Here is a 116,857-nt window from a genome sequence, read left to right as displayed (position 1 = left end):
TGTGTGTGTGTGTGTGTGTGTGTGTGTGTGTGTGTGTGTGTGTGTGTCTGACTGGTTTTATTTGCCTCTTTCTGGATCAGGTAGGTCATGCCTGTTACTGAACACATAGGGAGGAGCTCCGCAGGAAGCCTCTGAGTTACTGCCTAGTTTTGGAAGATGAGAGCAATGTTTTATTTTGCATATCACTTTTAAGCATCTCTCTTTTGTATCCATCTTCTCATTTGCTTCTCACCACACCCTGTGAGGCAGGCAGGGAGGTACTTACCTCCATTTTCTTACAGAGAGGACTGCCTCCTGTGGAGATCATTTAATGAGAGACTGTCTTTCTCCTGCTGCTTCCTTTTACATTTCCTGGGACCTACTGTTTCCATGGTCCTGACCAGGGACTACAGGAAGGATGAGAGTGAGGCTGTTGGGTGAAGCTTCTAGGCTGGGAGGAAAGCCAAGCCACAGGGTGACATCCAGCAGAACGCCTGAAACCAGGTGTGGTGACTTATAATATCACTGCGATAAGGATTCAGAAAGGGAGTGTCTAGGTCTTTTCCTTTTCCGAGAGTATTAAAATCAGTTTGTTGAGTGCCATGAACATTCCTCTTGAAGCAATAGAAAAATATCAGAGAAAGTAAACAGAAAAGTATACTGAAAATATAAACAGAAATTAGTGAGGAAGAAAAAGATACACTGGAAAGAGAAGTCAAACTCCAAATTTAGTTATTTGAAAAAGAAAACTAATAAAATTGACAATTGTTTTTCTAAATTTTTAATTTAATTTAATTTTTGGCTGAGTTGGGTCTTCGTTGCTGCGCACAGGCTTTCTGTATTTGCAGCAAGCAGGGGCTACTCTTCCTTGCAGTGCACGGGCTTCTCATTGTGGTGGCTTCTCTTGTTGCAGAGCATGGGTTCTAGGCGTGCAGGCTCAGTAGTTGTGGCGCACTGGCTTAGTTGCTCCGCGGCATGTGGGATCTTCCCAGACCAGGGCTTGAACCCGTGTCCCTTGCATTGGCAGGCGGATTCTTAACCACTGTGCCACCAGGGAAGCCCCAAAATTGACAACTTCTGACAAGATTTATCAGATCAAGAAAAAGAGAAGGCATAAATAAATAAATAATATGGGAATGAGAAAAAGGGACATAACTGAAGAGACGGCAGAAATCTAAATAATAGATTATGAACAACTGTGTGCCAATAAATCTTAAAACTGCAGAAAAGGTATTATCTATGTATCTCTCTTAGAAAAACTGACTCAAGAAGAAATAGAAAAGTTAAATATCTATAACTAATAAAGACAGGAATCACTAGCAAAGTGTCAGGTCTAGAATGACATTTTACCATTTGCAACAACATGGATGGACCTGGAGGGTATTATGCTAAGTGAAATGAGTCAGTCAGACAGAGAGAGACAAATACTGTATGCTATCACTTATATGTGGAATCTAAAAAATAAACAAATGAGCATAACAAAACAGACCCACAGACATAGAGAACAAACTAGTGGTAACCAGTAGGGAGAAGGAAGGGGTGGGGCAAGATAGGGGTAGGGGATTAAGAGGTACAAACTACTATGTATAAAATAAATAAGCAACAAGGATGTATTGTACAGCATAGGGAATATAGCCAATATTTTATAATAACTTTAAATAGAGTATAATCTATAAAAATGTTGAATAGCTATGTATACCTGAAACTAATATAATATTGTAAATCAACTATATCTTAATTTAAAAAAAAAAGTAATAATATGACCAAGTTGGGCTTTCCAATGGTCTGAATATTTGTGTCCCCTCTCACAAGATTCATATGTTGAAACCCTAATACCAGTGTGATGATCTAGGAGATGGGGCCTCTGGGAGTAATTAGGCCATGAGGGTGGAGCCCTCATGGATGGAATTAGTGCCCTTATAAGAGGAAGCCACAGTGCTAGCTAGTTCTCTTTTCTCCCCTGTGAGGATACAAGAAGTCAGCTGTCTGCAACCCGGAGGAGGGCCTTTACCAGAACTGGAACCATGCTGGCACCCTGATCTCAGACTTACAGCCTTCAGAACTGTGAGAAATAAATTTCTGTTGTTTGTCACCCACTTTACAGTATTTTGTCATAGCGGCCTGAGCTAAGACAAGTTTATCCTAGAAATGCAAGATTGGCTCAACATTTGGAAATAAATGGCATTCACCACATTAACAATTTAAAAGAGAAAAAGCATATGATCATCCTAATAGATACAGCAAAAACTTTAAACAGAGAGTATAAGAAAACATCTGATAAAACGTGTCTAATACTTACAAGAAACAACCTACTCAATGGAACAGCATTTCTTTTAAAATCAGGCATAAGATAAAGAGGATCTCTACGATTTCCACTTCACATTATACAAGATCAACATTGTATATGCTAACTGCTCAATAATATTAAAAAAATATCAGAAAAGACGTTTTTAAAAAAATGTGTAGGGGCAGAGTCAAGATGGCTTATTAGGAGGACACAGAATTCATGTCTCCTTACAACTAGGGCACCTCCAGGCACCGGTGGGGGACCACGGATACGTAAGGGGATGGGAGGAACCCCCAGTGACTGGATAGGATGTGGGGCATGGTGGGGGAGTGAAGAGGGAGAAGTGGAGGTGGGACGGGACTGGCACCTCTGAGGGGTGGCTGGGGGAGGGGAAGGGATTGAGAGGGCAGAGGATCAAAAGGGAGTGTGGCCATGTTTCCCCTGTCCACTTGGGCCCCCAGGAGCCTGCTGATATCCAGGGCCTGATCCTCTGCCCACCGAGGCCTGTCCAGCCGCGCGGGTCCTGAGGGATTAGGAGGGAGGGAAGGGGGAACAAAAGTAAAGGCCGGACCTTCGGGACCGGCACCCCTGAGGGCAGCTGGGGGAGGGAAGGAATTCCTACACCCAGCGGGACCCACCTACGGTTAGGGGTCCAGCTGCGAAGGTGGAGACCCTGGGGGAGACGATGGGGGAGGGGTGCAAAGGACCGGAAGGGAATGCAGCCAGGGCTTTCCCTGTCCACTTAGGCACCACGCGCTCCCGGGCCTAATCCTCTGCCCTAGGAGCCTCCCTCCTCCTGCACAGAGCCCAAGCCCCGCCCCTACACCCCCTCCCAGGGCCCCACCTCTACACTCGGAGACCTCCTCCCTCCGACTGCGCTGGGCCTGAACCCCACCCACACACCCTCACTCAGGGCCCTACCGCCAAACTCCGGAACCCCACACTCCAGAGGCCCTCTTTTCCACGTGCTGCCTCTCCCCTTCTGCGCAGGTCCTAAGCAGAGGCCCTGCCCCACATTCAAACGTCACCCCGCCACCTGCCTAGGTCCCGCCACACCCTAAACCCCGCCCCTGCCTAAGTTCCACCTCCGCTCCTGTAGCCACGGCATTTTTTTTTTTTTCTTTTTTCCTCTTTTAGATTGGGGTTCTGTTTTACCTTGTTGATTCACTGTTGTTGATTCTTTTATATTTTTATGTTTCCTAATAAATGTTTTATTTTTCTAATTTTATTTTATTCTTTATACTTTGTGAGTGATCTCTCCTTTTGGCTTGTTGCCCCTGCCCTGCACCCCCCCCCCCTTTTTTCTTCTTTCTGCTGTGGTTTTATTTTACCTTGTTGCAGTTGTTTCAATTATAGTTTTATTTTTCCTAATATATTTTTTATCGTCGAATTTTATTTTGTTTTTTATTCTTTGATATTGTACTGCTCCTTTTTTTGTTTCTTCCTTTATTTATTTATTTTTTTTTACCACACCATGAAGCTTGTGGGATCTTGGTTCCCAGGCTGGAGGTCAGGCCCGAGTTCCTGTGGTGGGAGCTCTGAGTCCAAACCACTGGACTAACAGAGAACCTCAGACCCCAGGGAATATCAGTTGGAGTGAGGCCTCCCAGAGGTACTCATCTCAGCACCAAGACCCAGCTCTATCTAACTGCCTGCAAACTCCAGTGCTGGACGTCTCAGGGCAAACAACCAGTAAGACAGGCATACGGCACCACCCATGAAAAAAAAAAAAATGAAACGACAAAATAATATGTTACAGACGAAGGAGCAAGGTAAAAACCTACAAGACCAAATAAATGAAGATGAAATAGGCAAGCTACCTGAAAAAGAATTTAGAGTAATGATAGTAAAGATGATCCAAAATCTCAGAAACAGAATGGAGAAATACAAGAAACATTTAACAAGGATCTAGAAGAACTAAAGAGCAAACAAACAATGATGAACAACACAATAACTGAAGTTAAAAATACACTAGAAGGAATCAATAGCAGAATAACTGAGGCAGAAGAATGGATAAGTGAGCTGGAAGATAGAATGGTGGAAATAACTGCCGGGGAGCAGAATAAAGAAAAAAGAATGAGAAGAACTGAGGACAGTCTCAGAGACCTGGGACAACATTAAACGCACCAACATTCAAATTATAGGGGTCCCAGAAGAAGAAGAGAAAAAGAAAGGGTCTGAGAAAACATTTGAAGAGATTATAGTCGAAAACTTCCCTAACATGGGAAAGGAAATAGTCGATCAAGTCCAGGAAGCACAGAGAATCCCATACAGGATAAACTCAAGGAGAAACACACTGAGATACATATTAATCAAACTATCAAAAATTAAATACAAAGAAGAAATATTAAAAGCAGTAAGGGAAAAGCAACACATAACATACAAGGGAATCCCCATAAGGTTAACAGCTGATCTTTCAGCAGAAACTCAACAAGCCAGAAGGGAGGGGCAGGACATATTTAAAGTGATGAAAGGGAAAAACCTACAACCAAGATTACTCTACCCGGCAAGGATCTCATTCAGATTTGATGGAGAAATTAAAACCTTTTTTTTTTTTTGCTGTACGTGGGCCTCTCACTGTTGTAGCCTCTCCCGTTGCGGAGCACAGGCTCCAGACGCACAGGCTCAGCGGCCATGGCTCACAGGCCTAGCCACTCCGCGGCATGTGGGATCTTCCCGGACTGGGGCACGAACCCGTGTCCCCTGCATCGGCAGGCGGACTCTCAACCACTGCGCCACCAGGGAAGACCCTAAAACCTTTACAGATAAGCAAAAGTTAAGAGAATTCAGCACCACCAAGCCAGCTTTACAACAAATGCTAAAGGAACTTCTCTAGGCAGGAAATACAAGAGAAGGAAAAGACCTACAAAAACAAACCCAAAACAATTAATAAAATGGTAATAGGAACATACACATCAATAATCACCTTAAACGTGAATGGATTAAATGCTCCAACCAAAAGAGACAGACTGGCTGAATGGATATAAAAACAAGACCCATATATATGCTGTCTACAAGAGACCCACTTCAGACCTAGGGACACACACAGACTGAAAGTGAGGGGATGGAAAAAGATATTCCATGCAAATGGAAATCAAAAGAAAGCTGGAGTAGCAATTCTCATATCAGACAAAATAGACTTTAAAATAAAGACTATTACAAGAGACAAAAAAGGACATTACATAATGACCAAGGGATTAATCAAAGAAGATGATATAACAATTGTAAATATTTATGCACCCAACATAGGAGCACCTCAATACATAAGGCAAATGCTAACAGCGATAAAAGAGGAAATCGACAGTAACACAATCATAGTAGGGGATTTTAACACCCCACTTTCACCAATGGACAGATCATCCAAAATGAAAATAAATAAGGAAACACAAGCTTTAACTGACACATTAAACAAGATGGACTTAATTGATATTTATAGGACATTCCATCCAAAAACAACAGAACACACTTTCTTCTCAAGTGCTCATAGAATATTCTCCAGGATAGACCATACCTTGGCTCACAAATCAAGCCTTGGTAAATTTAAGAAAATTGAAATCATATCAAGTATCTTTGCTGACCACAGTGCTATGAGACTAGATATCAGTTACAGGAAAAAAAACTGTAAAAAATACAAACACATGGAGGCTAAACAATATGCTACTAAATTACCAAAAGATCACTGAAGAAATCAAAGAGGAAATAAAAAAAATACCTAGAAACAAATGACAATGAAAACACGACAACCCAAAACCTATGGGATGCAGCAAAAGCAGTTCTAAGAGGGAAGTTTATAGCAACACAATCCTACCTCAAGAAACAAGAAACATCCCAAATAAACAACCTAACCTTACACCTAAAGCAATTATAGAAAGAAGAACAAAAAAACCCCCAGAGTTAGCAGAAGGAAGGAAATCACAAAGATCAGATCAGAAATAAAGGAAAAAGAAATGAAGGAAACAATAGCAAAGATGAATAAAACTAAAAGCTGATTCTTTGAGAAGATAAACAAAATAGATAAACCACTAGCCAGACTCATCAAGAAAAAAAGGGAGAAGACTCAGATCAACAGAATTAGCAATGAAAAAGGAGAAGTAACAACTGACACTGCAGAAATACAAAGGATCATGAGAGACTACTACAAGCAACTCTATGCCAATAAACTGGACAACCTGGAAGAAATGGACAAATTATCAGAAAAGCACAACCTTCCAAGACTGAATCAGGAAGAAATAGAAAATATAAACAGACAAATTACAAACACTGAAATTGAAACTGTGATTAAAAATCTTCCAACAAAGAAAAGCCCAGGAACAGACAGCTTCACAGGCAAATCTATCAAACATTTAGAGAAGAGCTAACACCTATCCTTCTCAAACTCTTCCAAAATATAGCAGAGGGAAGAACACTCCCAAACTCATTCTACGAGTCCACCATCACCCTGATACCAAAACCGGACAAAGACGTCACAAAGAAAGAAAACTACAGGCCAATATCACTGATGAACATAGATGCAAAAACCCTCAAGAAAATAGTAGCAAACAGAATCCAACAGCACAATAAAGGATCATACACCATGATCAAGTGGGATTTATCCCAGGAATGCAAGGATTCTTCAATATACACAAGTCAATCAATGTGATACACCATATTAACAAATTGAAGGAGAAAAACCATATGATCATCTCAATAGGTGCAGAAAGAGCTTTCAACAAAATTCAACACCCATTTATGATAAAAACTCTCCAGAAAGTAGGCATAGAGAGAACCTACCTAAACATATGAAAGGCCATATATGACAAACCCACAGCAAACATCATTCTTAATGGTGAAAAACTGAAAGCATTTCCTCTAAGATCAGGAACAAGACAAGGATGTCCAGTCTCAGCACTGTTATTCAACATAGTTTTGGAAGTTTTAGCCACAACAATTAGAGAAGAAAAAGAAATAAAAGGAATCCAAATCGGAAAAGAAGAAGTAAAGCTGTCACTGTTTGCAGATGGCATGATACTATACATAGAGAATCCTAAAGATACTACCAGAAAACTACTAGAGCTAATCAATGAATTTGGTAGAGTAGCAGGATACAAAATTAATGCACAGAAATCTCTTGCATTCCTATATACTAATGATGAAAAAATCTGAAAGAGAAATTAAGGAAACACTCCCATTTACCATTGCAACAAAAAGAATGAAATACCTAGGAATAAACCTACCTAAGGAGACAAAAGACCTGTATGAAGAAAATTATAAGACACTGATGAAAGAAATTAAAGATGATACAAACAGATGGAGAGATATACTATGTTCTTGGATTGGAAGAATCAACATTGTGAAAATGACTATACTACCCAAAGCACTCTACAGATTCAGTGCAATCCCTATCAAACTACCAATGGCATTTTTCACAGAACTAGAACAAAAAATTGCACAATTTTTATGGAAACACAAAAGACCCCAAATAGCCAAAACAATCTTGAGAAAGAAAAATGCAGCTGGAGGAATCAGGCTCCCGGACTTCACACTATACTAAAACTACAGTAATCAAGACAGTATGGTAGTGGCACAAAAACAGAAATATAGATCAATGGAACAGTATAGAAAGTCCAGAGATAAACCCATGCACATATGGTCACCTTATCTTTGATAAAGGAGGCAAGAGTATACAGTGAAGAAAAGACAGCCTCTTCAATAAGTGGTGCTGGGAAAACTGGACAGCTACATGTAAAATAATGAAATTAGAACACTTCTGGGAATTCCCTGGTGGCACAGTGGTTAGGAATCCGCCTGCCAATGCAGGGGACACAGGTTCGAGCCCTGGTCAGGAAGATCCCACATGCCGCGGAGCAACTAAGCCCGTGCACTACAACTACTGAGCCTGTGCTCTAGAGCTCGTGAGCCACAACTACTGAACCTGCGTGCTGCAACTATTGAAGTCCATGCACCTAGAGCCCATGCTCCACAACAAGAGAAGCCACTGCAATGAGTAGCCCGCGCACTGCAACGAAGAGTAGCCCCCGTTCTCCGCAACTAGAGAAAGCCTGCGCACAGAAACGAAGACCCAATGCACCCCAAAATAAATAAATAAGATTTAATAAATAAATAAATCCTGTTTAAAAAAAAAAAACGAACACTTCCTAACACCATACACAAAAATAAACTCAAAATGGATTAAAGACCTAAATGTAAGGCCAGACACTATAAAGCTCTTAGAGGAAAACATAGGCAGAACACTCTATGACATAAATCACAGCAAGATCCTTTTTGACCCACCTCCTAGAGACATGGAAATAAAAACAAAAATAAACAAATGGGACCTAATGAAACTTTCCTTTGCACAGCAAAGGAAACCATAAACAAGATGAAAAGACAACCCTCAGAATGAGAGAACATATTTGCAAACGAAGCAACTGACAAAGGATTAATCTCCAAAATATACAAGCAGCTTATGCAGCTCAATATCAAAAAAACAAACAACCCAATCCAAAAATGGGCAGAAGACCTAAATAGACATTTCTCCAAAGAAGATATACAGATTGCCAACAAACACATGAAAAGATGCTCAACATAACTAATCATTAGAGAAATGCAAATCAAAACTACAATGAGGTATCACCTCACACCGGTCAGAATGGCCATCATCAAAAAATCTACAAACAATAAATGCTGAAGAGGGTGTGGAGAAAAGGGAACCCTCTCATACTGTTGGTGGGAATGTAAATTGATACAGCCACTATGGAGAACAGTATGGAAGTTCCTTAAAAAGCTGAAAATAGAACTACCATATGACCCAACAATCCCACTACTGGGCATATACCCTGAGAAAACCATAATTCAAAAAGAGTCATGTACCAAAATGTTCATTGCAGCACTGTTTACAATAGCCAGGACATGGAAGCAACCTAAGTGTCCATCGACAGACGAATGGATAAAGAAGATGTGGCACATGTATACAATGGAATGTTACTCAGCCATAAAAAGAAATGAAATTGAGTTATTTGTAGTGAGGTGGATGGACCTAGAGTCTGTCATACAGAGTGAAGTAAGTCAGAAAGAGAAGAACAAATACCGTATGCTAACACATATATATGGAATCTAAAAAAAAAAAAAAGTTCTTATGAACCTAGGGGCAGGATATGAATAAAGACACAGACGTAGAGAATGGACTTGAGGACAAGGGGAGGGAAAGGGTAAGCTGGGACGAAGTGAGAGAGTAGCATTGACATATATACACTAGCAAATGTAAAATAGCTATCTAGTGGGCAGCAGCTGCATGGCACAGAGAGATCAGCTAGGTGCTTTGCGACCACCTAGTGGGGTGGGATAAGGAGGGTGGGAAGGAGATGCAAGAGCGAGGGAATATGGGGATAGACGTATGCATATAGCTGATTCACTTTGTTATACAGCAGAAACACAACACTGTAAAGCAGTTATACTCCAATAAAGATGTTAAAAAAAAAAAATGTGTAGAGGGAATTCCCTGACAATCCAGTGAATTCCAGTGAATCAGGACTCTGAGCTCTCACTGCTAAGGGCCCGGGTTCGATCCCTGGTAGGGGAACTAAGATTTTGCATGCTGCATGGTATGGCCAAAAAAAAAATTGTGTAGGTAGAAAATTCAAAATAATCTACACACAATTATTAGAGTTAATGAGAGAGTCAAGTGAGGTTGCCAGATATAAGATCCTATAGAAGAGTCAGTTGCATTTGTATAAAACGTGAATGCACAATTAGGACATGCAATTTTAAAAATTAACAAAAGATACATCTTTAATAGAAAAATGTAACACTTAATTGAAAAATAATAAAGAAGACCTAAACATAGACAAATCATGTCCATGAGTAAGATGAAACTTCAATTCTCCCTCAATAATTTATGTATTAAATTCAGATCCAATAGGGATTTTCATGAAAATCAACAAGGCAATTCTAAACATTTTTGGAAGGACAAAGGATAGCCAAGTTAGTTCTGGAAAGAAAACCAAAGAGGGGGATTATGCCTACCAGTTTCAAGTATTGTTATAAACCCACAGGAATTAGGATATGTGATGTTAGCTCAGGGATAGATAAATTAGACCCATGGAATAGAATAGAGAGCCCAGAATGTTTATGGCATTGATTGTGGTAACATTTTCATGGGTCTGTACTTAACTCCAAACTGAAGTTGCACACATTAAACATATGCAGCTCTTTGTATGTCAATCAGACCTCAATCGAGTGATGTGAAAAAAAAAATAGTGTAGAAACATTCCCATGCATGTAAGGAAAGCTGATGTATGTCAGAGCTGTCACTGCAGATCAGTGGGGAAAAAGACATCAATCAATAAAATAGTGCTGGTGGATGGTACTAGTGATTCATTCAATAAACATTCAGTGACAACACCAAAAAAAAAAAAAAAAAAAGTGGTGCTGGTGCCGTGGGACAACTAAGCCCAGGCGCCGCAACTACTCAGCCCATGTGCTCTGGAGCTCGTGCGCCACAACTAGAGAGCACGCACAACTAGAGAGCCCGCGTGCGGCAACTAAGACTTAAAGCAGCCAAATAAATAAATAAATATTAAAAAAATAAAAACCATTACTCTGATATGAAAATAACCTTAAAAAAACAAATCAATAGTGCCGGGCAATTGTTATCATTTTGGGGGGGAGATAAAAATGATCCACACTTCACATTCTATACAAAAATTCAGTTCCTGGTGAATCAAGGACTTAAATATGAAAGACATAACTTTAAAAGATATAGAATTGCTTTAATAATTTGAGATAATTATTTATTAAATAAAACACTGAAAAAGCACAAATCACAATAAAAAATTTTTTAAGAGATCAATCTGACATTAAAATTTAGACCAGCTCACCAGGAGACACTATAAGAAAAATGGACAGGAGGCTTCCTTGGTGGCATAGTGGTTAAGAATCCTCTTGCTACTGTAGGGGGCACGGGTTCCAGCCCTGGTCCGGGAAGATCCTACCTGCCAGGGAGCAATTAGACCCGTGCGCCACTGAGCCCACGTGGCAGAAACTACTAAAGCTCGCGCACCTGGAGCCCGTGGTCCGCCACAAGAGAAGCCACCGCAAGGACAAGGAAGCACACTGCAACGAAGAGTAGCCCTCACTCGCTGCAACTAGAGAAAGCCCGCGCGCAGCAACGCAGACCCCACGCAGCCAAAAATGTATAAATTAATAAAAAAAAGAAGAACACTACTGTAAAACAATTTCATGATTACCAGATGAACAAAACTTAAAGTCTGACCATACCAACGGCCAGTAGGGCCGAGAGGCAATGAGAATATGCATAGACCATTGGAGGAAGTGTAAACACTATGGGGAAAAATTATTACACCTGCCTGCCCTGAGAACCTGCAACTCCTTTCCACACTCTAGGAACGCACCAGGAGTAACATTATTATTATTTTTAAAGCAGTCTTTATTCTTCTAAACATTCCCTTTTTAAAACTTCTTTTGACTGCGTCCGTCGAGTCTCCGTCGTGACACGCAGAATCTTCGTTTAAGGGTGCGGGATCTTTCGTTGCTGCAGACGGCATATAGGATCTTACTTCCGTCTCCACCGATCAAACCTGTTTCCGTTGCATTGCAAGGCAGATTTCACTGGACCACCAGTTTAAGTCCCAGAGATAACATTCTTCTAATAACCAAAACTTGGAAGAAGTAAAACAAACTAAGCAATTCTAAATCCATGAAGGAAAAACAAGATCTACGGACTGTGTCTTGTAAGTACACTGTAATTCCACAGAGCTGAGCTGTCCAGTACTACCACCAGCCACAAATAACTCTTGCGCTCTTAAGAAGGTGACTAGTCGTAATTTAAGTGTACTGAGCATAACACACGCAACGCATTCCAGAGTCCTCGTAAAACAAAGAACCAAGAAACTGCTTCCCGGGAGATCAGCTCTGTGCTTTGTGACCGCCTGGAGGAGTGGGATAGGGAGGGTGAGAGGGAGGGAGACGCAAGAGAGAAGAGATATGGGGACATATGTATATGTATAACTGATTCACTTTGTTATAAAGCAGAAACTAACACACCATTGTAAAGCAATTATACGCCAATAAAAAAAACTGCTTCCCATTTTTTCTCGTTGATTACATGTGTCAACGGTAAATAGATTTATTGGATTAAACAAAACATGCTTTTCTCTCTTAAATCCACCTCTAAAGAAATGGAAAGTGAGTCTACGAACACCTGACACCACTTAACAACAACATCAAAAAGAAACCAGTAGGTACCTCAGTGCTATAACCGCTTTCAACCAGTAATGTAAAGACTCGGAACATCCGCATTTAAGTTAGAATTTTCTTCGGAACAACGACAGTTTCAGAAAACGTAAAACGCAGAAAAAAATCTAAATCTACAATGATCAGACTGCAATCAAAACTACATTGATTGTTTGGTAATAGTCTCTTATATGAAACATTACTGTCAGCGAAAACTCTCACACAAAGTAAGAAAACAAAAGACGGAAATACGGATTAGTAGAGGTTCTCCCCCAATGAGTCTCACTTTATAACAGCTTAGAGTAGCCTTGCCGAAACAAGGCCTCAAAAAATTAGTTTAAAACTCAGAGTTGTTCCTCTCCACGGAAATCTTTAGTAAAAGGCGAAAGATTTATACGATCTGAAGAGAAACCAGAGTATGACAAACGTTTTCGTTACTCACACCTGGGGTAAGAGAAACTCCTAGAACACTGATAGTGGCTAGTTAACACCAAGATCCAGTGCCTGATCAAAAATTTCTAGACTAGTCTGTAAATAAAGGGTCTAATTTTAGAAAATATAAGTAGAAGATAATTTAAAATTTTGCCATTTTAAACTTGTACTACGTGCAGTGCACTGTGGGTATGCAAAAAAGGCAAGCCTGCGTCCTTTCCGTTCGGGAAAGATATTAGTATTCACACAGTGCCCATGCGTCACCACTAGGCGGCGAAGCGGAGGATTTTGGCAGGCTGGCATCCACACGCCGGACTGATCAGAGACCCAGGTTTTATGTTTTGTACATTTGTACATCTGAGTTTGATTTCTGTTAAAGACTTTGCAGTTAAATTGGAAAAGAAAAAAATTGCAAGTAAGTAATCGGCACAAAATTCAGGACCGTGGTTTTCTCCCTTTGGTGGAGTGAGGGCATTCGGGAGTTTTAAAATTTGACAATTTCCTTTTTCTTAAAGTGAGTGGTGGGCGCACAGGTGTTTTGTCTGTTTTGCACCGTGCACGTCTGGGATGTACACTCTAGAATATTAAGCCGTTTGTGAAAAATTCGTAGCGGTGTCTTCTTTAAAATTGCAGCTTGCGGAATTCCCTGGCGGTCCAGTGGTTAGGACTCGGAGCTTTCACTTCCTGGGCGGGGTTCCATCCCTGGTGGGGGAGCTAAGATCCCTTAAGCTAAGCGGCAAAAAAAAAAAAAAAAAAAAAAATGGAGATTGCGCCCTCCGCTCGGTTTCAGGTTTCCTGCCTCCTCATCTGATGCTACTCATGGCGATGAAATCTTGTATTTCAGTTTCAGACCTCGAGTCTCACCCTGTGTTTTTAAAATGAGCTGTACTCTCCTCAGCGGTGCTCAGCTGCTCGGTCGCCCGGCCTACACAGACTCCTTCTTAACTATTGTAGTAACTGAACCATCTTGGGAAAGGAAACTGAAGCTCCTTTTGTTTTTTTCTGGCATCTTGTGTCAGTGTTCCACTTCCCAACTTTGACACCTTCTCTGAGCTGTCATGTTTGTTTGCATTTCTTTTTGCTGGTTCTTTTGCTAACAAGTCGATCACATTTGACATATATTTGATTTAAATTTGTCTAATACATTTTAAAAACAGCTTTTGGGGGGGATATAATCCACTTACCATAAAGTTCACCAATTTAATGTGTACAATTCAATGGTTTTTAGCATATTCACAGAATTGTGCGATCATCACAGTCTAGTGGAGTTTTTATAGTTTTTTTTTTAGGTTTTTTTTGGCCTTCCCCGTGGGGCATGTGGGATCTTAGTTCCCCCAACAGGGATGGAACCTGCCCCTCCTGCAGTGGAAGCTCAGAGTCTTAACCACTGGACCACCAGGGAAGTCCCCACAGTGTAGTTTTAGAACATCTTCATCAACCCAAAAAGAAACTGTACCCATTAGCAATTATTCCCCATCTTCCCCATCCCCCAGCCTCTACCAAACACTAACCTACTTTCTGTCTGCACCTACTCTGGACATTTCATATAAATGGAAGCATAAAACCTGTGGCTTTTTGTGACTGGCTTCTTTCACTTAGCATAATGTTTGTGAGATTCATTCACGCCTACATTTGTTTTGATACTCTTTTGCATTCTTGCTGTATTTCACAGAGTAATGGGGAGTTAAAGACCCATGGAGATGCAGAGGTCCAGCACTACAATGATAGCTATTTACCTCACAGGGCTTGGTCTGGGGCTAAGGCACTGAGGGGACAGGAAAGGAGCAACTCTCTGAAGAGTGTTTCCCTGCTCCTAGATTGTAGGGGACCTTTGGTCTCCTCCATTCTAGAAGGTCCTGGGCAGCTTTCACTGGTTATAGGACCACAAGGAAGGTTAACTTTTTTTTTTTTTTAAGTAAAGGAAAGAGCTACTTTTCACAGTGGATATTCAATTAATAAGACTCCTTTTATTTATTTATTAATTAAATTTTTATTTATTTTTGGCTGCGTTGGGTCTTTATTGCTGCACCCTGGCTTTCTCTAGTTGTGACGAGTTGGGGCTACTCTCTTGTGGTGCATGGGCTTCTCATTGCGGTGGCTTCTCTTGTTGCAGAGCACGGGCTCTAGGCACACACGCTTCAGTAGTCGTGGCACGCGGGCACAGTAGTTGTGGCTTGCGGGCTCTAGCGAACAGGCTCAGCACTTGTGGTGCATGGGCTTAGTTGCTCTGCGGCATGTGGGATCTTCGCGGACCAGGGCTCAAACCTGTGTCCCCTGCATTGGCAGGCAGATTCTTAACCACTGCGCCGCCAGGGAAGTCCCTAGCCTTGCCTGTTCTTGTGGATTGTTCTCTGGTTCCTATTTGTTGTGGCTGGATTCCAGAGGCCACAGCTACAAGTGGCAGGTCTGAGAGTTGGAACGACACCTAACCCTTTCAGATTCTGCAGTGGAGAAGCACGCTTCTGTGGAAGGTGAACTGAGCCTCTAGGTCTCAGCTCTTGTCCCTTGCTCATTTCTGCTGCAACGTCTATTTGCCACAAGGAGGTGCTGCTTCCCTTTTAGTGTTCAATTCCTGCCACAAGGCCCACCTCTTAAGGAAAGGGATTCCAACGTTTTCTCTCAGGCCTCACTGAAAGAATTTTGAAACTATGTTTCTCTTGCACATTTTAAAGATCATATGTACAGTTTTCGTAAGATAACTTACAACATGATATGTTTAAATAGATGCAAAAGATGAATATTGTACATTGTAAATATTGATACTCTAAATTGTTACATCACTTAATTTTTTTTTACATCATTATTGGAGCATAATTGCTTTACAATGTTGTATTAGTTTCTGCTGTATAACAAAGTGAATCAGCTATACATATACATATATCCCCATATCTCCTCCCTCTTGCGTCTCCCTCCCACCCACCCTATCCCACGCCTCTAGGTGGACACAAAGCACCGAGCTGATCTCCCTGTGCTATGCGGCTGCTTCCCACTAGCTATCTGTTTTACTTTTGGTAATGTATATATGTCAATGCTACTCTCTCACTTCGTCCCAGCTTAACCTTCTCCCTCCCTGTGTCCTCAAGTCCATTCTCTACATCTGTGTCTTTATTCCTGTTCTGCCCCTGTTACGTCACTTTAAATTGTAACCAGTGGAAGATAAATACCCAAGAAATTTGATACCTACCGTTTGTAATTATTTTTTAATAAATAAATTAATTAATTTATTGGCTGCGTTGGGTCTTCGTTGCTGCACACGGGCTTTCTCTAGTTACAGCGAGCGGGGGCTACTCTTCGTTGTGGTGCGCGGGCTTCTCATTGCGGTGGCTTCTCTTGTTTCGGAGCACAGGTGCTAAGCACTCGGGCTTCAGTAATTGTGGCTCGTGGGCTCTAGAGCGCAAGCTCAGTAGTTGTGGCACACGGGCTTAGTTGCTCCACGGCATGTGGGATCTTCCCAGACCAGGGCTTGAACCTATGTCCCCTGCATTGGCAGGCGGATTCTTAACCACTGCACCACCAGTGAAGTCCCTGTAATTTTTTTTTTTAAGTTTTTGCATAATTCCTTTTGATTCTTGAACTTTTTTTTCCGCTTCCATTTCCCCAAGAATTTAATACAATTACATTTTTATACCTGAAAGTATTTTATTGATCACCCAATCATATTCTTCTATGACAAAATAAGTACATTAATTGAATTTTAAAACGTTTTTCACATCCTTTAATCCTTTCAAATCCTTAAAAATTTTTTAAAATATTTATTATTTAGGCTGCTCTGGGTCTTAGTTGCAGCACGTGGGATCTTTGTTGTGGCATGTTTAGTTGCGGCATGTGGACTCTTAGCTGTGGCATGCAGACTCTTAATTGTGGCATGCATGCAGGATCCAGTTCCCCACCCAGTGATTGAACCCGGGCCCCCTGCTTCGGGAGTGTGGATTCTTACCCACTGGACCATCAGGGAAGTCCCTGAACTTAAAATTTTATGCACTAATGTTTTTCTTCTGGATTGACTTATTACAGTTATTAGTACATGCTTGATCAATACAACATAAATATATTACAACCTTTGATAATTATTAAACATAAAAGTGTCGGGACTTCCCTGGTGGTCCAGTGGGTAAGACTCTGCACTCCCAATGCAGGGGGCCCAGGTTCAATCCCTTGTCAGAGAACTAGATCCCGCATGTGTGCCACAACTAAAGATCCCGCACACTGCAACGAAGTTCCCACATGCTGCAACTAACACCCAGAGCAGCCAAAATGAATAAATATTTAAATAAATAAATAAAGTTTCCAAGAGATACTTTCCACCTCTTACATTGGCAGAGAACAACAACAACAACAAAAATTAAAAAAAAAAAGTCATTGTGTTGGAACAGCATTTCTTAATTAGATGGATGCGTAGTCTTGGGTTGGTAAAAGAGTTAGTTCGGGGTTTTAACATCTTACGGAAAACGCCGAATGAACTTTTTGGCCAACCCAATACTTATTGCTAGAGAAGACAGAGTTCAGTTTCAATGCTTCCCCCCACCCCCGTTTTTATAGCTGTAACCTGAGAAAGCTTTTCCCCATGAATCAGTAGGTGGAAGGGGTTTCAACAGTGTCACTCACTACTGTGACCAAATAGAACTTGGGTCTGCTCGCCCACGCCTCCAGTAATTCCCCTGACACTCGGTTCTGTTGAAGGAAAGTGCAGCATTCATTGCAGGGCACCAAGCAAGGAATCCAGGTAGTTAAGGCCTGATGGTTTTCAGGAAAATGCTTCTAAAGACAGGGTGCAGGAGAGGGTTGTGGTGTGAGTAATCAGCTGTGGACATTCTTCTGATTGGTTGGTGGTGAATTAATAGGGAATCAACATCATCAATCTTCAGGCAGTTCCAACACAGCTGGGGTCTATGTACTTGTGGTCAGCATACAGTTAACTTCTTTTTTCTGATGGGGATTTCAGTCTCTGCAAAACAGCTCAAAGAATATAGCTCAGAATATTATCTGTAGACCTTGACGGGGAACTAAAAGTCCTTGACTTTGTTTAATAGCTGAACAATTTTTTTGTTTTGCTTGACTGTTTTCCCTTGTTTCTGCATTTTCTCACTTCTCTGCTTAAGTTTATTATTTGGAACTTCCGGAAGGCCTAGGAGGCTAAAGTTTTTTTTACAAACAGCAAGCAGGCAGAGGACACTGTGTGTGTGTGGGGGGGTTCTGACTTGGGAAGACCCCATAGTGTCCTGCTTGGTTATACTACCATATAATGAATTTTCAGGTGACAACTGAAGGAAGTCTTCCCTACACTCTGTTGAACGAAAAGATTTGGAATTCTTTTATTTTTGTTTTATTTGTTTATTTTGGTTGCATGGGGTCGAAGTGGCAGCCTGCAGGCTCCTACACTGGAAAATGGATTTTTTACCACTAGACCACCAGAGAAGTCCCACTCAATGATTACTTATATTATCCAGACACAGAACATACAACATTTTAGAAAAACCTATTTGATTAAGTAAACTGTGTTATTAATATCAATTTCACCTGTTTCTTTTTTATCAAGCTTCTTTTTTAAAAAATGATAATTTTCCCTTTTACTTCGGTATTTATTTAGGCTGTACTGGGTTTTAGTTGCAGAATGTGGGCTTTTTAGTGAATCTTAATTCTGGCATGTATGCATACAGGATCCAGTTGGATTGAAACTCGGTATTTTGTACGGGGACCAGGAATTCTTACCCACTGGAACACCAGGAAAGCCCCAATCTAGCTTTTATTTGCATCTGCAAAATATGTAACTCTGTAACCACCCCCCCACCCCCAGAAATGAAAGAACAGAAAAAAACTACAAACACATAAAACTACACCTCGTGGAACACAAGTATCTAGAAAATTAATTTCACATCAACACACCCACACATAGAGCCACACAAAAACTTGCAAGTAGTTTTGCTCTTAAAAGCAAAAAAGTATTAATTCTTCTGTTTTTACCACAGTTAGGCAGCCTTACCAAAGCAAGGCCTCAAAAAATTATTGTTAAGACTCAGTTGTTTCTCTCCACGGAAATCTTTAGTAAAAGGCGAAAGATTTATTCGATATGAAGAGAAACCAGAGTATACCAAACAGCCTGCGCAACTCATTTTTCTAGTAACTACAACTCCTAGTTCACTGATGGTGGCTATTTATCCCCAGAGTTACTGCCGGAATAAATTTATTCAAGGAATTCTGAAAATAATATTTTCATACTTAGAAAAGTTGAGTAAGAAAGAAATTTTTATTAACTTGAAAACAATTAAACTATTTGCAGTGTATTATGGGTATGCAAATGAACCTGAATAATCTCCCTTTACACTCCGGAAATATCTTAGTACTGTATTCAACCACTGCTCTGGGGCCACCTTTAAGGGGCAAAGCGGTGGCTTGGCTGCCTGGGATCTTAACTCCATCCTTGCCTACTAAAGACGTTATGATTTTATCTATTTGTACACTGGGACTATGATATCTTTTAAATAACATAATTTTCTGATAGTTGGGGTGGGGGTGGGCCATGAGAATAGCAAAGTAATGGTTAATATGAAATCCAGGATACTGGTTACCTACAGTGTGGAGTGAGGGGTAAGATTGTGGAAAGGACCACAGAGGTTTCAAAGGTGTTGGCAATATCTTCTTTTGTAAACTGGGAGGGAGGCATCAAGTATTCATTTTATTACTTTAAAAATGTTATTTATATATCATATAACATTGTATATCATATTCATGAACATTATGAATCTTTCCCATCATTGAGGTCTACTTTTATGTCATTTCATACAGTTTTATAATTTTACCATAAAGATTATTTTGGTTAGATTTACTTCACTTTTTTTTCTTTTAAATTTTTTAACATCTTTATTGGAGTATAGTTGCTTTACAATGGTGTGTTAGTTTCTGCTTTATAACAAAGTGAATCAGCTATACATATACATATATCCCCATATCTCTTCCCTCTTGCATCTCCCTCTCACCCTCCCTATCCCACCCTTCTAGGTGGTCACAAAACACGGAGCTGATCTCACTGTGCTATGTGGCTGCTTCCCACTAGCTATCTATTTTACGTTTGGTAGTATATATAATTCCACGACACTCTCTCACTTCATCCCAGCTTACCCTTCCCTCCCTGTGTCCTCAAGTCCATTCTCTATGTCTGTGTCTTTATTCCTGTCCTGCCCCTAGGTTCTTCAGAACCCTTTTTTTTTTTTAGATTCCATATATATGTGACAATACGGTATTTGTTTTTTTCTTTCTGACCTACTTCACTCTGTATGAGACTCTAGGTCCATCCACCTCACTACAAATAACTCAATTTCATTTCTTTTTATGGCTGAGTAATATTCCATTGTATATATGTGCCACATCTTCTTTATCCATTCATCTGTCGATGGACACTTAGGTTGCTTCTATGTCCTGGCGATTGTAAATAGTGCTGCAATGAACATTGTGGTACATGACTCTTTTTGAATTATGGTTTTCTCAGGGTTTATGCCCAGTAGTGGGATTGCTGGGTTGTATGGTAGTTCTTTTTTTCCCCTAACTTTTTTTTTTTTTTTTTTTTTTGGTACACAGGCCTCTCACTGCTGTGGCCTCTCCCGTTGCAGAGCACAGGCTCAGTGGCCATGGCTCACGGGCCTAGCCGCTCCGCGGCACGCGGGATCTTCCCAGACCGGGGCACGAACCCGCATCCCCTGCATCGGCAGGTGGACTCTCAACCACTGCACCACCAGGGAAGCCCTTCCCTAACTTTTTATTTATAATTTATTTTCATTAATTAATTAATTAATTAATCAATTTTTTTGGTGAAGGATGACTTTTTTTTGAATTTTATTTTATTTTTTTATACAGCAGGTTCTTATTAGTCATCCATTTTATACACATCAGTGCATACATGTCAATCCCAGTCTCCCAATTCATCACACCACCACCACCACCACCCCCCGCCACTTTCCCCCTTTGGTGTCCATACATTTGTCCTCTACATCTCTGTCTCAATTTCTGCCCTGCAAACCAGTTCATCTGTACTATTTTTCTAGGTTCCACATATATGTGTTAATATACGATATTTGTTTTTCTCTTTCTGACTTACAACCACGTCTCTACAAATGACCCAATTTCATTCCTTTTTATGGCTGAGTAATATTCCACTGTGTATATGTACCACATCTTCTTTACCCAGTTGTCTGTTGATGGGCATTTAGATTGCTTCCATGACCTGGCTATTGTAAATAGTGCTGCAATGAACATTGGGGTGCATATGTCTTTTTGAATTATGGTTTTCTCTGGGAATATAACTAGTAGTGGGATTGCTGGGTTGTATGGTAGTTCTACTTTTAGTTTTTTAAGGAACCTCCATACTGTTCTCCATAGTGTCTGTATCAATTTACATTCCCACCAACAGTGCAAGAGGGTTCCCTTTTCTCCACACCCTCTCCAGCATTTGTTGTTTGTAGATTTTCTGATGATACCCATTCTAACTGGTGAGAGGTGATACCTCATTGTAGTTTTGATTTGCATTTCTCTAATAATTTGTGATGTTGAGCAGCTTTTCATGTGCTTCTTGGCCATCTGTATGTCTTCTTTGGAGAAATGTCTATTTAGGTCTTCTACCCATTATTGGATTGAGTTGTTTTTTTTTTAATATTGAGCTGCATGAGCTGTTTATATATTTTGGAGATCAATCCTTTGTCCGTTGATTCATTTGCAAATATTTTCTCCCATTCTGAGAGTTGTCTTTTCGTTTTCTTTATGGTTTCTTTTGCTGTGCAAAAGCTTTTAAGTTTCATTAAGTCCCATTTGTTTATTTTTGTTTTTATTTCCATTACTCTAGGAGGTGGATCAAAAAAGATCTTGCTGTGACTTATGTCAAAGAGTGTTCTTCCTGTGTTTTCCTCTAAGGGTTTTATAGTGTCTGATCTTACGTTTAGGTTTCTAATCCATTTTGAGTTTATTTTTGTGTATGGTGTTAGGGAGTGTTCTAATTTCATTCTTTTACATGTAGCTGTCCAGTTTTCCCAGCACCACTTATTGAGGAGATTGTCTTTCTCCATTGTATATCCTTGCCTTCTTTGTCATAGACTAGTTGACCATAGGTGCGTGGGTTATCCCTGGGTTTTCTATCTTGTTCCATTGATCAATATTTCTGTTTTTGTGCCAGTGCCGTATTGTCTTGATGACTGTAGCTTTGTAGTATAGTCTGAAGTCAGGGAGTCTGATTCCTCCAGCTCCGTTTTTTTCCCTCAAGACTACTTTCGTTATTTGGGGTCTTTTGTGTCTCCATACAAATATTAAGATTTTTTGTTCTAGTTCTGTAAAAAATGCCAATGGTAATTTGATAGGGATTGCATTGAATCTGTAGATTGCTTTGGGTAGTATAGTCATTTTCACAATATTGATTCTTCCAATCCAAGAACATGGTATATCTCTCCATCTGTTTGTATCATCTTTAATTTCTTTCATCAGTGTCTTATAGTTTTCTTCATACAGGTCTTTTGTCTCCTTAGGTAGGTTTATTCCTAGGTATTTCATTCTTTTTGTTGCAATGGTAAATGGGAGTGTTTCCTTAATTTCTCTTTCAGATTTTTCATCATTAGTATATAGGAATGCAAGAGATTTCTGTGCATTAATTTTGTATCCTGCAACTTTACCAAATTCATTGATTAGCTCTAGTAGTTTTCTGGTGGCATCTTTAGGATTCTCTAAGTATAGTATCATGTCATCTGCAAAAAGTGACAGTTTTACTTCTTCTTTTCCGATTTGGATTCCTTTTATTTCTTTTTCTTCTCTGATTGCCGTGGCTAGGACTTCCAATACTATGTTGAATAATAGTGGTGAGAGTGGACATCCTTGTCTTGTTCCTGATCTTAGAGGAAATGCTTTCAGTTTTTCACCATTGAGAATGATGTTTGCTGTGGGTTTGTCATATATGGCCTTTATTATGTTGAGGTAGGTTCCCTCTATGCCCGCTTTCTGGAGAGTTTTTATCATAAATCGGTGTTCAATTTTGTCAAGAGCTTTTTCTGCATCTACTGAGATGATTATATGGTTTTTATTCTTCAATTTGTTAGTATGGTGTATCACATTGATTGATTTGCGTATACTGAAGAATCCTTGCATCCCTGGGATAAATCCCACTTGATCATGGTGTATGATCCTTTTAATATGTTGTTGGATTCTGTTTGCTAGTATTTTCTTGAGGATTTTTGCATCTATATTCATCAGTGATATAGGTCTGTAATTTTCTTTTTTTGTAGTATCTTTGTCTGGTTTTGGTATCAGGGTGATGGTGGCCTCATAGAATGAGTTTGGGACTGTTCCTTCCTCTGCAGTTTTTTGGAAGAGTTTGAGAAGGATGGTGTTAGCTCTTCTCTAAATGTTTGATAGAATTCACCTGTGAAGCCATCTGGTCCTGGACTTTTGTTTGTTGGAAGATTTTTAATCACAGTTTCAATTTCATTACTTCTGATTGGTCTGTTCGTATTTTCTCTTTCTTCCTGGTTCAGTCTTGGAAAGTTATACCTTTCTAAGAATTTGACCATTTCTTCCAGGTTGTCCATTTTATTGGCGTAGATTTGCCTGTAGTAATCTCTTAGGATGCTTTGTATTTTTGTGGTGTCTGTTGTAACTTCTCCTTTTTCATTTCTAATTTTATTGATTTGAGTCCTTTCCCTCTTTTTCCTGATGAGTCTGGCTAATGGCTTATCAATTTTGTTTATCTTCTCAGAGAACCAGCTTTTAGTTTTATTGATCTTTGCTATTGTTTTCTTTGTTTCTATTTCATGTATTTCTGCTTTGGTCTTTATGATTTCTTTCCTTCTGCTAACTCTGGGTTTTGTTTGTTCTTCTTTTTCTAGTTCCTTTAGGTGTAAGGTTAGATTGTTTATTTGAGATTTTTCTTATTTCTTGAGGTAGGCTTGTACTGCTATAAACTTCCCTCCTAGAACTGCATTTGCTGCATCCCATAGGTTTTGGATCATCATGTTTTCATTGTCATTTGTTTCTAGGTATTTTTTTGATTTCCTCTTTGATTTCTTCAGTGATCTTTTGGTTATTTAGTAGCGTATTGTTTAGCCTCCATGTGTTTGTGTTTTTTACGTTTTTTCCCTGTAATTGATTTCTAATATCATAGCGTTGTGGTCAGAAAAGATGCTTGATATGATTTCAGTTTTCTTAAATTTACTGAGGTTTGATTTGTGACCCAAGATGTGATCTATCCTGGAGAACGTTCCGTGTGCACTTGAGATGAAAGTGTAATCTGCTGTGTTTGGAGGGAATGTCCTATAAATATCAATTAAGTCTATCTGATCTATTGTGTCATTTAAAGCTTGTGTTTCCTTGTTAATTTTCTGTTTGGATGATCTATCCATTGGCGTAAGTGAAGTGTTAAAGTCCCCCACTATTATTGTGTTACTGTCGATTTCCTCTTTTATAGCTGTTAGCAGTTGCCTTATGTATTGAGGTGCTCCTATGTTGGGTGCATATATATTTATAATTGTTATATCATCTTCTTGGGTTGAACACTTGATCATTATGTAATGTCCTTCTTTGCCTCTTGTAATAGTCTTTATTTTAAAATCTATTTTGTCTGATATGAGAATTGCTACTCCAGCTTTCTTTTGATTTGCATGGAATATCTTTTTCCATCCCCTCACTTTCAGTCTGTATGTGTCCTTAGGTCTGAAGTGGGTCTCTTGTAGACAGCATATATACGGGTCTTATTTTTGTATCCATTCAGCAAGCCTGTGTCTTTTGGTTGGAGCATTTAATCCATTCACGTTTAAGGTGATTATTGATGTGTATGTTCCTATTACCATTTTCTTAATTGCTACGGGTTTGTTTTTGTAGGTCCTTTTCTTCTCTTGTGTTTCCCACTTAGAGAAGTTCCTTTAGCATTTGTTGTAGAGCTGGTTTGGTGGTGCTGAATTCTCTTAGCTTTTGCTTGTCTGTAAAGTTTTTGATTTCTCTGTTGAATCTGAATGAGATCCTTGCCAGGTAGAGTAATCTTGGTTGTAGGTTCTTCCCTTTCATCACTTTAACTATATCATGCCACTCCCTTCTGGCTTGTAGAGTTTCTGCTGAGAAATCACCTGTTAACCTTATGGGAGTTCCCTTGTATGTTATTTTTCCCTTGTTGCTTTCAATAATTTTTCTTTGTCTTTAATTTTTGTTAATTTGATTACTATGTGTCTTGGCGTGTTTCTCCTTGGGTTTATCCTGCCTGGGACTCTCTGTGCTTCCTGGACTTGGGTGACTATTTCCTTTCCCATATTATGGAAGTTTTTGACTATAATGTCTTCAAATATTTTCTCGGGTCCTTTCTCTCTCTCTTCTCCTTCTGGGACCACTATAATGTGAATGTTGTTGCGTTTAATGTTGCCCCAGAGGTGTCTTAGGCTGTCTTCATTTCTTTTTATTCTTTTTTCTTTATTCTGTTTCATGGCAGTGAATTCCACCATACTGTCTTCCAGGTCACTTATCCATTCTTCTGCCTCAGTTATTCTGCTATTGATTCCTTCTAGTGTATTTTTCATTTCAGTTATTGTATTGTTCATCTCTGTTTGTTTGTTCTTTAATTCTTCTATGTGTTTGTTCTTTAATTATTCTAGGTCTTTGTTAAACATTTCTTGCATCTTCTCGATCTTTACCTCCATTTTTTTTCCGAGGTCCTGGATCATCTTCACTATCATTATTCTGAATTCTTTTTCTGGAAGGTTGCCTATCTCCACTTCATTTAGTTGTTTTTCTGGGGTTTTATCTTGTTCCTTCATCTGGTACAAAGTCCTCTGCCTTTTCATTTTGTCTATCTTTCTGGGGATGTGGTTTTCCTTCCACAGGCTGCAAAATTGTAGTTCTTCTTGCTTCTGCTGTCTGCCCTCTCCCTTCATGAAATTCTTAATAATTTTTGAGCAAAGGTCCTGCATCTTCATTTTGTACTGGGCCTCAAAATGTATCTGATAAAAATTGTTTTGATTAAACTAATAGCATTCTGTTCCTAGTATATTGCATTTTTTTTCTTCTTGCAGTGTAGGTGGCTATTGAGATAATCATATGTTTTCCCTTTTAATATATGAATGTGGGAAATTACATTAATAGATTTTCCATCATAAATTATCTCTGCATTTATATCCTAAACTCAACTTAACAATAATGGATTTTTAAGTAGACTTAATTTTTTTTTTTTTTTTTTTTTGCGGTACACGGGCCCCTCACTGTTGTGGCCCCTCCCGTCGCGGAGCACAGGCTCCTGACGCGCAGGCTCAGCGGCCACTGCTCACGGGCCCAGCTGCTCCGCGGCATGTGGGATCCTCCTGGACTGGGGCACGAACCCATGTCCCCTGCATCAGCAGGCGGACTGTCAACCACTGCGCCACCAGGGAAGCCCAGTAAACTTAATTTTTTAAGAAAAGTTTCGAACTTATTTTAAAAATTTAAAGAAAAATTATGAAGATAATGTGGAGTTTCTGTATACCCCACACCCAGTTACCCCAATCATTAACATGTTATTGTTAATATGGTACATTTGTTATAATTAATGAATCAATAGTCTGTAGTTTATTCAGATTTTCTTGGTTTTTATCTAATGGCCTTTTTCTGTTGAAGGATCCTACCCAGGATACTACACTGTATTTCGTTGTCTCCTTACATTCCTCTGGGCTGTGAGTTTCTTAGACTTTCCTTGTTTTGATGACTTTGACAGTTTTGATATTTTGATATTTTACAGAATCCTCCTCTGTTGGAATTTGTCCGATGTTTTTCTCATGATTAGACTGGGGTAATGTGTTTTTGAGAGGAAGACCACATAGGTGTATTGTCATTTTCATCATCTCATTTCAAAGGTACATACATCAACATGACTTATCACTGTTGATATGATGACATTAATCACCTCCAGAGAGGGGAGAGCGGATGGAGGTTGAATAAGTCACCAGTGGCCAATGATTTAATCAACCATGCCTAAGTAATAAGGCCTCCATAAAAATCCAAAAAGGGTGGGGTTGAGAGAGCTTTGGGGTTGGGGAATATGTGGTGATGCAGGGAGAATGGTGTGCCCAGAAAGAGCATCGGCATTCTGTGCCCCTTCCCCCATACTTGCCCTGTCATCTCTTTCATCTGGCTCTTCCTGCGTTCTATCCTTTTAGACAGTAAGTTAACTTTTTTTCTGAATTCCGTGAGCCACTGAAGAAAAGTAATCAAATCCAAGGAGGGGGACATGGGAACCTCTTATTTATAGCCAGTTGGTCAGAAGCACAGGTGACAACCTGGACTTGAGACTGCAGCAAAAAATTGTGAGACATGCAAAGATAGAGGAAAGTGTGACCCATACACTGGGAAAAAAAAAAAAAGTCAACAAAAACTGCCTGTGAAAGCAACCAGATGTTGGTTTAACAGGCAAAGCTTCAAAGTAGCCATTATAAATATGTTCAAGAAATGAAAGGAAGTGATTAAAGAAGTAAAGGAAGGAATCAGGACAATGTTATATCAAGTAGAGAATATCTTATTGATAGAAATAAGATACAAATTATTTAAAAAGAAACAAATGGAAATGCTGGAGTTGAAAAGTACAATAATTGAAATGAAAAATTCACTAGAGGGGACTTCCCTGGTGGCGCAGTGGTTAAGAATCTGCCTGCCAATGCAGGGGACATGGGTTTGAGCCCTGGTCCGGGAAGATCCCACATGCCATGGAGCAACTAAGCCCGTGTGCCACGACTACTGAGCCTGTGCTCTAGAGCCTACGAGCCACAACTACTGAGCCTGTACACCACAATTACTGAGCCCACGTGCCACAACTACTGAGCCTGTGTACTGCAACTATTGAAGCCCGTGTGCCAGGGGCCCATGCTCTGCAACAAGAGAAGCCACCATAGTGAGAAGCCCGCGGACCGCAATGGAGAGTAGCCCCTGCTCACCATAGCCAGAGAAAGCCCACACACAGCAACAAAGACCTAACACAGCCAAAAATAATAAATAAATTCACTAGAGGGGTCAGCAGTAGTTGTAAATTGACAGAAGAAAGAACCAGCGAATTTTTAAAAAAAATAAATTTATTTATTTTATTTGTTTATGTTTGGCTGTGTTGGGTCTTCGTTGCTGCATGCGGGCTTTCTCTAGTTTTGGCGAACGGGGGCTACTCTTCATTGCGGTTGTGCAGGCTTCTCATTGCGGTGGCTTCTCTTGTTGAGGAGCACGGGCTCTAGGTGCGCGGGCTTCAGTAGGGAAAAGTTAACGATTAAGGATGGTATGCTGCCCACAAGCATGCAGACCCCAGACCAGTTGGACCTGAGGGTTGATGATGCTGACTTCTGAGGTAGGAGATGGATGGGCTCCAGGCTAGGCATTTATAACTGGCCTCCTATGCACACCTCCTGCGTGAGAAGAAGATGAGCTGCAGGCCGGACATTCATTACCAGCCCGTTTACATTTCCTGAAGCAAGAGACAAACAGGCTCCAGGAGTACATATTTATGACCGGACTCCCATCTATATTTTGAGATCTGCACCTCAATATAAAAACCAGCAACAGGAATAGGGTAAATAACCAGACATTGGACACTTTTATGGCAGGGACAGAGAGGGGCTAAACCCTGTTAAAAGATCAAGAGGTCATACATTTCCCATCCTTGGGGAACGGAGACATTGCACATGCGCAGAAAGGCTCCTTGGGGTCAAAAAGGAGGGGGCACCACCCCATAACATGTGATATTAAGGCCATCCCGTAGGCCTCTGGGCTGTAATCCATATTGGAAAAAAGTTGCGCACGCATGTTGGGGAGGGTCCTAGGGCAGGTCAGGTGTGGAAACAGAAACCAGATAGTTGGCCAAAGGTAATCAAAGGCCTGGAAGAACTGCCCTATATAAATGACTTAACCTCCTCTTTACTGCACTCCTCCTCATTAGGGAGGATGCCCACACCCTTACTCTCTGGGTGTGCATCTCTGCCTTGCTTCTTTTTAATTTTATTTATTTTTATACAGCAGGCTGTTATTAGTTATCTATTTTATACATATTAGTGTATACATGTCAGTCCCAATCTCCCAATTCATCCCACCACCACCCCACCACCCCTGCCACTTTCCCCTCTTCTGCCTTGCTTCTGTCTTAACTAAACAAACTGTTTCTCTGTGTGCTCTCCCACTTGTTGTGCTATGTCTCTAATAATAAACATTGTACCTGTTTTTACAGTTTTTGCCTCCATGAGAAATGCATTTTTCACTGGGGGCAAAAGCCAGGGGGTGTGGTAGCTAGGATTCCTGGTTTTTATCCAGGCTACCCAGGTTCAATTCCTGGGCAGGGAATTAATATCTTGCTTCACGCCACCACTCACTGCTGCCTCTCCGAGATCACTCCTACTTACCTCACCACCAACCCATCAGAAGAATGTCCACAAGCTGATCACACCCTCTTTGAACAATTACTATAAAACTTCTCACTATCTTCTCCAAGTGGGGGGATGCACGGTTTTGAAGGCATTAGCCCGTTGTGGCCCCCTTTGTCTGGGAAACCAATAAAGCTATTCTTTTCCACTTCACCCAAAACTCCGTCTCCGAGATTCAATTCAGCCCTGGTGTACAGAGAAGCTGAGCTTTTGGCATCAGCCTTGCCTAAGGGCCCACAGTGAATAAGAGGAGGAAGGAGGGATGGTTCCCAGGTCACCTGCCCTCCTGCTGCAGGCTCTGCCTTTCTGGGCCTGAGCTTCAGCAGCCGTGTTAGAACTCCTGGGTCCCACGAGGCTCCCAGGACTTTGGGGGCACTAAGGGCCTTTTCTGAGGCCATAAGGCTCTCAGAACTTTTTGGTGCTTCTGGAGCAGTACAGGCCTCACAGCAACCAGAGGTTTGATGCAGACTCCTGGAAGCAGCCAGCACTCATTCCCCGGCCTGGGAAGCCCTGTGGTGGCTGGGGTCTGGTCTCGCTCTTGCTCCCAAAGTCATACATACAATCCAACAGCAAGGACCTGTGCTCTGACCTCAGGGTCCTGCTCAGCCTGGATGCAGAATGTGGAGAAGTTCCTCCCTCAGAGGATGCTGGAATGTGGAGGTGTGGGTAGGGTGCTGAGGGGCTTCTTGGTGTAGGAATTAGTGATGACCTGTGCTTAGATTTCCATGTGACCATGAGGCCAAAATGTGGGGTTTTCTCTAATGGGCAGAGGGCATGGGAGTCTTGTCCCTTCTCTCCTGCACAGTTGGGTCAATCTCCCCTCTGCCCTCCCCCATTACTTGTCTCCTCAGGCTCCCTTTCATGCAGGGCCCCAAAGGAGGATCTTGGCATGTCTTGTGAGAGGCCAGAGACTTTAGCAATGCAGAGAATTCTGGAGGCTGAAAGGCAGAAGAAAGGTCTTTTAGTTTTCAGAATCCCAGATTTACCCCTTCTGGCTGTGCAACCTTGGGCAATCATGCTAGCAGTCTGAGACTCAGTTGCCCTGCGTGTTAAATGGCTCCTTCTGCACGGCCCATCTTGGGGGGAAATGATTCAAGAGGGAGGCAGTAGGTAGTAGCAATTCCCCAGGAGAGACGAGCAGGCTGAGCCCGCGGAGCTGGGACAAAGGCAAGTCCAAGGGTGGGTCAAAAGGGGGCCTGGGTCATTTTCTACTCGGGGCTTCAGTGAGGATGGCCCGCAGCAGCGTGGGCGACTCAGCCAGGTCCGCACACCTGGCAACTGGGGTACACTCACTCGGTCGGGCGGACACACCCTGCACCGGGGAGCGGGTGGAGGCGGGAGCGGAAAGGGGCGGGCCCTCGCTGGGCTGGGCGGAGCGGCAACCGCGGTTGGGAGGTCAGGTAGGCCTGGGCGCGCGATGGGGCGCGGGAGTCCATCCGGCGGGCGGCGCGCGGCGCGCGGCGCGCGGCGAGTGGACGTGCACGGCTGGCGGAACGCAGGCAGCGCCGAGGGCAGCCAGGCGAACGCTGGGGCTTCGGCGGCGCCTGTTGGAGGCGGGGCAGGAAGGCCCGTGCAGCGCCTTAGCCTCGCCGGGCGTGGGGAGAGGGCTCGGCCCGCGGCCCCCGCTGGGGGTGCCCCCCCCACCTCAGGCCTCTTCAGAGGACACGAGTCAGTACTTTGTCGTCTCACCCCATGTCATAGCCCCTCCCCCAGGCCTGGGATCCCCCGTCCGTCAGGCTCCGTTATCCCCAGGCCCAACCCCCCGCTGACCCGCGCGCGGTCCCGGCCGGATCCCTCTCCTCCCTGGCCCGTCCCCCTGGGCGGCGAGCGGCCCGGCCCCCGCAGAAGACACTCGTCAGCACGTTCTCACCCCTGTCATCTCATCCCTCTGCGTAACTCACCCCAGGCCTAGGGACTCCGGCCCATTGTCCCCGGACCCAGCCCCTCGCTGAACGCAGGCTCGGCCCTAGCCCTCGCCCGGCGCGTCTCCGGCAACACGCCGCGACCTGGGATGCAGCCCACAAGCTGGGCGACCGTCAGGGAGGCGGCGGGCCGTGACGTGCTGGCTGCCGACCTCCGCTGCAGCTTCTTCGCCTCGGCCCTGCAGAGCTACAAGCGCGACTCTGTACTGCGGCCCTTCCCCGCATCCTATGCCCGCCACGACTGCAAGGACTTTGAGGCCCTGGTGAGTGTACTTTTCCCCTGTGCTGTCCACTGCTTCGCAGGGCACGTTGTCTGTGGAACTCCTGTTAGTGATGGTGCCAGCCCCCGGACTTAACATTCCGAGCCTGGCCGTGGGGAAGGTTTGTTTCCAGGAGCTAAGAACACTCCCGACAACCTTCACACTCCCAAGTGACTCCCAGGGGTGAACTGAGGAATTCAACAGTTGCATAGGCCTCCACAACATTTCCTAGTGTGGCTTAGGGTGTTGATCTGAATCAACTGGTTCTGCTAAATAGGAAGTTATCTATCCCTTTGCAAATAATGAGACACCATAAGTCACCAAAGCCACCCGGACCTCATCTTCAGATGAGGTAATATATGGCCAGTACTTTTATAAATTATAACATATGTACAGTACACATGTGAGCTGTTATTTCTCTGATGATTCAGGAGGCACTTAATTTCTTGCAGAGTTCACCTTAGGGTCAGCGTTCCAGATATTAGTTATCTTTGTAATCCAAATGTTTGAAATTACCTAGAAAAATATAACTTGCCAAAATCGATTCTGTAAGAAATACAAAGTCAAAAGCCTATAATCATTAAAGACATTGAATTAGTAGTCAAAGATTTTCCCTCAGAGAAAACTCCAGGCCTACCCAGTTTCATTGGTGAGTTCTACCAATCACTGAGGGAATAAGTAATTCCAGTTTTACACAATTCTTCCAGCGTATTGAAAAATAGGGTAGTGTAATCTTGATACTAAAACTAATAAGAATGATACAAGAAAAGAAAATTGTAGGCCAATGTCACTCAAGAGTATAAATATGGAAATCCTCTATAAAAGGATCCTGAAACTAGCAATATATAAGAAGAATAATTCCTTATTAATAGGTTGGGTTTATCCCAGGAATACGAAATTAGTTCAACATTAGAAAATCTCTTAATGTTATGAACCACATTAACAGAATGTTGATCATGTTTAGAATCAACAGATGTTTAAAATTATCTCCGATGAGGTGGTCAGTATTGGGTGATCCTCTTTGCTATTGCTCCCAGGTGGTCAAGGGACAAAGGCCCAGCCTCCTGTCCCCTACCAGGTCCATTGCAGCTTAGGCTGGGGATGTGTTGAGGGCACCTCAGGTCTTGACCACAGTGCACAGGGGTTTCGGGTACAGGGAGTGGGAGGTTGGAGAAAGAGGCAAGCAGATTGACTTCCCCCATGGTTTGTTCTGCAAATTCAGAAATTTAATTTTGTGAGTTTGTGATATCAGAGTGTTGGGGATGAAACTTTCTTCAGTTTTGTCAGTGGATATTTATGGAGCTTCTGTTGTGGGCCAGGTGCTGAGAATACAGAATTAAAGACTCAAGGAGAGGTTAACAGCCTGCTCAGCTATACTATGGGGTAAGCCCTATATATACAACATGGAAGCCCAGAGCAGGACTCCAGGCCTTGGCAGTAGGCTGGAATCAGGGAGCACTAACCAGGGGCGGTTATGATGCCCTGCTGAGTCCCCAGGGACATGGAGGATTTCGAGGAGCAGAGAGGAGGAAAGGGGTATTCCAGGAGGAGTAGCAGGATGGGCAGAAAGCCAGGACCTCACCAGGAAGGATAAGTCTGTACTTTAGTGTGGCTTTCATGGGGAACAGAAAGAGATGAGGCCAACCAGAGCAAACAGGACTGGGCATGTCCTGCCCAGATGTGTAGACTTTATCCTTGGGCTGGGAGGTCATTGGTGACATTCAGGATGCATTTCTGAAAGACCCTTGTGGTGGCAGGGTGACAGAGAGATCTGTTCAGGAGGAGTAGAGGGAGGAGGAGAGATTGGGGGTCAGAGGGACCAAACTCACCAGAGATGATGCCTCACAATGCGCTTTATTAGTTTTTGCCAAGAAGCATCCAAATGGATTAGAATGCTCAGTGTGTTCTCTTTCTGCTGGAACAGAATCGGGTTACTTTGATGAATATGGGATAAATACAAAGGGATCTTTGGAATTGCTTTGATTTATTCATGCCTTTTAAAAATTTCGTTTTAATTACACAAGTAATGTTTGATTATATTCTTGTTTGAAAAAAAGCAAGTGATAAAGTATAAGCTCCCCTGATAGAGCTCACCCTGTCCCATATCCCTCCCCTCGGTTTGAGGCATACCCTTCCTCCCATACCTGTAATTCCTTAGGAGAGCATTGGCAATATGGGTAGCCCCAAATAGCCTCCTCCTCGGTAGAGACAGACTGTCCTGCACGTGGGTCTCCCTTTGGGGACAGTTTTAGACAATGCACTCTTTCTCTTGGGGGCCACTGGAGAAACACAGACAGATTCTTACCATCCCACGCTGTTGCTGTATTCCTTATTGGGCACTGGTGTTAGGGAAATTAGCCCAGGCCATGCAGATTCTTGGCTTTCTGTTAGGCATGGCTTTCAGGAGCTCTTTCTGAGGCGAGGCCCCCCCCCCACCAGGCAGGACCCAGCGCGACCTCTGGGGGCATGCACATTCTTAGATAAACATGCTTTAGGTTTCGTTTTGTCACATGTTACATGAGTTAAAGAAAAGCTGCCCAGAACTTAGCATCTAACCTGTGTCTCTCTGACTCAAAGGTTAACTTTTTTAAAAAATAAATTTATTATTTATTTATTTATTTATGGCTGTGTTGGGTCTTCATTGCTGCGCGCGGGCTTTATTTTTAGTTGCGGCGAGCGGTGGCTACTCTTCGTTGCGGCGTGCGGGCTTTGCATTGCGGTGGCTTCTCTTGTTGCGGAGCACGGGCTCTAGGTGTGCAGGCTTCAGTAGTTGTGGCACATGGGCTCAATAGTTGTGGCTCGCGGGCTCTAGAGCGCAGGCTCAGTAGTTGTGGTGCGCGGGCTTAGTTGCTCCGCGGCATGTGGGATCTTCCCGGACCAGGGCTGGAACTCGTGTCCCCTGCATTGGCAGTATTCTTAACCACTGTGCCACCAGGGAAGTCCCTCTTAGATTACCTTTTTATTTCTGTTCTCAGGAGAACTATGTGTAACTTGTTTAACCTTCCTAACAACCTAGCGATGTAGGTTCTATTATCATCTCTGTCACCATCAGCCTAATCAGTATATGTGCTGGTGGCAGACCTCCTCCAGCTCCAGGTGATGCCGGTGTGTAGTCAGGGTAGAGAACCACCCCTTTAAAGGGTTCCCCTGATGACTCTTTTTTTTTTTTTAAAGAAGATGGGGGTAGGAATTTAGTAATTTATTTATTTATTTTTGCTGTGTTAGGTCTTCGTTTCTGTGCGAGGGCTTTCTCTAGTTGTGGCAAGCTGGGGCCACTCTTCATCGCGGTGCGCGGGCCTCTGACTATCGCGGCCTCTCTTGTTGCGGAGCACAGGCTCCAGACGCGCAGGCTCAGTAGTTGTGGTGCACGGGCCTAGTTGCTCCATGGCATGTGGGATCCTCCCAGACCAGGGCTCGAACCTGTGTCCCCTGCATTAGCAGGCAGATTCTCAACCACTGCGCCACCAGGGAAGCCCCCTGATGACTCTTTTTATGAAGCGGACTCTTGTAGACTTTCACCCCCAATCTGTTTTAGTAAATCTGGGTTTTCATACCTTAGGTTTATGCAAAGCAAGGTGTACCTGTATGTAACTGTGCAGTCCATCTTTCCCACCTTCATCTCAGTGGCCCACGACCTCCACCCATCCTGCCCACCCCACTTCCAGGTGTCACTCTGTTTGTCAGGTCCCCGAGGCTGGTGACCTTGGCTATACCTTTGGTTCATTTCCTTCCAGCACCTCCAACCACAACTAGTAACTATGGCCTTTGGCATCTTCCTGGACAAGGATTTTTTTCAGATGTTCTTTCCTGCTGCCAGCCCTTCTAGGACAACATTGCTTAACACCTAAACCTGAGTATCCCCACCTTTTCCTGGTAGTAATAATCACTTGTGGCAACTTCTGTAAACACAAATTCTTGGGCTGCCTCCCCAGGAGATTGTGATCTGCATGGTTGCAAAGTGTCCACTGGGCTGTCCTGCCGCCTCCTGACTCAAAGCAAAGAGATTGAATTGTCTCCTTCTAAGGTCACTGGTCCTCTCTCTCCTCTGCTCACCCCCTGCTGGTTCCCTGTCCTTGGCTTCTCAGTCACCCAGACCACCTCTTTCCTGAGACTTCCTTTCTCAAACCCCTGTGACTGCCCAGCACTGCCCAACATTCAGGACTGGCCCAGGCTCCCTCAGCCACTTCTCCAACTGAATCCTTCCTTATTCCTCAGAGCAGAGGCTGAGAAAATGTGGCCTGTGGGATGACAGATTTTGTTTGTCCTCTGGTCTTTTAGAAATTCGGAAATTAAAAAAAAAAGTGTGTGTGGGGGAGTTCCCTGGTGTCCAGTGGTTAGGACTGCACCCTTCCTCTGCAGGGGGCATGGGTTCCATCCCTGGTCCATCAGGGAACTAAGATCCTGCAAGCTTTCAGGTGTGGCCAAAAAAAAAAAAAAAAAAAGCAGCTTACTGATTTCTTTTAAAAAGAAAAAAAATCTGAGGCTCCATAGCCTGGGTAGAGGTCGCCCTTGGGCAGAAAACAGCTGGAGCTGGGGGGGTTGGTGGCTGGTCCCTTTGCTAGGCCAGGGGTCTCCAGTTCAACACAGTCCTTACTATTCTTTCCTGGATAACCCCTTACTCATTTTCATCACCTCTCTGGCCCTAGGGACATTTGAGCCCTGACCACCTTTTGGGACAGGCACTGTTTCCTTCTCTGCCTCCTCACCATGTTCTTTCCCACTGGGAATGCTCTCTCTCAGATTCCTCCCCCTCACTCCAGGCCCCACTCCCATCCTCCTTGCTTTGAAAACCTTTCCCTTTGCCTGCTCCCCAGCCCCCAGAAATGCCTACCTTCCTCCTGCACACTTTCTCCTCAAGCCAGTTGTTGATAAATGCCTTCCACTGTCACCAACTGTGGTTCATAACTCTTGTCTAGATGGAGGGTTTTCTATCTTCTGCCCCTGCCCCATACTACACGTGACATACATCTTTCTCTCTACCTTTGACAGGGCTTAAGCATACCCAGTAGCAGTCTTGGTTGTGTTATTCAGGTAACATACCTAAAGCTTCCCAAGTAGCCTCTTAAAGTCCTACTTGGATTGACTCTTTTGGGCTAAAATATTCAGTCTATTACTAAATTTCTCCATTGATTTGGTCGGAGAGCATCACAGAGAATGGACTCTGGAGTCAGGCCACCTGGCTTCATGTCTCTTCCTTGCCAATGAATAGCTGTGTGACCCTAGGCAAGGTACTTAACCTTTCTAAGCCTCAGTTTCCTCACTTGTATGTATGTATTTATGTTTTAAAATTTTTAAAAATTCTTTTATTGAGGTTTAGTTGATTTACAGTATTATATAGGTTTCAGGTGTATAACAGTGATTCACAATTTTTAAAGGTTATACTCCATTTATAATTATTATAAAATATTGGCTATATTCCCTGCACTGTACAACATATCCTTGTAGCTTGTCTAGTTTGTACATAGTAGTTTGTACCTCCTAATCCTGTACCTCTCTCCTGCCCCTCCCCCCTTCCTTCTTCCCACTGATAACCACTAGTTCTTTATATCTGTGAGTCTGTTGCTGTTTTGTTATATTCACTAGTTTTATTTTTTAGATTCCACATATAAGTGATATCATTTGTCTTTCTCTGTTGGACTTATTGCACTTAGCATAATACCCTCCAAGTCTATCCATGTTGTTGCAAATGGCAAATTTTCATTCTTTCTTATGGCTGAGTAGTATTCCATAGTGTGCGTGTGTGCATGTGTGTGTGTGTGTACACACACACACAAACACCTATCTTATTTATCCATTCATCTGCTGATGGACAGTTAGGTTGCTTCCATATCTTGGCTATTGTAAATAGAGCTGCTATGAACGTTGGGGCGCCTGTGTCTTCTCAAATTAGTGTTTTCTTTTTCTTCAGATATATACCGAGGAGTGGTAGGTGGGTAGGTAGGTAGATGGCCATTCTGACACGTGTGAGGTGATACCTCATTGTGGTTTTGATTTGCATGTCTCTGATGATCATCTTTAAGCTGGGCTGTTGTGAGGATAAAATGAGACGAGACATGCACAGCATTTAGCCCAGTGCCTGGCACGTGATAAGGCCTCAACAAATCGTAGCTGTTACTGTCTCATTCTGAACTTCATGTCAGGTTGCAGGCTGGCCTCTGAGACTCCAGGATACGTAAGATGTGGTTGGCCCTCAGGAAGCGTTTGTCTTAAGCGGATTTGAGATGGTCCCAGAGAGTCAAGGACCAACCTGGGATTCTGCACTGAGCACAAGGGGAGCACAGAGGTCATGGGGGGTCAGGGACAGGGCAGGTGACTCTAGGCTGGCTTTGAAGACTGAATGTCATGCTGGGCAGCTGCAGAAGCACAGGGGAGGAGAGACATAGGGCAGCTGAGGAACAACATGGGGGGAGCAGGTGGGAAGTCTGTGGCAGAAGGTTCTCTTAGGCAGAGGCCAGCCCAGATTCTGAAGGGCCTTGTTAAGGGGAGGGTTGCTGGTTTTAGCAGATTAAAAAATACAGACCGAAATACAAATTTGAACTTCAGAGAAGCAACAAATAATTTTTTTAGCACAGGTATGCCCCAAATATTGCATGGGTTATATTATATTAAAAAAAATATTGTTGTTTATCTGAAATTCAAATTTAACTGAGCAGATTGTATGTTATCTGGCTGCCTGGGAGGAGAGCTCGTACAGTTAACCTCCCTCGTTGCCATCCACGTCCCTGACTACACGCTGGCTGCCAGATAAAATACAGTCTCTACCTGGTCCTCAGAAAGCCCTGCTCAAATACAGTCAGGTTTGGTCACAAGAGGAAGAATCCTGTTAACTTTTTGTAGCAGATTGATTTTTCAGAGTAGCTTGAAAAGTGAAACAGGACATTAGGGAGGTCAGCTGAGGGGTTAAGAGTGGGGACGACGAGGGCAGCCCTGCAGGACGCACAGGCAGCAGTGGGCAGGCAGCAGTGTGTCTGAGGGCCTGAGCCCTGGAAGAGGCCTGGGCCCAGCTCAGAGTTGGGAGAGTTCTCTCCCATTTCCACAGACTGAACCCCTGAAAGGGGCCTGGGTTAACTGACGGTCCTTTTGTGAGGCCCCCTGTGCCTTGGTCTGGACTGTTGGCAAAGGCTGCGGCTCACAGGTGGGATTGGAGAGCAGTGATGGCAATGGTAATCCCAATGGGACAGAAGACTGCTCTGGCTCTGGCGTAACAGATGTGGACCAGGAGTAGAGAAGAGGGACAGGGGAGGCCGAGGTGTCCCTGAGGGTATGTCATTCGGAATGCATCTTCAGGTACCCTCAGTGGCTCCATGTTGCCTACAGAACAAAGGCCAGAGTCCCCAAGGGGGATACAAGGCCCTTCACTGGCTGATCTCAAGTCACCTCACTCCTGTTCCTCCTGGCGACCCCTCCCCCATACTCTAGGCTCCAGGCATACTGAACTATTTGCAGTTAATGATAACAATCATGGCAGTCCCACTAACTTAATACCTTCCTGTTGCTCTAAGCGCTGCACTAGTTTAACTTGGTTAACCTTCACTGGCATCCTGTGAAGTGGCTCACATTGTCCCAATTATATGTTTGAGGAAACTGAGACACAGGTTAACTCACCCAGGTCACACAGCTAGTAAGGGGTGTAAGAGCCCAGGTTTGGACCTGGGCCGCCCAGGAGGAGAGCTCGCACAGTTAACCTCCCTCGTTGCCATCCACATCCCTGACTACATGCTGCACTTCCGTGCTTCTGTGCCTTTGCCTGTCCAGCCCGATCACACAGCACCTCCCCTTTGAAGACTTGCCTGACCACTCCCTTTTCTCAAAGAGCCTACCCAACAGGAGTCCTGCCTGGCCCCTTTTGTAGTTTGTATCCGTCTTTGTTATGACAGTCAGTGAATAGTTTTAAGTCATAATTATTTACCTTTCTGCCTCCCTGCTGTGTAGGATCAACACTTGTGGAGCATCTACACATCCATGTTTTTATTTATTTATTTATTTATAACATCTTTATTGGAGTATAATTGCTTTACAGTAGTGTGTTAGTTTCTGCTTTATAACAAAGTGAATCAGGTATATATATGCATATATCCCCATATCTCCTCCCTCTTGCGTCTCCCTCCCACCCTCCCTATCCCACCCCTCTAGGTGGTCACAAAGCACCGAGCTGATCTCCCTGTGCCATGCAGCTGCTGCCCACTAGATAGCTATTTTACATTTGCTAGTGTATATATGTCCATGCCAGTCTCTCACTTCGTCCCAGCTTACCCTTCCTCCTTACCTTATCCTCAAGTCCATTCTCTATGTCCGCGTCTTTATTCCTGTCCTGCCCCTAGGTTCTTCAGAACCATTTTTTTTTTTTTTAGATTCCAATTATATGTGTTAGCATACGGTATTTGTTCTTCTCTTTCTGACTTACTTCACTCTGTATGACAGACTCTAGGTCCATCCACCTCACTACAAATAACTCAATTTCATTTCTTTTTATGGCTGAGTAATATTCCATTGTATATATGTGCCACATCTTCTTTATCCATTCATCTGTCGCTGGACACTTAGGTTGCTTCCATGTCCTGGCTATTGTAAATAGAGCTGCAATGAACATTTTGGTACATGACTCTTTTTGAATTATGGTTTTCTCAGGGTATATGCCCAGTAGTGGGATTGCTGGGTCGTATGGTAGTTCTATTTTTAGTTTTTTAAGGAACCTCCATACTGTTCTCCATAGTGGCTGTATCAATTTATATTCCCACCAACAGTGCAGGAGGGTTCCCTTTTCTCCACACCCTCTCCAGCATGTATTGTTTGTAGATTTTTTGATGATGGCCATTCTGACTGGTGTGAGGTGATACCTCATTGTAGTTTTGATTTGCATTTCTCTAATGATTAGTGATGTTGAGCATTCTTTCATGTGTTTGTTGGCTGTCTGTTTATCTTCTTTGGAGAAATGTCTGTTTCGTTCTTCTGCCCATTTTTCACATCCGTGTCTTTGTTTTTTGTTGTTGTTGTTGTTGTTTTCCGGTACATGGGCCTCTCACTGTTGTGGCCTCTCCCGTTGCGGAGCACAGGCTCCGGACGCGTAGGCTCAGTGGCCGTGGCTCACGGGCCCAGCTGCTCTGCGGCATGTGGGATCTTCCCTGACCGGGGCACGAACCCGTATCTCTTGCATCGGCAGGCGGACTCTCAGCCACTGCGCCACCAGGGAAGCCCCATGTCTTTAAATTGGATCCTCACGGATGGCCTGCAAGGCATGTAGAGATGGTTTTTTCAGAAGCCTGAGGCTATTGATTGAATCTTTGGAAATAGAGACAGGAATAAAGCAGCCCTGAAAGGTTTCTGATTTTCAACTACAGGGTTAAGAAATAAACCCCCCAAGGTTGGCAACAGTGAACTATCTAGAAACGGGGGAAAAAGCTACTGGTATTCATGAAGTACCAACTACATCCCTAGGAAAGGTATGTGTTGTCCGGGGAGAAATACAAGGAACAGAAATGGACATACACTGTATAGACCAGACCCTGAGATTGTGTTACCTTCTTTAATCTTCCTGACAATCCACATGGCGATAGTGGGGTTCCTATGTTAGAGAGACTGAGGCTCAGCCAGGTCTAGTGCTTTGCCTAAGGAGCAGGGATTCAATCTGAGATATGTCTGCTCTTTTCTCTACATCCAGGAAACAGGAGAACTAGAAAAACACAAGACAGTCCTTGGTCTCCGCGAGTCCTGGCCATTCTGGGGAGAGAGTATTGGGGCTGAGTGCTTTAGGGTTTTGGAGGAGAGGGGATACCTGGGTTGGTAGAGGTGGGGAAGGGGTGCTCCAGGGGACTGAGTGAGCAAAGCTTGGAGGAGGTATGTTCACAGATGGCACCAGTCTGCAGTGGTGTTTTAAATGCCATGCTGGAGAGATCTGGCTTCTAGTCAGTTTTAATTTCTGAGCAAAAGCTACAGATACCTTGTAGCTCTCTGCTAGTCCAGGTCCACAGTCCCTTATCAGAAATCCTGGCACCAGATCTGTTTCGGAATTGATTCTGCCTGATTTTACAAAGGCAATATTGTCCACCTCAAGACACCTGTTACAGGCCACACCGGGTACCAGCCTAAATCAGAAGGCTCTGGGATGGATCACAGCTCACAGGAGGGCATTCCATTTCTGCAGAAGTCCTTGCTATAGTCCACATAGAGGTCCAGGAGCTAGTCTTGCCCCCGAGAGGGACAGTTCGGGTGTAAGGAGATGAGATTCATGTTGGGTGGCTGCAGGAACTGCACTGGTCTAATGAAGCCCCATGTTCCATGGAGGCTGGTCCCTCTAGTAAGAACAGCATAGACATAGCTGCCAGTGTCCTCACAAAAAGTCACCACACTCAGGGAAACCCAAAACCATGGATTCCCCACTCAGTTTCCTCCAGTCCAGATGCAGTTACTGTTCTGAGTCATCTTTACCAAAAGCAGCGTTGCCTGGTTCTGTATGTAGTTGCTATATTACCTTTGTCTGGTCTCCAGGGGAACAGGTTAACAGGAAATTAACTCATGCTGAAGGGAGAAGGCTTTGTAACCCTTTACCCACATGTGTATATACCATGTATTTGGTAACACCTCCAGTGGGGTGCATCCCATAATCAGGTATTAATAGTCCTGCAGCAAAATGCATCTCATCAGTAGTAACACAAAGTGGGATAATTAAGATTAAACGAACCTCACATCAGCTCAGGTTAGGTTTTGTACCAGTTGAGTTACAGATAACCTTCCAGTGTTCAGAACATTTGGAGTTGGACAGTATTTGGAAAGGGATTTGTAGACCTGTTGCATTTCCCTCTGAAGAAATTCCTTGGAACCTGAAAGAAGTGCAGGTCGCCTGCCTTACCACTAGAGGGCACCTGGGGTTACTATCATTTTGTCCAGGATCCTTGCTAACGGAGGTTTTCCTCACTTCAGCTTGCAGATACCACTAAGTTACCCAACCTGAAAGAACTTCTCCAGTCCTCAGGAGACAAAGACACATGGGCCTGGGACCTGGTGAGCTGGATTTTATCCTCAAAGGTCCTGACAATCCACAGTGCAGGAAAGTCAGAGGTGAGACTTTGGTCTATAGGGCCTGGAGGGCTCTGGGACCTCTTTGTGCACCAGCATGACCTGGGAAGCTTATTGAAAATGCAGATTCCTGGACCTTGTGTCCCCAGAAATTCTGATTCTGTGTCTAGAGTGGGGCCCAGGAACTTGTACACTGGCAGTACGAAGCTGTGTTCTGCCTCTTACCAGCGGGACCTTGAGCAGGTTACTGGGTGCATTTCAATACCTCAGTTTCCTCATCTGTAAAATGGGGATAATAATAGTATACTTCCATCAGGGAACTGGCTGTGAGAATTAAATGAATTTTCTCACTTAGAACAATGCCTAAGGGCACATGCTAGGGGCTCAGTAAAAGTTGGGTATCACAAGCACCCCAGGTACTTCTGACAAGGGTGGACCAAACATTCCAGCTGTCAGGAAGCAAAGAGGCAGAACCCGAAGTGGTGGAAATCCTCAGGCTCTGGGTTTAAATCCCACTCCCATCTATTATTGAGTCTTCTTTTCCCCATTTGTAAATTGAGAATATTAATAGTTACCTCAGAAGGGAGCTATAATAGAATGTGTCTCACCCGCAGTACAGTCTCTGGCACAGGCCAGATATTCCATAATTTGGCTTCCCTTGCTTGGCTGCGATCTCACGGGGACGGGCTGGGATGACAAGGATCAGGGTGTAGGGCAGGCACATCCCTGATCAGGTGTTCTATCCTGTAAGCGGCAGCAGGAGTTTGTACTATTCCTCACTTAATCAGTTTTAATTTAAGAGCATTCAGTTTTATAAGTTCCTGCTAAAGACAGAAATCCTCCTTAAGTGGCATAGAATTTGGCATCTCGTTTCTGGTGTCTAGGGACATCCTCCATCCATGTTGGATGGTAAGATAACATAAACAGCCCTGGAGTGGGAGTCAGGAGACCTGTATTCAGGTCGGGCTGGGCTGCTAACTCCTAGATGATCTCTGGGTTTCACTTTTGTCATGTGTTAAATTTAGATTTATTCATTCATTTACTCATTCCTCATAAGGGCATCAAGCGCCTACTGGAGTTGGGAGCTATTTGTAAAGTAGATAAGGCAGCTGTTCCTTGATTTTTGATTATAGTAGTGGAAATCCTCAGGCTCTGGGTTCAAATCCCAATCCCATCTGCTAAGTTCCATTAAAATATGGAGTGTTGGGACCCAGGATTATCAACTTTTTATTGTGCCCAAGTAAGGATATTGTCTACCATGTATCATTTTATAAAAGGATATTTTAATACAAAAGAAAAGGATGGCCCTGACTTCAGAATAAAGGACAGTTCTTCCAAAGAAGGGATCATGGCAACCTTACATCAATGGAAATATATCTGTTAAATTGCCCTTATTTTTGTCATGTAATCACAACCCAGAGAAAACTTTAACACAGACTGGCTTTGGTCTGTGATGTACTGTTTGGAAATCTTGGAAATGGTGTGGTCTCTGCCCTGAAGAGGATTATTACCCTTTAGGAAGGAGCTTACCCTTCTGTATCAGTTAACTTTCATTGCGTAACAAACCATCCCCCAAATCTACTGGCTTAAAACAACACTGATTGCTTCTCGTGATTCTGTGGGTTGGCTGGGTGGTTCTTATTAGTGGGGCCGGCTCGCCTGGGGCTGATCCAGGGTAGCCTCACTTGTGTGTGGGGGGCTTCAGCGGGGATGGCTGCTGTGGTTGGGGCCTTCCTCTACGAGGCTGTCATCCTGTAGAAGGTCAGCAGGGCTTGTGAAGGGTTCCCAGCAGCAGACAAGGAAGGGCAAGCTCTTTTCAAGTCTCTGTTTGCCATATGTTTACCAAGGGAAGTGACATGGCCAAGCCCAGATTTAAGGGGTGGAGAAGTAGATTCCATCTCCTGATGAAATCTTGGTGGAATTCCACCTGCAAAGTCGCATTGCAGAGGGGTGAGTGGACAGGGATGGGAGGAAAAAATTTTGTGGCCATTTCTGTAATTCATCATCACATCTTTCCACCTCCTAAGATTATTGTCAAGATGGAATGCAGGAAATAGATGTGAAAGTGTAATGAAAATTTGAAGTTATCTTTAGTTAGAAGGAGCAATTCATGCTTCTCAGGGAAAAATATTGTTAGAGGAAAGCAGCCTTGAGCTGTAAGCTCTGAGCTTGTTTATAAACTGATGTTTTTATTCCTGTGAAGCCAGTTCTTCTCATGAGCAGAGCCCATAGGCGTTAAGCCCAAGGCTTTAGGAGCCCATTCTGGCAGCACATTTAACCAACTTCCCAAATAAAACTTCAACCTCTTGCATGTTTTCAAGTTTGAAAAGATCCAAAAGCTGACTGGTGCCCCTCACACGCCTGTCCCCGTGCCGGACTTCCTGTTTGAAATTGAGTACTCCGACCCAGCCAACGCCAAATTTTATGAGACCAAAGGAGAACGAGACCTAATCTACGCCTTCCATGGGAGCCGCCTAGAAAACTTCCATTCCATCATCCACAATGGCCTGCACTGCCACCTGAACAAGGTGGGGCCCAAGGCTGCTGACATGGGGGGAGCTGTGTGTCAGGGCTGGTAGGGGTGAGGGTGGGTAGGCTCACTAAGGCCTTGCCACTCAAAGTGTGGTCTGCAGACCAGCAACAGCAGCATTGCTTGGGAGCCTGTGAAAAGGCAGAATCCTGGGCCCACCTGACCTTCTGAGTCAGAACCTGCATTTTAACAGGATTTCCAGGTGACTCCTATACTGATTAATGTTTGAGAAGCATCGGTTTAAAGATGGTTCCCAGCCTTGGCTGCACATTTAGAATCACTTGGGGAGCTATTAAAAATCCCAATGCCTGGCCCCATCCCCGACCAATGTGGGGCCCGGGCAGGAGTGTGCTTTCAGAGGTCACCAGGCGATCCCAGTGGGTGGCCAGCCCTCACTCCTCAGCATGATCCCTGGACCAGTGGCGTCCACATCACCTGGGAGCTTGTTGAACATGTGGAATCTCGGGCCCACCCCAGACTGCCTGATCAGAAATCACAATTTAACAAACTCCCAGGTGATTCATATGCATGTTGAAGTTTGAGAAGCACCTGCCTAGGGGACCTGCCAACAGAGTCAGCCCTTGGGGAAACAGGAGAGGAGCTCCCTCCTTGAGCACCTTTCCTTCCTTTGTTAGGAGTGTCAACCACCCCTTCTTTGCCAGCACTTATTTTGTCCCTCAGTGAGGCGAAGGAGGAAGAATACAGACAGGAGCCAGAAAGACCACCTTTGCAGCTCTGCAGTCCTGGGGAAGTTGACTTAACCTCTCGGAGCCCCGGTGTCCTCATCTGTAAAATAGGATTCCATTACCCACGTGCTGGTGCCCTGATAGGATTGAAACAGTTCACGTATGCAAAGGGCTCTTCCTGTACTTAAGTACCGAGGAAGCAGTGGCTGCTTTTAGAGGCTGATGGAGAGCGACTCGGGGGTGTCTGGAGGGCTGCAGCCTTTCCGCGGTTGTCCCAGCATCTGCCTTGTCTGGGGGACTGGCTCGGCGAGCTGTGGGCTCAGTCATGGCCGATGCAGCCCCGAGGCTGGAGAGACTTTTCCAGCACTGCTGCCGCTGATCAGCACAGTTGGGTTTTGCGAGGATGTTGGGCTTGTTTGCAACTGGCTCTCAGCTTATTATTATGGCCAGGCTACTGGAATCCAGGGAGCCTCTGCTTCACACCAGAGCCCACCTGGAGAAGTTGCCTGCAGATCCCAGTCTTGTAACCAAACCTTCACTTCAGTGCCTGAGGGAGTTTGCTGCTTAGAAGCATCTCATCATAGTCCTTTGGTGAAGTGGATGCTCTTCTGGCTCCTCTGTCTGGGTTTTCAGTGAGGGGCTTGCTTGAGGGAGCCTACCTGCCAGTTGAAGCTCTGAGATTGTTTTTCTCATAGGGATACCCCAAGTTTCCTGCTGTTGTGCTCTCCTGCTCATGGTTCTTGAGTCTAGGGAATGGTGTATACATGGCGGGCATAAGCAGAAGTGGATGTGGGGTCAGATCAGAGGACATCCGTGTCCTTGGAGAAGGCCTGTGTTAACTTTTGAGACATGGGGACACTGTAACAAGGCCAAGGAAAGGCTTGTTTCATTTCCCCTACGCTTCCCTTAATCGGCTTAGAGTTGTGGAAGCCTGGTGCCACTGACTAGGATGTTTCTCAGTTAGCAAGTAGAGGACATTCAGTGAGCTGTTTGAGGCCATGCATCATCTTAAGGTACTGACACTGTGGCCCAAGAATAGCATCTGGATTACAGCTCATGTCAAATTCCATCCACTGGTAGCAGTTACCTAGAATGTTGTGCTGAGAAGGATTCTGAGTCAGTATGAATGAGTGCCACGATTGATATTTTTATGTCGGTGTCACGGTTGATTATTGATGTCTACCATGGGCAAAGGATGTGTTTGCTATGCCTGCTGTAGCCTCAGCTTGTAGGTATTTCACCTGAGATCCTTCTCTTTCACCTGGCATGCTTCCTCGTGGAGGACACCCAATTAGCCTCACCACCAGGGACCTGCCTCCTAGAATTTTGGACATTTTCTTGGTCGACACCAACACAAAGAGCAAAACTTACCCTGCCCCTCATATAGGCCTGCCTCATTTGGTTACAGTTTCTGGTCTGAGAGATGCTTTTCTTTTCCAAGTAATGACTCCGATTACTTCCCTTAGTCACTCAGGTGTTACCCCCTCCCTGTACATAAGGGCATGACTTTGCTTCTGCAAGCCTGTCAGTATAGCCATGCTTAACACATTCATGTAGCAGGAATGCCTGATACCCTACGACATCAGAACCTGTGACGGCATACCCACCCCTGTCTTGTGCCAGGTGTCCTGTGCGGTGCTCTATGTGCATCATCTCATTGAATCCTTGAGGAGACAGTGTTATCACCGCTTTGCAGATGTAGAAACTGAGACCCAGAGAGTTTATATAACTTGCTAGCTTGTTAGAGGGATAGGCAGGATTCAAACTTGGGTCCGTTTGACTCTTATCCCTGTGGTTTTCTTACTCAGCCTTAAGCACTGGAACTACTAGTTTGCCAGGTTAGTTAGCCACACCCACAATCAGGTAAACTGTCGTCAGATAGGAACGTGTTTCGTAATAACCCTGTGACGATGTCATAGGATTATTTGATCTTATGTCTTTTGCTGGGGGAAAAAAAAGAGGCTTGAAGATTTGTGTTAACAACTCTGTTGAAGAAAGACCTGTGTCATTCTTGCTGTGCCAACTCTGCATTCACCCAGCCCTGTTTCTTTTCTGTTGATCTCTGCCATTTCAGACATCCTTGTTTGGGGAAGGGACCTACCTCACCAGTGACTTGAGCCTGGCTCTCATTTACAGCCCCCATGGCCATGGGTGGCAGCGCAGCCTCCTGGGCCCCATCCTTAGCTGTGTGGCCGTGTGCGAGGTCATCGACCATCCAGACGTCAAGTGCCAAACAAAGAAGAAGGGTGAGTGAGCACTTGGCCCAGACCTGTGCTGCAGGCCTCTGGGTGTCAGGCTTTTGCCTTTGGCCCAGCTGCTGGGTGGAGCACCCATTGCATGCCAAGGGATGGGCTGGGTTAACAGTGTAGGACAGGGCCTGCCTTCAGGCAGTGAGCAGTCTCCTTATGGACTGAACGCACAGTGGAAAAGGTATCACTGACTACAGGGCAGTGGGTAGGGAGTGCCAGCTGAGGGTGCTGATGAGGTCCACAGCGGCAGCTCAGAGGAAGGGGCAATCATGGTGGGTCCAAGTGCTCAAGGAAAGCTTTGGGGTGGAGAAGATGAAAATGAGTGTGTGAGGCCAGAGCACAGTCTCACTGAAGGTAGAGACTGGACCTGATTCACTCTTGGGCACCTGGGGTCAGCAGGGAGTCTGGTACATACTTGACATTCAATAAACATTTGCTAAACTGAAGCTAAAGACTTGCGTCCACACGCTATTCCTCCAGGCTGCTCTGCTGTGTGCTGGGGCCCCCAGAGGATGTGAGGGGCACCTGAGGCCATGGGGGTGAATCCTGGGCTCTCTAGGGAGTGGATGAATACTGGGCCACCTCAGTCTGCTCTCCTGATATGTGCCTTAGATCTTTGCCCCGTGCCCCCTGCTGTTTTGCCCTCAAAGGCAGAAGTCATAGAACTGTCATTCTAGTCTCCAGAGCTGGCCTGTTGGTTCCACTGAGAAAAGGAGAATTGAGAAAACGTCTGTTCCTGGCCTCTAATGTAAAACAATTGGAATCCTGAGGAATGGGCCCAGGTCTGACGCCACTCTCCCAAACCAGACAGCACGAATATTCGCTTTTGTAATTCTTAGGAAGTCTGCAAACCGTGACATTAAACATTAGGACAAAACCTTGCAACGTCTGCTGTCACGAAGCTTCGACCTTTTGTGGGTTTTTTTGTTTTGGTTCTTTCTGGTAAAGCTTTTTCATGTTACTAAAAGGAAAGGTTTTGTTTTGTTTTTTGAAACAAGTCTTGGTACAAAAGGTGGAAGATAAGTGTTCTAAGAAACTCGAATCCAGAACTGTTAATTTAAAATGCTGTTAAAAAGTTTGTTTCAGATCAAGTCTTATTTCTAGTCCCAGATTATTTTTTTGTTACGGCCATCAATCTGCTTCTTCCCTCTGCTTTCCCAACTCAGTTTTTTTTTTTTTTTTTTTTTCCCTCTTGTATCCCTTTTAGTTTCCTATTCCTTTTCCTCCTCCCGGTTGTCTGCTTGTCGGACTCTTCTATTTTTAAGTCCTGCTTCACGTACACACACAGCCCATTCCTCTGCCTCTCGGGGCTTCTCCACCCTCAGGACCAGGGTGCTTGACCCATTTCTTTTCATAGTTTGCTTCTGTTATTATTGTATCTTCCCCCTGTAAAGTTGTGCTTTATCTCCTTATTTAGATTCCAGGGAGATAGATCGCAGGAGAGCGAGGATCAAGCACAGTGAAGGGGGAGACATCCCTCCAAAGTACTTTGTGGTCACCAATAACCAGCTCCTGCGAGTGAAGTACCTGCTGGTGTACTCACAGAAGCAGCCCAAGAGGTGAGAAGGATGGTCCCTGCGTGAGGTCCAGGAGAACAACTAAAGGCTGCATTCATAGTATTGGGTTCTTAGTTATCAGCAGCTCCTCTCCCCCAGCCTTACACCTCAGCTATCTCTGCTTTATGTAAGGGGTAAGAAGTGAGGAATACAGGTCGAATAGAATCTGGTCCTGGCCCTAAGGGACTGTATATTCTAGTGAAGAAGAGCTTTGTTAACATAAATAACTTGAGGGACTGAATGAAGCCAAACTGTGAAGCCCCTTTGCCACTTGGGCTCCTGATCACAGTCTGAAACCCACTTACTGGCTTGCGCTGAGAGGCAGGGTGGTGCCAGGATCTGGCTGGGATTATGTGCCGTCCAGCTTGGTCACTTCCCAAGGTGGCTGTCGAACCACCACCTGCTCCTCTCTGGACCTGAGATGCTTCATCTTTATCTCTAAAATGAGAGTGTTGAATCCAACAGCAGATGAGGCCTTCCAGCTCCTAAGAACCTGAGAGTGGTGGATTCCTCATGCCGTCTCAGCATTGTGTTTTCGAGGGTATGGCAGGGCTCTCCAGGGTTGCGGGTCACTTTGAGATTTTGTCACATTGTTGGGGGTCCGTGGTAGAGTTTCTCATTGGGATGAGCAGCAGGTGAACAGGCAAGACAGGGAAAGGGTTATTGTTAATACTCTTGACTCCTACTTGTACACACCAGTGGATTCTATGCTTCAGAATGCAGTATCTAGTAAAATCCTCCCTCCTTAAATCTGGGAAATATGTACCGGGTTCCTAAGTTTGGGGGACATTATCCTTTGATTTAAAATCATCCGGCTTTTTCAAGTTGAAAATTCCATTCCTTTCCCACTTCTTCCTGGAGTGTCTCTCTAGTGCACACTTGGATGGTTTAGATCATCTCCCAGCGGGCAAAAGAGGATTTCCCCTGCTCAGAATAATACTTGTGCATGTCTGAAAGTGAAAAGACTTTTGCTGAATACCCTGCCACCTGCTGTCATCTGGTCAGACACCCTTAGTGAGGTCATCCTTCTAGATACCAAAGTCTTGCTTAGGAAAAGACAGGTTATAAAAGGTACAAGAGGAGCTATAAAAGAAAAGATCAGGATGAGCTCATTGCATAGCTGTCTTTGTACATCTAGAAAAGATCTTCGTGGTGTTGGTCAGCGATAGACGTGTTTACTGTAGTTTGTCCGCATGCTCCAGTGAGGCCCACCAACCACCTTTATACTCTTCTACTTGGTTCCCATGGTGACTCAAGTTCCCTCTTCATTTAATAGAATTCTACTTTTCATCTAAATCTGCCCGTATCTCTGTTCTTTCTGGTTTCTTTAGCCCAGCTGTGAGCATGGTTTAGTTTTTAGCTGCTTAATTTTACTCATTCTATTATTCCTACCAATGAAGGGAAAGAACTCTTGGAATAGGTAACCAGGTTGAGAAATTCTGGTGAAAGGCGTGTCAGCGCCAGGGCAAATAGCCCCAGATTTTTTTTTTTTAATTAATTAATTATTTATTTATTTTTGGCTGCATCGGGTCTTTGTTGCTGTGCGCGGCTTTCTCTAGTTGCGGCGAGCAGGGGCTACTCTTCACTGTGGTGTGTGGGCTTCTCATTGCGGTGGCTTCTCTTGTTGCAGAGCTTGGGCTCTAGGCACGCGGGCTTCAGTAGTTGTGGCTCACGGGTTCTAGAGGGCAGGCTCGGTAGTTGTGGCCCACAGGCTTAGTTGCTCCGCGGCATGTGGGATCTTCCCAGACTAGGGCTTGAACCCGTGTCCCCTGCATTGGCAGGTGGATTCTTAACCACTGCGCCACCAGGGAAGCCCAGCCCCAGATTCTTTGAGCAAAGGAGTACGCACAAAGCTTCTTTTCATGGCTCATTCAGAGGATGAAATTGATCATTTCATCTTCTTTGAGCCAGAAGTTGTTGCATACACTTTAAAAAAATGTTTTTCTCTTTGTTCCAACATCAACTCTTTTTTCCCCCTGAAGCAGGGCTTCAAGCCAGCTCTCCTGGGTTTCCAGCCATTGGTTCACGGTCATGATATCCCTGTATCTGCTGCTGCTGCTCATAGTGAGTGTCATCAACTCCTCAGCTTTCCAACACTTTTGGAGTCGCGTGAAGAGATGATCTTTCTGGGCCTGGTGTGGGGACCACCGCAACCACGTGCCTTATGCTAACTTGTTCTGTCCCTCCCGGGCCTCACATCCAGCTAGGTCAAGCCTGGGGGCCAGTTGGGGACCACAGGACAATTTTTATATGCCATAAATGTATCAATTGCCTTTGATGATGCTCTCAGCCACACTCTAGTCAACGGAGGCTACTGGCCCCTCACTCTTAGGTTTTGGGGGAGATTTCCTGTCTGCGCCTTCCTAAATAGTCTTAGGGAGTTGTCTTTTTTGCCAGGGCCAAAGGAGAAAGTCCTGCTGCATTTAAAAACAAAGTGTCCAGGCTGTCAGTGGGGTGTTTACAATTGCTTCTGGCGGACGTTGGCCCTTCTCTAACGCCTTCTGGAAGGCGGAAATGTGTAGTGGGGACTATAAATCACTAGGCGGTTGCCTTGTTTTGACTTGAGATACCCGAGAGGAACAGTCATGTTTCCCATAAAAATCGGTGGGATTGTTTTGAATTCCATCAGCCTTTGTATGTGAGTGCAAAACACTTTCACAGTTTTCTCACATTAACAGACAGCCTTCTGCTACAGCTGTAACCCCTCTGCCCCAACCATGGATGAGAAAGGAAGGAGTTAGAGAACCGATAGAAAACAAAGAGGAAATCAAGTCGTCTTTCTCTAAAAATTACCAGCTGCTCATTACAGCTGAAATGGAACCAAATGTTGGTTTTCTGATTTTTTTTTTTTTAAAGTAGCTGTTTGACAAATTAGTCTTTGTGAGCTGAGTAAAAGGGGAAATTTCTAAACCTAGAGCACCATTTGGCCAGTGTCCACAGCCTCTTTCCTGGCTGTGTTTTAGAGAGAAGGATTTGAGCTGCAGGCCTGCCTCCTGCTCTCCTTCTCACAAACCTGCCTTGATTGTGGCCTGTTAGCCACAGGTGCCACACTGCAGGCCTTCTGTGGGCAGCTGGCCTTTGAGATAGAGGCCTGCCTCAGTGTGCCACAGATGTGTGTGGGCTGAGCCTCCCTCACAGGGCCCGCAAGTCTCTGGAACTCGGCCTGGGCTTTAAATGTTCAGGAAAAGCCTCAGGCTGCTCAGAGAGCCCTGGTTCTACCTGCTGTATTCTCTGTCCCTCCTTCCTGCCCCGTGTCAGCTGTCACGGAGCCCTATCTGATTTAGGGGGGAGATTTCTGTAAAGAATGTGGAAATTCACTTTTCTATAATTTGTGAGGTTGTGAAAAAGCCACTGTCATGGTTTTAACATTGAATATTGGAGCATTTCAGAGATAATAAAGGTATTTTCCTAATTTCCAAGCTGCCTTTGTGACTGCTTTCAGCCTCAGCACGAGGCTGCTGTGTATTCATCGTTGGGAAAAATTTCATCCGTCCTTGTTCGAGGTGGCCGTTTGCTGGACAGTATATATCTCCAGGGTATCTGTAGGCATTGGATTTATAGTTATTGCTTTAGCAAATATGAGATCCTACCGTGTGCCAGGGACTAGAAGTAGGAGCAGAATCAGGTCAGACTGCCCCTGCCCTCACAGAGCTGACAGTCTAGCAAGGTAGGCAGATGGGCAAACATTCTCAGGAGTGAAGTTGGCATTATACGGTATCATAAAGGAGTTTTGGAAGCTACTTGGCAAGGAATCTTAACATGGTCTGGGGTCAGGAAATATGGAGGTGACACCCTGGAACCTACAAGGCACCTTACATGTACTGATTTCTTTAATCCTCACAACAGATAAGAAAGTGAAGGCCCAGAGAGTTGAATAGGTTGCCCAAGGTTACATGGCTGGGAAGTGGCAGAGCTGGGGGTTGAACCTGGCTCAGTGTCAGTCTCGTAAGCATCATGCTCTTCAGCCCCACTGGGCTCCCAGGAAAGGTGACGTTCAACTGAAACCTGAAAGAGACGTTGGTGTCAGGCTAAGAGGTGGAGGAAAAGCGTTTCAGGCAGTGCGAACAGCGCAAAGACCTAGAGTTCTTTCTGGAGAAGGTGAAAGCAGGAGGGTCCTACGGGAAGAGGCTGTGGTGAGAAATGAGGCTGGAAAGGTGGGCAGGGAACAGATCATGAAAGACCTTAAAAGTGGCGGGCTGGGGAGAGCCATTAGATTTTAACCAAGGAAGTGATATCAGATTTGGTTTGCAGAAAAATCGCTCTGGCTGGTGGTTGGAGAATGGATTTAGGATTATTTTGAGGATTAAAAGAACTGACGGTTACAATAGCTCAGCACAGAGCAAGTAGCTGATTTGTTTAAGCTGCTATTATTATTATCGTTATTATTTGTTTTTAACGGCTCAGCAGAGGAGATAAGCATGCAAAGGAGACAAAGCAGTAACGCCCAGGGACCCTGGAACGGTGTCACAGAAGCAAAAAACGAAGGCTTGGTGAGCACTGTCAAATGCTGCCAAGCAATCGAGATTATACCTGAGAAGTTCTATTGGATTTACTGAGTTGGAGATCATTGGTGAACTTGGCCGGAGCAGTTTCCATAGAGTTCAGCATAGGGGATGTGAACAAAGTCCGACTGCACAGATGTGAAATGTGCACAGTTTCCAGGTGTTCTGCGGCAATATTTATTTAAAACCTAATCCCCTTTTTCTGAGTTTTCTGTCCCCTCCCACGCCCAGCCCCCCCCAAAAAAGAGGTTGTATAATACCTGATGTGACTGTGAGGCAGGCACTGGGCTTACGATGGGGACATGAGGATGGATGAAGAACGGTCCTGTCCTCCAGGAACTTCCAAGCCAGTGGTCTCCATGGGACAGGTACATTTTGATTTGAGGGAAGGAAATTCCTGGAGCCTAGAGGGTTGGAATGGACAGGAAGGAAGACTAGGACAGGGCCACATTATGACTTTCATGAGCCCTGGGCACTTTTGCCTTCATGGGCCCCTTCCTCTAAAAAAAAAAAAAAAATCTAAAATTATACTGTAGGGGGCTTCCCTGGTGGCACAGTGGTTAAGAATCCGCCGGCCAATGCAGGGGACACGGGTTCGAGCCCTGGTTTGGGAAGATCCCACGTGCCGCAGAGCAACTAAGCCCGTGCGCCACAACCACTGAAGCCCGTGTGCCTAGAGCCCGTGCTCTGCAACAAGAGAAGCCACCGCAATGAGAATCCCGTGCACTGCAACAAAGAGTAGCCCCCGATTGCCGCAACTAGAGAAAGCCTGCGCGCAGCAACGAAGACCCAAAAATAAGTAAATAAAATACATAAATTAAAATAAATAAAATTATACCATAGGACTGGATTGGTATAAAGATGAATGTATTACTCTTATGTACTAAAATGTTTTCTACCACTTAAAAGCTCATTTTCCCCTTCTAATTTTATTTTATTTTTTAAAATTTTATTTATTTTTGGCTGCGTTGGGTCTTTGTTGTGTGTGTGGGCTTTCTCTAGTTGTGGCAAGGGGGGCTACTCTTCGTTGCCGTGTGTGGGCTTCTCATTGCAGTGGCTTCTCTAGGCACGGGCTGTAGGCACACGGGATTCAGTAGTTGTGGCTTGCGGGCTCTAGAGCGCAGGCTCAGTAGTTGTGGTGCGTTGGGCTTAGTTGTTCCGCAGCATGTGGGATCTTCCCTGACCAGGGATTGAACCCGTGTCCCCTGCATTGGCGGGTGGATTTTTAACCACTGCGCTACCAGGAAGGTCCCCCGCTTCTAATTTTAAAGGGAATTAAATCCTTTCCGTAACGGGGACTCTAGGCCCTGTGCCTACCATGAGTAGTGGACTAGGGTCATGGGGGTTAGTGTGAGATCCTTGGGTACCTGGGAATGGAGAGGCAGGAAGGAGACAAACCCTGAAGACTCAGTGCTGTTTAGCACCGACCTCACATCTAAGGCAGACCCCCTAGGCCAACCAGCTCAGGAAAGGGCAAAATTGGGTTCTGCGGGTTGAGAGCTCTGGGGGCTCATGCTGCAAACACTTTCATGGAGGAGGGAGCACTAGTCTCCTTGCTGACAAACCAGCTATGGGCCAAGAGCTTCCCCAGGTGGCTGATGGCAGACGAGACCAGATGGTGGTTCAGCTGGAGCCGCCTCACATCAGAACCCCAGCTGCCTTGGTCTTGTCAAAGCAACCTCATCAGCCTTCTGTCACTGATGCCACTGTCAGGGGGAACAGTTTTGGGAGGTGGCAAATGGACCTCTCACAGGCTAGGTCCCTGCTTCTGAGAAGGGCTAAGAATCTCCAGTGAGCTGTCAGTTTCCACCACAAAAGGAAGGATTTTACTCTGTAGGCTTTGGATTAGTGTATATGTGTATGTGAGAGAGATGTGGAGTAGGGATGTGGTTCACTATTGTTTCTTTTCACTTTGTTAAACACTGATTGTCTGCAGAACCAGTAGTTGGGAGGGGGGTTGTGATTTTAAAAGCCCAATTCAGATATTTTTCTTTAGAACATGGCCCCATGCATCTGAGCCCATTCCTGCTGCTAAGCCCAGGAGGTTTGTACTGGCTTGGAATCAGCCATACTCACCCTCCCCGTTGCCATGGTGATTCTTAGTAGGGAGTGGGGCAGGAGCTGGATTCAGCTCCCCAGAAAAAAACCAGGACCACACCCCTCCCTAAGCCCCTTCCACAGCCCTCCACTCTCCTCCTCTCCACCCTGCCCCACCTCGTGAGTTTTCCATCTCTTGGCCTTTGTTTGTTTTGGCTTTTGTCAGTCTCTTTCCTCTGGACGAGTTACTGTTTGTTTCCAAACTGTCTGGGGCTGTGCACCGTGCAGACAGTGTCCTGGGCCGCCTCTAGCCCTGATCTGGTTAGAATAAGACCCTCTCCTTTGTGTGAATCTCCAGCCTGACATTTGGAGCATCCAAAATAAATCGTGACATTCTGAAGCGAGATGGAAACCACCATTTCCACCCACTCCTGCTGGCACTCTTACCACCTGGATAGAGTTTTTAGAAAATTTCCAGTATTCACTGTAGTGCCCACATAGTGTAGCCCTGAGAAGGAGAAGCAGCATTTACTGAATACCTACTCTATACCAGCCACTGGGCTAGACTTTGCTTGTGTTAAAAATCTGGTGGTGAAGGTGATGTTTCCTGCACTAAAATTTAACTGTAAGCTGCTTGAGGTCAGGGCCTAGGTCATCTTTGTAAACCCAAGTATCTAAGACATGGTGGAAGTTCAAGAAAAGTTTGTTGACTGAATAAATGGAGAAAAGGATACAAGAAACTTCTTTGCCATAGTAGAGGGTAATGTCAGCAAAGGTGACTGAAGACAGACGAGAAAAAATTCACTGGCAAGCCAATGCGGATGGGTGAGGGTTTCAGAGAATTTTGTGGACATTTATTGCTTGATTTCAGGGAGTCCCATTTGCTCTCTGTCACCAAAAGTACCTTTTGGGAGTAGAGTGGGGTGGGCAGAACAGAGTCTTTTAAAAGTTTCATTTGAAAGGCTCAGACTTAAAATACAAATCGTCCTGAGAGATTAAACTGTTGATTTGATGCTTATTCATACACACGTGTAAAGGACTGATGAGGAAGCCTTTCTTTTTTATAAATTTATTTATTTATTTATTTAGGCTGTGTTGGGTCTTCATTTCTGTGTGAGGGCTTTCTCTAGTTGCGGCGAGTGGGGGCCACTCTTCACCGTGGTGCGTGGGCCTCTCATTGTCGCGGCCACTCGTGTTGCAGAACACAAGCTCCAGACGCGCAGGCTCAGTAGCTGTGGCTCACAGGTCCAGTTGCTCCGCGGCATGTGGGATCCTCCCAGACCAGGGCTTGAACCCATGTCCCCTACATTGGTAGGCAGATTCTCAACCACTGCGCCACCAGGGAAGCCCAGGAATCCTTTCTTAAGAACAGGTTTTAGTAAGACTTGTGGAGCTGGGGGTGGTGGAGGGGGTGGGGGAGAGGCGAGAGAGGAAGAAATCACCGGAGATTCAAGGGTGAGAGGAGCTTTGACCATGTGAGGAGGTAGGCGGAGAGGGCTGGGGCCACTGGAGTCAGAGTTTGCTTGATACCCGATACCCCTTTGGCTCAGTGAAATAACCTTGCGGTGCTGACAGGCCCTTCCAGCCCTGGCAACACTGGTCACTTCAGTCAAACTGCCTGCTAGTGGGACAAGAAGGAGACAAGGCCAGTCTGAATTCCTGGGAAGTATGGATTGCAGACCAGTTGAAAGGTGTAGTTTTTTTTTTTTTTTTAACTGTTCTTAAGCAAGTCCAGGCTATCCCAAATGGGTCCACAACACATTGTCTATCAGAGGTGTCTAGGGATTTAAAACTAGCACATCAATAATATTTTTAGAGGGCTTGAAGGTGCTTGAAAAGCATTTGTCATCTTAGTTTTTGACCAACTGATTTCCGTTGTTTGACATCTGTTGTTCTTGTCCCCTGTGGTCCGTATCACTCTCCTGGTACCTACCGCAGCTTCTCTGTGGGGAACCAACCTCTTTTCACTCTCACTGGATCTTGGTAAAGCTGACTGCCCCTCTCACCCACACACTCTAGGGGTGGACCAGTGGCTGAGGCCCTAGCCAGTCAGCAAGTTGCACCCCCCTACTTCCACCTCAGTGATTGGTTCAGACATGGGCATGTGACCCAGTCAGAGTCCACAGGAGGTTTGTTTTCGGGGGCTGCTGGGAAAGAGACTTGCCTTCCTCCTGATGCCGTCTTGCTGCCTTGTGAAGCTTCAGACTGACGCCAACACCGTGGAAAGTAGAGCCAAGAGAGGAAGAGGAAAAGAGTCATGATGATGATGTTTGAGTACTGAATGCAGTCATGTCTAAAGCTAGGCCTTTCACTTAAGTGACCAATGAATTCTGCTTTTTAACAGAATTTAAATTGGATCTTGGGAATAAAAGGAGGGGGGGAGTCCATAACTTATACCCATTATCATCCCCAGTGCTCCATTGTTTTTGGTGTAAACCTTTTATTGAATATAGAAAGATGTGGTTTTCAGATGTGTGAGTCAGGATTGATGAATTTTTTTTTTTTTTTGCTGTACGCGGGCCTCTCACTGTTGGTGGCCTCTCCCGTTGCGGAGCACAGGCTTCGGACGCGCAGGCTCAGTGGCCATGGCTCACGGGCCCAGCCGCTCCGCGGCACGTGGGATCTTCCCGGACTGGGGCACGAACTCGTGTCCCCTGCATCGGCAGGCGGACTCTCAACCACTGCGCCACCAGGGAAGCCCAGGATTGATGAATTTTGACTGTCCTCACCCCTGGACTCTACCCACAAGGCATTCAAACCTGTGCAAAATGAGAATTGGGCAAATCACACAAAAAAACACCATGTTCTGGGTTATTCTGCAGCCTGAGCATCAAGGTGCTTCCTTGGGTCACTTGGACTCCTCCAGAAAGTCTTCTGGCCTAGGGAACCCCAGAGCACCCTGAGGTCTGCGAGCAGCAGTAGGTAGATGTGACCAGGGTCCGGGGTTATAAACTATACTGGAGGGTCCTGGCCCACAGGAAAACCAGAGCTTGGGTCTGTAGCAATAGAAGGAATGAGGGAGAAAGGCACTACCATTTATTAAGTGCCTCCTGCATGATGAGCATATTGAAAGAATTATTTAATCCTCACAATATCCTTTCAAGGCAGATACTATTACCTTTGTTTTATAGGAGAAGAAAGAGGCTTGGAGAGGTGACTACCCAAGGTGAGAAAGCCCGAAAGAGGCAGAGCCAAAGCTGACTAGCTGCAAGGCCGCAGCTAGAGGGGCTGCCTGAGCAAAAGGGATCTGGGCTGGTGGTGTAGGGAGGCTGGAGTGGGCAGTGCCAGCTCAAGGCATGCCAAATGAGCTCCCTCCCCAGGTGAAGACTGTTAGGTCTGCCGTGTCTCATAAGCAAGGGGCACCTGGATGCTGGAGGTGGGACCTTGGGAAGTCTCCATCCCCGCCCCCACCCCCCCCCAACGGCCACAGTATTAATGAGAGCTTCAGGCTCAGCTCCATTCACCCTTCCAGCTCTGTTACTGCAGACCCAGGAGGTGAGCTCTGAGGTGCACATGGCACTGAATGTGGGGCAGGGAGGGGTGGCCTCTTCCTTCCACCCCCACTGCCTGCTCAGAGCTTGGGCCATCAGCCTTCTCTGATTAAGTCGACTTCTTCTAAACCTTGCATCCAGGGGCTGCCAGCAGCCAAATCCCCCTGATTGAGATGTTCCCGACATCAGAGAATAAACAGCCTCCCCTGTCCAAACAGCTGTGCTGAGCAGCATTCCTGTCTCTCAGCCTGCTCGGCTGGGTGGGGCTGCAGCCCTGCGTCTACCTCCAGCAGAGGCCTGGGGGACCTGGCGAGTGGCTGGAAGGGAGAGGGGAGGCGGCCATCTGTCTTCAGACTGCGCAGGACATTCCTGTGCCTGAGTCCCCATTTCGCCCCGCTGCCAAGCATCTCAGCCTCAGCCCCTCCTGGCACAAGCTCTGTGTTTGTAACAATGACTCTGTGACTTCAGAAGAGGTCAACACCAGGCCACTGTCCCTGGGTTTGGAGCACCTTCACCCTTGTGCAGAGGCTGCCTGGTGAATTTGAAACTCATACATCGTTCTAGCTAGATCTGAAGGCATCGCACCCACATGGCTTGTTTTACAGAGATGGACGTAGCGTGTCAGTGCAGAAGCAGGATGAGACCCCGGGCCTTTCTTGCTATCTACTACCTTGGGATGTTGTGGCTAGAATGACGTGAGGGGCTCTGAGTGAGAGGCACGGCCCGTGTTATTGGAGAGGAGCAGAGGTGTTTTCACCCTATGCCTGTTTTGGAGATCATGCTTGTGGCCGAGCCATTTCCTGAGAAAGCAAGGCCTCTGGAAAAGCACTGTTCACCAGCCCCTCCTAAATCATCCTGCTGGGAGTGGAGCTGGGACAGCAGGACCTGAGTGGGGCTCTGCCACTGTCCACAGTCCAGCGTCCAGTGGAGGCTTGGCCAGGGTGTGGGAGGCAGCCAGGGCCAGAGGGCAGATTACTTGGGAAGGGGGAGCCCCCCAGACACAGCATCTGCTTCTCTGCCCTAGGGCTCTGGCCTGGACTGTTGGGGAGGAGAGAGAACAGCCTTCCTGTCTGCAGAAGGAATTCCTCTAGGATCCCCCTCTGGCCGCAGACAGGAGGAGGAGGGAGGCAGACAGGAGGAGGAGGGAGGCAGACAGTGTGGGAGCCCAGGGCAGCCTGAGGGTCTCTGTGGACAGGTGTCTTACTCAGTCTTCCTTGGGCCTATGGCTTTGTCTTCATCTAGCTGTGTGTATCAGTGTGGATTCATGTGACTGTTCCATGTTTGTATGTGTAGGCGGCTACATTTCTGATTGGAGTTAGATTCCTCAGTGGGAAAGTGTATACTTATATGTTTGTCTGCATGTGTATATATCCACCTCTCTGTGTAAGCTTGTGTGTGTGGGTATCATCACGGGAAAGTGTGGGCCTCTGTGTCTTTGCATAGATGAGTAGGTTTATGCCTACCTACAGGTGGAAGTGCACATGTGAGCATTTAGGTTATTTTGGTACAAACATGGACTTGTCTTTGTAGATGTAAGTTTAGGCATATGTGTCTTTGAGAGCGTGGGCATGTATTTGTCACCAATATGTTGGTGAGTCTCTGAAAGCATGTATGCCTATTTATATTTGTGCAGAAGCATTCATTCACTCAATCTTCAATTCATTCATAAAGTGATTTGCTCATTTACTAACAGACATCTTTAAAGTGCTTGTGCTGTGACTGGGCCCACACTGGCACAGGGAAGTTAGAGAGGTGTCTAGGGTGGCTCCTAACATTTGAAAGACCCAGAGCAAGAGCACAAATGAAGGCTTATGTTCATGTCTAAATATTTAAATAAGTCAAAACAACAAACGGCTAAATGAAAGACTCAATCCTAATAACTGGAGAGCTGGGTTTGATTTTGAATTCCTAGCTCCTCTGAGTTTTGTGCTGGAACACAGCAACACAGAGCAAGTGGCCCCAGCCTCTCCTTCCCCATCCCAGCTCCATCCTGTACCTCGAGGGGCCTCGCATGCATGCGTGACTCCTCACACGTTCCAAACTCCATGCATACACCCCACCCCTTGGCCACCCTTTGGGCCTAGGGGTGCCCACACCATTGTCAAAGTCTGCCCATATGGCTCTGAGCAGGAGATAATAGGGTCCCATGTACCTGATTTGTAGTCTAGGAGTGGGGCATGGGCTCCCAGTTGGCCCATCCTCTTGACCCCATGGACTTCTCACTGTGTGGGATGGAAAGGGCCAGAATAGAGCCAGAGTGTGGCCATCTAAAGGGTAGACCTGGGGACTTCCCTGGCGATCCAGTGGTTAAGACTCCACACTCCCAATGCAAGGGGCACAGGTTCCATCCCTGGTCAGGGAACTACAATCCTGCATGCCAAGTGGTGTGGCCTAAAAATAAAATAAATAAAATAAAATAAGATTAAAATAAAATAAAATAAAAAAGGGTAGACCTGGAGTAAGGACCCTTCTTGCCTGTTTCCTCATGGAGCTGTGTCTCTGCATGTCTGCCTGTGTGGTTGTCTGTGTGTGGCTATATATGTGTTTCTCTTTGTCTTGTCTTCTAGAGGGCAGAGCCCACAGCTTTTCTCCCACCGTTCCCTCACCTGACTTAGTGAAGACTTAGGGCTGTGAGACAGGCTGGGGTGGTGGGAGGAACACTGACCTAAGTCTGAGCCACTGTCCTGTGCTCAGCTCAGACTCTGTGATCTGGCCTCAGTTTCCTGACCTGTTAGAATGGAGAGGTTGGATGACCATGTCTTTAATTTACAGGCTTGCTTGCTTTACGGAAGGAGTAGGATTGATTTCCTGAGTTAATTACTTTCTAGAAGTTCAAATTGGGAATGCCTAATTGTAGATGGTCTATGTTCAGACAGAACCAGGTTTGAATACCAGCTTTGCCATATGAGTTGTGCCTCCTTTAGAGTTACTTGATCTCCCTCAGGGTTGTTGTGAGGATTGAATAAGATAAATGTGTGTAAAGCGTTGAGCACCATGCCAGGCTCACAGTAGATGTTCAAAAAACGTTAGCTTCTGTCCTGATATAGGGTCTTTCCAGCTTTCTTACCTTACAAATTCTGCATTAGTAGACATGTTGACTAACTGAGATAATTGGAACCACATGTTTAGGGATTTCTGGTGCTATGTTGGTTGGGGTGAGGGGAAGACAGTTGGGTGAGAAAGTCTGGCCCTTTCTTAAGTGCCTTCTAAGAAGCCGCTAACTCAGATCTGTGTGTGAGACGCTCCCTCCACCCCATTCTCTGATGTGGACCCTTGACATTTTCTTAGTCTTACGAAAAGCACTATGAAACACAGATTCAATGCCCTCTTCTGACCTGATTCTTCCCTGAGCCCATCCCTGGTGTCACAAGATGCTGAGCTAAGTAGGATCAGGACACAGGGAAGAGCTGGGTCAGGTAAGGCCTCAGGCTGCCTGACATGTCTGGGCCTGTCTGACCAGCCCCAGTAGTGGGCAGACCCCTCTAGGCGGAGGGCACCTGTCTTCCATGATTGATACTCCTGGGAGGGTATCACTGTGCTCCTGGCGCAAGTGGCCTTAGGATCCTGGAGCACTGGGGAGACCTCCAAAACCCCTGTCCCCTCAAGTCTTCTAGAATGGTGAGTTCCAGCAGGAATAACACGGAGAGGGTGGGGGGAGGGCAGGTGACAGCATCTGTCAGCCAGGGCAGGTGGGGGTGACCATCTTGGGAATCCCCTGCAGCCTGTGAAAACTGGCAGCTCTTGGGCTCTCCTGAAATATCCCTGACCTGGAGGGAATGAGGGAGGGGTTTAGGGCCTAGCCAGGGTTGCTGAGTTGAGAAATGCTCTGAGTATGAGCTCAGGTGGCTAAGGCCCTGAGGGAGGCCTTCACAGAGAGGGTCTGCCCTAGAGGTCATGCTGGCCATCCCTCTGACTCCCCGCACAATGGGTGTTGGAGAATTGGTTTGATGATCTCCCAGCTCCAGGGATGACTGGGAGGTGGGAGCAACTTAACCTGCAAAAGTCCTTATGGGGGTTATTTTGATATCCCCCTATCATCACTGGGCTGCTCTATTTGGGGCCAGAATTGGGAATTTTCCTCTTTAAGAGAAAATTGAAAACAAGGGCGCAAGTGGGTTGAGTCCAAAGTAATGTGTTTAAGGAAATTTCTGCTTCGTGCTGGCTAGGACAGGGAATGTCTGGTCAAAGAGCTGCTGACAGCCAGGGTCTCTGTAAGTAAACAGACCGCCTCCGATGGCCTCCCTGAGCTCGTTTCCCTCAGCAGTGCGTGAGGAGGCTGATGTCACTGGAGCAGGGCCTCCTGGTCATGGAGTTTGTTGGTGAGCAGGATGGAGGCCCAGTCATTGCCAGCGATCTAGCTGTTGCTTCCCAATTACTGCAAACAGCTGCTTCCCATACAAGCCGTTCTGACACCCTCCTACACATACTCATCTGTGACAGGATTCCAGCCATAACTATGACCCCACAGCTGGGGGTGTTCCTGGGGAGACTCGGGATTAACTGTGAAGTCCCCAGCTTCCATGCAAGTCCTCTTCTGCAACCGGAGCTGGGCCTCCTCTGGTCTATGGAGAGGAGTACCTAGGTTGGGTTCAGTTGCAAGGAGTGGCCTCTGGAATTACAGGCCCATGTCCTGCCCCCATGGTGAGCTGGCAGTGGCAACATGCACCACCACCTGTCTCCTGGGGCCAGACAGCCAGGTCCATTGGGGGAGTTTCCATGAGCGAGGGCCCAGGTCAGGGGAGGCTGGGAAGTGGGGTGGGGAAGAAGCCACAAAGCTCTCTCTGTGTTTCCTGCACAGGCTCTTCCTAAGCACAGCAGTTGCCAGGTAAGGCTTTTATGGGGTTTGGAAGCCCTGCAGCAGAGTTGCTGTGGACTAGCTGCCAGAGGTTGGGTCATGCTCTGTAGCTTTCCCCCTATTCACCCTGTACCACCCTCACTTTACCTCATGGCTGAGCAGTGGGGAGCAGTGAGCCTCCAAGTAGACAGGTGGCCAGAAGCTTCTTGGGGGTGGGCCGCGGCTTTTCATTTCTTTGTGTACCCCAGCATCCTGACTTTACAGGGGACTTATCAATCACACAGACCCACCCCACAGAGCAACCAGTCCACTCAAAGCCTACCTGACCTACCTCAGGCTGACTGAAAACCTCAGACTGGGACTTCCCTGGTGGTCAAGTGGTTAAGAATCTGCCTTCCAATGCAGGGGACGCAGGTTTGATCCCTGGTTGGAGAACTAAGATCCCACATGCAGCGGGGCAACTAAGCCCACGTGCCGCAACTACTGAGCCTGTGCACTCTGGAGCCCGTGCACCACAACTAGAGAGAAGCCCGTGCACTGCAACTAAAACCTGACACAGCCAAAAATAAATAAATAAATAAACAAGAAACCCCAAAACAAGCAATAAAACCCTCAGATTGACCAGCAAGCTCCCAGAAGACTCACTGCCTGCCTGATGTGCAGCTTGACTGACAAATAAGTCTACTTATTCAACAAATAATAATTGAACACCTTGTTTGTGCCCAGTTGTGCTGGGTGCAGGGGATATAGTGAGCAAGACAGAAAATGTTCCTGCTCTTAGGGAGCTGACAGTAAGTAAACAAAACAATGACAGACTGTGGTATATATATTATGAAGGAAGTAAACAGGATTCTGTGGGAGAGAGTATCCATCAGGCCCTACCCTGCATATAATGGTCAGGGAAGACCTCCCTGACACATAATCTGAGAACTGGGGGATGAGAATGAGAAAAAAACACAAAAAGAGCCTGTGGAAGAGCTTTCCAGATAGAATGAAAAGCAGTGCCGAGGCCTTGAGATGAGGAAGAGCTTGGTGTTATCTTGGAATAGCCAGGAGACCAATTTGACTGGAACATGGTGAGCAAACAGAGGGCGACGTGTAGATGAGGTTGAAGAGGAGGCCAGAGCAGACCAGACAGGGCCTTGTAAGCCTCCGTAAGGATTTAGGTAGGTGTGAGGGGAAGGCCCTGAGGACTTTAAGCAAAAGCATGACACATACGAAGAAATAGATAACCTGGATAACACTCTTATCTACTATAGAGATTGAATTTATAGTTTCAAATCTTCCCACAAAGAAAACTTCAGACCCAGATGCCTTTATGGGTGAATTCTCCCAAACATTAAAGGAAGAAAAATTACCAATTTTATATAAAATCCTCCAGGAAATCGAAAAGGAAGGAATACTTCCCAACTCATTCTGTGAGACTAGCATTACTCTGATACCAAAACGAGACAAAGACATGCCAAGAAAGCAAACTACAGACCAATATGTGTCATAAGCATAAATGCAAAAATTTAATCAAAACTCTAGCAAAGTAAACACAACAATACATAAAAGGATAATTCATCATGACCAAGTGGGGTTTACTCAGAAGTGCCAGCTTGGAGAAATGTTTGAAAATCAATTAATGTAATTCACAATATTAACAAACTGAAAAAGAAAAAAAAATCACCTCAGTAGATGCAGGAAAATGATTTAACAAAATCCAACATTCATTTTTGGTAAAAACCCTCAGCAAAGTAGGAGAAGAAGGGAAGTCCCCCAATCTGGCATCTATGAAAAACTGAAGGCTAACACATAATAGTTAATGGTTAAAGACTGAATACTTTGCCTCTACAATTAGTAATGAGGCAAGAATGTCTGTTCTTACTACTTCTGTTCAACATTGTACCAGAGGTCCTAGCCAGTGCAATATAGCAAGAAAAATTAATAAAAGGAGAAGAGGGACTTCCCTGGTGGTGCAGTGGTTAGGAATCCGCCTGCCAGTGCAGGGGACACACGTTCGATCCCTGGTGTGGGAAGATCCCACTTGCCACGGAGCAACTAAGCCCATGCGCCACAACTACTGAGCCTGCTCTCTGGAGCCTGCGAGCCACAACTACTGAGCCTGCTCTCTAGAGCCCACAAGCCACAACTACTGAGCCTGCATGCCACAGCTACTGAAGCCCATGTGCCTAGAGCCTGTGCTCCTCAACAAGAGAAGCCACCGCAATGAGAAGCCCACGCACCACAACGAAGAGTAGCCCCCACTCGCCGCAACTAGAGAAAGCCCACGCACAGCAACAACGACCCAATGCAGCCAAAAATAAATAAATAAATAAATATTTTTTAAAAAAGGAGAAGAATAACTGGGTCATATAGAAGGTATATGTTTAACCTTTTGAGAAGTTGCCAAAATGTTTTCCGAAGTGTTTACACTATTTTACATTCCCACCAGCAGTGTAGGAGAATTATAGTGTTATAGCATGTGCCACGTGCTTTCTAACACTTGGTAAGGTCAGTCTTTTAATTTTAGCTTTCCTAAAAGTGGACGTGTAGTGGTGTCTCATTAAATTTTAATTTACATTTCCCTGATAGCCAAGGAGCATCTTTTCATGTTCTTATTTGCTATTTGTATATCTTCTTTGGAGAAGTGTCTGTTTAAAGTTTTTTGCTCATTAAAAAAAAATTTTTTTTTCTGTCTTCCTATTGAGCTGCATATATTTTAAAATATATTCTAAATACAAATTCTTTCTTCATGTATTCTAGACCTATTCTTTCTCCATGTGTTCTAGGTCTGTAAAGAGGTTTTTAAAAAATATATTCTAGATACAAGCCCTCTGTTGGATATGTTTTACAAATATTTTCTCCAAATGGTGGCCATCTTTTTATTTTCCTAGTGGTTTCTTTTAGAGAGCAAAAGTTTTAAATTTTAATGAAGTCTAGTTTATTGCCTTTTTCTTTTATTGTTAGCACTTTTTGTGTCATATCTGAGAACTCTGCCCAACTCAAGGTTATAAAGATTACTGATGATTTCACAGGTGTATACATATGTCAAAACATCCAACTGTATACTTTAAGTGTACGGTTAATTGTATGTCAACTATACTGCAATAAAGTTCAAAAAACTGCAACCTGATCTAATTTTTTAAACTCATTCTGGCTACCGTGAGGAGAAGGGACTTGGGCGAGGGGGGGTAAGAGTAGAAACTGGCGGTGGTTAGGAGGCTGTTACAGTCATCCTGGTAAGAGATGCTGGTGACCGTGGAAATGAAGAGGAGTAGACATATTTGAGAAACATTTTGAGACCTAAATAACAAGACTTACTAACTAAGATATGAGAGAAGGGGAGAAATCTAGGATGGCTACCACATATCCAGCCTAAGTGTTGAGTGGCTGGAGATGCCTGTCCAGGGAGATTTGGGGGTGGAGATGGGAGTGGAACCAAAGTCCTCTTTTCGTTTACCTGTGAAGATGACTAGGCTTCATGAAAAGGGTCTGGGTGGAGATAAAATTTGGAGGGTATTAGCAAATAAATAGTTTTTGGTTTTTTTGGTTTTTTTTTGCGGTACGTGGGCCTCTCACTGTTGTGGCCTCTCCCGTTGCGGAGCACAGGCTCCGGATGCGCAGGCTCAGTGGCCATGGTTCACGGGCCCAGCCGCTCTGCGGCACGTGGGATCTTCCTGGACCGGTGCACGAACCCGTGTCCCCTGCATCGGCAGGCGGACTCTCAACCACTGCGCCACCAGGGAAGCCCTATGTTTTGTTTTTTTGGCCATGAGGCATGTGAGATCTTAGCTCCCCGACCAGGGATCGAACCCACGCCCCCTGCATTGGAAGTCTTAACCGCTGGACCGCCGGGCAAGTCCAATAAATGGTCTTTTAAAGCCACGTGAATGGATGAGATCACATAGGAAGAGAGAATAGACAAAGAAGAAGGCTGAAAACTGAGACTTTGGGCGTTCCAACACTTGGAGATTCCCTGAAGGAGCCAGTAAAGCTCATCAGGAAGGAACAACTACAGCAGGACCCAACCATATTAATTTCCTATCGCTGCTGTGACAAATTACCACAAACCGGTGGCTTAAAACAACCAGAAGATTGTTATCTCAGTTCTGGAGGCCAGAAGTTCAAAATCAGATCACTGGGCTGAAATCAAGGCATCGGCAGGGCCGTACGCATTTTGTGGGACGATGCATTTTGTGACTCTTTCGGCTTCTGGCAGCTGTTGGCATTCCCTGACCTGAGGCCTCATCACTCCAATCTCTGTCTCTGTGGTCACTTACTTTCTCCTCTCTTGTCCACTTCAGATCTCCCTCTGCCTCACTCTTCTAAGGACGTTTGTCAAGGATGATCTCCCCAGGGGACTTCCCTGGTGGCACAGTGGTTAAGACTCCATGCTCCCAATGCAGGGGACCCGGGTTCGATCCCTGGTCAGGGAACTAGATCCCACATGTATGCCGCAACTAAGGAGCCTGCCTGCCGCAACTAAGACCCAGCACAACCACAAATTGAAAAAACAAGGAAGATCTCCTCATCTTGAGATCTTTAACTTAATTATATTCATAAGGATCTTTTTTTTTTCCCCCCAAATAAGTGACATTCTTAGGTTCTGGGGATTAGCAGATGGACATATCTTTTGGGAGCCATTATTCAACCCACTGTACCAACAGGCTGACAGACTGAAGGAGTGACTAATTGAGTAATGCAAGATGGCAGAACTTCCTGTGCCTGGAAGAGGGACCAAGGAAGTCAAGTATAGGGCACAGAAGCCTAAGCTAGAGATTTAGGACTGAGGCTGCTGTTAGCTTGATCATGTGTGTGGGAGTGTGTCATGGAGAGGGGAAGTACTGCACACAAGAATTTCCCAACCCGGGCTTCCCTGGTGGCACAGTGGTTAAGAATCCGCCTGCCAATGCAGGGGACATGGGTTTGAGCCCTGGCCCGTAAAGATCCCACATGCTGTGGAGCAACTAAGCCTGTGCACCACAACTACTGAGCCTGCGCTCTAGAGACTGCGAGCCACAATTACTGAGCCTGAGTGCCACAACTACGGAAGCCTGCATGCCTAGAGCCCATGCTCCACAACAAGAGAAGCCACCCAATGAGAAGCCCACGCACTGCAATGAAGAGTAGCCCCTGCTCGCTGCAACTAGAGAAAAGCCCATGCGCAGCAACAAAGACCCAACGCAGCCAAAATAAAAAATTAAAATGAATAAATTAATTAAAAAAAAAAAAAAAGAATTTCCCAACCCTTCCAGACCTGACTCAGCATCTGGCAGGGGCCATCCACGCGGGAGCCAACGTGACCGTTAGATTACAAATCTGTTCATATCACGCTCCAGTGAGTGACCCTTCAACAGTTTCCTGCAGCTTTAGGCCAAAGACAAATATTCTTACCTGCCTACAAAGTCCAGGGGTCTGGCCCCAGCCCACCTCTGCAGCCTTGTCTCACACCTTCCTCCCCTGCTATCTGCCTCAAGACACGCTGGCTGCCTCTCGGTCACCTTGCCTCCTGTCGTAGGGCCATGGCCTATGGTTTCCTCTGCCTGGAAGGCTCTTCTCCAAATCACTTCATGAAGTTCGCATCCACTAATGCTTCAGATCTCAACCCAGATGTCTCTTCTTCAGGGAATTCATCCTTGGGTCCCTGGTCCAGGTCTTACTAACGTGTAATACAATTTCTCATGGCTCCTTGTACTCATCTTCCATAGCACTGTCAAAGTTTACAGTTATGTACATATTTGTAATATTATTTTATTAGTGTTTAGATCATAAGGGAGGGTTTGTATAACTCACCACTCTATCACAAGTGCCTTGTCCACTGCTTGGCACACAGAAGGAGTGTGTGGTGGTTTTAAAACATGTCTGCAAATTTTTTGACACCCTTCCCAGCAAGGGATAGAGTCTAATTGACCTCCCTTTAAATATGGGCTGGTCTAATGACTTGCATCTATTTAGCAGAATGTGGCAGAAGCAATGCAGTATGACATCTAAGGCTAGGCTATAAAAGGTAATATGGTTTCCTCCTGGCCTGATTTCTTTTTGAATGCTCCGTTTCAGAACAAGCTGCCATGCTGTGAGTATGCCTAGGCCACATAGAGAGGGCACATGTAGGTGTTTCAGTTAAAAGCCCCACTGAGAACTTAGCCGACAGCCAGTATCAACTGGCAGACATGTGCTGAGGGAGGCTTTGAGATGATTCCAGCCTCAGCTGCCATCTGACTGCAACCACATGAGAGACCCTGCAACCCTAGCTGAGCCCAGTTACTCCTAGAACGGTGAGAGATGAAAAAGTAAATGATTGTTGTTATTATTATGTCACTAAGTTTGGGGATGATTTGTTACATAGCAGTGGATTAGAAACAGGGTCCAATAAGTACTCATTGAATGAGTAAATGTGGAGAGGTCTGGTTGAAGGAATATTGCCTGTGCTTTAGCTCGGTGTAAGTTTTGGTCGACAGCTCTCAGTTTTTCCTTCCCCAAGAGGCCCTGGAGATCCTGGAAGCCCCAGTCCAGAAGTCTGTACTCCCTGTACTTATCCAAGAGGAGACTCGCAGAAACTCTGCTCAAGGCAGAGAACATGGCGGGGCCATCAAAAGTTAGCTCTGGCAAGAACCTCAGAGAGCATTCATGTCATTGGGCATTCTTAATCTTGGGTCCATGCATGGTTTCAGGGGAGCAAAAACACATTTCCTCTGTGTGTGTATTTTCCCGGGGAAAGGGTCTCTAGGCTCTAATTTTTATCAAAATTTTTAAAAGCCTGTGTCTCCAAGGTGTTAAGAACTCCTGATTTAGCACAACGATCTCAATTTCTGGTTAAGAAACTGAGAACGCTTCATTTTCTCGTAAAAAGGTGGACGAGGTACCGTAAATAAGCTTCATTCTGCAAACAATTCTGGATAAAAGAAAAAAAAAACACAACTTTTTTTAATGCGCTGATGAGCTGGCAAGAAAGTGAGGAATACTCAGGCCAAAAAACTCAGGAATCCAAAGAGGTAAGTTGAGCTATTTTATTTGTTTGTTTATATTGTGGCGATCTCTCCCTCCCTCCCTCCCTCCCCCACCCACCCTTTCTCTCTCTCTCTCTCTCTATATATATATATAGTGAGATCTACCCTCTTAACAAAATTTTAACTGTACAGTACAGTATTGTTAACTATAAGCACAATGTTGTACAGCAGATTCCTAGAACTTTTTCATCTTTGCACAACTGAAACTTTATCGTTTTTATTTTTTAACTCAGTAAACTTGAACTTGGCCGTATGGGCTGGGGTGATATGAGAGAAACCAGTGTTATATTAGTAACTGGCTCTCCAACAAAACAAAGTACCCTGTTTTTAGTGTTTGCTGATTTCCACAGTGTAAATACTCTCACCATAGCCAATTTCAAGCTCTCAATGGTACCAGGAACTGCGAAATTCCTAAATATTGGTTCTTCTGAGCTGGTAGGAGCCAGTTCCAGCACACTACTGCAAGAAACTCAAGCCTCCTCTAAGGTTGGAAGTCTGAGAAAGACCTTCCTCACATAAGATTGGGTCTTCAGTGAATGAATGAACCAGATGGAAGCACCACCACATCCCAACAGACTGAAAAGAAAAATGCCCATCTTAATTTCCCTTTTCTCAGGAGAAAATAAAATAGCCCCTGCGAGTTCACAATATAAGCCATATAATATAAATTATTATATTATAAATATAATTTGAAGCCCAAATTCACACTACTTAGGTGGTCTGAAAAATTTCAGTCCAGCATTTAACTTAAATTGGGCCCAGTCTGGTTAACACCATAAGCATCTAGCAAATCAAACACAAACCCTCTTGGAAAAACCCACCTTCACCCCAGGCCTCAAGAATTCCCACAGAGAAAGCTCCAAAGAAATAGTAGCTCCTAGTTGAAGATCACAAAACACACAAGGGAACAACAGATGGTGGAAACAAGTCTATGCTGACTTAAGATATTGGAATTATCAAATAGTATAAAATAACTATGTTTAAAATGCTGAAAGAGTAGAAGAGAAGCTTAAAAATTTGAACAGGGAACAAGATACTCTGAAGAAGGACCAAGTATATTTGAACAAGAAATAGAATGTCCCTCTAGAAATTTAAGATATTGTAACTAAATCTACAAATTCAATGGTTGTGTTTAATAGAAGATTAGATACAATTGAATATATCAGACACAATAAAATTATAAGTGGAAGATAGACCTGAAGAAATTCTCAAAAGGGCAGCGTAGAAAAATAAAAAGATGGAATATATGAAAGAATAGTTAAAAGACATGGAGGATAGAGTGAGATGGTCCAAAATACATATAATCAGAGGTTTCAGAAGGAGAGGAGAGAGATTATGGGACAGAAGTAATTGTTGAATAGTTAGTGGCTGAGACTCATCCAGAAATCCATCAATTCATGCAATCAAAAATCTTGAAATCCTCAAAAGAATAAATAAAAAGAAATCCAGAAGTAGTCATATCATAGTGAAGCAGATTACCAAAGACAGAGAAAGTCTTAAGGTCAGATTATTTTCAAAGTAGTGACAATTAGACTAAAACAGCTGATTTCTTAATAGCTGGAAGATAGTAGAATTATATTTTCAGTGTGCTGAGAAAAAATGACTGTCAAGCAAGAATTCTAAAACTCGTGAAAAGATATTTTAAGAATAAGAAAAAATAATGACACGATGAGATGAACCAGAACATATTTGCCACCAGCAGGCAGAAAGAAAGTGATTCCAAATGGAAGGAATTAAAGACAAGAAGGATTGCAGAGCAAAGAAAGTGGTATCTATATGAGTAAAAACAAATACTGTATAAACAATACTAACAATGTCTTGTAAGCTTAAAAAAAGATAAAATTCAAATACATGAAAGTAATATATAAGCTAAAAGAGGGGTGATTAGAATTAGTTCTAACGTCCTTGCTTTATTTAAGAAAAAATAGAAGATACTGGTTAACTTCAGACAGGCAAAATAAGCATATTAAAGTTTCCAGTATAACCCCTAAGAGTAGCGAAAAAAAAAAAAAAAGGTATAATTTGCAAACTAGTAAAGGAGAAAAATGGAATAAGAAAAACTAATCAAGAAAACAAGAAAGAATAGAAAAAGAAATCGAGAAAAGGCAGGAAAAATACAAATGAATAAAGTAAAGTACATATACGTACACACATAAACATATATATAAATGTATGTGTGTGTGTGTATCAGTATTTCAATAAATGTACATGGACTAAATGCTTCAGTTAGAAGAAAAAGATTGCCAAACTAGACAAAGCAAATGAATCCACCTATCAGCTGTTCATAGAGGCGTATCTAAAACATAATACAGAAAGATTGAAAGTAAAAAGGATGAAAAAAATCTGCCAAATACTAAGCAAAGGAAGACTGATATATCTATATTAATTTTAGTCAAAATAGACTTTGACAAAAAAAGCATTATGAGAGACAAAAGGGTCACTTCATAATGATTAAAAAGTCCAATTCATCAGTAAGATGGAATAATCTTTCATTTATATGCACTTAATAACATAACTTCAAAATAAAGCAAAAAGAAAAATCAAGGAAAGCAAAATAAAAACAAATTCACAATGCAGTGGGAGATGTTAACACACCTCTCTCAGTAACTGATAGATCAAGCAAACAATCAGTAAGAATTAGGAAAGTGGGGTCCATAGAGGGGAAGTGACAGATGTTCCTTCACCCTTGCACAAACACTGAGTGCCTGGATGTCCCAGATACCACAATTATATGCTTTGCCAGAAAGATAAAATGCTTTTAGTACTTTTATGAGTGAGAATTTTAGTCCCATTTTATAAACTGGGAGGCTGAGAGACATGGAGAAGTTAAATAACTTGGGTAAGATGCTCTTCCTCAGAAATCTTAAATGTCAAATCCTACTGCCTTACACAGCCTTTGACCTTCCTACTTGTGGACAACCTTAATCCCCTTATATCTCCTCCTGGACTTTAACTTCCTGGAGACCTCTGGTCCAGTCTTTTTAGCCCCTCTCATCACTCTTCTTTCTTTCCCAGCCTGAACCTCTGGAGGGTCATTTGAATCCCTCCCTCCTCAGTATCCCTGATTCCCTTGCATCCCTATCCTCTTGGGCTCAGCCCATCCTTGTATCATGCCTGGAGCCCACCTTCTGTGCTCCTGAGACTGGTTAGCTTGCTGAGCCCTGCTGGAGAAAGATGCCCATCTCTACGAATTCTCCCAGTTCCTGGATCCCAGTCTCCCCACTAATTCTGGGATCTTGCTCCATCAGCTTTACTCGCCCCCATATCTATAAGACCGCATTCTCTTTGCTCTTTCTCCTTAGCCTAACAACTTGCTCAAGTCTCTTCCATTCTAAAAAGGATCCTCTCCTCCCCTTTCTGGCTACCATGTAACCACTTTGCTCCTCTCCACATCCAAGTTTCTCCAAAGAGTAATTAACTATGTGTCCACTTCCTCATTCTTTGTAAGCTGGCTTCATCCCCCATCACCCCACTGAAACTTCTCTTTCTAAAACTACCAAGAATCTACTAATTACCAAGTCCAAGAGATATTTTTCATTCTTGTTAGAACCTGGGCTCCCCAGGCCTCAATAGCCTTAGGATACAAATGGACCTACATGACTAAAAATGAAACAGTGAGCACCAAATTTCACCCATTCTTTGCATCTACCTGCTGAGGTAGGTGAGGAGACCGTCTGGTCCACCCATGTATTTCTGAGAGTCCACAGGCCATTGCTCCTATTGACTCACAAATAGCCTGATTCAGTAGGGCATGTCTGTGGCCCTACCTTTTCCTGCTTTGGTTGAGGCAAAGAGCCCTGTGGAGGGGGAAATGCTTCTCTTTGCTTTATGAGTTCCCAAAGCAGATTTGTTTGCTCCTTGAAATCCTACATTTTTTTCTTTACACTGTTTCCCTTGGTAGGACTCAGACGAGTCCAGTGGGCCAAATTAGGTGTTGAATCTGAACGCAGACTCAGAAGTGAGTTCAAATTCTTCATCCTCCCACTCGCTCTGCTTGCCCTAAGCACTAAGGTGTTTCCTCTGGGTCAAGTTCATACACTTGAGTTCTTCCCTCAGTGAAGCAGGCCCTGCTGCTTGGCTACTCAATGGCTATTCCCCCTTCCTTTTGCCTAACAGCCCCTGACCTTATTCAGGTACCTACTTTAGGGAAAGCAGTCCCAGGCCTAGCCCCAAGGGGAGAGTCACCATTAGTCTCTTGTCATCAAAGTAGTCTCAGGCCCCCCAGCTAGTGATTGTTTTAAGCATGGACTTCTTCTAAATGTCCCACTTCCATGAGGCTGAAAAACTGAGGCTCAGGGTCACTAAGTTCAAACAGTGTCTTCAGGGTAAAAGCTGATTTCATTGCTTAGAATCCACTGCCCTCTCAATTCTAGCTTTTGTTTCTTTCTGGCCTGAGTATTCCTTACTTCATTGCCAGCCAGGATGGGTCTTCACACAAAATTGCACTCTTTCCTGGCTTCTTTCTCTTCCCCTATTATCCTGTGCTTCCCCTTCTCCCTAACTGGTTTCTCCTGGGAACATTTCTTTACTAAATCATCTTTACTGAATCTTCATCTCAGAATTTGCTTCTGGGAGAACCTGACCTATAGCATGGATTACTTTAAGAATCTGATGAAAGTTATGGACCTTGTCCCCAGAAAAGTACACATACACACATTCAAAATCTTATGCCTTTTTGCTCCCCCAAAGTCATCCATGGACCCAAGATTAAGAACTCTGGATAAAATGATCTTTGGGGCCCCTCCATAGCTAACTTTGCTGTGTCTCTGGGTGGGTTTGAGGAGCTTAGCTTTGAGTTTCTGAATTGAGGCTTTCAGGAGTGTGGGATCCAACATCCCTTTAGTGGATTTCTTTTCTGTCAGATTCTTAGGTGAGAGTTTCTGAATTGAGGCTTTCAGGAGCGTGGGATCCAACATCCCTTTAGTGGATTTCTTTTCTGTCAGATTCTTAGTTGAGAGTTTCTGTTGCTCTCAACTAAAAAAAAATTTTTTTTTCCCACACCACACAGCTTGCGGGATTTTTAGCTCCCCGACCAGGGATTGAACCTGGGCCCTTGGTAGTGGCAGTGCGGAGTCCTAACCACTGGAGCGCCAGGGGAATTCCCTCAACTAAGAACCTTTATAGAGACACTGCCGCATGCTGCATCTTCCAGCACCTCCTGACTTCATTGTCCCTGGAACACCATACGGGTTTTACTAATGCTATCTTCTCTGCCCAGAGTGCCCTTCCTCTTCCTTTTTGTCCAATGGCCATTCATTTTTATACTCAGCTCTGACACCACCTCCTCCAGGAAGACTTCCCCGAGAGTCACTCTTGGGAGGATGCCCCAGAGGGATCCCAAGACAGGTGGTCCACACTACCCATGCAGTGATCTAGTTTTATGGGGATATGTTTATGGGTTCATCTCCCTATCTATGGGGTAAGTTCCTCAAAGTTAAGGACTGTGCTTCATTCTTTTCTGTACCCCCAGCACCTATTTCAGGGCCTGGTACACAGTAGAAACTAAAAATATTTGTAGGATGAATGAATGAATACCGGTACTTTGTGGTGGAGACAGGGCTTGAACCAGTTTTTCTGGCTTCGAAGCCTCTGCATTTTCCGCCTTAGATACCGGGGCTGGGGGCAGGCTTGTTTGGGATTAAAGTGTTTTCCAGCTCGGTGGCCCCTGTTCCCTGTGGCCTTGCTGAGGCTGCTGATGCTTCTCTAGAGGCCACAGCCCAGCCCAAGCATCCTAGAGCCTCCCTGTGCCCAGACTTCATGTGCCTTCAGCTGGAAGACAAACCTGGGCAGGAGAGCACTCCCTGAGGCCCCTCTGGTGGCCCCAGTCTGGTAACTAAGCTGTCCCCTCCTCCTTCCTGACTTCTGTGCTGGGCCCTCGCACCTGTACCTCCCTCCTTCTCCTTCCCTCCCTCTCCTTCCCTCCCTCTGGCCAGGAGCCTGGGACCCCGGCTGTGAGTCAACCCCAGAACAGGGTGTCCAGCCTCTTCTTCCCATGGCCGAAGTCGCCCACGGGGGCTCTAGCTCTCTAACCCCCCCGCCTGGTCACTGCCCCTTTGAGAACCTGGGGTCCGGGGAGGCCGAGGGCTCCGGTCTCCGCTGGGGAAACTGGACTCTGGCTGAAGCCCCCAGGCAGGGGCTGCGCTGCACCGGAGAGAAGCTATCCTCCTGCCTGTGTCCAAGGCCGGCTCTGGGGGTGAAGGCGTCCCCGGGAGAAGCGAGCTGTTCTCCACTCCGCCACCCCCTCCCCAGGTGCCCGGCTCTCCAGCTGTTTTCCTCCTCTGGGCTGTGGGACCTTCTGCAGATCTCCTCTCCTCAGGATGAGGAAAGCAGATGGCTCTCCCCGCCAAGGCCCCCAAGGGTCCTCCCGCCTCTCCCAGCAGGCACCTGACTCTCTGCTCGCTTCATTCTCCCGTGGCCGCGAACCTTCTCCGCAGTGACAGGTGATGGGAGCAGGGTGCCCTCCACCCCTAGCCTCACTCTCCGGGATCGGGGCCTGTGTCTGGGGAGGGGAGGCTGGGTCCCCCTGGGGAGGACCTGGCCGCCCAGCAGCGGGGACACCGGGGCAGGTTTGCCAGGCCCCGGCCTGTGGCCGGGACGGGCCGGTGGCTCAAAGGCGTCTGTCTGTGGGCAGGGCCGGCTCGGAAAGTCACGGCGCACCTGCAGGACCCCTCACCTGCCTTTTCAGAGTGCTCTCCCTCCACCCCGACAGTGGCTCTCAGGCGTCCCTGGGGTCATATTTTCAGGAAAATGGGCGTGTGGCGCCCTCGCTCATCAAAGCAGCAGCCGGCGCCTGGCAAGAGCCCCCTTGGGAGGAGCTTTCCCCTCAGAGCAGCGGTTCTCAGCTGCGAGTGAGAATCACCTGAGCGCTTTTTTTTTTTTCTTTCCCGGTACGCGGGCCCTCACTGCTGTGGCCTCTCCCGTTGCGGAGCACAGGCTCCGGACGCGCAGGCTCCGGACGCGCAGGCTCAGCGGCCATGGCTCACGGGCCCAGCCGCTCCGCGGCATGTGGGATCCTCCTGGACCGGGGCACGACCCCGTGTCCCCTGCATCGGCAGGCGGACTCTCAACCACTGCGCCACGAGGGAAGCCCACCTGAGCGCTTTTAAAGACCACCGATGTCCCGGCCTCACCCACACCGGTTGAATCAGCACCGCCGAGGAGGGGCGCCGCAGGGTGGGCCTTAAAGCTCCCGGATGGTCCAAACGGGCGGCATTTGAGCCTCACAAGGACACCGAAAGACAGGTACTGTCGTCATCCCCACCGTACAGGCAGGGACACTGGGCTCCGAGAAGTAAAGCCACTTGACCGGGGTCAGAGGGCAAATGGGAGGGGTGAGACTGGAGTCCCAAACGGGAGGGGCGGGTGGCCCCCCTGCTGACCGTGGATCTGGGCTTCCAGGGGGGCTTCGAGTGGGACCACGAGGTGTCAGGCTGGCCCAGGAGCCTGGGCCTCGGGCTGACTCAAGAGCTGGCCCTGTCTCCCCACAAATGCGGAGACATTTATGCCACCTCCTTCTCCAAAGCGCTGGGCTGGGCCTCCTCCAAGCCCCAGGACGCGGTGGGTCACTTCCACTCACCCGGCCGGGTCGTCTCTGGAACAGCGTGCCCTTTGGTGATGGGGAGGATGCATTTTTGAGGTGAAATATTGTATAACAGCCAGGAACGGAAAATATTAAAAGCCCACGGGTGCCAGCAAGGTTTGCACCAGGGCCAGAAAGTTCAGAAAAAAGGAGGCAGGCTCCCTGCAGTGGAGGCCACGGGGTGGGGCGGGATCAGCTCGACCACCCACACCCTGGATCCCAGGCTGCCTCCGTCTTCAGGGTGAGCGGGAGCCTTGCCTGGACCACAGGAAGGTCCCAGGGTGGTGACCCCAAGCGGAAAGCTGAAGCTGCTCAGATCCCTCATAAAGCTGGAGCAGCTGTGTCAGCCTGCCTGTCCGCGTCCCTCTCCCACTCCAGGCCTTGAGGATCATGAGGCCCGTAGGGGGAAGTGGAACATTCGGGAACCTGGGGTCAGGCTGCCTGTGGGTCTGCTCTGAGCATCCCCTGGAGGCTCCCTCAAGCAGGGCAGGCAGTTCACCCCTAGAACTGACTCAGAGCTGCCCACGTGTCAGGAGTCATGGCTGGGCCTGCATCCTCAAGGTAGGATGTCTCAGGGCAGAGCCAGAAGCCTCACCAGACCCAGAACTCGGACTGTAGTCCCCTAGCTTCACATCTCAGTGAGATGCCGGGGAGCCTACTGGAGGCCTAGATGTGGAGCAGCAGACCTGCTCCACCGTGGCTCTGCCCCTCCCAACATGAATGGCCTTGGGTAAGTCCCTTACCCTCTCGGGATCTATGAATTTATGACATTGAGCCAGGTGCTGGGGACACAGAGATAAGGCACGGGCCTTGCCCTTCAGGAGCTCACAGTCAATTGAAAGAAGACAGCATTTCCAGGTGAAGCAAAGAGCTCTTCAAGTCAGGGTGGGGCTAAGTGGGAAATGATGGGGCTGGGGCAGCTCAGAGGTGGGGGGGAGTGGTGTGGGCTATAGGGCTCAGGGCATGTGTCTGCCTGTTTTGGGTAGGAGGATAAACTCCCATATTGTGCATGTAACCCTAATGCTGCCACCACACCCCAGATCCCCATCTAGCTGTAACTGCAGACCCACTGCTCCCTACTTAGGGAAGCACTGTTACTCTGGTGTTTGGCTGACAGGGGCCACTGATTGGCTTAGGCTGAGCATCTGACCTAAACCCAGTCCATCCACCCACTGGCAGGTGACTGGTGAAGTGGGCTTCTTGGGAATCGTTCCACCCAATAGGGATGGAGATGGCAACTAGCTGAGCCAATCAGAATGGCTCCTGGTGGAATCTGAACTAAGAAATTGCAGGAGGTGGACCCATGAGGAGCAAGAGGCAGGCAGAGCTACCATATAGAGAGAAGCACATACCCCACAGGAGAAACACCAGGCAGCCTGAGGGGCTGAGAGAGGGGCCTGCCTCAGCCCAGCTCTTGACTTCAGCTGTCTTTACAACAAGCCTCCATTTTTTTTCAGAATGGCCTGAGTGAGTCACCATTCTTGTTCCCTAAAGTGCATAACCAGCTAAGGAGGCCCCTCATCTCCCTGGCGTGCCAGAGAGCAGCCAACTCTCTCCTCCATCCTGTATGAGGCCACTGTGAGGAAATGGAAAGATCAGAGGGCAGGAAATTAGGAGGCCTGGCCTGGGTTCAAGCCTGACTCAAGTTCCTAAGCGTCCCCAAGAGCCAGGCCTTGGCAGAAGTCTGGTACACCTTGCACAGTGTGCTTTCTCCTTCACTGGTTATGATCAGGCTCAAATGAAAATGACAGATAAAAGCAGCCAGAAAGGTAAAGGTAGCTGCTGCCTATTCAGGGCATTCTCCCGCTGTTTGATGGGAGCTGATTAGTTGGGTGTAGAGGATTCAGAACCTCTCTGTTCAAGGGGCCTCTAGGGAGATCTGAGAGTCATCGGAGAGGAGGGGCAGTTCTGGATCCAGCAACGTGCTTGACAGTCTTAGCAGTCTCCTGGGGCAGTTCTCAGTAGACCTGTGTCTTAGTCCTAGGGAGAGCAGAAGACTGTAAGTAAAAGCTAAAAGAGCTGTTCCACTGAAAAGTCTGTGTCTTATTTGGGCATAAGAAGTCCTGTTTTGGGATCAGGCAAGAGAGGCATTTGTTCCTGCTGTGCTACTGACTTTTGTGCATGGAGAAGGCTCTAGGGTGCTGGCATCAATGCTTTGAAGAGCCACAGTGTTAAAAAAAAAAGGGGGGGGTGGTCAGTGGAGAAACGTTCCTTTCAACAAATAGTGCAGAAACAGTTGGACATCCACATGCAAAAAAGGAATCTTGATTCACAGACTACACCATGTGCAAAAACTAGTTAAAAATGAATCATAGACCTAAAGGTAAAACCTAAAACTCCTAGAGAAAACCTTTGTGACTGTGGGTTAGGTAAAAATTTCTTAGAGCCAACACCAAAAGCACAAATTTATAAAATAAAAAATTGATAGATTGGATTTCATCAAAATTAAGAGCTTCTGCTCTTCAAAAGACACTGTTAAGAAAATGGAAAGACAAGCTACAGACTGGGAAAAAGTATTTTCAAAACATATCTGATAGGGACTTCCCTGGTGGTCCAGTGGTTAAGATTCTTTTTTTTTTTTTTTTTTTTTTAATTAATTTATTTTTTTTTGCGGTACGTGGGCCTCTCACTGCCGTGGCCTCTCCCGTTGCAGAGCACAGGCTCCGGACGCGCAGGCCCAGCGGCCATGGCTCACGGGCCCAGCCGCTCCGTGGCACGTGGGATCCTCCCGGACCGGGGCACGAACCCGCGTCCCCTGCATCGGCAGGCAGACTCTCAACCACTGCGCCACCAGGGAAGCCCCCAGTGGTTAAGATTCTGTGCTTCCACTGCACGGGGCCTAGGTTTGATCCCTGGTTGGGGAACTAAGATTCCACGTGCCTTGTGGCCAAAAAGTAAAAAACAAAAAAACCCATATCTGATAAAGGACTTGTATCTAGAATATATAAAGTACACTCAGATTTCAGTAATGAGAAAACAAATAACCTAATTGCAAATGGGCAAAATATTTGAACAGGCACTTCATCAAAGAAGACATAGAAATGGCAAATAAGAGTATGAAAAGCTGGGGGCTTCCCTGGTGGCACAGTGGTTAAGAATCCTCCTGCCATTGCAGGGGACACAGGTTTGAGCCTTGGTCTGGGAAGATCCCACATGCCATGGAGCAACTAAGCCCGTGTGCGACAACTACTGAGCCTGTGCTCTAGAGCCCATGAGCCACAACTACTGAGCCCGCGTGCCACAACTACTGAAGCCCGCGCCCCTAGAGCCCGGGCTCTAGAGAACCCACCACAATGAGAAGCCATGCACCACAATGAAGAGTAGCCCCTGCTCACTGCAACCAGAGAAAAGCCCACACGCAGCAACGAAGACCCAACACAGCCAAAAATAAAATAAATAAATTTATTTTTAAAAAAATGTATGAAAAGCTGCTCAACATCATTGGTTACCAGGGAAATGCAAATTAAAACAAGACACTACACAACCATGGGAAAGGCTTAAAAACGGTCAAACATGAAACTTTAACAGTATCAAGTGTTAATGAGAATGCTGAGCAGCTGGAACTCTCATGTTGCTGGTTGGAAAGTAAATGGAAAAATCACTCTGGGAAACAGTTTGAAAGTTTCTTATAAAGTTAAACATAACACTTCACATATAACCCAACAATCGCACTCCTAGATATTTACCCAAAAGAAATGAAAAACCTGTTTACACAAAAACCTGTACATAAATATCCATAGTGAAAAGGTAGTTGCTAAAAACTGGAGACAACCCAAATGTCCTTCAACTGGTGAACAGAAAAAGAAACTGTGGCACATCCATACAACAGAATACTACTCAGCAGTAAAAAGGAATGAACTATTGACACGTGCAACAGCATGGATGATTATACTAAGTGAAAGAAGGCAGACTTAAAAGGCTCTTACCAGGGACTTCCCTGGTGGTCCAAGGGTTAAGAATCTGCCTTCCAATGCAGGGGATGCGGGTTCGATCCCTGGTCAGGGAGCTAAGATCCCACATGCCGCGGGGCAACTAAGCCCGTGCACTGCAACAGAGCCCATGCACCACAACTAGAGAGAAGCCAGTGCACCACAATGAAGATCCTGCATGCCACAACCAAGACCTGACGCAGCCAAATAAATAAATATTAAAAAAAAAAACAACGCTCATCCCAAAGGATTCCACTTGCAGGACATTCTTGAAAAGGCAAAATGACAGGGAAAGAGAACAGATCAGTGGTGGTCAGCAGCTAGGGATGGGGGAGAGGGCTGACTACAAAGGGAGCTTCTGAGGTGATGGAAATATTTTGTATCTTGATGGTGATGGTGGTTATAAGATTGTTTGCATTTGTCAAAACTCATAGAACTTTCCACTCAAAAGGGTGACTTCTACAGAACGACAATCATGCTCCAATTTTTAAAAATGGGAAGTGGGATTCAAATTTCTTCTTCCCTTTCTTTGCCTTCCCTGTCACTGGCCAACATTCTGTCCTTAAAGCTCTTGTTTTCCTGGGGGGGAACATGCCCCAATTCAGCCACCCTGAACACTGCTTTGCTTCTGGGAACAAAAAGCCAACCCACTAAGAATGGTCTGTGCAGGCCCATGTCTGTTTCTCTTCCTCTGTCCCACCCTGTCTGGCTAAGCCTGCTCACCAAGGCCTTTCTAACCTCCATTTCCCCTTCCCTGCCTGCTCATCCGGGCCATCTGGAGTCCCAAATCTTTATGGCCCAGGCTTTGTGTGGGTGAAAGATCCTGCTTGGAAAGAGATCCTTACACTCAACTTTCCCCAGCTCTAGCCCATTAAACGTCCACAGGTCCCAGGGATGCACAGCCAGAGAGGACAACTACCTGGCATCCTCCTCACCTCACCCCTGACTGAGGCCACCCCCATCACTACTGCAGGCTCTTCTGGGCTGCCAGCATCATGGTCAGAGCTGAAGCCGTACCACAACCAGAGCCACCTGGGGCCTCTCAGGGGAGTCATGAAAAGAGGCCTCGGGTCATGGGAAGCAAGCAGCAGAGTCTGGTAGATGCTTCGGGGCAAGCCTGATGAACCACCAGGGCAAACACATCCCGCTGAGTGTGACTAGTCCAGGAGGGGAGTGTGAACACTCTTGCGATGACTCCCTGGTAAGTGTGCACCCAGTAATCCTGTGCAAAATCATGAATGTGGGTGTCCCTGAGAAACAGCAGGGCACCGTGGGGACACTAAGATGTAAACTCCAGGCTGTGACCATGGTGAGTCACCACAGGGACAGTGAGGTGACCTTTCTTTTTAAGCTTGAAGAGCATTCTGTGATGACCACGGTGAGCACACTACACAAGGTGGAGGGCTCTACCTGACATGTCTTGGGGGATCTGCCAGACCATGGCCCATTCTCAGGGAATCTGCTCCCACCTACAACCTGTGCGGGGTAAGCACACCCTTACAAGACCAGGTGCTGACTGTCAGGTGGCGGTGCGTGCAGCAACCCGTGTGGCTTACATAGTTCTGAAGGTTTCTTTGTTTTTCTTCCATTTTCCAAGCTGGAGTTGTTATTATAGTTGCTCAGCTTTGCTCAACTCTTCTGGGATGTGTTGATGTGGTTACAGGGTGAGGGGAAATCATACATGGGTAGGTTTGCAGCAGAACAAAGGGAGTGTAAATGCTGAGGTTGACAGCTGTTAAAGTGGTCTCTTGATATCAGGATTCAACTACTGGTATCAAGGTTAGCAGTTAGACATTTCGGGTTGACTTCTACTAGGAAAGGGGTGCTTGTGTTTGTGGTTGTGTTTTAGGTGCGTACGTGTCACTTTTTACTTCCTAGCATCCGTTCTTCCTACTTCTGGTGACAGCACCACAATTCTCCTTTGAGAAAAATCAGTCCATGTGATTCCAGTGGGATGATCTACCCCTACCTCTGGAAGTGGGCTCATCAGAGCTTTCCACCCACATGGTTACAGGAACTGGGTCAGGAATAGGCCAATGGGAGCCTTTCCCAGGACGTCTGCTGGAACAATGGGGGAAGAGACATGCTTTTTCCATTGGAGATTTGAGATGTGCTAGAAGGGAGTCTGGAGCTTCTGGAAGATAATACATGGGAATGGCATCTGTTCCAGTTCCTGTTGCTGTGTAACAAACTACCCCAAGTTTTAGTGGCTTAAATGATAATCATTTTATCATATCCCCTGAATTCTGTAGGTCAGGATTTCATGTAGGGCTTGACTGGGCCATTCTGCCTTTTATGACTTTGATTGAGGCCACTCAGTGGCATCCATCTGGTAAATGAGCTGGTCTGTCCTAGAGGGTACAGGACAGCTACACTCACATGACTGGTGATGTGAGGGCTGGAAGGCTGGGCTCAGCTGGGACTACCCACCAGAACACCTACACCAGGCCTCTCTGATTTGGTGGTCTCTTGGTAGTTAGCTGGCTTTCCCCAGAGCAAGCATGCCAAGTGGAAGCTGCATGACTTTTTCTGACCTAGCCTGAGAAGTTCACCTCACTCCTGGTTACAAGCAAGTCATAGCCCAGCTCAGATTCAAGGGGAAGGAAATTAGATTCTACCTCTTGATGGCAGAGTAGGGCAGTCACCTTGTACGAGAACACACGCAGTGGGAGCTATCATCGCAGCCAACTTGGGAAAATACAGACTACAGACTCCTTGGGAAGAAAGCCATCTCAGAGGAAGCAGTTGAGAAATGGAAAGAGAGCAGTCCTGATGATATTGAGTCCCTGGATCCAGTTTTTCCCAGGACTTCAGTTATGACAACCATCAGTTTCCTTTCCAGCATAGTCCAATCTAAGTTGTGCTTTTGTCTCTTGCAACTGAAAGATCTTTTACTCTTAGTGTGTATATCAGTTATCTATTACAGTACAACAAATCACCCCAAAACTCAGTGGCTTACAACAATGATTATTATTTCTCACGATTCTATGGGTGGCTAGACCATTCCTCTGCTGGTCTTACCTGGCTCACTTATGCAACTGCTGAGGTGGAAAATTCAAGATGGCCTCATTCACATGTCTGGCTGTTGGCTGGGGGCCTCAGTTCTCCTTCATGTGGTCTCTTATCCTCTAGGAGGATAGATTGACTTCTTTATATGGTGGTCTCAGGACCGTGTTCCTGGGGAGTGGAGGCAGCAGAGTCTCTTGAGTGTCATTTCTGTCATTCCTTTGTTCAAAGCAAGTGACAAAGCCAACCCAGGTCAAAGGTGAGTAAAGAGACTCCACCTCATCACGGGAGAGTTGCAAAGAATTTGTGGCCATATTTAATCCACCACAGTACGATAGATAGCTGGATCACGTTAGATGGGGACATGTTTGAAATTAGTGTATGTATGGGAAGCAGGGTGTATGTGCCAGGCAGGCAGAGCCAGAGTGTTCTAGTATGTTCTCGCTGAGGAGCATATGGCTGGAGTGTCATTTCCATGGTGGCTTCTCTGAGCTGAGGGCACCTCAGGACAAGGTCTACACTAGGTCACCGGTTCTCAGGGGCAACTCTGAGTTGAAGACCTACTGTGTCTGAGTGACTTCACCTCTCTGAGCCTCAGTTTTCCCTCTATAAAATGGGTGTGGTCATCCCTGCCTCGCAGATCAACTGTGAGGCTGAAGATGAGCTGATGACCATGAATGTGCCTTGTGTATTACAGGATGGTGAACATTATCATCTGAGACCCGAGAAGGAATAGTCAAGGTGGGCCTGGGTGGTCAGAGAGGGCAGGAGGGAAGAGACTGAGATGGGGCATCGAAAGGTGGGGGACATTCACATGGGAGGGGAGGAAGGGCTGTATTTCAAGATGGGAAGCTGAGGAATAAAACTATAAAGGCATTGGGTTGGAACAGTGACAGACTGTATCTAGGATAGGGAGGAGAACAACAGGGTCAGAGAGCGAGCTCTCCCACTCCCGTAGACTCTGGGTGTCTAGGCTCCCATACATACTGGGTCAGCAGCCCCTGAGGGTTACTCAGAGCTACAGTCAAGTCTTCTAGTCCCCAGGGATCATTAGTGGCTTGTCCCTACCCAGGCCTGCAAAGCCCCCTCAGGCTGCAGGGGGGCAATGATGGGAGCATGGGAGTGGTGGTCAGAGAGCATGTTAGAGACACAGCACCTTCCTCTGGAGCCACCAGCATCATGTCAGACCCCTCCCAGTGTTCCCAAGCTCCTTTCCCCTCAGCAGGGTGGGGACCCCTGGCCTTAGGCTTGGGTCACAGTTGGCCTGGCTAAACATGGCTCCAAGCCCCTCAATCCCCTGGATAGGGGTGGAAGTGATTGATGGGTTTCAGTGTGTTCCAAGCCGGGGCTTGGAGCTGCAGCAGACTAGCCTGGCCTGCAGAAGCCCCAGGTGGCCACTCATGGCTGGTGCTGACCCATCTAGGCCAGGCCCTGGACAGTCCAGATCTGTGGCTGCCTCCCAAGCCCTGACTATCCTAAGGTCCTGGCCAAGGAGAGCAGCAGCCTCTCCCTCAAAGGAGTCCTGGGAGCACCGGGTGGGAGCGGGCTCAGATTCCACCAATCTAGCCCTGCGCAGTTCACAGCTCAGCCCCACTTGGCGACAGAAAGGGATTCTTTGATGGGGGAGGTGGGAGGACATGAGCTAGAGGGACACAACCTGCTGGGCTGTAATCAGAACCCAGGGATTCTAGCTCACAGTCCCTCAGCCTCTGCCAACCATGACAATACCCTCTGGCCACTGGGGCGGGATAGATGGGGCCTCAGTGTGAGTTCTGGGCCAAGCAAGGACACCTAGGCAGGAATCACGGCCTAAGGAGCTCTACTTTGCCAAGCCCTCACCTTATAGGCTTCCCTTCTCCCACTACAGAACGAGAAGAGAGGGGTGCATTTGGGAGGCTGGGGAGACCTCTTTCACATACTCTGGGATTCCATAGAGTAGAGACCTTGGAAAGCAGGTGATTACCCTGACCTTGACCTCTGGTCCTCTGGTTTACCTTTCCCCACCTTCCTCTCCTGTCTACCTTGCTCTCCTCATCTAGAGCCTGTGGTCAGGCAGCTTCTCTGGCCTCCTTCCTGACCTCTGGTGAGATTCTTTGGAGCTGTCATTTCTTCTTTTCTCTCCTTTCTGCAGTGTTTGTTGTCAGCATCTTATCAAATCTTGTAAGAGCTGGTGGGGGCCTCAGAGCTCACTCAGTCCAAACTCCTGTTACACAGGTGGGGACACTGAGGTCCAGGGTCACTTGGGTCATTGCTTGTCCAAGATCACACATCAAAATTAGCAACAGAGCCAGCACTAGGCTTTTGACTCCCAAGTTCTTGTTTTTCTCTTGTTCTTTGATCAGGCTATTGTGGCCCAGCCTTTGTCTGTCCATGGACCAGCAGAGTCTCAGGGGCTTCACTCAGTTCAGAATTTGCCTTCACTTAGTTCAGGCTAAAGCTGCTTCATGGCTTGGCTCTGATAATAATTGGATGAGACTGGGTCTACTACAGGATCTATGGGCCAAAAGCTGGGGGCCAGGAGGGAGACCAGGCTCCAAGAGGAAAAGCAAACCAGCTCTGTGCCCCAGATCTGCTTAGGGGCTGTCCCTGCTCAACATCCTTCCTCCACCATCCTCCTGTCCCCCAACAGCTCCTGTCCAGGATGATGCTCAGAGAAACAGAACTCCTAAACCCTTGTTTGTACACACACACACACACACACACACACACACACACACACATTCACATAGAGAGAAAGACACAGATGTACACACATACAGCATATACACAGGCACAGACACACAACCACACACGCACAGCTCTCTGGATAAGAGTGTGCACAGCTACACTGTGGGATCATTTCCATACAAGGCTCTTTCCTCTGAATGCATGGATACATCTCCTCCCTATGGCCTCCCAGTGCCCAGCCTGGAGCCTGCCCCCAAACAGGCACTTAGTGAGGGTGTGTGGAAAGAGTGGGCTGACACTGGTGTGGAGGGCCACACGGGCCAGGCCTCCATCTCCAGGCCCTGCATGAGGCAGAAAGCCCAGCCCAGGCCAGATGAGCCTGAGACATGAGGCAGGCCTTGGAAGCTCCTGCTGCCTCCCTGGCTCACCCCTCCCCATCTTCTGCCTCCACCTGGTACTCTCTCCGTGTGTGGTCTGTTAACCAGCCTGGGAGCTTGTTAGAAATGCAAAGTCTCGGTCCTCACCTCAGACCTACTGAACTAGAGAGTCGGGGTGAGGGGCCCAGCATCTGTGTTTTAACAAGCCCTCCAGGGGATTCTAATACACGCTGAAGTTACAGAACTGCTACCTGTGACGACAGGCAAACTCACGTTGCAGGGGAGGCGGGTGAAGTCTGGAAACACAAGCAGCTGCCTGTGCCACCTATGGGTAAGGCTGCTGTTCACTGCTGGTGGCACCCATACCCAGAGTCAGACACACGCACACACACGCACATATGAGCATCTGGCAGGATCTCAGAGAATCCACATGCAGGAGCTCCTCTCGAGTCCAATGGGTATAGGCAGGTACCCAAATGGAAGCAGGCAGGGGTAAGGGAGAACTACTCTCATTCTGTGCCCCACCACTCCTCTGTCCCTTGTCCCTCTGAGGTTCCCTGAGTGCTCCCTCAGGGGCCACAGAAGCTCAGTAGTTGCCCAACTCTGACCAAGCACCCCCAGCTGAGAGGCCAGGTGATCTGTGGCCCTAAGAGAGCTTGGGGTATGTGCTAAGGCCAGCATAGGTCAGGGCCGGGGCCAGGGCCGGGGCCATGCGGGGGATCGGCAAGCAAAGCTTAGGCAAGAGCATCCCACCTCCTGAGCTATGAAATGCTGCCCACATGTAGAATTGCCCTTGGCCCCTTCCCAGGGCTGCTCAGTGCCCAGCCGCCTCTTCACCCATCCCTCTGCTCTGGCCTATGGAGCCCCAGGCAGCTGCCCACCTGGCCCATCCCCAGGCCCTGCGGCCTCTCCCTCTGAGAATCTGGAAGCGAAATCCGCGCCCCTGGAGTCTGCAGGGGGTGTGGGGAGGGGTGGGGAAGGCCGAGCTTCCTCAGGCTTGGATCTGGTTTCGCGGCCGCTTCCCGTGGTGCATTGCCACAGGCTGAGCCACCAGCTGTGCTATATAAGGCCCCGTGGCTGGACTGCTGGGGAGAGGAAGACCTGGACCCCCCAGCTGAGGAGTCCCTCTCAGGACACGGTGAGCCCCACTCCTATTCTCCTCAGTCCATCCCTGCACCCCACTGCCTGGCTCAGCTATTCCTGACCACCCCATATCTCCTCCAGAGAAGACTCCCCTTTCTGCTTTGGAGTTCTCTCCTTTCTCCCATTGGCCCAAGGTCTTTTCCCTCCCCCACCTGAGGATAGGGGCCCTCAGAGAGTCCCAGTCAGGATCTTTGTACCTCTGGGCACTCTGCTTTTTTCCTGCGGTCAGCCAGTCTTCTTTATCCAAGAGTTCTGGGACCCGTGGGGTGGGGAGCCTCACCCACAGAGCATATGCTGAGGAAACTTCCATGCGCTGCCAGATGGGAAATGGTTTTTCCATAAGGTGCCTCAGGCCACTTTGGCTTCCCAGACAGTTGCGGAGCAATCCCAGACTGAATGCTGTGCAGGCCCGCGGAGCGCTCAGCCCTCTGCTCAGAGCCTGGGAGCGTGGCGTGAGACACACAAGAGCTGGAGACCTCGGGGACACCCGTGCTCTGTTCTCTGGGCTGAGAAACAGGTGGTGGTGGAGTTAGTGGGCTTAGAGCTGGATGATCTGCAGCATGGGGTTGGTCTGTTCTTCTTTTGGGACAACAAAGTGCTATTTTTTTTAATAAATTTATTTATTTGTGGTTTTTTTGTGGGTTTTTTTTGGCTGTGTTGGGTCTTCATTGCTGCGCGTGGGCTTTCTCTAGTTGTGGTGAGCGAGGGCTACTCTTCGTTGCGGTGCGCGGGCTTCTCATTGTCGTGGCTTCTCTTGTTGCGGAGCAGGGCTCTAGGCGCGCGGGCTTCAGTAGTTGTGGCACGTGGGCTCAGTAGTTGTGGCTTGCGGGCTCTAGAGAGCTGGCTCAGTAGTTGTGGCACACGGGCTTAGTTGCTCCGCGGCATGTGGGATCTTCCCGGACCAGGGCTCGAACCCGTGTCCTTTGCATTGGCAGGTGGATTCGTAACCACTGCGCCTCCAGGGAAGTTCCAACAAAGTGCTTTTGAATCTTTTTTTCCAGAAAGGAGGAATCTCCCTTTTCTCACCACACCCTGGACTTTGGAGGTTGAAGGGAATCACTTTTGAATTTCCAGGCACTGGTCAGATTCTGGGTTGGCCAGAGCTCTGGGGAGAGAGAAAATTGAGCGGGAGCCTGGGCCGCTCCCCCTGCGTCCTTGCCCTATTGCCAGACCTGCTCTCTTCTCCCTGCTCCTGCAGCCCGTAACCCATGCTCAGCAGTTACTGGGGGGCCCTAGCCTCTCCCAGTGCATCCCCTCTGCTCTCCCTCAGTAGGCTCCTGAGGGAGGCCCAGGAGCAGCCAGGCCAGAAACTCCCAGCCAGGCCCCAAACAAACAGGCCAGAAATGTGTTCCAGCTGCAGCCAGTGCATATCTGGGAATGTGTTCATGGAGGCGGTGTGTCTGAAGCATCTGCACCCTTCAGCTGGCCTGCCCTGTGAGGCGCCACTGTAGTTGGGGCAGGGGCTGCATAGCCTTAATATGTAAGCCTGTTGTGTGAGAATGGGAACCCCACCAAGGGGTAGCAAAACATGTCCCCAAGCCCGGGTCTGGGAAGTGATTAATGAGTCACCCAGAGGCTGCCGCGGGTGAGCCCAGGCCCCTCCTCATTGGCAAGGAAACGTCTCACCCCTACTGTCCCTTGTGTCCCATCTCAATGTGGGACCCTGGCACCTGGACCCAGGGTTTGAATCCAGGTCTGCCTCATGTGAACTCAGAGTCTGACTCTGTGCATCTTGCAAGCTGACCAGATTTGCAATGTGGGCAGGTGTCACTCTCACAAGACTTCATTCTGTCCACTTTTCACCCTTGATAGGTCAAGAAATAGTTCTGCTCAAGCCCTAAGAGGTGACTCAGAGAAGTGGAACCTGACAAGCTTTGTTTCTTTGCAGGTCACTGATCTGAGAAACTTCTCAGGGGTCACGTTCCAGGGACAATCCGACTCTGTGAAGGAACCCTCACTCAACTCCTGCCACGTTCCCCACGGGACCTGGAGGAAAGATGGTGGTGATCAAGGCCTGCGTGTTCTTCTTCCTGGTCCTAGAGGTCACCTCTCTGTTGGGTACAGGCTAAGTATCTACTGTCTATCTAACCCCCCACTTGTCATAATGAAGTCACTATGGTCTGGGACCCAACTCTGCATCTGCCTTAAGCCACAGCAGTGGCACTAAGATCTGAGGCTGGTTTGTCTATTTATTCATAATTTATACCCTGCTTGTTTTCCTAAAGGATTTAAGTACCAATATTAAAACTCACAGAACAGAATCTTTTAAATGAGGAGCAGGGTAAGTGTCACTCAGAAGGCAGAAAAAAGATAAGAGGGTTACCACTGCCCCTGAGTGTTAAATTTAGCTCTGAGCTTTCTGATAGCCAAAGCAAAAGGGATCACTGAGTTCTCACAGCCAGATTTTTGGTTTTAGTTTCATGAAAATTCATTTAGACCCTGTCACCAAATTTGACAGAGACACCAGAACCCCTTCTGGTCTCCTTGTCCTCTGACCCCATTCTCTGGTGACACTGAGTTCTCAAGGGAACAGGTGGAGAGAATTTGCCTGGTGGGCTCCCCAAGGCTTCTAAGCATCAGAGCTCCCAGCACTATCCTGTATACTCTCTCCCATCTCCCCTTCCTTTCCTGATTTCTAGCCACATACTCAGGTAAAGCAAAAGTATGCTCAAAATCCTCTCATAAAGCAGCAAGCACTGCAGGCTTTGTGACCACAGGTGCAGGAACAAAGGCTGTCTCAGCGTCTTGCCAAACCCTACATGTGCCCACCTCCTGCCTTGCTCTTTCTACCCTGACAGCTGCTGTTGGGAAAGATGATTAACATTCAGCCATCTGAGGGCAAATCAGATTAGTTTGATTAAAAGAGCTCCTATCACCCCAATTAAGCAGCAAAGAGAATACTGATTTGGCTCTCTCACGTGAGAGTTAATTACCTTTCAAAGCTTTTGCAGTGCTCTGCTCTCCCCTTTCTCCTTTCCATTTGGGAGCCCCCAACGCAGCCTCCGGTGGTGTGGGCCCGGAGGCTCACTGCCTGTGGCCCGAGGTCCCTATACCCTTCCTCAGGCAGACTTTGCCAGCCTGGGGTCAGAAAATTAAAGGACCACTCCTCCAGTTAGGCCCTATGAAGGTGAGGGTGGATTCCCAAAGCCAAACTTTGCCAGGAGAAGGGAAATGGACATCTATTGTCCAGGTCTTGAGCTTAAAAGGAGTTGCTAACACTTATTCAGCAAACATTCTGTGCTAGGCATTGTTCTAAGTGGATTTTATGAATTAGCTTATTTAATCCCTACAATCCTCTGAGATAGGAACTATTATTATCCTCACTTTAGGATGAGGGGTCAGATGAGTTAAGTATCTGGCCCAAGGTCACAGAGTCAGGAAGTGGCAGAGTGTCTGGGGCTCACAGTCTCAATCTCCGTATACTTCAGAGATGTTTACTTTGTGTTACCTCATGGAATCCTCATGCCAACTGGACCACCATATGTGCAGTGGGAACTAATATCTCCATTTTACAGATGAGGAAAGTAAGGTTCCATTCCGTCAAGAAGAACAGGCTCAGACCCTAAAGTAGGAGCCCCAGGTGCTCAGCAGCATCCCATGGTCCCTTTCTAGAACAAGAGTGAAAAGAGAACCACCATTTGTTGACCATGCACTGCATGCCATGTCCCTTTACCTTCACCGTCACCCTGAATATGCACCAGGACCCTATGCTGGGGTGATTGTTGATGCAGTTCTATTTTATGGGGAAACAGATTTAAAGGAATAAAGCTTTTGTGAAGTCACACAGCCAGTAAGTGACAGAGGGGGATTTGAACCCATGCCCAGTGCTTATGTTCCATCCCCCACATCACACTGCTTCCCTATGTCTTGAGAGGCTAGTAGCAGGACCCTGCTGGGCCTCTGTAACTGTTTTGGCCTCTCACTTACCCTCCTGGCCCTCAGGGAGGCAGATGATGCTCACTCAGTCGGTGAGAAGAGCCCAGCCTGGGAAGAGGACCTCAGGCATCTTTGCCAAGCCTGCTGACCCCCTGGACAGTGAGTTGTGGCTGGAGCAGGGAGTAATTGGGGGCAGGGTTTTTACTGAGCTTGCTAAGAGGATCTCTGCAGCCAGGGAACAATGTCAGTGGTCCATAGAAACCCACTTTTTAAAAAAAATTTTCAAAAATGTTTTATTTATAGCTATTTGGCTAATGGTCATGGTTGTAATATATATATATATATTTAGATATCTTTTTTTTAACATCTTTATTGGAGTATAATTGCTTTACAATGTTGTGTTAGTTTCTGCTGTATAACAAGGACCTAGAGTCTGTCATACAGAGTGAAACCCACTTTTAAAAGGCATTTGGGGACTTCCCTGGTGATCCAATAGTTAAGACTCCATGCTTTCCACTGCAGGGGGCGTGGGTTCCATCCTTGGGGGGGAGGAGCTAAGATCCCGCATGCTGGACGGTGTGGCAAAAAAAAAAAAAAAAAAAAAAAGGCGTTTGGCCTACATCTCTGTCCAGGCAGAGGGACCAAGTATATAGGACAGCTCAGAATAATGCAGCCGCCTGATAGCTTCCAGAAATGCTGTAGGGCTTGCTGGGGCCAGAGCACAGGCTGGCAGGGAGAGAGCAGGGAGATGAAGATGGAGAGATACCAGGGGCCAGCTCACCAGCACCTGAATGCCTGGTTAAGAGAGTTAAAGCCAGGAGTGATGTGGCCCAAGCCACGTGGAGAAAGCTCACCCTGACTGCAGTGTTTGGAGAGGGGTGGGCATGGGTTCGGAGGAAGCTGGAGGTAGAGACCCAGGCAGGAAGTTTCTGACGTGGTACAGCCAAGGCTGCTGAGAGCTTTAACAGAACCTTTGGCGGTAGGGTATAAGCAGAAGTGTAAGAGATTGGAGAGATGCTGGAGAGAGAGATGCGATGAGGGCCTGAGACCAGTGAGGGGCGGGTGAGGGGTATTAGGGATGACTTCCAGGGCTTGAGCTCACCTGGAGCTCCAGGGCCTGGCTCCTCTCCTACCTGGCTCTCTCTCTCAGGTCCTGGGGAGTGGACAACGTGGTTCAACATTGACCACCCAGGTGGGCGGGGCGACTACGAGCGGCTAGATGCCATTCACTTCTACTACGGGCACCAGGTGTGTCCTCGGCCCCTGCGGCTAGAGGCTAGGACCACCGACTGGATACCCGCAGGCAGCACTGGCCAAGTGGTCCATGGCAGCCCCCTTGAGGGCTTCTGGTGCCTCAACAGGGAGCAGCGGCCCGGCCAGAACTGCTCCAATTATACCGTGCGCTTCCTCTGCCCACCAGGTGAGCCTGACCAGTCCCCACCCGCTACCTCCCACCAGCCTCGGCAAAGGGAGAGCCAGGACCTGCGTCTGGCTACGGGAACTCTGGTTGTCACACACATACACATGCTTTGACTCCATAATAACCCATTAGTGTCATGAGAACCATAATCTTCCCAACAGTGTTCTGTGTGGATGGGTAATTTCCTTTCAATCCACTTTACTGAGTGCATGTGGCACAGTGGTGAAGACCACAGGCTCTGCAGTTGGGCTGCTTGGTTTGAATCTGGGCCTACCATCTCTACTGTGTTCCTTAGACAAATGTTCTGAAGCTCTCTGAGCCTCAGGTTTCTCACATGTAGAACAGGGGTAATATTAGTAATCCTTCGTAGGGGTTTTTATGAGGATTAAATGAGATAATGAATGTAGAGGGCTTAATGCAGGTGAACGTCCACTAAGTGTCAGTTTCTATGTTAGTTCTTCTGTGCCAGACACTGCTAGTTATCTCCATTACTCAACCTTTACAACTGACCTGTGAGGAATCTCCATTTTGACAAGTTATTCCAGGTTCAGGGAGTTTAGGTAACTTCTTGGGACGACACAGCTGATAAATGGAATGCTGGGATTTAAACCCATGCCTGTGTTTGCAGAGCCCAAGAGTTCGTGCTCTTTCCATCTCCTCTCCCCACACTGGATAATTCAGAGCCAGCTGCAGGCCTGCCCGCTTCTTGGATATGCACGCTCCCCTCCCGGGATCCCGCCAGTGCACATGGCCTGACCCTGCAGGCCCGGGAGGCAGTGGTGGTCGTCTGCAGTGGGAGCTCAGGCTGAGCAAGGTCTCCCGAGTGAGGTCCAGGGCCTCCATTCTTGTACACAGGCCTCAGACCAGAGGTGAAGGAGGGTGGGCAGAGGGGGCTTGATGTCACTGAGGCCCCAGGCCCTGACTTTCCAGGGGGCCCTTCTTCAGGAACATGGGTAAAGTGTAAGATGGTGCTATCCCTGCACCTCCTAGGACAGCACATCAAAGTCCCAGTGCTTGGCCAAAAAGTTCCTCTCAGGGCCACCCCTAGCCCATTCGGTGTTTTTGTAAAACTTAGAGACACCGCTTCCTCAAGACTCTTGATGTCCATCTGCTGGAAAAATCCTTACAGGAAATATAAATATCAGTGACATCTGTGGTGTAAATGGAGGCCTTGCTCTCTGAGAAAAAACAGCCTCTGGGTCAGATTTCCTGACAGAGTCCCTCTGAGAGGGAAGTCAGACCATCTGCTGATCCTGCTTTGCAGGATCCCTGCGCCAAGACACAGAGCACAGCCTCTGGAGCCTGTGGTCTCCCTGGAGCAAGTGTTCTGCTGCTTGTGGTCACCCTGGGGTCCAGACCCGAACACGCACCTGCTTGGCGGAGACGGTGTCACTGTGCAATGATGCCACCGAGGAGGGTCGGCTCTGCATGGAGCAGGCCTGTTCAGGTACTACCCCTGCTCTTGGTACTGGGCAGGCATGGGGCTGGGGCTGAAGCAGCCTAGAATAGTTTAGAGGGTCAGACTGAGACAGATTCATCCATTCATTCATCAGGTATTAACTGAGCATCTATTACGTGCACCGATGGGGGATGTAGAGGATAATGTGGGAGCATAGTGCATGGTCAATTATTATAGCTTAGGGGAATTGAGGAAGCCTTTCTAGAGGAGGTGTCCTGAGCTAAGTCTTGAAGGATGAGTAGGAATTAGTCATGCAGGCTGATGAGGAAGGGTAACAAAGGCCTAAGGGGGAGAGGAAGCATATGTGAGTCCACAGGCTGGGACGTGACTGAAGGAGGGCCAGAATCCACACACGCCCTCCTGATGTGGCCCCTTCTTCCACAGCCTGTGACCTGACCTGCCCCATGGGCCAGGTGAATGCTGACTGTGACGCCTGCATGTGCCAGGACTTCGTGCTGTATGGGGTTGTCTCCCTCCCTGGGGGTGCCCCAGCCTCAGGGGCTACTGTCTACATCCTGACCAAAACACCTAAGCTATTGACCCAGACGGACAGCAGCGGGAGGTTCCGAGTCCCTGGCTTGTGCCCCGATGGCAAAAGCATCCTGAAGATCACAAAGACCAAGTTTGCCCCTATCAGGCTCACGATGCCTAAGACTAGACTGAAGGCAGCCACCATCAAGGCGGAGTTCATGAGGGCAGGTACTTAACTTCTCTGGGATAGGGCTGGGGAGGAAGGCTGGACTTTTATATAAAAGGATTACAGTACTAAGAGCTGGCTTTCCAGGTTGCCCAGAGTAAAACTGAAAAATCCCCAAGTCCCGACATCATCTGCCAGACCCCCCATTCCTTCTCTTCTCTCTTCCCCTCTCCTCTCCTGTTATAGTCCCCTCCGCCCACACTGAGTCACTCTACTCCTATCCGTTCCTCAAACACACAGGCACACGCCTGCCTCAGGGCCTTTGCACTTGCTATATACTCTGCTTGGAGTGTTCTTCCCCCAGATATTGGAATGGCTTGCTCCCTCAAATGTATGAGTTCTTTCCTGGTCACCTTATCTAACATAGTCAATTACAATACAGTATAACGTTTGAAAGGCATAGAGAGAGAGGCTGGGGGAATTCAGAAATGGTGCAGATTGGCCAGAAAATTCTGCTGGAGTCACCAGAGCAGCCAGCTCTGTCTCAATGGCAGTGTTTGGGAATCTTGGCTGGTACAAGGTCCTCTTGGTTCTCCACTGCCTCACCCAGATGCTGCCTGAGAGACCATGGGAGCGGGTCCCAGGCTGAGTAGATGGAGGGAGTGGACTCCATTCTGGACCAGCTACTTATTAGGACCATTAGAGAGGGGCTGGGTGGTGTGTGTGAAGTTGTACAATTTTAACGCATGTCAAAATACCTGAGGGAGCAAGGCTCTGGAGAACCTGTCACAAAGAAAAACCCAAAACACCATGTCTCACCTTCTGTCTCAGAGACTCCATACATTGTGATGAACCCCAAGGCAAAAGCACGGAGAGCTGGGCAGAGTGTGTCCCTGTGCTGTAAGGCCACGGGGAAGCCCAAACCAGACAAGTATTTCTGGTGAGTATTCTGCCAGCTACCTGGCCCAGTTCTCCTCTTGGAAACCAGAGCTTTCTTGCATTGGGTCTGGACTCATTAATCATGGCAATAATTAACAAGTGGGGGCCAGCAGGGCTGAGGCCACCCAGACAACGAGCAAGCCCTGTTGTTGTCCTATCAAAGCTGGGGTCCCCCAGAGCAGCTCTGGTCTTGGGGTCCTGACTCATATCCTTGGGCCACAGAACCAGGTTCCCCGGCCCTAATTTCCCAGACATGGGCAAACAAGGTCAGTGTCTCCAGTGGCTGTCCTTTACCCTTTACAGACATTTTATAGCCATTATCTTGTTTGATGCTCTCAACAATTCTATGGAGTTAGCTAGGCATCACTGCTCCTATTTCATAGAACAGGAAGCTGAAACTCAGACGTGAAATGGTTTGTCTAAGGGTCCATAGCCAGTTAGCGGTGGGGCTGAGACTCAGAATCGAGCCCCCTGACTCCCAGGCCAGTCAGTGTTCTTGAATGAGCTGAGTCAGTGGTGGTGTTGGCATCTGCAGGGACCCGTCCACCATCTGCCTTTGCTCCTGGCACTGTCCCCAAGGGTACCAGCCCTCCTACGGCCCCGTCAGGCCGTCCCTCTCCATCCCTTTCAGGTACCATAACAGCACACTGCTGCACCCCTCCCTCTACAAGCACGAGAGCAAGCTGGTGCTGAGGAACCTGCAACGGGACCAGGCCGGGGAGTACTTCTGCAAGGCCCAGAGCGACACTGGGGCTGCAAAGTCCCATGTCGCCCGGCTGACTGTCATAGGTAAGACTGTCAGGGCCCCTGGGGAGCCCCTGCTACAGCACCGGGGAGCACTCCAGTGGGCATTCCTGGGCAGTAAGACCTCGGGCTTTTCTAGACTGTGCTCTCTGGGACACAAAGATGGCACAGACCTTGATCCTACCCTCACAGAGCTGCCACTCCAGGATGGGTGGAGAAATAAGAGACAAGTCAGTAAAGATGAAAAAATGTAGTTAAAACAGGAGATAAGGAATTGTGGACTCTATAGATGAGAGACAGAGACCTTCCAGGTAGGAGTGACTATGGCTGGTTGCTTGAGGCTTAAATAGGGATCATCTGTTGAGTTTTTAAAAATACTGACGCCTGGGTCTTACCTCCAGAGAGCCTGATTTCATTGGTTTGGGATGTGGCCTGGTCACGCACAGGTTAAAATCTTCCCCAGGTAATTCTAATTTGCAGCCAATGTTGTGAATCCCTGGTCTTAAACAATGGCCAGGGTCTGTGTGTATGGAGATGGGAGCATTCCAGATCAAGGGGCCAGCATGAGCAAGGTATAGAAGTGGGAAACTGAGGGGGCTTTACAAGAAAGGGTGACCTGATTAAAGCTGGTCTCTAGAAGTGAGCTGGAGGAGGAGAGACTGGAGGCCAAGACCAATCAGGAAACTGTACTTGGAAAGTAAGGGAGAAGGAGGATATCTTAGTAATTGGCCTAAACAAAACCAAACAAAAGGCAGAAGAAATTTTGTTGGAAGGATTTTGGAATATTTCAGAGACTCCAAGAAAGTTGAGTAACACACCTCGGGACAGGCAGGACACAGGGGACTTGAACCCTGGCAGAGGAGATGTGGAGAACTGTCAGCAGTGGTTCCCCGCTCATTATACCAATGCTCCCCACTTGTCACAGTTATTCTTTCTTTCTGTTTTTTTTTCAGTTATTCTTAATACTTTAAATTTTAAATATTTTCAATTAAAAATATTTTTTACTATTCTAAAGTTAAATTTATAGATAATAACTACATATAATTTCCAAATATACATGCACGTGGCCCTAATAACGTAAAAGGGAGATACAAAGAAAATAATTTTAATACAAAATAGTATGTATTTCAATATGTAAGTGCTTTGGCATAATGACACAAGAACATCAACCAAGAGGTCAGATACTTGAACTTGAATCCAGTCACCATGAGTGTGACAGCTACAAATGCTGATGGATACAGGGGCATCATTTCACATTCCTTGGGCAATTGTTGTAGGTACATGATTTTTCTGAAACAAGAAGCAATTCTTGGTATTTTTCCAAGCTAAACAAAGTACAATCTTGGCTTGATTTATATGGTAGTTGCATTCTTGAAAAATTCAATGTATGGTAAAGCCATGTAAAAGATACCAGGCTCCGATAATTTTAAACAAGTTTTCCACCTACATGAATGTCTATAGAATACGTGAAAGTCAAACAGGATGCAGAAGAATTCCGTACGAGAGAGTGTCAGGCACTGCAGAAAACAGAGCTGCAAGGCCCCCTGCCCGTTATAAGTCAGTAGCACTGCCGATTTTGGTGGTAACTCAAAACACCCTCACGAAGTTTCAAGACCCCTCCAATTAGGACGATTGCTCTACTGGTCTCGGCAGCAAGCTCTGTTCCCTGTGTGTGAAATGGAATTAGTAACAGCTGTTCTATCTCCCGCAGAGGAGTTTTGTGAGAATTGGGATCACACAAGTACTTTGAAAACCCTAAAGTATGGCAGAGAGCGGAGGTTGAGGTCCCCTTTATGTAGGAAAAGAACTTGCATTTAATATCCGAACTATTTCCCTCCATAGCCCCCGATGAGACTCCTTGCAACCCAACCCCCGAGAGCTACCTTATCCAGCTGCCCCATGATTGTTTCCAGAATGCCACCAACTCCTTCTACTATGATGTGGGTCGTTGCCCTGTCAAGACCTGTGCAGGGCAGCAGGATAATGGGATCAGGTGCCAGGATGCTGTGGAGAACTGCTGTGGGATCTCCAAAACAGAGGAGAGGGAGATCCAGTGCAGTGGGTACACGCTGCCCACCAAGGTGGCCATGGAGTGCAGCTGCCAGCGGTGTACGGAGACCCAGAGTATCGTTCGGGGACGTGTCAGCGCCTCTGACAATGGGGAGCCCATGCGCTTTGGCCACGTGTACATGGGGAACAGCCGTGTGAGCATGACTGGCTACAAGGGCACGTTCACCCTCCACGTCCCTCAGGACACTGAGAGGCTGGTGCTCACATTTGTGGACAGGCTGCAGAAGTTTGTCAACACCACCAAAGTGCTGCCCTTCAATAAGAAGGGGAGTGCGGTGTTCCACGAGATCAAGATGCTTCGGCGGAAAGAGCCCATCACCTTGGAGGCCATGGAGACCAACATTATCCCCTTGGGGGATGTGGCTGGTGAAGATCCTGTGGCTGAGCTGGAGATCCCATCCAAGAGTTTCTACCGGCAGAACGGGGAGCCCTACACAGGAAAAGTAAAGGCCAGTGTGACCTTCCTGGATCCCCGGAATATTTCCACAGCTACTGCTGCCCAGAGTGACCTGAACTTCATCAATGATGAAGGAGACACCTTCCCCCTTCGGACATACGGCATGTTCTCTGTGGACTTCACAGGTGAGGCCACCTCAGAGTCACTTAATGTTGGCAAGGTAAAGGTCCACCTCGACTCAACCCAGGTCAAGATGCCAGAGCACTTGCCCATGATGAAACTCTGGTCACTCAACCCAGGCACAGGGCTGTGGGAGGAGGAAGGTGACTTCAAATTTGAAAGCCAAAGGCGGAACAGAAGAGAAGACAGGACCTTCCTGGTGGGCAACATGGAGATCCGTGAGAGGAGGCTCTTTAACCTGGATGTCCCTGAAAGCAGGAGGTGCTTCATCAAGGTGAGGGCCTACCGAAGTGAGAGGTTCTTGCCCAGTGAGCAGATGCAGGGTGTCGTGGTCTCTGTGATCAACCTGGAGCCCAGGACTGGCTTCTCCTCTAACCCCAGGGCCTGGGGCCGCTTTGACAGTGTCATCACTGGTCCCAATGGGGCCTGTCTGCCTGCCTTCTGCGATGACCAGTCCCCTGATGCCTACTCTGCCTACGTCTTAGCGAGCCTGGCTGGGGAAGAACTGGAAGCAGTGGAGTCTTCTCCTAAATTCAACCCAAATGCAATTGGTGTCCCTCAGCCCTACCTCAACAAGCTCAAGTACCGCCGGACAGACCATGAGGACCCACAGGCCAAGAAGACAGCTTTCCAGATCAGCATGGCCAAACCAAGGCCCAACTCAGCCGAGGAGAGCAATGGACCCATCTATGCATTCGAGAACCTCCAGGCATGCGAGGAAGCACCTCCCAGTGCGGCCCACTTCCGGTTCTACCAGATTGAGGGGGATCGGTATGACTACAACACAGTCCCTTTCAACGAGGATGACCCCATGAGCTGGACTGAAGACTACCTGGCATGGTGGCCCAAGCCAATGGAGTTCAGGGCCTGCTATATCAAGGTGAAGATCATGGGGCCACTGGAGGTGAACGTGCGATCCCGTAACATGGGGGGCACCCACCGGCAGACAGTGGGAAAGCTGTATGGAATCCGGGATGTGAAGAGCACGCGGGACAGGGACCAGCCCAATGTCTCAGCTGCCTGTTTGGAGTTCAAGTGCAGTGGGATGCTCTATGACCAGGACCGTGTAGACCGCACGCTGGTGAAGGTTATCCCCCAGGGCAGCTGCCATCGAGTCAGCGTAAACTCCATGCTGCATGAGTACCTGGTCAACCACCTACCACTGGCGGTCAATGACAACACCAGTGAGTACACCATGCTGGCGCCCTTGGACCCACTGGGCCACAACTATGGCATCTACACTGTCACTGACCAGGACCCTCGCACAGCCAAGGAGATTGCGCTTGGCCGGTGCTTTGATGGCACATCTGATGGCTCCTCCAGAGTCATGAAGAGCAATGTGGGAGTGGCCCTGACCTTTAACTGCGTAGAGAGGCAGGTGGGCCGTCAGAGTGCCTTCCAGTACCTCCAAAGCACCCCGGCCCGGCCCTCCCCAGCAAGCACTGTCAGGGGAAGAGCGCCCTCAAGGAGGCAGCGGTCAAGTCAGGGTGGCCAGCGCTGGCGCAGAGGGGCGGCCTCTCTGAGGTTTTCTGGGGTTGCTCAGCAGCCTCTGAGCAACTAAGGCTTGTGGTACTTCCCTTCTCCCCACAGCCATTGTGAGACTGACACCCAAACTGTCACTTGGTTAACTTAAGCCCATCTGTTCTGGTGCAACTTGCTCGTTTGTTTCTTCATTCCCTTTCTTACTGTCTTTGTCCTGTGATACTGATTGGCATGGAGCCCCCAAAATGTCAAAATAAAGCCTCTTTGCCCTGTTCTTTACAAGAAACACAGGAAATTGGCCATGGGCAAACTCTGTGGCTTTGAGCATTCTTCATTTAGTGCCATACATGGAAATGTCCTTCATTTTCTTTTTTGCATGGTTTTGCCCACCTCTACAATAAGGATAATCTGATGTTGAAGATCAAATAACCAATATAAAGCATATTTCTTGGCCTTGCTCCACAGGATGTAAGCAAGGCCTCCATCGCAGTTCATACATATAAAAGGTGGTGAAATATTTTTACTTGAATTATAAATAACATTTATTTCTTTGCTGAATCTGGAACTCTAGTGCACGTTCAGTGTTACACCGTTGAGTATAAGGTAATCATAGTTCCTCTACCAAGTCTGGAAAAAACATCTCCTGGTATCCACAACTGCCCTAGGTTGCTAATTATATTAGCGTGTTTCCCTTTATATTTGCTTTTGTTCTTTCTAGAAGCCCAGTGTGGCCCAGAACAGATGTCAATAAATGCACATTTTGTACTTGATTTTGAGGTCACTGACCTGTCTTTAAACCATTAATCTGAGCCAACTGCTCAGAGGGACAGAGGGGTCTCTGGAAAGTGGTCACCAGGTGGCATGAGGCACAGTGCCACCTAACCCTAAGTTACAGGGCTGGGTGACTAGGCACCTATTCTACTGGTCAAGTTTGTTCTCATAGATCATATTTTCCATTTGCAGAGAAGAGCAGAGATTCCTGGAGTTGTGAGCCCCTCCCAGATGTTCTGGGCCCCTGAGCAAAGCTGAAAACATGTCCTGATTTTTTTTTCCTTTCTTTCATTCCAGTACTGGGGAGCTTATACAGTGGCTTGGCCCAGGGTCTGGCAAGCTGGCCCAGTGGTCCTTTGGCATTCCCCCACAGCCTGCTGCCTTCTCCAGCTGGGCTGGCTGACCTCACTCAGAAGTGATGGGCTTTTTCTTTTTTTATTCCAAGCTCTTCTAAAGTTGCCCAGCTTTTCCAGACACCAGCCTCTGTGTGTAACAGCCTCTGCCAGGTAACAGCCTCTGTCCCTTGAGTAAAATGACTGGATAACTGATCCAAAAGGACAGGGTTTTTTTGTTTTTGGAAAAGGTGTTTGGTTTAAAACAGTAAATCAGAGGCCACTGGATGGTGCCAAAGTGATCTTGGAGGCATCAGTAGCCAGGGATGTAGGGTTGAGTAAGATGCACTGATGGCCTCTTTCCCAACCTCTCCAGAATCTATTAGGAAAGAGGCCAAGGGGATTGGGGGAGGAGAGGGCATCATTTACAATCAGGACAAAAAGCTCTCCTTGATCCCCTGGCTGGCCCAGTGCAGTTCCTTCTGGCCACCTCTGGTCTGGCCTGGATTTGTACTCTTGGATCAGCATCTGCCCAGCTCCCAGGGGTTTGGTTCATAATCAATTAGAAATTTCTCTGGCTAAGCACCGCATCCCCATGACCTCTGAGAAAGTGGGCGTATGTAGGGCTGGGGCCTAGTGGCCTTTGATTGCTCCTTGACCTACTTCCAGACTATGCTTCCCAGGGAGTGGCTCCCACTGACTGCATGGGTTGGGGGGTTGGGAAGCTTGACTGAAGGGGTCTGTGTTCAGCTATCTACAGCACAGATGCCTCGCTGCTTCAGGAGTGAGTATGTGCTGCTTCGACCTGACCATCCAGTTCCCTTCAAACTCACCAAAAGAGGCCACTGGGAAAGGTGGGCTGACTGGGCTCCCAACTTATGGCCTTCCCTTTCTGTTCTCCATTGAGGGCCTGAATAAATAGATCCCAGCAAGCAGTAGCTGGTACTTGATTTTTCTTTCTTCAGTCATCAAACATTTATTGAGTGCCTATTCTATGCAAACCCATGTGTGCAAGTAGACAGGCCTTCATGAGTATATAAAATATACTACACATAGTGGCACCAGATTTGGAGGGGACGGTGGTCAGAGGAGGCTTCTTAGAGGAGGTGACATTTAATTTGAGGTGTGAATGATAGCTAGGAGCTGGCTTGCTGAAGGTGTGGCTGTCAGGAGCAAGGGGAACAAGCTTGTGCAACACCAGGAGGTGGAGGCTGGGAAGGGATGGCAGATACCTCTCTTTTCAGACAGGAAACACTATTGAGTTGAGCTCATGACACCTACTTTCTAAGCATCTTGCTTCCAAAGACAGTTGTGCTCCCTGCTAGCTGTCTGACTTTGGTTGTCATTTTCCTCACCTATAAATGAAGGGGTTGGGGAACTTCCCTGGCGGTCCAGTGGTTAAGACTGCACTTCCACTGCAGGGGGCTCAGGTTCGATCCCTGATTAAGATCAAGATCCCGGGCTTCCCTGGTGGCGCAGTGGTTGAGAGTCCGCCTGCCGATGCAGGAGACACGGGTTCGTGCCCCGGTCCAGGAGGATCCCACATGCCGCGGAGCGGCTGTGCCCGTGAGCCATGGCCGCTGAACCTGCGCGTCCGGAGCCTGTGCTCCGCAACGGGAGAGGCCACAACAGTGAGAGGCCCGCGTACCGCAAAAAACAAAAAAAACAAAAAAAACAAACGATTAAGATCCCACAGGCTGTGCGGCACAGCCTAAATAAATGAATAAACAAATAAATAAATGAAGGGGTTGGTTGTACACCTAAAACTAATACAATGTTATGTGTAAATTATATCTAAATTATCAGTAAATAAATAGGAAAAAATTTAAATGAAGGATTTATCTAGATTGAATCTAAACCACCTCTAAAGTCCTCTTCATGATTTTCAGTGAGGCTAAGAGCACAGTTCCCAAGATGCTTTTGCTTTAACAAACAGCTGATGATTCATTGGGTGTTCCCTTCCCCTGTGGAGACTCTGCAGACTGGATGGACAAAATGTTCAGTTCAAAAAAGCCCCGGGTTTTTGTCTCAGACTGCTGTGCACTGGCTGATAACTCAGTTACTGAGAGTGAACTGTAAGAAGACAGACACCAGATGGCAGAGAGGAAGGGCACAGGCAGGAAGTCAGAGGGGCCAATCAGGCTGCTTCTGTTTCCAACCAAGGACGTTCCAGGCAGAATGCTCTCTACAGTTTGGAGAGTTCCAGCAGCTGAGTTGGTAGAGAAAAATGTCACCAAGCTCTTGAAGGATTGAGAGAACTTAGACAAGCCAAGTTGGAAGCAGTGCGGGATAGGTGGAGTTCCAGGCAAAGGGATCAGCTAGAGCCAAGGAGTAAAGATGGGACCGCACAGTGGAATACTTTTGGTTATAAGTAACAGGGGTACCAGCAGACATCAGGAAGGACCAGAACCAGGAAATGCAAAGCCATCAGAATCTAGGCCATCAAGCTGATTATAATCTCAAGCTGATTATGACTTATGGCGATTTGGTAAATTATACCTTTGTAAATAGAACTGAAACATGTCTTTTCTCTCTACCTGATCCCTCCAGAAATTGGAATCTCTTAGTTTCCCAGCAACTTTATCAGGCAAATAAGGATGACTACCTGCTAACAGGTACAGGAGTCTCAAGGTACTTGGGGGGAAATGAGAGGAATTCACCAAAATCTATAGATATCACAGGCGGAATCTGTGACAAGCCCTTGGTATGGCTTTCCTGCCCCTGAGAGACCTTTTAAAAGCTTAATCTGAGGGACTTCCCTGGTGGTGCAGTGGTTAAGAATCCGCCTGCCAATGCAGGGGACACGGGTTCGAGCCCTGGTCCAGGAAGATTCCCACATGCCAAGGAGCCGCTAAGCCCACGCACCACAGCTACTGAGCCTGCCCTCTAGAGCCCACGAGCCATGACTACTGAGCCCGCGCGCCTAGAGCCCGTGCTCCGCAACAAGAGAAGCCACCACAATGAGAAGCCCACGCACCGCAACGAAGAGTAGCCCCTGCTTGCCGCAACTAGAGAAAGCCCACACACGGCAACGAAGACCCAACGCAGCCAGATAAATAAATAAATAAATTTATTTTTAAAAAGTAATCCTCAAAAAAACCCAAAACAAAACAACAGCTTAATCTGAAATTCCATATGAAAAGTTCCAGCACAGCCAAGTTAAAAGAGCCTATGTGATCAGTTACACTTATGTAAATAATCAGGCTAAGTTTATAAAAACCAGACTTATTTTGCAAACAAATTAGTCTGAATTTGACTATATTTGGTAGAAATGAGGGTAATTTTAGAGAGAAAAAATATGTTTCAGTAGATATTAAATTCTAGTTTTGTTAATTGAGGTCTGTATTTACTGCTAAAGACTCACTTCTCAGATGACTCCTTGTTGCTATGTTATATTATTGTAAAGTTTATTTCTGAAGCTTATCACAGTCATCTATCTTTGGATGAAGATCAGATGTGTCTCCTGCAACCAGGGGATAATGCATACTGGAAAAGACATCAGATAAAGGACTCTTTACAGCCATGTTGAAAGGTACCATATCAAGCCTTCTCTCCTGAGTGTACTGCAACTCCTGTTTCTAACAATCAAGCCTTCTCTCCTGAGTGAATTGCAACTCCTGTTTCTAACAATCAAGCCTTCTCTCCTGAGTGAACTGCAACTCCTGTTTCTAACACCCAACTTTGACTAACTAAGACAAACGCTACCAGACCAGGACAAGAAGAAGATGAAATCTGAAGTAGACAGCTGACCCAAGATGCCAGACCAGGCCTGTATACTAATTACTTAGACAATTGCTCACACTTTTGCTTTTTAACCAAATGTATTTTTTCCTTGGGCCCAATCATTTGCAAGTTTCAAAACATCAATCCAATTTCTGGGTTTGTGGCCAATTACCTATGTCCAGTACTCCTAGGTTACCTTGGTGGATTTTCCTCTCCAAAGGCTCTAATTGGATGGCTCTTAGCAGTTTTATTTTAGAAGAAAGAAACTCTAGTACCATGCAAGCTAATTTTACTGCCAATATCACTAAGTGGGACCCTCTTACTCAGCCAATTAATGACAACTGTTCTGAACCTGGTCAAAAGTAATCCTTTTCACTAGATGTTAAATATTGGGTAGCTCCTAACAGGATCCAGTGAATTTATGGAACAAGTTTATGGCCTTGGCTCTCCCCAGGTTGGCTAGGAAGATGCACAGTTGGTTTCCCTTGGGCTCAAGGTCACCTACCAAGGTGACCAAGGTAGTCTTGGAAACAGCCCCTGCAATCGGCCTTTATTGTGAGCACACTGGGTTCTATCAGTTTTCCAATGGTATGACCATTTGGCTGAGATATTTGTTAACTCATCTTATGACACATGAAGAATCAACTTTCTGCTCTGAATGGTCCTCTTCCCAGTTTAGGAAAAATACTGGGAAAATGGTTTGGTTTAGGAGGATCTTGGCTTAAACATTTACTAATGACATTGTTACTGCTCCTGTCAATTTTGATCACATCTACAGTTCTCTGTAAATTAATGAACACTCACAGTGCACAAGCAAGATTAAATTGGCATAAATCATATTGAACAACTTGGAATTGACCATTAGTCCCTGCCAGACATCTTACCAATACAACCCCCTAAAAAAAAAGAAAGAACAGAGCTATTAAGACCTGACATCAAGGGACATGATAGACCCAGGGCAGGTAAGCAACCACCCTGACATTGAGGGAACAAATATTTGCTCATCTAATGCTTTCTATCTAAAGATTAATTATCAAAATGGGAAAATTGATTAAATAAAATTCATATTTTGTGGCAGGATGAGAAAAATTTAAACATAAAAATTTTCCTTGCCCACTGGGGCCTCTACCTTCCTCCCCTTTAGTGCATATTGTTTATTTGCATTATCCAGACCTCCTTAAGAGATAACATTCCTCTTTAATCTTATAAAAGGTCACAACCCCTTAGGAGATAACCTTCCTTCTTAATCTTGTAAGGGGCCACAATGAACGACCCATGACCCACGCTTTTTACTGTGGGTCTGGATTGTGTACACTGTCAGTAATACATCATTTGACATATAAGCCTTTGTATCAAAAACATATAACTGTTCTTTAACCTCTAACAGGCATAACAGTCCTCAGAGCTTTCTGAAAGACTCTCTTGGGATATAATCCTCAGGTCGGCTTAAATAAAAATTCCCATTTCTTCCTTAGATTGACTATTGATGATTTTTTCATTGACAATATAAAACCAATCAATTAAAAAACAGGTTAGATTCAAATTGCTTTTCTGGCTGATGGAACAAATCGAGGTCATCTGTCTAGATGGCTAAACCCTTTTTTACTAATATTTATAGAGAAGACACTTAAGATTTGTATCTGTCCTTGATAAGTCAAGTTTCAAACTATCTTTCCTCCATTCTTTAAATAAGAATTACCTTCTGAAGTTTGCCTTTTAAAAAGATGGCCTGAGATAAGAGTTCCTGGAGAAGACCAGGTAGAACATTTTCATCTCAAAGGCCTGGGAGGAGAAAGGCAAGTTCCTTCCAGGAGGACTTTTTTTCCCTTAAGTCCAGAAATTGTTTCTTGTTGCCTTTTTTTAAAAAAAATGTTGGCTGTGCCAGACTTCCCTTGTGGTGCAGTGGTTAAGAATCCACCTGCCAATGCCAGGGACATGGGTTCGAGCCCTGGTCCAGGAAAATCCCACATGCCGTGGAACAACTAAGTCCATGCACCACAGCTACTGAGCCTCCACTCTAGAGCCCATGAGCCACAACTACTGAGCCTGTGTGCCACAACTACTGAAGCCTGCATGCCTAGAGCCCATGCTCTGCAATAAGAAGGAAGGTTATCTCCTAAGGGGTGTGACCTTTTATAAGATTAGGAAGGAATGTTAGGCAATTTCCTGGTGGTCCAGTGGTTAGGACTCTGTGCTTCCACTGCAAGGGGCACAGGTTCAACACCTGGTCAGGGAACTGAGATCCTGCATGCCACGTGGCATGGCAAAAAGAAAAAGAAATGTTATCTTGTAAGGAGGTCTGGTTAATGCAGATGTACAATACACACTAAAGGGGAGGGAAGAAACCCAAACAGGCAGAGAAAAAGATTTGTTTAAATTTTGTTTTGCCATGAAATATGAATTTTATTTCATCATTCTCAATTTAACTCAGTCTTGTTCTACATTCTCTATTTGTCAACCTGTCTCTCTGACTGTCTCTCTTTCTAAGTCCCTCTCTCTAGTCAGTCTGATTTTCAGTCTCTCCCTCTTACTGTGTGGTCTTTCCTCTCTGTAGGAACCCCTAGTTTCTTTGCAGATCAGCTTTCTCTGCTCCCCAGGGTTCATAGAAGTGGTGGCCATCTCTTAAAGCTAATGAAGAGCCCTGACCTAAGCCCCGGTTCCTTGGAGATTCTGATTGGCTCATTTCGAATTGGGGCTGTACCTCTAGTCCAAACAACTGTGGCCATAGTGGGGAGTGGAGTATAAAGGGCAGTCCTATGATACAGTCATAGTTGCTGGGGAGGTGGCACAATTCTCAGAGGAAAGGGATCTTGGAGAGTTGGGGAGAACCCCCTGAAAGGTGAATACTTTCAGTGGGACAGTGAGCAGATCACTGTGGGTGTATGGTCAGGCCATTCAAGATGGGTGTTCTCTTGGTCTCTGTACATCCCCTGCTCAACCAGGCCCTGCTTCACTCACATGACCATCCAATTGTCTTAATTATAGGACTTAATTAGTAACTATCTACATGCTTGTCCCCTGCCCCAGCCACTGGTTTCCTTGGTAACTGATGAGCCAACCTGACTTCAATTCCCCCTATAAATCGCAGCTTACTTCTCCCTCAAGTAGCATTTCTCCAGGACCTTTTGTTTTGTTTCTTTAATAAATTTATTTATTTATTTTTGGCTGCGTTTGGTCTTTGTTGCTGCTCGCAGGCTTTCTCTGGATGTGGCAAGCAGGGGCTCTAGGCGCGTGAGCTTCAGTAGTTGTGGCACATGGGCTCAGTAGTTGTGGCGCATGGGCTTAGTTGCTCCGCGGTATGTGGGATCTTCCCAGACCAGGGATCGAACCTGTGTATACTGCATTGGCAGGTGGATTCTTAACCTCTGTGCCACCAGGGAAGTCCCGTACCTTTTGTTTTGGACATGTAAGATCCCCTGTCCAATAAGCCATTACTGCCTGGCTGTCTCCAAACTCTTTGGCCTGGAGGCTGGGCTACTTACAAGGCTTGCAAGGCCTGCAGGGTGCAGTCCAACAGTGGGTTTACTGGGAGTTTAGAGTTTTCCATTTCCAAACATCAGGGGACTTTAAATACATTGAATGAGATCTGTGTGGTACCAGTTCTTTGAAATCTGTTGTGTGTTACTTCGTGACCTAGTACTTGGTCAGTTTTTGTAGTTTCTATGTGCAATTTTTAAAAAAAGTATATTCTCTAATCATTGGGTGCAGGTCTCCATACAGGACCATTGACTTATACTTTTTAATTGTTTAGTTCCATAAATGAGAAGTGTGTTGAAATCATCCACTAAATGATGTGCTTGTCAATTTCTCCCTGTGATTCTTCAATTTTGGCTTTACATATTTTGAGGCTATGTTAATAGATGCCTATTATGTATTGAATTTTTTTTTTTTTTTTGCGCTACGCGGGCCTCTCACTGTTGTGGCCTCTCCCGTTGCGGAGCACAGGCTCCAGACGCGCAGGCTCAGCGGCCATGGCTCACGGGCCCAGCCGCTCCACAGCATATGGGATCTTCCCGGACCGGGGCACGAACCCGCATCCCCTGCATCGGCAGGCGGACTCTCAACCACTGCACCACCAGGGAAGCCCTATGTATTGAATTTTCATTCCTGCTTGTGAGTTGAATCTTTTATCTTTTATGTAGTTATGTTCTTTGTTCCTATAATGCTTTTTTTGTCTTAAAGTTTATTTTGTCTAATAATATAGCTCCGAACTCCCTTTTTGGTTAGTATTTGCTCAGTATGTCTTTTCTATCATTTTACTTTTAAGCTTATGTGTCTTGTTTAAAGATGTGTTTCTTGTAAACAGCATTATAGCTGGATTTTAGTTTATTTTATTCAATCTAACAATGTCTTTTAACTGTGAGTCTTGTAAGTACATATGGTGATTACAGTTATATATGGACTTCTGGATTTTAGTTTATTTTATTCAATCTAACAATGTCTTTTAACTGTGAGTCTTGTAAGTACATATGGTGATTACAGTTATATATGGACTTCTTTTTACCATCTTACCTGGTGGGTTTTTTTTAAAATCACTTTTGTTGTCAGCTTTTGGATTGAGTAATATTTTTCTTATTCCATTTATTTCCTCATATTGACTTAGAAGTTTTATACCTTTTCTATTCTTTTAGTGCTTTCTCTTTTTCTTTTTTTCTTTTTTTTTTTTTTTTTTTTGCGGTACGTGGGCCTCTCACTGCTGTGGCCTCTCCCATTGCGGAGCACAGGCTCCGGATGTGCGGGCTCAGCGGCCATGGCCCACGGGCCCAGCCGCTCCGCAGCATGTGGGATCTTCCCGGACCGGGGCACGAACCCGTGTCCCCTGCATCAGCAGGCGGACTCCCAACCACTGCGCCACCAGGGAAGCCCATAGTGCTTTCTCTTTTTTAAATAAATAAATTTATTTATTTATTTATTTATTTTTAGCTGTGTTGGGTCTTTGTTGTGGTGCACAGGCTTCTCATTGCAGTGGCTTCTCTTGTTGCGGAGCACAGGCTCTAGGCATGCAGGCTTCGGTAGTTGTGGTACGTGGGCTCAGTAGTTGTGGCTCACGGGCTTAGTTGCTCCATGGCATGTGGGATCTTCCCGGACCAGGGCTCGAACCCGTGTCCCCTGCATTGGCAGGCGGATTCTTAACCACTACGCCAACAGGGAAGTCCTGATTTTTATTATACATATTGATTTTAACAAAATCAAAGTTAAACAGTATCTTCCCCCCTCAAATAATATTTTAATTCCTTTTTATTTGCCCTTCAAAATATTTATTTTATAAAAAAATTTTATCATTTTATACAGTTTGTTTAAATTTATTTGCATGTTTACCACCTCAGATCTTGCTTTTAAAGTCATTTTTCTTCTTCCTGAAGAATATCTTTTAGAATTATTTTAGTGAAGATCTGTTGTGGGTAGAACTATCAGGTTTTTTACATTGAAATTTAATTCACATACTGTAAAATTCACAATTTTTTAAAGTATACAATTAAATGGCTTTTAGTATATTTTAGTATATTCACACCATCACTTTCTAATTCCAGAATATTTTCATCCCAGAGAGAAACCCCATACTCATTAGTAGTCACTCTCTGACCCTCATCCCCCAAGGCCCTGGCAACTACTTTGCCTTTATGGATTAGCCTATTCTGGACATTTCATATAAATGCAGTCCAACAATATGCACTTGTCTCTTTCACTTAGCAGGTTTTCAAGGTTCATCCATATTGTAGCATGTATCAATATGCCATTACTTTTTTTTTTTTTTTTTTTTTTTTGCGGTACGCGGGCCTCTCACTGTTGTGGCCTCTCCCGTTGCGGAGCACAGGCTTCGGATGCGGAGGCTCAGTGGCCATGGCTCACGGGCCCAGCCGCTCTGCGGCATGTGGGATCTTCCCGGACCGGGGCATGAACCCGTGTCCCCTGCATTGGCAGGCGGACTCTCAACCACTGTGCCACCAGGGAAGCCCTGTTGAGCATTTTTTACATACTTATTTCTTTTTACTTATTATTTATTTTATATACTTACATACTCATTTGTATATCTTCTCTGGAGAAATGTCTATTCAAATTCTTTGCTCATTGTCTTATCTATTTGAGCTGCTACAACAATACTATCAAAGACTGAGTGGCTTATAAAGAATAGAAATGTATTTCTTGTAGTTCTGAAGGTTGGGAAGTCGAAGATGAAGGTGCTGATATATTTGGTGTCTGGTGAGGGTCCACTTCCTGGTTCAAAAGGGCAAGAGTGCTCTCTGGGGCCTATTTTATAAAGGCACTAATCCCATTAATGAGGGCTCTACCCTTATGACCTAATCACTTCCTAAATGCTCCAGCTCCTAATATCATCACACTGGGGATTAGGTTTCAACATATGAATTTTGGGAGGACACATTCAGTCTATAGCACCTCCTTTTAAAACTGGGTTGTCTTTTTACTGTTGAGTTGTAAGAGTTCTTTATATATTCTGAATACTAGGCCCTTATCAATACTTGATTTGCAGATATATTTTTCCCCATTCTATTGGTTGTATTTTCACTTTATTGATAGTGTCCTTTGAAGCACAAAATATTTTAATTTTGCTAACGTCCAATTTATTTGTTTTTGGTTGCTTATGTTTTTGGTGTCATATTTAAGAAACTGTTACCTAATCCAAGGTCATGAACTTATACCTAGATTCTCTTCTAAGAGTTTTATATTTTAGCATTTGCATTTAGGTCTTTGATTCATTTTGAGTAAATTTATGTATATGTATATAGGTAGAGATCCAACTTCATTTGTATGTGGATATCCAGTTGACCCAGCATCATTTGGTGAAGATTCTCCTTTCTCGTTGACTGGGCTTGGCACTCATTGAAAATCAATTGGCTGTAAAAGTGAGGGTTTATTTCTGGACTCTCAATTCTGTTCTATTGCTTGGTATATCTATTCTTATGACAGTACCACTCTGTCTTGATTACTGCAGCTTTGTAGTAGGTTTTGAAACCAAGAAGTGTGAGTCTTGCAACTTCGTTCTATCAGATTTTATTATCTGAAGATGTCTTAATTTTGTCCTAATGCTTGAAGACAGTTTTGCCACTACACAAACACTAATTCAATTTTAGTCATATAATTTTAACAATTATATTTTTAATCTCAAAGTTTTTGTTGTTGGGGTTCTTTTTCAAAATACCTGGTCCCTTTTTTTTTTTTTTTTGCCGCACCGTGTGGCATGTGGGATCTTAGTTCCCCGACCAGGAACCTTCAGTGGAAGTGCTGAGTCTTAACCACTGGACTGCCTGGGAAGTCCCCTCTGGTCACTTTTTTTTTTTTTAAGATTTATTTATTATTTATTTATATTTATTTTTGGCTGCATCGGGTCTTAGTTACGTCACTCGGGATCTTTGTTGAGGCACTCGCGATCTTTCATTGTGGCGCCTGGGCTTCTCTCTAGTTGTGGCGTGCAGTTTTTCTCTTCTTTACTTGTGGCGTGCAGGCTTCAGGGCAGGTGGGCTCTGTAGTTTGCAGCATGCGGGCTCTCTAGTTGAGGCGCATGAGCTCAGTAGTTGTGGTGCGCGGGCCTAGCTGCCCTGCAGCATGTGGGATCCTAGTTTCCATATCAGGGATTGAACCCGTATCCCCTGCATTGGAAGGCAGATTCTTTACCACTGGTCCACCAGGGAACTCCCCCTTCTGGTCATTTTTGATAGCCTCCAATTGCGTGCTCATTTTAAAAACAATTCCTGAGTTTACTTTTGATTCTTTAAAACATTTATATGACAATTTTCAACCTATGTAGTAACATAAGAATTTGCATGCATGATCATGGAAAATTTTATTTTTTTAAAGCTCAACAATGCAATAAAAAGTGTATTTCATCCAAGACAATCTAATAGTGAGTCCTGTGGAATATAGTGCAGTGGCTAAATGCGTGGCTATAGAACCAGGCTACCTGGGTTCAATATTGGTTCTTTTACTTACTGGCAGTGTAATCTTGGACAAGCAGTGTAATCTTGGGCAAGTGATCTAACCTCTGTGTGCTTCAGTTTCCTCAACTATAAACTTGAGAAAATAATATGTACCTCACGGGGCTATTTTAAGGATCAGTTGAACAAATGTATGAACACAGTATATATTAGTAAATGGAGGTTTGTACCTCTTAATCCCCTTCACCTATCTTCCCTACATCCAACCCCCTCCTCCTTCTCGTAAGGCCGATTTGTTTTTTTTGTTTTCTGCATCTGTGAGTCTGTCTTTTTATTGAGTTTTTAAAAAATTTATTTGGCTGTGCCGGGTCTTAGTTGTGGCACGTGGGGTCTTTTTATTTGCGGCATGCGGGATCTAGTTCCCTGATCAGGGATCGGAACCCCGGCCCCCTGCATTGGGATCACGGAGTCTTAACCACTGGACCACCAGGGAAGTCCCTGTCTTCTTACTGATTTCTTGCATCCACTTCTCCGTTTCCTCCTTTTTTGTCAGGCTCTCAGAGAACACTTTGGCTGTGGTTAATATGCCCGCTTCTAGCACCACTCCCCTTTCTAATTTACTCACTTCTGGGAAGGAGATCCATATGACCAAATCAGTATTTGAAATGAGTAAATAGATACAGAATGAGATTCTGAAGGCCCAGGTATGAGCAAAGTGTATGAACTTTGAATTGCCAACTTTGCAACATCTATTTTGGTGGCTCAGAAGCTTTTCTCTTCATTTCTTCTTATTGACTAATTTACCAACGGGTACTACTTTACACACACAGCCCAGTGGATGCTTGCAAGTAATAAATGATTACAACTGTTACCAAAGCATAAATATCTCTTATTGTCTAA

The 116,857-nt window shown here is 46.2% G+C and overlaps 2 protein-coding genes, 1 long non-coding RNA gene and 2 other non-coding genes across 15 annotated transcripts in view; 3 read left to right on the top strand and 2 right to left on the bottom strand.

Moving 5' to 3' along the window:
* The window catches only part of LOC114904664, a 4,799-nt gene extending 1,402 nt beyond the window's left edge, over positions 1-3,397 (top strand). The window contains exon 3 of the long non-coding RNA XR_003796002.1: positions 1,947-3,397. This is a non-coding gene — a long non-coding RNA (uncharacterized LOC114904664). The remainder of the gene's footprint in view (positions 1-1,946) is intronic.
* Positions 3,398-12,800: 9,403 nt separating this feature from the next.
* On the bottom strand, positions 12,801-12,916 carry LOC114905389. The gene has a single exon (XR_003796219.1). It is a non-coding gene; the product is annotated as a U5 spliceosomal RNA (small nuclear RNA).
* A 5,984-nt stretch (positions 12,917-18,900) lies between these two features.
* Positions 18,901-19,015, bottom strand: LOC114905401. Its single transcript, XR_003796228.1, has one exon. It is a non-coding gene; the product is annotated as a U5 spliceosomal RNA (small nuclear RNA).
* An 11,705-nt stretch (positions 19,016-30,720) lies between these two features.
* PARP16 (poly(ADP-ribose) polymerase family member 16) lies at positions 30,721-71,295 on the top strand. Of its 5 annotated transcripts, XM_029236621.1 has the most exons (7): positions 30,721-30,969; positions 31,208-31,486; positions 42,401-42,538; positions 44,818-45,024; positions 47,787-47,958; positions 49,379-49,520; positions 51,503-52,930. In XM_029236621.1, exons 2-7 carry the CDS (start codon positions 31,313-31,315, stop codon positions 51,636-51,638), a joined length of 969 nt encoding a protein of 322 aa, XP_029092454.1. In that variant the 5' UTR covers positions 30,721-30,969; positions 31,208-31,312; the 3' UTR covers positions 51,639-52,930. The 5 variants fall into 5 exon arrangements, with proteins under 5 accessions (XP_029092454.1, XP_029092460.1, XP_029092455.1 ...); XM_029236627.1 differs by lacking the exons at positions 30,721-30,969; positions 51,503-52,930 and adding an exon at positions 58,076-59,424 and having other exon boundaries at positions 30,976-31,486; XM_029236622.1 differs by lacking the exon at positions 30,721-30,969 and having other exon boundaries at positions 30,977-31,486; positions 42,401-42,481; positions 51,503-54,672.
* On the top strand, positions 71,220-103,756 carry CILP (cartilage intermediate layer protein). Of its 7 annotated transcripts, XM_029236617.1 has the most exons (11): positions 71,410-77,774; positions 78,268-78,576; positions 83,816-84,043; positions 91,924-92,093; positions 93,978-94,070; positions 95,062-95,331; positions 96,596-96,778; positions 97,175-97,489; positions 98,259-98,367; positions 98,998-99,155; positions 100,953-103,756. In XM_029236617.1, the coding sequence occupies exons 4-11, from the start codon at positions 92,033-92,035 to the stop codon at positions 103,316-103,318; spliced, it is 3,555 nt and encodes a 1,184-aa protein (XP_029092450.1). In that variant the 5' UTR covers positions 71,410-77,774; positions 78,268-78,576; positions 83,816-84,043; positions 91,924-92,032; the 3' UTR covers positions 103,319-103,756. The 7 variants fall into 7 exon arrangements, with proteins under 7 accessions (XP_029092446.1, XP_029092448.1, XP_029092451.1 ...); XM_029236613.1 differs by lacking the exon at positions 71,410-77,774 and adding an exon at positions 71,220-71,319 and having other exon boundaries at positions 91,924-94,070; positions 98,974-99,155; positions 100,953-103,549; XM_029236618.1 differs by lacking the exon at positions 93,978-94,070 and having other exon boundaries at positions 71,409-77,774; positions 98,974-99,155; positions 100,953-103,549.
* Positions 103,757-116,857: the final 13,101 nt, after the last annotated feature.

Source organism: Monodon monoceros, unplaced genomic scaffold (genome assembly GCF_005190385.1).
Source record: "Monodon monoceros isolate NGI ecotype Baffin Bay Population unplaced genomic scaffold, NGI_Narwhal_1 Super_Scaffold_21, whole genome shotgun sequence".
NCBI classification, from domain to species: domain Eukaryota; kingdom Metazoa; phylum Chordata; class Mammalia; order Artiodactyla; family Monodontidae; genus Monodon; species Monodon monoceros.
This window is presented reverse-complemented; position numbering and strand designations above follow the sequence as displayed.

What these genes read in the sequence shown, in the direction of transcription:
- CILP (XM_029236613.1), top strand. Translation starts at nt 93,866, where the DNA reads ATGTTCCATCCCCCACATCACACTGCTTCCCTATGTCTTGAGAGGCTA. An exon ending in GCCTGCTGACCCCCTGGACA is followed by an intron (nt 94,071 to 95,061) that starts GTGAGTTGTGGC and finishes TCTCTCTCTCAG; the next exon opens with GTCCTGGGGAGTGGACAACG. An exon ending in GGCGGAGTTCATGAGGGCAG is followed by an intron (nt 97,490 to 98,258) that starts GTACTTAACTTC and finishes CTTCTGTCTCAG; the next exon opens with AGACTCCATACATTGTGATG.
- PARP16 (XM_029236627.1), top strand. Translation starts at nt 31,313, where the DNA reads ATGCAGCCCACAAGCTGGGCGACCGTCAGGGAGGCGGCGGGCCGTGAC. An exon ending in GCAAGGACTTTGAGGCCCTG is followed by an intron (nt 31,487 to 42,400) that starts GTGAGTGTACTT and finishes TCCTCACTTCAG; the next exon opens with CTTGCAGATACCACTAAGTT. An exon ending in GTGCCAAACAAAGAAGAAGG is followed by an intron (nt 47,959 to 49,378) that starts GTGAGTGAGCAC and finishes CTCCTTATTTAG; the next exon opens with ATTCCAGGGAGATAGATCGC.